The 121,896-nt window shown below is 50.4% G+C and overlaps 6 protein-coding genes across 15 annotated transcripts in view; 4 read left to right on the top strand and 2 right to left on the bottom strand.

Annotated features, from left to right (window-relative positions):
- The first annotated feature begins 567 nt into the window (after positions 1-567).
- On the top strand, positions 568-10,213 carry GPR4 (G protein-coupled receptor 4). Of its 5 annotated transcripts, none has more exons than XM_034986778.1 (3): positions 572-649; positions 1,969-2,217; positions 7,424-10,213. In XM_034986778.1, the coding sequence occupies exon 3, from the start codon at positions 8,209-8,211 to the stop codon at positions 9,295-9,297; it is 1,089 nt and encodes a 362-aa protein (XP_034842669.1). In that variant the 5' UTR covers positions 572-649; positions 1,969-2,217; positions 7,424-8,208; the 3' UTR covers positions 9,298-10,213. The 5 variants fall into 5 exon arrangements, with proteins under 5 accessions (XP_034842668.1, XP_034842669.1, XP_034842670.1 ...); XM_034986779.1 differs by lacking the exon at positions 572-649 and adding an exon at positions 1,251-1,535; XM_034986777.1 differs by lacking the exon at positions 1,969-2,217 and having other exon boundaries at positions 568-649.
- Positions 10,214-13,072: 2,859 nt separating this feature from the next.
- On the top strand, positions 13,073-68,447 carry LOC117998148 (optic atrophy 3 protein-like). Of its 2 annotated transcripts, none has more exons than XM_034986781.1 (2): positions 13,073-14,130; positions 63,677-68,447. In XM_034986781.1, exons 1-2 carry the CDS (start codon positions 13,989-13,991, stop codon positions 64,096-64,098), a joined length of 564 nt encoding a protein of 187 aa, XP_034842672.1. In that variant the 5' UTR covers positions 13,073-13,988; the 3' UTR covers positions 64,099-68,447. The 2 variants fall into 2 exon arrangements, with proteins under 2 accessions (XP_034842672.1, XP_034842673.1); XM_034986782.1 differs by lacking the exon at positions 13,073-14,130 and adding an exon at positions 62,093-62,754.
- A 21,924-nt stretch (positions 68,448-90,371) lies between these two features.
- LOC117997957 (optic atrophy 3 protein-like) lies at positions 90,372-93,765 on the top strand. Its single transcript, XM_034986485.1, has 2 exons — positions 90,372-90,384; positions 93,289-93,765. Exons 1-2 carry the CDS (start codon positions 90,372-90,374, stop codon positions 93,681-93,683), a joined length of 408 nt encoding a protein of 135 aa, XP_034842376.1. The 3' UTR covers positions 93,684-93,765.
- Positions 93,766-95,306: 1,541 nt separating this feature from the next.
- VASP (vasodilator stimulated phosphoprotein) lies at positions 95,307-108,110 on the bottom strand. Of its 4 annotated transcripts, none has more exons than XM_034986773.1 (13): positions 107,927-108,110; positions 100,821-100,992; positions 100,560-100,725; positions 99,390-99,483; positions 98,844-98,893; positions 98,487-98,725; positions 98,235-98,335; positions 97,601-97,652; positions 97,422-97,455; positions 97,161-97,206; positions 96,914-97,004; positions 96,276-96,333; positions 95,307-96,155 (listed from the first exon to the last, which is right to left on the bottom strand). In XM_034986773.1, the coding sequence occupies exons 1-13, from the start codon at positions 108,001-108,003 to the stop codon at positions 96,118-96,120; spliced, it is 1,218 nt and encodes a 405-aa protein (XP_034842664.1). In that variant the 5' UTR covers positions 108,004-108,110; the 3' UTR covers positions 95,307-96,117. The 4 variants fall into 4 exon arrangements, with proteins under 4 accessions (XP_034842664.1, XP_034842663.1, XP_034842665.1 ...); XM_034986772.1 differs by having other exon boundaries at positions 97,422-97,458; positions 107,927-108,109; XM_034986774.1 differs by lacking the exon at positions 107,927-108,110 and adding an exon at positions 107,319-107,689 and having other exon boundaries at positions 97,422-97,458.
- Positions 108,111-111,413: 3,303 nt separating this feature from the next.
- PPM1N (protein phosphatase, Mg2+/Mn2+ dependent 1N (putative)) lies at positions 111,414-115,235 on the bottom strand. The gene is made up of 5 exons (XM_034986771.1): positions 113,908-115,235; positions 113,006-113,123; positions 112,825-112,930; positions 112,678-112,738; positions 111,414-111,536 (listed from the first exon to the last, which is right to left on the bottom strand). The coding sequence occupies exons 1-5, from the start codon at positions 114,823-114,825 to the stop codon at positions 111,468-111,470; spliced, it is 1,272 nt and encodes a 423-aa protein (XP_034842662.1). The 5' UTR covers positions 114,826-115,235; the 3' UTR covers positions 111,414-111,467.
- An 849-nt stretch (positions 115,236-116,084) lies between these two features.
- RTN2 (reticulon 2) overlaps positions 116,085-121,896 on the top strand; it is a 7,992-nt gene continuing 2,180 nt past the window's right edge. The window contains exons 1-6 of one of the 2 annotated variants that reach the window (XM_034986768.1): positions 116,085-116,262; positions 117,946-117,990; positions 118,113-118,583; positions 118,689-118,958; positions 121,310-121,517; positions 121,865-121,896. The exon at positions 121,865-121,896 is cut by the window's right edge and continues 107 nt beyond it. In XM_034986768.1, coding sequence (XP_034842659.1) covers positions 116,229-116,262; positions 117,946-117,990; positions 118,113-118,583; positions 118,689-118,958; positions 121,310-121,517; positions 121,865-121,896 — 1,060 coding nt within the window. In that variant the 5' untranslated portion in view covers positions 116,085-116,228. Of the gene's footprint in view, positions 116,263-117,945; positions 117,991-118,112; positions 118,584-118,688; positions 118,959-119,545; positions 119,651-121,309; positions 121,518-121,864 lie in introns of those variants that run through there. The other variant, XM_034986769.1, reaches the window with a different exon arrangement.

The following is a 121,896-nucleotide window of genomic DNA, read 5'->3' as shown; positions in this document are numbered from 1 at the left end:
GAAAGCACTGGGCGCGAGGGCGAGGGTATGTTTTATTGACTTGATAGTATTGACAAAGAGACTGAGTGACCACTTTGACAGAAGAGGAAACTGAGGCGCAGAGAGGCCATTAGCCTAAGGTCTGGCTAGCCAAGAGACAGGACTCCTTACAGAGGTGGCCCTGACCCCAGGAGGGAGGACTTAGACTCGTTTGTCCTCTCCCTTGGGAAGGGAGGCAGGTAATGACCAGAAAGTTAAGGACTCAGGTCTCAGAGGGGAGGAAATGAATGGCTCAGCTCAAGGAGGGTCAAAGGCTGAGTGAGGGCTGGGTCAAGCAGGAGGTGTGGGGTTGGACGGAGGGGAAGCAAAGGGGTTAAGGAGATGGGGGCCTCCAGGCTGGGGACTCGGAGGGGTTCGGGGGGGTTGCTGCGGCAGCAGGTGAGGTTTCCCCGGGGCTGGAAGCCTGGAGTAGGGTGAAAGCCCGAAGGGGTTAAGGGGCGGTGCCAAGGGAGGGGTTAACGGGGGCGGGGCTGTCGGGGGCGGGGCTTCGGCCGGCGGCTCCTGCCCGGGGCCGGAGCGAGTCGCCCCCGGGTCCCTGCGCCGCGGTCGAGCCCAGACGTCGCCGCAGCCGAGAGAGGCGCCGCCCGCCCCGTCCAGCCGCCGCGCGCAGGTAGGCGCCTCTCCTTCCCCTGCCCGCGCCGGGCGTCCGGCCCCCGCGGGGCCCCTCCTCGGCGCTCCCCTCGGGGGCTCTGCGCCCCTGCGTCGGTGCCTCAGTCTCCCGCGCCGGCCGGTCCCCGCCCCTCTCCGGTGGTGGCGCTCCCGCCGTCTCCCCGCGGACCGTGTCTGTGGGTCTGTCTCCCTCTCTCCGCCCGTCTCGGATGGGTCGCTGTCTGCGGTCCTCCCTCCCTCCGGGTGGGCCTCTCCTTCTGCATCTCTGGATGTCTCTGTGTCTCGTTCTTTCTCTCTGCTTCTCCGTCTGGCTCTGGCTCTGGCTCTCTCTCCGTCTCTGTACCCATTCTCCCCGTCTCCCTTTGCCTCTAACCCTCAGTCTCTCGAGCTCAATCCCTCTGCCTCCAACTCCGTGGTTCTCCCTGTCTCTGTGCATCTCTTTGCGCTTTCTCTTCCTGTCTCTCTCCTGTATTTCTGTCTCTTACTCTGTGTATCTTGAGACCCTCTTCTGGCACCTTGACCCCATCGTCATCTCATTCCAAATTCTGGTGCATCCCCAAGCTTTCCGCTGGGCTGAGGAGCTGCTTGGGAGTGTGGGGGGGGGGGGAGTAGGGTTGCCTTGGGACAGGTGGACTCTGAGGGACACTGTAACCCCAGTGCCCCCTTTAGAGAGTCACCCCACTGCTCCTGAGGTCGCACCCACCCCACCCTCCAATTTCAGGAATTCCTGGCTGGGGGGGTAGACTTCCTCCCCCACTTCCTCCCTTCCAGGATTTGGCTAGGTCACCATTAACTCCTTCCTGCCTCCACCTCACTCCCCCCACCCCCTGCTTGCACTGGACATCCCACCACCCCCAACAAGGCTGAGGGACAGCTCTGGAATTTCTGTGAGCCACTGTTCGGGGCGGGATGTGTGTTGTGTACTCAGGCAGGATGTGCGCTGGGGGATTTACTTGCTGGCACAGATGGAGATGATAGGGGCCACCCCCTAGCGCCCCCACGCCACTCGACCCCCACCACCAGCCCCCCCCCCCCGAACCCACCAAGAGGGTACCTCCCAAGCTCTGTCTCTGCAGATGAACTCAACTTCAGGTTTGGGTTGAGGATGGGGAGGTTTCCCTTTCTGAAGGGTCCCAGTAGGAGGAAATGAGAGGGATGATGGGTGGCTCTTGAACTCTGGGAATCGTAATCAAGAACCGTTAGGTGTGAAGTCTTTGAATGGAAGGATTCAGGATGTGAGAATGATCAGAGGGAGGACTGGGGCTCCACAACCTTCAAATCACAAGTCCTCAGGATATATGAATCCTTCAATCCAAAAAGATTAGTGTCGGAATCTTGGGCAGCTTTCAGTGTTCCAAGCAGAGAGAGCTCAAAGGGCTTACCGAGCCATCAAGGTCAAGCACCCATGTTACAGATGGGAAAACTGAGGCCCAGGAGCCGAAGTCCTCACAATGAGTCCGTGCCATTTCAACTGAAGCCCAAATCCAGAGAGCTGGCTTCCTTTGCTGCCACTAAGTCGGATTAATTTGGGAAAAGAGGTCTTCACAGTGAGGAGGGAAGAATGCCAGGGTGAGTATGAAAAGCTGGAATCCAGAGGGGAGCCTTTGAGAAGCAGAGAAGAGAAAATATTTCCCAAACCATGGTGCTGGGGAGGGGAGAGGGGACAAGAGTTGGTTTGGGTGGGAGGGGTGGATTTTCAGAGAAGGAGGGAAGAGGGGAAGGGAAATGGGGGGGGGGGCAGGGATTAACTCTGGCCCGCTTCTGTCTCCTGACCCTCCCCATGAAGCCCACTGCTCCCTCGGGACAGGGCCTATAATTTGGTTTGTGTCTAGACAAATAATAACTCAGCTGGTGTGAGCGAGCTGGAGGGATGAGGGCAGGCCAGCAGGGCGGCCAGGGGATGGAGGCAGCCTAGGCTTCTGGGCTCCTACTAGTTCCCCAGGGCAGGGAGAATTTAGGAGCTAGGTGGAGGTGACAGCGCACTCCCCCCAACCTCCCGTGAACCCCCCATATTTTAGAATTCTGTGCCACCTTGGGCCTTCAGGCTGCTGGGCGGTTAACAAGCAGAAGAGAAAAGGGGGGAAAAGGAAGAGGGATTCACGGTATGTAGAGTGTGTTCCCATTTCTGTAAAAAAAGAGGGGAAATACGTATTTGTGTTTGCTGGGCCAAGATAATAATCACTGAGAGTTTAATAATAGATGATGAAAGTCGTAGAATGTTTAAAAAAAATCATAGAGCGTTCTAACAATAGAACTTTAGAATCTTGGAATGTGAGACTCCTGGAATATTAGAAACTTGAAGGGGAAGGACATGGAAAGCCGCTAGGATAATAATAATAGAATGGAAGAAAGGTAAAGCTCTAGAATGTTACAATAATAGAACAGTAAACCATGAACAGGACAATAGATCCTGAGGATTTTTTGAGTGCTGGAATGGACGGTGTCGGAGGGGTCGAGTAGGAGGACCCTGGTGTCCCTTTTGGGTGGTGTGGGAGCGGGAGGGGGAGATGGGGACCCCTTTGGTAGAAATGGGGAAACTGAGGCCCAGCGAGGTGGTCACGGAGGCCTGACTGCCCCCTGGTTTCCGCCGGCCGCCAGGGCACCAGGTGGGGAGCGAGGCGCGGTGATCACATTTCGTCCCCTAATGAGCAGACCGGAGCTGGCCTGTCCCCCGGGGCTGCCAAGGGGGTGGCGGTAAGCAGGAGCCGACAGAGGAGGGAAGGGGGGCAGAGAGGCAGTCTGGTGGCTTCTAGGACAAGGCTGGTGAGTGAACCCTGAGGGTGGCCAGGGATGGGGGGAGCTGCATCACCTCTCCCTCTGGTCCTCTCAACCCTCCAGAGTCCTTTAGCCTTGCTGGATTTAAGAGTGGCCCAGAGACTTATCTGGCTTGAGCAGCTGAGGCATAAAGCGGGGGCCGGGGTATGACCGGTCCTTCTGGTCCCCTCACTATCACTCCACACTTGAGCTTATCTCTCTGCCCTTTCCTGGGAGGGGCTAGCAGGGACCAAAGAAGGGGGCCTGGGGGATAGGGAGAGCTTCTTTTTAAAGATTTGGGGGTTGAATCCCAAATAAAGCTCAAGCTGAAGAGGAGCTTGACCCCCCAGAGGCTGGGCAAGGGAATCAGGTGTTGGAGGGGCACAAAGACACTGTGGTCACTTGCTTTTCGGTGGTGAGAAAGTCCTTCCTTCTATATTTTAGCAGATTCTCAAAGGGGGCTGACAACCCCAGAAAGACTTGAGAAACATTACAGGAGCACAGGGAGTGAGGAGAGAAAACATTCGGGGAAAGGGGAAGCTCTTGGGTTAAGAATGACGGGAGATCTGCCCGGTCCTGACACATCACATGACTCAGACAAGGGTCTTGCTGCTCTGGCCCTCAGTTTCCCCACGTGTACCAGGAAGGGGTCAGAAATAGCCTTGCACTCCCAGTTGGGGCATAGAGACCTGTGGCATTGTGGAATTCTTAGAGTCTCCGTTCTGTGATTTTGAGGGTTTGATGGTGGGCAGATCTCAGGTGGGGAGAAGAGAGGGCTGAGTACCCCTTCCCCATGCCCAGAAGCCCCAGGAAGCAGGTGGGTTGAGGAGGGACGGAGGAGGGTGAGGTGAGCGCCCAGCTGGTTCCCCTCAAGGAAATTAGCTATGAGAAGTGTATTTCCTCTGGCTTCCGGAAATAAGTCTTACGCCTGTTGTACCCACTCCAGCCTCAGCTGAACCCAGGGGGTTTGGACAGCGTGGGGCCAAGGGAACTCCCAGCCTTGGTTCCTTTCTGGTCTCAGCTCTTCTGTGCCCATGGAATAATAATAATTGTTCAAATGCTGCACATTTTGTAGATGATAGGATGTCCTATCAAGGATTTTCTTGTCTGTGATGTGAATAGTATAAAAGTTCTGCCCCCCCCCCCATACAGAAGGGGAAACGGAGACTCTCGAAAAAGAATGAATTTTCTCGATGTTACAAGAAGAGGGAGAGACAGAAGGTGAGAGAGGAGGAGACCAGGGGTCAGAGAGAAGGGGAGATTTGAGGGCAGAGAGAGGACTTTTTTTTTTTTTTTTTTTTGAGTGACTTGGTCTGGGTGGGGAATATTCGAAGGGAGGGGCTGGATTGCACTGTTCAAGCCGGGGAGCAAGCTCTGTCTCCACCCTTTGTCCACAGGATCCAGGAACCTCTGTCTGCGAGTCTGGGGTGGGGGCAGCCTGGGGTGGGGGCAGCCGCTGGGTTGCTAAGGACCCCACAGGGGGTAGGGCTTACTAAGCAGGGACTCAGCCCTGACCTTTCAAAGTCAATTATGTAGCGGATAGATCCTGCCCTTTTCATTTTTTTCCCTTCCAACCTCTTTCCGTGGGACTCTGCAGGGACTTCTTTGAACTTGTAGCTGCCTCAGGGGGAGAGAGAGCCTGCATTGCAGGATGGGCTGACCAATGCCTGTTCCTTCAACCCACAGTCATTTATTGAGTGTCTACTATATGCTGGGCCTCTCCTGGGTGCTGGGAGACAGCAGTCAACACAAGGTTACTGCCTTCCTGGAATGTCCATTTCAGACAGACAGACAGATAGATGGGAACAAGATACAAGGTGATGTGAGGAGAGAGCCCTGGGGGTGGGTGGGTGGGACTCTGCGGGGAAGTGAAAGAGGTGAGAGAGCTGAGTCCTAAGAAGATCTGAGAAAGAGCAAAGGTTTTGAGGCTGAAAAGAAGGTCATGGGTCTTGAGCCTGCTGGGGTGGGGGAGGGGAGGTGGGGGGAGGAGGTCAAGCAGTGCCTTGTCACCTGGGGCAAGGAGTTTGGATTTTACCCGAAGTCCACTGGGATTTCCGGATTTCAAGCAGAGAAATAATGAGAGCTGATTTTCATGTTAACAAGACCTTGGTGGCTGCCTTGTGGGAAGTGAGTTGAAGGAAGCCAGAATGGCAGCCAGAAAAAGCAGTGAGGAGCTACTGCAATTGTCCGAGCAATCGAGCAATTGGCGATGGTGCTGCAGAGCAGACACTGGCAGGGGGTTCCAAGAGGCATGCATGGATTCAGGGTTTATTGTGGAGGTAGAGCCAAGAGGACTTTCCCATGGAAAGATGCTTTGGCATCTGGGAGATTCCCAAGAACCTGATGTGTGACGCTGGGCTCATCCCTTCCCCTCTCTGGGCCTCAGTTTCCTGATAAATCCAGTTGACTCAACCAGTGGTTTTCTAAGTGTGTCCTGGGGGATTCTTCAGAGGTGGCCCCCCTCCTCCCACCTGATTTCATTGAGAGCACAGAGCAGCTTCTTTTTTCCATTGTCTTAGATGGCTTTCCAGTTTAAGATCTTATTTTAAATAGATAGTAATAATAACAATAATAAAAGTGTTCACAGCTTAAAAAACTAACCCCACACAAAGCTCTGGATAGAGTGGCTTCCGAAGGTGCCTCTGATTCAGGATGTCACTCCCCTACCCTCTGGGGCTGACAATGGTCGGAGGTTTGGTCCATGACTGTCCTTTGCCCTGTGTTTGCAGGTCTTCCCAAGGGGGTGACATGCCCAAGGTTCTCACTCAGGAAAGTTGGGGTGGAGCAGAGGCAATGAGGGAAGTGTTCTTGAGGGAGGGACTCCAGCCCTGTTTCCAGGGCTCCCCTTGCTGCCTGAATGTGATCACACCCAGCAGCCCCTCCTTTCTCCCCTCTCCCCGCTAGCCCAAAGCAGCTATGGTTCCCAGCCCCCAGTGCCCAGCCCAGGGCCCCTTTCTGTTCAGTTATTCTTGGGTGGAAACATGCACAGGCTGCAGAAAAAGGATGAGAGCCGAGATTGTCCCTCTGTCATCATCAGGACCTTGGACAGGTCTCCAAACCGCTCTGTGACTCAGTTTGTCAAATAGGATAATGGTACTTTCCTCTTAGGGTTCTTGAAAATGTAATGAATTAATACCCATAAAAGTGCTTAGAACAGGGTCTGCGATGTGGAATAAATCAATAAACCTTAGCTGTTATTATCTGTCTTTATCATTGTCAAGAATGGGGTGTCCTGGGTTAGTAGTCCCCGTTATGTCATGGCTTTGCTGTGCATCCTTGATGGGAGTGAGCAGTCTTTCTGAGCTTCATCTCTGTCTGGGAAATGACAGGGTTAGCATTTCCTGAAACATGATAAAATACTTGTGCGTTTTAGATGGTTTCTAGCTAAATTCTGAGTGGGGTCTTTATATGCTTTTTTTTTTTTTTAAGATTGTATGTATGTATGTATGTATTTATTTATTAAAGATTTTATTTATTTGTCAGAGAGAGAGAGAGAGCACAAGTAGGGGGAGTGGCAGGCAGAGGGAGAAGCAGGCTTCCTGCTGAGCAGGGAGCCCGATGAGGGCCTCCATCCCAGGACCCTGGGATCATGACCTGAGCCGAAGGCAGACGCTTAACGACTGAGCCAGCCAGGCGTCCCTGTATTTATTTATTTGACAGAGAGAGACAGCGAGAGCAGGAACACAAGCAGGGGGAGTGGGAGAGGGAGAAGCAGGCTTCCTGCCAAGCAGGGAGCCCGATGTGGGGTTCAATCCCAGGACCCTGGGATCATGACCTGAGCTGAAGGCAGACGCTTAATGACTGAGCCACCCAGGGGCCCCCTGAGTGGGGTCTTTAACATCTATCAGGGAAAATAGATCCGGACCCCCAAATCTGCATTTACACAGATCTGTTGCTTAGAACGAGGCTCAATTAGGTATCGCCAGGGTGTCCACCCTCTGCAGCCCGCGGGTTATGGTGAGGGGTGTGGGGAGAAAGGGGTGTCCGTGACTCCCATTACCGCAGACCTCTCTCCCCACAGGCACTGTAAAGTCAGCTTTGAACTGTGAGGCGGGCCACCTCATCCCAACTGCTCAGTTCTCACCACGACCAAGCCGGAGCCCTACCCCTGCCCCCCTCAAATTCCTCACTCCATCCGTAATCCTTCTCCATAATAGCCCTTACTCACCTCCTTCCTGTTTCTTAAACACCCTTCCCATTTCCCAGACGGAGGGTACCTCTTCTTCCATAATGTTCTCTTCATCAGTCACCTTGTTTCCTTCTTTCTTATGGGGGTCCTAGGAAGCGCCAGCGCCCCCACTGACCGTGCCTGGTGTTTTCTACCCTCCCTAACTGTAGTCTGTCCTGTCTCAACACTATCGCATATATTTCACGCATCTTCCACACCCCCATCACTTCACTGTGGCCAAACAGTACTTTCTGCTGATGCCTTCATCTCCTCCATAAACACCCCCCTCAGCCAATTCTTGTGCTACCCCAAAACTCCCTCATTTACACTCTGATTGGGTCTATAAACACCCCCTTGACAGAGCTCCTTTTTTTTAATCCCACCATCCCCCGCCCTGAGCTTCCCTCCTGTCACAATTCTATCCTTCCTCCGACTTTTCCCTCTCAAGCTCTACCCTTCCCCGCCCAGGCTAGCCCACGATTCAGGGTCACCCTCACCTCTTCCTTGTAGACTGCCCCCCACCATGTTCCCCTGAGCCTCCAAGGAGGGGGCTCAGGGGGCCCGATGGCCTCCCGCCCCCCGTGGCCCCACAGCCCCCGTGGGCCAGGGGAAGTGCCTCAGAAGGCCCAGCGCCGAGGATGGGCAACCGCACGTGGGACGGCTGCCATGTGGACTCGCGCGTGGACCACCTCTTCCCGCCGTCCCTCTACATCTTCGTCATCGGCGTGGGGCTGCCCACCAACTGCCTGGCCTTGTGGGCAGCCTACCGCCAGGTGCGGCAGCGCAACGAGCTGGGGGTGTACCTGATGAACCTCAGCATCGCCGACCTGCTGTACATCTGCACCCTGCCGCTGTGGGTTGACTACTTCCTGCACCACGACAACTGGATCCACGGCCCCGGCTCCTGCAAGCTCTTCGGGTTCATCTTCTACACCAACATCTACATCAGCATCGCCTTCCTGTGCTGCATCTCGGTGGACCGCTACCTGGCCGTGGCCCACCCACTGCGGTTTGCCCGCCTGCGCCGGGTCAAGACGGCCGTGGCCGTGAGCTCCGTGGTCTGGGCCACGGAGCTGGGGGCCAACTCGGCACCCCTGTTCCACGACGAGCTCTTCCGCGACCGCTACAACCACACCTTCTGCTTCGAGAAGTTCCCCATGGAGGGCTGGGTGGCCTGGATGAACCTCTACCGGGTTTTCGTGGGCTTCCTCTTCCCGTGGGCCCTCATGCTGCTGTCTTACTGTGGCATCCTGCGGGCTGTGCGGGGCAGCGTGTCCACCGAGCGCCAGGAGAAGGCCAAGATCAAGCGGCTGGCCCTGAGCCTCATCGCCATCGTGCTGGTCTGCTTCGCGCCCTACCACGTGCTCCTGCTCTCGCGCAGTGCTGTCTACCTGGGCCGCCCATGGGACTGTGGCTTCGAGGAGCGCGTCTTCTCAGCCTACCACAGCTCGCTGGCCTTCACCAGCCTCAACTGTGTGGCTGACCCCATCCTCTACTGCCTCGTCAACGAGGGGGCCCGCAGCGATGTGGCCAAGGCCCTTCACAACCTGCTCCACTTCCTGGCCAGTGACAAACCACAGGCGATGGCCAACGCCTCGCTCACCCTGGAGACCCCGCTCACTTCCAAGAGGAACAGCATGGCCAAGGCCATGGCAGCTGGCTGGGCGGCAGCTCCGCCCTCCCAAGCGGACCACGTGCAGCTGAAGACGCTGCCGCCCGCACAGTGACCCTCCACTCGTGCAGAACCCCCCCACTCCTCGAATGTTATCCCACACTCCCTTCCCTCCTGGTCTGATGTAAGCAAACTGTATGCAAACGAGGCCGTGTTCCTAGTCATAAGAGTAGAAGAAAAAAACAGGAGAACAGTGAGGCTGGTGGGTCAGTCATCATCCTCTACCATGACCCCCTAACAATTCGGTTGAACTGTGCCTAGCATTGTGCTGGCTGGTGCTAGCGACACAGCGGTGACGAATGGCCCTCCTTCACATGCTCCCACTCCGATGGGGGAGACAGACCTGTCCCCAGACAGGGAAGACCCAGAGTGCATGGGGCTCACACAGGGGCGCCCAGAGGGCATCTGACCCACGCTGAGGGTCAGGGAGGGCTCCCTGGAGGAGGGGACAAGGAAATTAAGTCAAATATTCGGTCTCCAGAAGGTAATGACAAAAAGAGAGAGAGGAAAAAAAAAGGATTATTTCCAACAAGGAGGTAAAATTTGGGGACTGAAGGGGAAGATGGGAGAAGAAATTCACCGAGGGGAGAGTGGTCATTTTCACCCTTGGGAAGCCCCTGGTCATCTGAGGGAGTGAGGGCAAGAAGAGCGTGAGTTTCTAGATAAACAGCATTTTCCAAGTCAGGACTGAGGGGGAGGCAGACTCAGAACCCAAGTGAAGGGCAATCGGGGCAGACCAGCTGGAGGAGAGCTGAGCAGGGCAGGCTTGGGAAGGGGCTCAGGACAAGAGAAGGGTATTTATTCATTCATTCATTCATTCATTCATTCATTCAATAGAGATTTATTTATATCCACTCTCGGCCCAGCCCTGTGTTGGCTGGGGCTGGGGACGCAAGGGTGACCAAGACAGCCCAGGCCCCCACCCTCATGGAGCTCATGGTAAATAAGTAAATAAAAATAAATATAATGTTTGGAATTGATAAGTGTCCTGGGGAAAAAGAAAGCCGATTGAGGGGACAGAGAATGACACAGACTCGGATCTAGAGAAGGAGGTCAGGGGAGGGCTCACTGGAAGGTGACATTGGAACAAAGAGCAGGTGTGGGGAGCGGGGGGGGAGTGGTCAGCCCTGTGGCTGTCAAGGGGAAGAGGACTTTGGGCAGGGGGAACAGTAAGTGCTAAGCCTCTGGAGCGAGAGAGTACCTGAGTTTTGAGGGAGAGCAAGTGGAGTGGTGCAGCTGGAGCAGGTGGGAGGCCAGGAGGGTGAGAGGAATGGTGGATGATTGATGGGACTGGCAAGGGACTGTCAAGGGACTGGCCGATCTTTGGATCAGGGTTTTGTAGGTCCTGGGGAGGACTTTTCCTTTTACTCTGAAATAAAGGAGAGCCACAAGAGGGCTCTTGGCAAAGAAGGGATGGGATCTGACTTAAACGTTAACAGGATCCCGGCGGCCCCTGAGTGGGAAACAGAATATGGGAAGGGCAGCAGCCTGGAGGCCAGCGAGGCCAGTGACAGGTGACTGCAATAGTCCAGGCGGGAGATGTGGGCAGCTGAACGGGGTAGGGGTGGGGTGGCGTGAGGGTGGGGGTGGGGTAAGCAAGGAACAGTGGTCAGCTTTGGGATTTATTTTTAAGGAATACCTTAAAATGATGGAGAAAGCACAGGGCTTTTGGGGATTATGTAACACGAGCCCCTTGCCCATCCTGAGAAAAAGGTTGACCAAGGGGCCCGAACCGGAAGGACCTCTGGGAATGATCCCAGGCCCTATTCCACGGCGGTCACTGGAGAGGCCAAATGATTAGGCCAGGGTCACACAGCTGGTGAGTCAGCGCTGGGGTTATCCTGGGCTCCCCCTCCCCTCTCCATCTCTGCCTCTGTTCCCATGCCCTAGGGTGGCCGAGGCTGCCTGCCTTGGCTGATGGGGTCACGCTCCCTCTCTCCTGGCCCTCAGGGATCACCAGGAATGGGCATCCATAATCAGGCTGGAGAGCCGGAGTGGGCATCCAGCTCTGGACAGGCCTCGCCCTTTCTGACAGGTCACCTCCCTCCCTTCCTCCCAATGGATGTGTAACAGGCTCCAAGCTCCTGATGGGATGTGAAGATCCTCCTCCCCCCCCACACACACCCTCTTGTCCCAGAAGTTCCCAGAAGAGGTTCCTGGAAATCCTTCTCAGAGAAAGGAAGAGGAGGGAGGAGGGGAATGAGAAAGAAAATGAACTTAATGAGGAAAATGGTTTTGCGGGGGTGGGGGGGCGGTGACTGCGATGCAGGAAGTTGGGGCTTTGGTATTGGGTGCGGAGAGAAAAGGGGGAAGCCTGGGATCTATGGGGCTTAGCAATTTTCCCACCCCAAAGCCATAAAGCTACTGGGATGGAGATGTAAGGCCAGACAGAACCTTTTGGAACACAGTCCCCTCAGAGAATCAGATGAAAGCCTGCACTCTACTCCTCCACCAAATGCTCATTCCCATTCATTCAATAAATATTTATTGAGCATCTACTGTGTGCCAGGCACTGTTCTAGGAGCTGAGGAAACAGCAGTGAAATAAACAGAAAAAAAGTCACGTACAGTTTGGAAGTTTCCTAAATCCATCACGGGGACCTCAGCCCCCGAGTAGGCCCCTAGGCCCCTGACTAACACCCCAGGAATCAGGAGAAGACTTGGCTGGGACTTGAGAAATTCCAGCCTTGGCTCCATTCTGATTACTCCTGGAACTTTGGATAAATCCTTTTCTTCCTCTGGCCTCAGCTGGCCAGTCTGTAAAATGGGAAGGGGGGTGTCCCAAGGAGATAATGGACCTTGAATAGGCCCCACGCTCTATCACACCTTCAGTCCAGAAGGGATCTTGGGGAAGGGTTGTGGTTTTTTGTTTTTTAAATTTTATTTATTTATTTGACAGAGAGAGACACAGCGAGAGAGGGAACACAAGTAGGGGGAGTGGGAGAGGGAGAAGCAGGCTTCTCGCAGAGCAGGGAGCCCGATGCGGGGCTCGATCCCAGGACCCTGGGATCATGACCTGAGCCCAAGGCAGACGCTTAACGACTGAGCCACCCAGGCGCCCCTGTTTTTTTTTTTTTTTAAGATTTTATTTATTTATTAGAGAGAGAGAGTGGGGGCAGAGGGAGGGACAGAAGGAGACTCCCAAACAGACTCCTGGCTGAGCGCAGAACCTGACCTGCGGGGCTCGATCTCACGACCCTGAGATCATGACCCCAGACGAAATCAAGAGTCGGACTCTTAACTGACAGAGCCATCTAGGCGCCCTGGAAGGGTTCTTTTTATGGAGCCTTGGTATTTTAAGGAATTTAGAATATCTGGGTTCATGCATGTCAGTACCATCATTATTACTGATGGAGAAACGGAGGTCCATCCGTGTCAGGGATTTGACAAAGGACACTGAAGGAGTCAGAGTGGATGCCGAGGAAAGCCCTGGGTCCCCTGGAACCCCCCTCCCCCCCCACTCTGCCTTCTGAACCAGTTTCCTCCTACACATCGCTCCTTCTGCCTCTCCTAGACGTTCTCAATTACCCATCAAGAGTCCGCCATCCAGAAATTTCTCAACCCCTTCCTGACCTTGTTTATATGATCTTGCTCCCTGTTGGCTAAAGGAGGACAGTCTGGGACATGTCCTTAAACTACTTCTTCTTTTTTTTTTTTTAAACAAGATTTTATTTATTTGACAGAGAGAGACACAGTGAGAGCGGGAACACAAGCAGAGTGGGAGAGGGAGAAGCAGGCTTCCCCGTGGAGCACGGAGCCTGATGCGGGGCTCGATCCCAGGACCCTGGGATCATGACCTGAGCCGAAGGCAGATGCTTAACGATTGAGCCACCCAGGCGCCCCCTTAAACTACTTCTTGAACCAGCTCCCTGGGGACTCTCGCCCACCAGTGGAGGAGGTGGGGCTGCTTGAAAACGGGTATGGTTTTATCAGCCAAGACGCCGGGCGGGCTGAGAAACCTTCTGCCGGCCCCCGGCCCCCTCTCTGGGCCTCAGCTGGGATTCACTATTTCTGGGGATGAGATGCACCCTCAGGCTGGAGTTAGCGATAACAGCGTTCAGACCTGCAGAGCAATAAAGGCTATTTCTCGGGGGCTTATTGTGACTGGCACCATTCTAAGCACCTATCACGGTTCACTCACTGTTTCTACATTCAAGATTCTCATGCAAGCCTTACAACTGCCCAACAAGGTGTTAATTATAATTCCCATTTTGTAGACGGGAATACTGATGCCCAGAAAGGTTACGTCACTCGCCTAACATCACAAGCAAGTAAACGGCGGAGTTGGGATCCCAACCCAGGTCTGTATCACTACATGGTCGGTTTCTTCTTACTCCCAGTGAGAGCTCTAACCAGCGGGGAAAGCGTATTTGGGACTCATTAGCCCTAATTAGGACTAATTAAGAGCCTCCTTTAAGAGGGGAAGCCACCTAAGTACAAGACGTCACGAAGGAACACGGTGACAGCAGCCAAGGTGGGCGTGGGAATCCAACCACGCTCCGGCCAACAGCCGTTTAACGGCACCGCCCCCTGACCCGCCTCACTTCCGCCTTTTATTTGCATATTCAGCGATCGGACGTCAGGCGTCAGCGTCGACGCGGTGACATCAGGGAGCGCCCCTGCAGTGCTCCACCCCCGAGCGTACGCACGTACGCACGCACGGAGACGAACGGGCGGGGGAGGAGAGAGAGAGCGCAGGCGCCCCGCCCAGTCAGCAAGGTTGCGCGTGCCCAGTGCGACCGCCAAGATGGTGGTGGGCGCGTTCCCTATGGCGAAGCTGCTATACTTGGGCATCCGGCAGGTCAGCAAGCCGCTTGCCAACCGCATTAAGGAGGCCGCCCGCCGAAGCGAGTTCTTCAAGACCTATATCTGTCTCCCGCCGGCTCAGCGTGAGTTTGACCCCACGTCCCTCCAACCTTTTCATTCTCCAACCCCTCTCTGGTGGTTGCTCAGGGGATGGACTTCTGTTTACAACCAATCACAGCCTGAACCGGCAAAGTCCTGCAGCCAATAGGGAGGGTTTCTGGAAGAAGGGCATGCGGGTAGCCCAATAGTACGAATAGGCGTGGGGCAGGGGGCAGGGCAGGGCACCAGCGCCCGAGTTGGGAATACCAGCCAATAGAGAAGAGAGCGCGTGGAGACTGACGTCCAGACGAACCAATAGTTTGGGGGACGGGAGTAATATGGGTGGGACATCCCAGGACTGCGAGGAGTTAGGGGCGGGACCGAGGAGAGACTGCCCGGGTGGTTTGCCGGGCCATCCTTAGATAGTTTGGTTTCCAAAACCCCACCCCGTGCTCCAGTTGCCACCCGCCCCGCCTCCCCGGTCCTGGGAGGTGAGGTACCTAACCTGGCATGGCCTTCAGGGAGGGCTTCCTGGCAGCGGAGGCCTCTGGGCTGGGGCCTGAAGGGTGAGGAGAATCTCCCCAGACAGCAGGGATGATGTCGAGGGAGAGCGGGGAGCATGCTCAAAGGCCAAATGGCTAAGGGGAGCGTACCTTTTTTCCTTATAAGTTTGGGTGCTTAAAGTTTGCGGAATTCTTGGTCCTTTGGTGTTTTGTGGGGCCTCTGCCAGAGGTGCAGATCTTAGAATGGCGAAACGTCGGATTTCACAGTAACCAGACTGCCCTCCTATCCGCCCTTTGACCCTCACTCTGTTTTTGTCCCCACGTCAGGGAGGGGAAATGACTTCCCCACTTTATAGAAGAGAAAACAGGCCTCGAGACCAGAAGTGAATTGCTCAGGTCACACGTGGAGTTTATGCCAAGAATCAGCGCTTGAGTCCTGCACTCTGGATTCCCAGAGTTAGTTTCTGTTTCCTGCCACTGCCTTTCCTCTAAACCCTGCGATGGGTTTTAGCGCCCTGGTGTAGAAAGTGGCCTCTTGGGTCAGACTGCCATGGATTCTAATCTGGGCCCCACGACTCCCTGGCTGAGTTACTTACCCCCTCGGAGCTTCGGTTTTCTCTCCTGTACAATGGGTTTTATATAATAGCAGCATTTAATGGGCACTCGGCTTTGTGCCAGGCCGTATGCTAAGCACGTCACAGGCCTTCCAGCATTAAATCCTCACAAATTATGAGGTAGGCACTGTTATTATTCCCACTTTGTGTATAGGCTCTATGTGCATTTATGCTGTAAATAATACTTACGTTGTTGTGAGGAGTAAATGGATATAAAATGTTAAGTCAGGGGGTGGCACCGAGATATGGCTGTTGTGTAGATGATGTGGATACAGAAAAGAAGAAAAGGCAAACGATCTTGTCCTTGGGAATTTTACATTCTTGGGGCAGGGACGGGGTGGGGGGTAGCCAGCCAATAAACAAAATAAATAGTTAAAATATGAATTATATTAGCTAGCCGTACTTGCTCTGGAGAAAACATTAGGGTTGCAAAAAGAGGACTGTCTGGGGGAAGGTTGGAAGTTTAGATAGGGTGTCAGGGAGACTTCAGTGAGAATATGAGGAGGATAGGAAGGAGCCAGCAGTGCAGGTATCTAAGAAAAAGCATTTTCACACATGCAAAGGCCCTGAGGTGAGAGTTTGCCTGGTAGGTTTGATGAACGGCGAGGAGGCCAATGTGGCTGAGCAAAGGGACTGAGTGGAGACTGGGGAGAGGAGAAACCGGTGGAGAGAGAGGCAGATTGTGCAGGGCCTTTGGGCCACTGCAGTGCTTTGGCATTACTCTTGAGTAGACGGGACTCACTGGAGGGTATCAGCAGAGGGACAGGGTCTGAGGCATATGTTAATAGGATCCCTTTGGCAATCATAGGGTGAGGTTGAATGCAGGGAGGAGGTGACCCCAGTACTCCAGGTGGCAGGTGAGTGGGGAGGAGGGGTCAGTTTCTGGAGACATTTTTTCCCCCTTTTTAAAAAAATGTCAGACCCTCAGAACAGTTGGAAGAAAAAATGGTATAGGGGTGCCTGGCTGGCTCAGTCAGAGGGCATGTGACGCTGGATCTCAGGATCATGAGTTCAAGCCCCATGTTGGGAGTAGAGATTACTAAAAAATAACAAAAAAAGTTTAAGTTATTAAAAATAAAAGGAAGAATGGTACAGTCATCAGTTATATGCCCTTCACCACCTAGTTCATCAGTTATTAGCTTCCAGCACATTTGCTTTGTCTTCACTCTCGGATATGGATGCGTTTATACAAGTATACACACGCTTTTTTTTTTTCTGAACAATTTGAAACTAAGTTGTGGACGTAACACTTTACTCCTAAACATTTTAGCTGGTGTTTCCTAAGAACAAAGACATTCTCGTATATAACACAGCACCAATATCACACTTGAAAAGTTTAACGTTGATAATAATGATATTGATACCAATATTATTTAATATATAACTAATATTTAATATATAGCTCATATTCTGATTTCTCCAGTTATTCCCAAAATGTCCTTTTTAGCTATTTATTATTATTATTATTTTAAAAGATTGATTTATTTATTTGAGAGAGCGAGAGTACATGAGAGGGGGGAGGGTTGGAGGGAGAAGCAGGCTCCTCGTTGAGCAGGCAGCCCGATGCGGGACTCGATCCAGGGACTCCGGGATCATGACCTGAGCTGAAGGCAGTCACTTAACCAACTGAGCCACCCAGGCGCCCCTTACCTATTTATTATTATTTTTAACCTATGATCTGTTCAAGGATCATGCACTGCATTTGATTATCATGCCTCTTTAATATCCTTTAATCTACAGTTGGCTCAGCAATCCCGCCCACTGCCTGTCTTTGTAAATAAAGTTTTATTGGCACACAGCCACGCCCATTGGTTTGCATATTGTCTGTGGCTGCAGAGATGGGTTTCATGGCCCACAAATCTAAAATATTGACACTGTGGCCTTTTACAGAAGGAGTTTGCTGATCCTGCTCTCTACTGATGTTCTTGTTTTTTCTTGTTGTTTTTTTTTAATGGCGTTGACATTTGGAAGAATCCAAGCCAGTTATCCCATAGTGTCTCACATCTGTAGTTTTCTGATTGCTTCCTCTGATTTGATTCACACTGAGCATCTTTGGCAAGAACACCACACACATGATGATGTGTCCTAAGGTCATCACCTCAGGGGGCTCCTGATGGCTCTTTGTTCCGTCATTTGTGATGGTAACTTGGATCCCTTGGTTAAGGTGGTGACCACTAACAGAACCTTTCCTTTTCCCTTTAGTAATGAATACCCAGTAGATTTGTTTAGAAGGCAGCACTGGCAGGATTTCCCCTAGATGGGGCGTGACATGGCCGACTGCAAGGGGGGGGGCGTTGGACAGAAAGGACCAGGAGCTCCCTTTGGGATAGGTTTAGTTGGCGATGCTATTTTTTTTTTTTTTAAGATTTTTATTTATTTATTCATGAGAGACAGAGAGAGAGAGGCAGAGGGAGAAGCAGGCTCCCAAGGAGCAGGGAGCCCGATGTGGGACTCGATCCCAGGACCCTGGGATCATGACCTGAGCCAAAGGCAGACGCTTAACCATCTGAGCCACCCAGGCGCCCTAGTTGGCGATGCTATTAATATTGGACCACACTGGTTTATTATATTTATACTTTTTTTTTTTTTTAAGATTTTATTTATTTATTTGACAGAGAGAGACAGCGAGAGCAGGAACACAAGCAGGGGGAGTGGGAGAGGGAGAGGCAGGCTTCCTGCTGAGCCGGGAGCCCGATGTGGGACTCGATCCCAGGACCCTGGGATCATGACCCGAGCCGAAGGCAGTCGCTTAACCAACTGAGCCACCCAGGCGTCCATATTATATTTATACTTCTAAAATTACGTTGTTACCATCCTCACGCTGCTATTTGCCCTTTGCTGTGGCTCCCCAACCTGTGTGATTGGAATTTTCCAGAGCCTATAGCAGCTGTGTGTTCTCCTGGGTCAGGCCTCCAGTGCTTATCAGCTTATCCAACATCTGTGCCTCTGGCTGAGGTTCTTTTGACTCAGCAGGGTAGGCCTGGCTGTCTTCCTTCTCACAGTAGAGGGTGGAGTGGTAGGTGTGAACAGTAAATGCAAGAAGCATAAATCATCAGTGCTGCACTATGTTGGGGAGGCAAGGATCTCTTCTCTTCTCTTCTCTTCTCTTTTCTTTCTTTCTTTCTTTCTCTTTCTTTCCTTTCTTTCTTTTTCTTTCTTTCTTTCTTTCTTTCTTTCTTTCAATAGAAGTTTATTGAATACACTGCAAGGGATGTCAAAGATGCTCAGTGTGAATCAAATCAGGACAGCAAAGGAGAGACTGTCTGCCAGGAGGCAGTGGTGGGGGGCTATAGTTAAGGGGGGGTAGTGAGGAGGTAGGGGAACACATGGAATTTTAGTTTTTTTGGTACCTGTGCCTGGTTGTAAGTAGCCCATTGGTCAGCTGGGGCTTATGGATATTTTGAGGTGGGTCCCCTAATGGGCCTGTTTGCTTTCAGCCAGGGGGTCACCATGGGCCCTTTCGCCTTACTTGGGTTTCCAGTGCTCAAGCCTGTTGTCTAAAAGCGGCCTCTACATTCCCCACTGACAGATGGACAGTGACAAATCTTTGGCCTTCGGGCAGAGATCTCATCTTCAGTAGTGGCTTCATGCTGAGGGGGGTGGGGGGGTTGGGGCAGGGGTGTTGCCCCTCCCTAGACTTGTGGGTCCAGCAGGGATTCTGTGCAGTGACAGACCAGAGCATGGTATTAGATTAACATGCTGATAGGCGATTTGAGTGAAATTCCTTGGTGGCCCGGGCCATGGGATTTAGGGGGAGGGGACCCTCTGATGATATGGGCTGGAATTCTTGTTGAACCACTACTGGTGTATGGAATTGGTGGATTCACTCAGACGCATAGGAATGTGTTTTGTCTGTAGATCAAGATGGTGGCTGGACCCATGGGAACAAAGGGAAAAGGTGGAGCGGGGGAAGGGCAAGGTGGCTGAGAGTCAGCTGGCATCAGGGTAGGGTCCCATCCGAGTCCGTAGCATGTGCAGATTCGCCCCAGATGCGCTGCCCCTTCCAGCTATGCCCCACATTGTGAGTGGAGAACGAGGGGAACAGAGTGGGAGAGGAGAGGAAAGAGGTCCTTTGCCCCCAACAGGCTCGGACAGTCCGACCTGTTTGGCCTCAGACCTTCAGACCACACTGGGGAGCCGCCCCTGGCCAGAGACCTTCAGTTGTCTGAGGGGTGTGAGGGTTAGGCTGTTGAAGGGCCAAAAAGAGAAAGGAGAGGGAGGGAAGGATCCCTCCAAAGGGTAGGAGGGGAAATCCCACACCCTTTCGGGCAAGGGCGGTCTGGCTGGATCCCCCTGGGGCTTCGGATCCTCACCGAGGAGTCACCTCCCCAAGGAGCGCTAGAGTCAGTCCACCGAGGGGAACTGAGGGAGAGTCCTTGGTCACAGAGGGTCCCCGTGAGGGCCACCAAAATGGGGCAGCCCCATCAGGTGGGGCCAGCGGCACTGGCAGTGAAAGAATCCCCTGGCAGAACAAAGGAGATAGAAGTGAACTGGATCCACCGCAAGGGAGCCGGGGGCAGGACAGCAAAGAAGGGACTGTCTGCCCGCAAGGATCTTTTTATACAAAGAGCTCTGGGGGAAAAAAATAAAAGGTTGGTGATGCCGGCAGGTTGGGACCCTTTTGCCCAGTGCCTCGCAGATGCTTCCAGAGGAGCCATGGGATGTCTGGGCAGTGGGAAAATTCCAGTTTGTTACTGCTTATTCCTTTAGAGTATACTGGTCCTTTTCTAGTTTACTACTCATGCTAGGAAGATAATTGCCCCTCAAAGATGTCTGGGTCTTAATCCCAGGAACCTGTTCAGTGCGTCAACTTCCACGACAAAGGGGACTTGACGGATGTGATTAAGTCAAGGATTTGGGCCTAGGGAGAGTATCCTGGATTATCCAGGTGGGTGATGATGTAATCATAAGGGTCCTTGTAAGTGAAAGAGGGAGCTGGGAAAGGGAACGATTTGAATATGCTGCCCTGCTGGTCTTGAAGGTGGAGGAGGGGCCACGAGCCAAGAGATGCTGGCAGCCTTTAGAAGCTGAAAAAGGTGAGGAAACGTGGTCTCCCCTGCTGACACCTTGAGTTCAGCCTCCTGAGCTCTGTTTCAGACTCTTTGCCTCAGAGGTCTGACGGGAGGCTCTGTTGCACGCACGAATACCCTTCGTGTAGGCCTGGCACGTTCTCAGTTCAGGAAACAGCAGTGTGGCTGAGCCACCAAGTGCCCCTCCTCTGGAGCTGGGCCGCCTGTGTGTGAATCCCAGTCCTGCCACTTTCTCTGTGACCCTGGCCAGGTGATTTAGCTTCTTTGGGCCTCAGTTTCATTGTCTGTACATTGTATTGTTATGACGATTCCATGGGTTAATATCCCTAGAGCATTAAATGGTGCCCCAGCCCTGAAGTGCTATGTAACTGTTTGTCGAATGTATAGAAATGCCAGGCATCATGATCATTGCGTCTGTCGTCATAGTCATCATCATCATCTCAATGGGAAACCTTCCAGTGTGATCCTTCTCGTTGTGTGCTCCTGGCTTGCTGTCTGGAGCAGGTAGCACTCCCCGCCTGTCGATGGTATCGGTCCCTCTGCCTCAGTCAGCGCTCACAGGCTTAACATGGGCAGAAGGGTCTGGGCTTGCCCAGGAACACTTCTCACTAGCATGGGGCAGTCACTGTGTTTGTCTGATTAGGAGCCAGGATTGGAGTTCTATCTGAGTCAGACAGAGAGAGGGCAGTATGGCTGAGTAGAGGGCCTCCCACTACCTCATGCTTCACAGACTATTTAAAGCATCCTTTGCAATGAATGGTGTACCTGCAAGGAAGGAAGGAAGTTGACTCCTCCCAGAGCAAGAAGAAAGCAGGAAGGAGCAAGGAACTAAGGAGGGGAGTAAATATTGAAGATGCCTTATATACTCCAGGGATATGGGCAGATTCACATGGCCTTGGGGACAGGGGCTATCCTGTGGGAACACTGGGCAGGGGACCATCTTGTGTAAAACCAGATCCCAGGAAAGATACCCCTCAGGGACAGGGTAAACTAGGGAAAAAAACCCACCCTGCAAAGGCACAGACCTAGGGCTGGATAGAGGTTGAAAATGTCTCCTCTGAGAACTTACAGCCACTGCCTGTCCGTCATGTGGGTCTGGGGAACTGAATTATACTCTGAAAGACCCTGGAAACAGCAAGCTGAGAATGAACCCAGGTCTGTGTGCACTTAACAAGGACAAACCCTCTGGAGGAGTGCCCCCTCTAACTGAGCCTTGGAGAGTTCCTTCAGGTGGAGTTGGGCACATCTCATGATAAAAATTTACATACTGTACGGAAAAAGAGGCACCATGAGCGAGAGTCATCAGACACAAAACATGGGAGGTCAAGACCTGCAAACATTGTGGATATCAGAATGATCAGATGGGGGTATAAAATACTTAGTTTATTTGGGAAAAGGATAAAATAGGAGGAATATGAAAACGTGAGTGCAATCAAATTACCAGGAAGTTGGAACAAGAACCAACTAGAACTTTGAGAAATGACACAGTTGATGTTCAGAGCTTAGTATAAGGACTAAACAAATACCAGATGAAACATAGCTGCAGAGAGGATTGGTGCACTGAAAGACATCTAAAGGGGGAAAAAAAGTTTTGTGGGGTGCTCCCCTTAGCTGCCCAGGAGCGCCACTTGCAGGTCCTGATTGGGTCCATCTGGAAGGAAGAGCTGGGTATTATTTTTAACATTGTCCAGAGAGGATCCTCCTGTGCATGAACGTTTGAAAAATCACTTCCCTGGAGTCTATTTATAATCTCCAGAGCACCACATGAGTTATGTTGCCTGACAGCCAGGCTGCTGCTGGTGACCTCCAAACCCTGCTTTTATTATGCTTTCCTGTTAAGGAAACATGTTGCACATTCTCCGTGTGTATGTGTGTGTGTGTGTGTGTGTCTTGTTAGCAGTCATGTATAGAGCTGACATACAATACCGTGACTATATTGTATGTGTTTAAAATGTTAAGAAATTGGAAGGTGTATCTGGCGCCTGGGTGGCTCAGTCGGTTAAGCATCTGCCTTCCGCTCAGGTCATGATCTCAGGGTCCGGGGATCGAGTCCCGCGTTGGGCTCCCTGCTCAGCGGGAAGCCTGCTTCTCCCTCTGCCTCTGCCGCTCCCCCTGCTTTGTGTTCTTTCTCTCTCTCTGACAAAGAAATAAATAAAATCTCTAAAAAATTGGAAGGTGTGGAATTAATATTTTAAAATTACTAGTTTACGTATTCACGGCCGCCCAAATATTTTTGCTCTCGCTAAAAATATTTTCTTACGCAGACATCATCAAATACTTTTGGAAACTCTTGGTGTAGCCCTCCGTGAGAGTCTAGCTTTGACATTCTTTGTGCTGGGCCGTCAGAGCTGGCAAAGACCTAAGGGAAGCCCAGAGAGCCAAACGAGAGAAGTGTGTCATCGGCTCCATTTAACCCCGCTGCTCATTTTCCAGACCCACCCTTCGTAGGCAGAGGCATTTGTTGGCATTTGCTTGAGCTCACATTGTTCAATCTTCAGTCCGTGGTTTCTGAGCAGGAGCCTTTTTTAGGAAGCAGTTTTGTGCGGGCTGGTTGAATCGCAGTCTGGGAATATCCCCGGGAGGCCATCTGCCTGGGCTGCACTACGCCGAGTGGCCAGGAGAGGGCGCCTGTGCCGCCCTTTCAGCATCTGGGGTTGCCGAGAGGCACTAGAAAAGCTTGATTTCTTCTCCTCTTCCTCCTCCCCTTCCCTCATCTTGTTACTCTTCCTTTTCCTCCTTCTCCCTTCCCTCCTCCTTCAAGACAGAAGCATAACCAGAAGCTCTGGCATTTTCTTCCTGTGCCCCAGAGAAACACCTTGTCTACTCCTCTGTGCTCACCCCTCCTTGAGACTCTAGTCATTTCCTGAGAGGCCTACCCTGAAGGCTCAGCCCCCCAGGATGCGCCTCTGCCCCTCACTGGAGTCCCATCCACCTTCCTCTAGCTTCTTGGCTCCTCCTTTCTTCCTGCTTTCCAGCTCCAGTTGGCCCCAGCTCACACCCCTAAGCCCCCATAGCTGGTGATTTCCTCAGGAGCTCGCTCAGTCCCCCCGTGTGCTAAGCTGTCCCTCTGCTGTCAGACCCACCCAGGTCCTGCCTTTGATGAGCATATGGCCGCAGCAGCTGCCCTCTGCTGAGGGCCTAGTATGCGGCCATTTTATCTGTCTTTTTAAACTGAATCAAACTTTATGTTACTTTGGGGTTTTAGGGGTTTTTTTTTCCTTTGAGGTTTTCTGAAGCAACTTACTAAATTTACAAAAGTCATAGGTGCTTATTATGAAAGAAAGAACAAGATACGAATCAGTTTGTGCTCATCTGTGCTTGATTGAAAACCCAGCTGGTAAATCTTAATTAACCTAAGTCAAAAGGATGTTTATTATTTATTTATTTATTTATTTATTTATTAAAGATTTTATTTATTTATTTGAGACAGAGAGAATGAGAGAGACAGAGAGCACATGAGAGGGGGGAGGGGCAGAGGGAGAAGCAGGCTCCCTGCCGAGCAGGGAACCCGATGCGGGGCTCGATCCCGGGACTCTAGGATCATGACCTGAGCCGAAGGCAGTCGCTTAACCAACTGAGCCACCCAGGCGCCCCCAAAAGGATGTTTATTGTTGGGGCTCCTGGGTGGCTCAGTCGGTTAAGCGTCTGCCTTCAGCTCAGGTCATGATCCCAGGGTCCTGGGATCAAGCCCCACGTCAGGCTCCCAGCTCAGCAGGGAGTCTGCTTGGGATTCTCTCTCTCCCTCTCCCTCTGCTCGTGTGCTCTCTCTCTCAAATAAATAAATTTAATTTAATTTAAAAAGGATATTTATTGTTGGTGGAGGAAGGTGGCTCTGTGGTTGGTTTGGTGGCTTGGTGGTGTCATTAGGGACCTGAGACTCTTTCTGTCTCTTCCATCTTTGTGTTTAGGCAGTAACTCTCTCAAGGCTTCAGAGGGCTGCTGGAGCTCCAGACATCATGCCTTTATACCGCAGTGTATAAGGAGGGAGTGTGTGTATGTGTGTATGAGGGATGGGGGAGGGGGCTGGGAAATGAGTGTGCTCTTCAAGTAGAAGAGTCTTTTCCCACAAGCCCCCAGGAGACTTCCTTCACTGTTCATTGGCCAGAATCGAGTTGCATACCACCACTTGCTGTATAGGAGGTCAGGGGGGTGAATATCGCCTCCAGACTCTAATGGCAGGGGAGGATATTGTTAATAAGACAGTAGAGAACAGTATACCGTAGGGGCGCCTGGCTGGCTCAGTAGAGCATGCAACTCTTGATCTCAGGGTTGTAAGTTCAAGCCCTACATGGACTGTAGAGATTACTTAAAAACGAAAAAGAAATCTTAAAAAAAAAAAAAAAGAATAATATAAAGTAGCCTTAATGATCATGAGCACTAAGGCTTAAGCATTAACAGTACTTTAATGGATGAAAAAACTGAGCAGAGCTGTCAGTTCATGCAAAGCCCTGAATGTGCCAACTTCCCTACAAGCCAGGAAGAATGATCTCCATTTTGAGAAAGAGGAACTGGAGATGCCAAGAGGTTGAGAAATTCACCCAAGGTCACAGCAAGTTAGTAGCAGAGCCAGGACTTGAATCCAGGACCCCCGCTCCAGAGCACCCCTCGCCTCTTTATGAGCTGCTTCCCTTGTGCCTCCGAAATTCCCAGATGCCGCCTGTACTAAGTCAAGGTGGTCTCTCCAGTTATTGGTGGGGACCAGAGGTGGGATTATTCTCTGGGACAAGGACATGTTTGTATAATCCACTCACTCAACAAATCCTTGCTTAGTGCCTGCTGTATGCCAGGAACTATTCTAGGAGGTTTGATTAACTCAGCAGTCACCAAAACAGACAAAAATCCCCTGCTCTCATGGAGCTCGCATTTGAGGATATTGATTACCCACCTGGTGACTCCAGGGCCCCGAGAGGTCCTTCTTCCCCACAGTCCTACCCAAATTCCCATGCTGAATCTTGGTGGTCCAGTTTAGGTCACATCCCCATCTTTGAGCCAGTCACTGTAGCCTGAGGAATGGAGCCTGATCGGCCAGTCTGAAGGGCAGGGTTTGCCACTACCGAATCCTTTGGACCCGGTGTGGGGGACCAGGGATTCCCCCAGATGCTTAGTGGACAGAACCGATTGTGTCCCCTCTGGTCCCCTCCAGAGGCAATGATAGAGGATGGGTGCCTGTCCGGGGGAGGAAGCTCCTGCCTGCTTTGAGGCACCACACATCTCCTAACACCCAGAGCAGTGTTGGGGTGGGCTTGCAGCGGGCTGGAATGCCTCCAGGAAAGGGCATCCTGGGGAGGGACTGGCTTGAAGCTATTTACTCTTTTTTTTTTTTTTAAGATTTTATTTATTTGCGAGAGAGAGAATGAGAGACAGAGAGCACGAGAGGGAGGAGGGTCAGAGGGAGAAGCGGACTCCCCGCCGAGCAGGGAGCCCGATGCGGGACTCGATCCCGGGACTCCAGGATCATGACCTGAGTCGAAGGCAGTCGCTCAACCAACTGAGCCACCCAGGCGCCCGAAGCTCTTTACTCTTTATCATAATTTCTTAACTGATGATAACAGTTTTCATTCATTACGCTTTCTATGATCTCAACAAATGATATTAACTACTTTTTTAGGGAGTTTATATGATTGTCGTGGTTTTATGAGTGGGGAAGTATCTCAGAGCGAGGAGCAAGTTCCCTGAGGCAACACAGAATGAGAAATCAGCTTCCAGATTCCTCTTACATTTAATTATTATTTTATTTTTTGCATATTATTTATTGTACAATATCTATACAATGCAATGTACCAATCTAAAAGGTGTAGTTTAAGGGTGCCTGCGTGGCTCAGTCCGTTGAGCATCCAGCTCTTGATTTTGGCTCAGGTCATGATCTTGGGGTCGCGGGATTGAGCCCTGCATTGGGCTCTGTGCTCAGCGTGGAGTCTGCTTAGGGTTCTCTCCCTCTGCCCTCACCCCTCTCCGCCACTTGTGCGTGTGCTTTCTCTCTCTCTGAGGAAAATAAAATGTCTAGTTTAATGAGTACTGATAAATGCCTAGACCCATGTAACCAACTTCCACGATCTAAAACATTTCCATCACGCCTGGGGGTTCCTTCCTTTCCTGTTCTGTCACCTGTGTGACCTCTCTCACTACAGATCAGTTTTACCTGTTGTTAAGCTTCATATAAATGGAATCATGCAATATTAACTTAATGTCTAGCCTTTGTTCACATGATGCTTTAGAGATATTTCTGCTGCATGTATTAACAGTTCGTTTCTTTTACTGCTCTTAGTAGGTATTCTTTTATTCCAACATATGAACATGCTATACTTGGTTTATCTACTCTCAATGAGGGACATTTGGACATTTGGGTGTCCTTTTTGTTGTTGTTGTTATTACCAGTAAGGCTACTGTAAACATTGTTTTTTTTTTTAAAGATTTTATTTATTTAGTTTAGAGACAGAGCACAAGAGGGAGAAGCAGACTCCCTGCTGAGCAGGGAGCCCGATGCGGGACTCGATCCCGGGACTCCAGGATCATGACCTGAGCCGAAGGCAGTTGCTTAACCAACTGAGCCACCCAGGCGCCCCTACTGTAAACATTCTTGTACAGGTCTATGTAGGAGTATGTTTTCATTTATTTTGGGTGAATACCTAGGAGTGAGATGTCGGAGTTATATGATAAAGAGAAAGGTATTCTTTTTTTAAAAATTTTATTTAAAGATTTTTATTTACTTATTTGAGAGAGAGAGGGAGAGAGCAAGGAGAGGAAGAAGAGAGAGAGGGACAGACAGACTCTATGCCGAGTGCCAAGCCAGATGCAGGGTTGATCCGATGACTCACATCATGACCTGAGCCAAAACCAAGAGTCAGATGCTCAACTGACTGAGCACCCAAGCACCCCAAAGATAAAGGTAGTCTTAATTTTATAAGAAACCGCCAAAGATGGGACGCCTGGGTGGCTCAGTCGGTTAAGCGGCTGCCTTCGGCCCAGGTCATGATCCCTGGGTCCTGGAATCGAGTCCCACATCGGGCTCTTTGCTCAGCAGGGAGCCTGCCTCTTCCTCTCTCTCCCTCTGCTTGTGCTCTCTGTCAAATAAATAAAATCTTAAAAAAACAAAAACAAAACCGCCAAAGAGTTTTCCAGTGTGGGTCTAGTTGCTCCACATCCTTGCCAATAATCATTGTTTTCAGTTTAATTTTAGCCATTCCAGTTGGTGTAAAATGGCAACTCAATTGCTTTTTTCTGATGAATTGTAATGTTGAGTACTTTTTCATATGATAATAAACATTTATTATCTCACACAGTTCCTGAGAATCAGGAATTTAGGAGTGGCCTTGTTGAGTGGCTCTGGCGCAGTCTCTCAAACAGAAAGCTCGCCAGGTGCTGAGAGGTCTGCTTCCTGGCTGACTCATTGACCTGGTCATTGGTAGGTCTCAGTTTTTCACTTGCTGTTGGGCCAAGAGCTCAGTTGCTCTGCCCATGGACCTCTCCTTAGGGCTACTCATGATCTGGCAGCTGGCTTCTCCCAAAGAGAGTGATCTAAGAGTGAAAATGACTAAGACTGAAGACTATGCAACTCTAGCATAATGTGGGAAAGGACTACATAAGGCTGTAAATGCCAGGAGACAGGGATTATCGGGGGATATCTTGGAGGCTGGCAACCACAATTCTATTGCTACCACGAATTAAAGTTATTTAGTTTTTTAAAGAATATTAAATCAGTCTTGTATTCCTGGATAAATGCCATTTGGTCATGGTGTGTGATCCTTTTTATATATTGGTGGCTTTGATTTGCCAATATTTTCCTAAAAAAAAATTTTTTTTAATACCTGTAGTCATGAGTGATATATTATGTAATATTATTTTCTTGTAATGTGTTTGACAGGTTTTAATATCATGGGTTTGCTGACCCCATTAAACAATTGGGAAAATGTTCCCTCATTCTCTACTTTCTGCAAGATTTTGTATAAAATTGGAATGATTTCCTCCCTAAATATTTGATGTAAATGTCCATCTGGGCTTTCAGTTTTCTTTAAGGGAAGGTTTTTAATAATATTCAATTTTCTATCTTTGGAAAGGAATTTTATATGCCGTCAGGATGGACTAAGATCGAAATGGATTTTAAAAGTGCACTGTTATAAGATTGAAATTCTGCTTTTCTCTCTTAAAAAAAAAAAGTTTTCTTGGATTGTTGGTCTGTTCTTAATAAGAAAATGTAAACAAAGTTTTTTTTTTTTTCTCTTTTGACTGCCTGGAAAACCGAAACTTATGTTTTGTCTTTATCAGGTCATTGATTACTTAAAGTTAAAACTTCTCAATATTAAAGGAGCTAAGTTTTTTTTTTTTTTTAAGATTTTATTTATTTATTTGAGAGAGAGAATGAGACAGAGAGAGAGCATGAGAGGGGGGTGGGTCAGAGTGAGAAGCAGACTCCCTGCTGAGCAGGGAGCCTGATGCGGGACTCGATCCCAGGCCTCCAGGATCATGACCTGAGCCGAAGGCAGTTGCCCAACCAACTGAGCCACCCAGGCGCCCCTAAAGGAGCTAAGTTTTGCTAACAGCTATATAACCCTACATATTTGCCTTTGGAATCTCTTATTGCCACCTTGGTTGAATAAATAATTAAGTTTTAAGTTTCATCATGATCTATAATATTATTTAGGCATGTGCTTTATAACTTTAGGAGGTTTTTTAACAAACTGCCCCAAGATTTAAATTGTAAACGAAGTCTCTTTGACTGATTAGGCTTGTTTATTTGGTATGCTATGTTCTGGTATAAGGCCATCACTTAAGACTATGATTATTGAAGTGTTAGGTGTCACAGAAATAACTGGATTTTCTTGTCAGCTGTATTATAATAGACTATTATAATAGACTAATAGCTCTATTATAATAGACTCTAATCAGATCTTTAAAAACAAAACAAAACAAAAAAACCATTCAATTTTCTTAGTGCTTATAGGACTATTCAGATTTTCTACTTCTTTGTATCAGTTTTCATAAATTATGTGTTTTAACATATATAGGATTCATATAAGTTGTTGAATTTGTTGTCATAAAGTATTTCATAATATTCTTTTAGTACTCTTCTAGAGATTTTATTTTTTTAAGTAATCTCTACACCCAACATGGGGATCCAGCTCATGACCCTGAGATGAAGAGTTGCACACTCTGCTGACTGAGCTGACTCTGCCCCTCCTGTTGTATTCTTTTAATAATTGTAGGATCTGTAGTAATGTCTCCTCTTTCATTCCGGATAGTGGTAATTTATGTTTTATTTTTTCTTTGTGGATAGTGGTAATTTCATTCCGGATAGTGGTAATTTATGTAAACTGCTAGTGGTTTATCAGTATATGTTTCAAAGAATCACCTTCGACCTTGTTATTTTCCTCTCATTTGTCTGTTTTCAATTTCATTGATTTCTTTTCTTTCTTTTTTTTTTTTTTGAGAGAGAGAGTGTGGGTGTGCATGCGTGCATGCAAGTGGAAGGAAGGACAGAGGGAGAGGGAGAGAGAGAATTAAAGATTAAGTAAATAAAATCTAAATAAAAACTAAAGATTAAACAAATAAAATCTTTTTTTTTTTAAGATTTTATTTATTTGGCAGAGAGAGACACAGCGAGAGAGGGAACACAAGCAGGGGGGGTGGGAGGGGAAGAAGCAGGCCTTCCGCTGAGCAAGGAGCCTGATGTGGGGCTTGATCCCAGGACGCTGGGATCACGACCTGAGCCAACGTGGGGCTCGATCCCAGGACCCTGAGACCATGACCTGAGCCGAAGGCAGACGCTTAACGACTGAGCCACCCAGGCTCCCCAATAAATAAAATCTTTAAAAAAAAAAAGAGTTGGACGCTTAACTGACTGAGCCAGTTAAGTTTTCTTAACTATTTTCTATTTCATCGATTTCTGCTCTTATCCTTACTTTCTTCTATCTATTTATGTTGGGTTTAATTTGCTCCTTTTTAATAAGATAGAACCTTAGATTATTGCTTTTAAACTTTTTTTTTAATTTTTAAAAAGATTTTATTTATTTATTTGACACAGAGTGAGAGCACAAGCAGGGGGAGTGGCAGGCAGAGGGAGAGGGAGAAGCAGCAGGGAGCCCGATGTGGGGATCGATCCCAGGACCCTGAGATCATGACCTTAGCTGAAGGCAGTTGCTTAACTGACTGAGCCACCCAGGTGCCTACTTTCTTCTTTTTTATATATTTAAATATAAATTTTCCTCTCAGTGTTACTTTATTTTATTATTATTATTATTATTTTTTAAAGATTTTATTTATTCATTTATTTGAGAGAGAGAGCACATGAGATGGAGGAGGGTCAGAGGGAGAAGCAGACTCCCTGCCGAGCAGGGAGCCCGATGCGGGACTCAATCCTGGGACTCCAGGATCATGACCTGAGCCGAAGGCAGTTGCTTAACCAACTGAGCCACCCAGGCGCCCTTATTATTATTATTTTTTAAGTAGGCTCTGTGCCCAAGGTGGGGCTGGAACTCATGACCCCAAGATCGAGTGTTGCATGCTGTACTGACTGAGCCAGCCAGGTACCTCTCTAAGCACTACTTTAGATGCATCCAACAGAATTTTATGTGTTGTGTCTACATTGTCATTCAGTTCTGTATATTTTCTAGTTTTTGTGTGATGTCTTCTTTGACCCATGGGTTTTTCAGACGTGTGTTGTCTAATTTCCAAATATTGGGGCCTTTTTAGATTTCTTATTGTTACTGATTTCTAATTTAATTCCATTATGAACAACAATAGTGCACATGGTAGAAAAATTTACGTGGTAAAAAAGGATTGAATATGGTGGAAAGTACATATTTCCCATCCTTGTCTGCCTGCCTTCCCATCTGCCTGTCTTCCTTCTTTTCTTTGTTCATTAAGAAATATTTGCTGAGGGGCGCCTGGGTGGCTCAGTCGTTAAGCGTCTGCCTTCGGCTCAGGTCATGATCCCAGGGTGCTGGGATCGAGTCCCGCATCGGGCTCCCTGCTCTGCGGGAAGCCTGCTTCTCCCTCTCCCACTTCCCCTGCTTGTGTTCCCTCTCTCGCTGTGTCTCTCTGTCAAATAAATAAATACAATCTTAAAAAAAAAAAAAAAGAAAAATATTTGCTGAATGCCTACTTGCCAGGCACTAGGGCTATATCTGTTTAGTAAGAGACCCAAGTCTCTGCTGTCCCTATAGAATTGAGATTCTCCTGATAGAAGAAAGATACTAAACAAGTTAAGAAAGTGAAATATATTCTCTGTCAGGTGGCAATAAGGAAAGAATGAAGCAAGGAAGAAGGATTAGGTGTAATGGGAGAAGGTAAATGCTATATGAGGTTGGGTTTAGGAAGGCCTCTCTGAGGAGGTGAGTGTTTGATTAGAGACTTGAGTAAAGTGAGGAAGTGTGGATATTTGGAGAAGTGTGTTTCAGGCATAAGGCATAGTAAGTGCAAAGGCCCTGAGGCCAGAGCATACCTACTGGGTTTCAGGAACAATGTGGAGGCTTATGTAGCTGGGCCAGAGGGTGAATGGAAGAGTAGGAGGTCAGAGGTCAGAGAGGGAGCCACCAGAGGTCACCCTGAGCCACCTTCTAGAGGTATTCTGTGCATAATCAAGATAGTCTAGGTATGTATGTGTTTAATTCACATAAATGGCAGTATATTAATTCACTCTGTTTTGTGCCCAATTTTTTTCTTCTTTACAGCATACCTTGAAAATCCATCCCACATTCTTTTTCATAGCAGTTAGTACATAGTGTGAATGTACCAGGGCCCTGTTGGTGGACTTTTAAGTTATTTCTGGGTTATGCTTATCCAAAGGATGCTGCCATCAGTATTCCAGTTTATGTGGCACTTGGCAGGCAGCCTTCGCACCAAGGTACGTACTGCCCCTACATCCACCCCACCCCCGCATGGAAGGTTTTAAGGGACTCCTTTCCAGATCTCCAGTTTCACCTGACTTGCCTGAGGAATCTGCTGGGTTTTCCTTCTTTTCTTCCCTTTCCAGTGGCTCTACTCTCTGGAAAAGATATGGGGGAGATCAAGTATGAAAAGAAATCTCTTCTTCTTTTCTAGTCATATGATGATGCATTGCTGCACGTGTAAAAACCTCAAGAATCACAAAAGAACAATTTGAAATGTCGATGACAGAAACACATTTTCCGGCCCACCTTATTAAGGCATGCGACTCTGGTCAAAAAAATTGGGGGGGCAAGGGTGCCCAGCTGGCTCAGTCGGTAGGGCATGTAGCTCTTGATCTCAAGGTTGTGAGTTCAAGCCCCATGTTGGGTGTGGAGCCTACTTGAAAAATAAATAAATAAATAAATAAGTTTTTAATGACTGGAAGTTTGTACCTTTTGACCCCCCTTCACCCCTAAAAATTTACTCTTTATATTTTAATAATTATGCATTAAATTGTGTAATAACGCTGTTTTGATCACTGATTTACTAATAGTAATTATAAGGATAACTCAGTCTGAGAGAAAAATTTTCGCTAAGATCACAGTTTGATTCTAATTTATAAACATATTTTTGTTTCAGAGAAATATAATAGGACATTTGAGCATAAAAATACGTTAGTATAAAATTTTGTCGAGAAAGCAGAACGTGGATTGAACTTTCAAGAATAAGGAGCCATGCAAGCACAGTTAAGGAAGAGCTGATTGGCGCATCCTTAAGATGACCGATGGTGGCGGGGCGCCTGGGTGGCTCAGTCGTTAAGCGTCTGCCTTCGGCTCAGGTCATGATCCCAGGGTCCTGGGATCGAGTCCCACATCGGGCTCCCTGCTCTGCGGGGAGCCTGCTTCTCCCTCTCCCACTCCCCCTGCTTGTGTTCCTGCTCTCACTATGTCTCTCTCTGTCAAATAAATAAATAAAAAATCTTGGGACGCCTGGGTGGCTCAGTCTGTTAAACGGCTGCCTTTGGCCCAGGTCATGATCCCAGGGTCCTGGGATCGAGTCCCACATCGGGCTCCTCGCTCAGCGGGGAGCCTGCTTCTCCCTCTCTGTCCCTCTGCTTGTGCTCTCTCTGTCAAATAAAATCTTTAAAAAAAAAAAATAAATAATAATAATAATAATAATAAGTAAGTAAATAAATAAATAAATCTTTAAAAAAAAAAGGTGACCGATGGTGGCTGTTACGTTTCTGGTGGCTCATTAGTCCTTTGCATATGCTAAAAGTAACAATGCAGCAGATTTGTTTTAAAATGTCAATATCTCTCATATGCCAGTTCATGCTCTTTGCAATTATTTTGACTTAGGGTGGAAAAATGGATGTGACAATTTCAAAGTTTATAAAGAGTATGTTTAGTTTTTTTGAAAATTTGGTAAGAGTATATAGGAGCAACAAGATATGAAAGACATTAATTTGGCTACCATGCAAGGGTATCTCCCTGTAATTATTCCTGGGTGTGGGTCTCTGGGAATGTGAGCTGTGTTATCGCTGCTTTCCACCTGGAGTCACCTCCTCATCTAGCAGCAAGGTCCCCTCCCCTTGCCCACACACAGGACTAGGCTGCTTGTTGATCTCTTCCAGTTCGAGAGGTGGAAATCAATTTCTCGTTTGTAGTTTTAATTTGTACTTCCTTGCAAACAAAGTTGTATGTCTTCTCATCTCTTTAAGAGCCATTTGAATTTTTCAGTAATCACTCTAAAATCTTGGCCCATTTTTCTAGCAAGTTCTTGGGATCTTTGTCTAATTAATTTATAGGAGCTCAGGGTGCCTGGGTGGTTCATTTGGTTAAGCATCTGCCTTCGGCTCAGGTCATGATCCCAGGGTCCTGGGGTCGAGTCCTGTGTCGGGCTCCCTGCTCAGCGGGGAGCCTGCTTCTCCCTCTCCCTCTGCCCTTCCCCCTGCTTGTACTCTCTCTCAAATGAATAAATAAAAATCTTTAAAAAAATAATTTACAGGGGGGTACCTGGGTGGCTCAGTTGGTTAAGCGACTGCCTTCAGCTCAGGTCATGATCCTGGAGTCCCGGTATCGAGTCCCGCATCGGGCTCCCTGCTCAATAGGGAGTCTGCTGCTCCCTCTGACCCTCCCCCCTCTCATGCTCTCTATCTCATTCTCTCTCTCAAATAAATAAATAAAATCTTTAAAAAAAAATAATAATTTACAGGAACTCTTTCTGTGAGAAAATTAGCAAATCTTTTCTTCCAACATTGTCATTTGACTTTGTTTATTGTGTTTTTGTTTTTTAGCATGTAAAACCTTTTTTTTTTTTAACCTTAGTCAAATCCATTCATTTTTTCTCTTATTACCTTTAGGTTTTGTGGCATAGTTAGAAAAAATTCTAGATTATAAATGATTTCTCTTATGTTTTCTTAAGGATTTTATTTGAGAGAGCAAGAGGGAGAGACAGCACGAGCAGGAGGGGCAGAAGGAGATGGAAAGAGAGAATCTTAAGCAGACTCCACACTGAGTGTGGAGCCCAACTCCTAGGCTTGATCCTAGGACCCTGAGATCATGACCTGAGCTGAAACCAAGAGTTGGATGCTTAACCAGCTGCACCACCCGGGTGCCCCTCTTCTAGTAGTTTTATAGTCCTGTTTTTGTACATGTTTAAGTCTTTGATGCATCTGCAGTTTATTTGGAGTACTGGGTGTGAGGTAGGGATCCTTCTTATCTTCTCTTGCAGTTGGCTGTCCACTTGTTCCAACAGCATTGATTGAATAATGTGTCTTTTTCTCACCGAGCTGATACATTTTTATATCTCAGACTTTTCACTTTTGGTCTCATTCTTTCAACATACCTCCCATGAACAATTTTTTATTCCATGCTCAGTGCTTGGTGCCTGGGACGCAGGAGTGAAACAAATCCTGTCCCGACCTGGATTATGCATCTTTATCTCATTCATCCATCTAGTACTTCCTGGAATCTCTTCCTTGTTGGGTCCTGTGCTAGGTAGTGGTCCCTAGACAAGTGGTCAGTGCTAGGCTGGGGGAGCCTTGAGGGGAGGGTCTTTAGTCAGTATGGGGCTTGGGGAGGGCCTCTAGGAGAAGCTGATGGCTCAGAGCTCAAGGAAGAGTGAGCCAGACAAAGTGGAAAGATGGAGGCATAGGTAATAGCATGTGCCAGGGTCGAGGGGTAACAGGGAATTTACGGGAGGCTGGCATAGCTGAAAAGTAGATGGTGGGGAAGAATGAAGCGGGGGAAATCGGAGGGGTGGACGAACCATGAGAGGTGATGGACTCTGAAAAACAAACTGAGGGTTATAGAGGGGAGGGGGGTGGGAGGATGGGTTAGCCTGGTGGTGGGTATTGAGGAGGGCACATTCTGCATGGAGCACCGGGTGTTATGCACAAACAATGAATCATGGAACACTTCATCTAGAACTAATGATGTAATGTATGGGGATTAAAAAAAAAAAAAAAAAGTAGATGGTGGGACCGGAAGTGGCAAGAGAAGAGCCCGGATGGCTGTTCGGGGACAGAGCACTCTGGGCCATGTTAACACATTTAGACTTGATCCAGAGGGCAGCGAGGACCCTGTGTCATGGTCACAAAGGAAACTGAGGACAAAAAGGAATTAAAGGGAAATTGCTTTACTGTTTTTCAGAGACAGTTGCTCTTGCCCTGTGCAGAAGACCTACCCGTGTTTGTCCTTCGAGCCTTTTTGTTGGGTTGTTGGCGCCCTGTTCTACAGACACCCAGTCACACGTGCGTGCTTCTAGGCGTTTCCCCTGCCGGGCTGCCTGCAACTCCTGTCTCTTGCTGTTTGTCAAGAAGGGGTGATGACCCCACCCTGGGCTCCTCCCCCAGCTCTTATTTGCAAGCAACAGAATCCCGCTGTACTGGGCAGATGCCTAAACACTCTGGAAGTATCTGGCTTCAAGCTCAGCTTGATTCAGGAACTCAGACAATGCCTGGAAGTCATAGTCCCATCCCTGGGCCCTGTGTTTCTCTGTGCTGTCTTCTTTCTCAGGCAAGCTCTGTCTTTTTGGGGGACAAGATGGCCTCAGTAGCTCCAGGTTCACATCCTGTTCACTAAGCAACCCCAAAGGAAGGAGAGGACGACCTCTTTTCTGACATTCCAGGAAAAATCCCAGGGCTGAATGCCAGCACCTAAAGTTGGGGGTGGGGGTGGCCTTCCCTGAACAAGGTGGAGGAACAGCGAGGGATGGGCTTCCCCCAAAGAGAGGCAGTTTCCAGAGAAAGGGGAATGGATGCTGGGCCAGCAAACCCAGCAAATATCCACTGCACCGTGGCTTTGGAGGGAGAGAGGGGAAGGGTCCCTGTGTTCCTGAAGAGGGGAGTAGGGTGTGGAAGCCACTGAGATGATCTTGGCCCAGTCTTTCCTAGCTCCTGGGATGACCGAGGCTCACAGTCAGGAAGAGCCCCTTTCTGTACCTCATGGAAAGGTGTGGTTTCACCCCCAGCAAATCCGTGCAGGGTCACTGAGGCTCAAGTCCAAGGTCTAGCAGACTCTTGACCTCTGTGCATTGGCCACCAGCCCCATGCCGGAGGGGCAAGCCTGTTTTCAATATGGTACCCCACCCCCAGCTGTTCCTGGAGTGCCCCTGTTTCACCCTCTGAAGTCTCCACGGTCAGAGCAGGAGGAGTCCTGGGGGTCCTCAGCTTATCCCCACTCTCAGAGTGACCTGGTGCCTGCTCTGCTAGTCTTTCCGCTCGGCTGCCTCTCGTCATCCCCTACCCCCTCCACGGGTGCCCAGGCCGGCCTCCCTTCTGGATCAGTCACCTTGCCGCCATCTGCATCCGCTAGGCCTGTGGATTTCCTCCCCTTCGCTTCCCTCTTTTTCCCCTGTGTTCTTGTGGCTTCTAGCTTCTTTCTACCCAACCGCCATTTTTGAGGGCTTGAGGAGAAGGCAGAGTGTTCAATCTAACAGGCTCGACCAGGAATCCTGGATTCCGGGTGGCTTGTTTGTTGATTTTTTTTTTTTTTTTTTTTTAACGACCCCCTGTTTAAAAGGTAGTAAGTTCACATGTCTTAAGGGTCAAAAGAGAATGTAGGGTAAAGTCTCTCTCCACTTCTGTGCCCCGGGTACCCTGTTCCCCTCCAGGGAGGCAAACCACTCTTATCTTGTGTGTTTTCTGGAAAAAACAAAAACGAAAACTGCGTTTCTAAGCAAGTGCTAATATGCACCCACCCCCACCCTGCCTGTTTTCCCTGAGTGTAGCAGTCTACCCCATGCTAGACCTCACTGCTTTTCACTGACCTCGTTATCCGCGAGAGAACACCGATCAGCACATAAAAAACTTCCTTACTCTTTCGTTCAGCTGCTCACAGAATTATTGTAATTTAGGAGGCCGTCGGTCTTGTAGGGTCTCTGCTAGCTTTTTTTTTTTTTTTTATTGTTACTATAAACAATGCTGCAGGACTAACGTGCCAGGCAAGCCTTTGCCACTTGCGCGGGTAAATCTGGCATCCATTCCCAGCAGCAGAATTACTGACTCAAGGGTGTGCAGCATGCTTACCCTGGCAGCAGCGAGTGGGAGAGGGTCCCCGTCCTCACTGACTCACCACCTGGAGGCTATTTCTTTTTTTATCTCTTTACCTCCAGCGAAGTTGAGATTTACAGAAAAGCTGTAAAACGGGTACAAAGCGTTCCTGCATCCCTTTCAGTCCGCCTCCCCCCATGATACATCTGTGTATAAACACAGAGCCATGAGCAAACCCGGGAAGCAAAAGAGGCTCAGTACTGTTACTGCAACGACAGACCTCATTCACGGTTTATCAGTTTTTCCACCAGGGTCCTTTTTCTGCTCCAGGGATTTTATCTAGCATCCCGTGTCGTATTTAGTTGTCATGTCTCCTTGGTCCCCTTTAATCTGTGACAGTGTCTCAGTCTTTGTCTTTCATGACCTTGACCCTTTCAGTTTTTAATTTTAATTCCAGTAGACTTAACATACAGTGTTGTATGAGTTTCAGGTGTACAATGTAGTGATTCAGCACTTCCATACATCGCCTGGTGCTCATCATAAGTGCACTCTTAACCCCCAGCACTCTTTTCATCCATCCCCCCACCCACCTCCCCTCTGGTCACCATTGGTGTGTTCTCTGTAGTTAAGAGTCTTTCTTGGTTTGTCTCTCTTTCTCTCTTCCTCTCGCTTTTTTTTCCTTTGCTCGTTTGTATCTTAAATTCCACATGAGTGAAATCAGATGGTATTTGTCTTTCTCTGACCGACTCATTTCACTTAACATTATACCGTCTAGATCCATCTATGTTGTTGCAAATGGCAAGATTTCATTCTTTTTTATGGCTGGATAATATTCCACTGTATATATACACCACATCTTTTTTTTTTATTTTTTAAATTAACTTATAATGTATTATTTGTTTCAGGGGTACAGGTCTGTGATTCATCAGTCTTACACAATTCACAGCGCTCACCATAGTACATACCCTCCCCAATGTCCATCACACAGCCACCCCATCCCTCCCACCCCCCTCCACTCCAGCAACCCTCAGTTTGTTTCCTGAGATTAAGAGTCTCTTATGGTTTATCTCCCTCTCTGGTTTTGTCTCGTTTTATTTTTCTCTCTCTTCCCCTATGATCCTCTGTCTTTTTTTTTTTTTTTTTTTTAAGATTTTATTTATTTGACACAGAGAGAGATAGCGAGAGCAGGAACACAAGCAGGGAGAGTGGGAGAGGGAGAAGCAGGCTTCCCGCCAAGCAGGGAGCCCGATGTGGGACTCGATCCCAGGACCCTGGGATCATGACCTGAGCCGAAGGCAGACGCTTAACGACTGAGCCACCCAGGCGCCTGATCCTCTGTCTTGTTTCTCAAATTCCTCATATCAGTGAGATCATATGATACTTGTCTTTCTCTGATTGACTTATATCGCTTAGCATAATGCCCTCTAGTTCCATCCAGTTGCAAATGGCAAAATTTCATTTTTTGATGGCTGCATAATATTCCATTGTATATATGGACCACATCTTCTTTATCCATTCATCTCTTGATGAATACTTGGCTTCTTCCATAATTTGGCTATTGTAAATAATGCTGCCATAAACATCAGGGTGCATGTATCCTTTTGAATTAGTGTTTTTGTATTCTTTGGGTGAATACCTCAATAGTGCGATTACTGGATTGTTGGGTAGTTCTATTTTTAACTTTTTTTTTTTAAAGATTTTATTTATTTATTTGACAGAGACACAGCAAGAGAGGGAACACAAGCAGGGGGAGTAGGAGAGGGAGAAGCAGGCTTCCCTGCCGTGCAGGGAGCCCGATGTGGGGCTCGATCCCAGGACCCTGGGATCACGACCTGAGCCGAAGGCAGACGCTTAACGACTGAGCCACCCAGGCGCCCCTATTTTTAACTTTTTGAGGAGCCTCCAAACTCTTCTCCAGAGTGGCTGCACCAGTTTGCATTCCCACCAACAGTGCAAGAGGGTTCCCCTTTCTCCACATCCTCGTCAACACTTGTTACTTGTGTTTTTTATTTTAGCCACTCTGACAGGTGTGAGGTGATATCTCATTGTGGTTTTGATTTGCATTTCCCTGATGATGAGTGATGTTGAACATCTTTTCATATGTCTGTGGCTATCTGTAGGTCTTCTTTGGAGAAATGTCTGTTCATATATTCTGCCCATTTTTAATGGGATTATTTGGTTTTTGGCTGTTGAGTTATATAAGTTCTTTATGTATTTTGGATACTAACCCTATATCAGATATGTGATTTGCAAATATCTTCTCCCATTCTGTAGGTTGCCCTTTGGTGTTGTTGATTGTTTCCTTTGCTGTGCAGAAGCTTTTTATTTTGATGTGGTCCTGATAGTTTATTTTTGCTTTTATTTCCCTTGCCTCGGGAGACATATCCAGAAAAATGTTGCTATGGGACCTTGACCCTTTTGAAGAGTAGTGATTATTTTGTAGACTGTCCTTCAGTTTGAGTTTGTCTGATGCCTTCTCATGATGGGAAAGAGGTTCTGCACTTTTGGCGGGAATGCCTCGGGGATGATGCTGTGTCCTCCTCAGCGCACCACAGCAGGGCATCATGATGTCAGTTTGTCTTATTTCTGGTCATACTGCCTTTGGTCATGTGGTTAAGGTGGTGTCTGCTAGGTTTGTCCACGGTATTACTTTTTTCCCTTTGTGAGTTAATAAATACCTTGGGGAAGAGACCTTGAGACTATGCAGATATCTTGTTTCTCCTCAAACTTTTGCCCCCTAATTTTAGCATCCATAAGTGGATCTTTCCGTGGCAGTTTTTTTTTTTTTTTAAAGATTTTATTTATTTATTTGACAGAGAGAGAGACAGCGAGAGAGGGAACACAAGCAGGGGCAGTGGGAGAGGGAGAAGCAGGCTTCCCCGCGGAGCAGGGAGCCCGATGCGGGGCTCGATCCCAGGGCCCTGGGATCATGACCTGAGCTGAAGGCAGACGCTTAACGACTGAGCCACTCAGGCGCCCCTCCGTGGCAGTTTTATTGTAGTATTTGCCTGGTGTTGATTTCTGTTTCCCTCTTTCCTTCTCCATGTATTAATTGGAAGCCTGATGTAAGGAGAGCTGTCCATTCTTCTTGGAGGCTGTTTTCCCAGTCATCCTACTGGTGCGGGAAACAGGGCTTTTGGAAGTGGAGACTGGGTCTGAGTCCTGGCCTGGCCCCTCCCAAGGCTGTGGTCTTGGCAGTCCCAGGAGGAGAGAGGTCCCTTTGGATATTGCTCGTCTCCCAAGCCTCCAGGAGCACACCCTGTGTGTTTTCTGCCCTATTCCTCTACACCAGATGAAAGCTTTCAGTTTTGAAATTCAGCAGTCCCACCCTGAGCCTAATTAGAACAACAATGGCTGCTCTTTACTGAAACCCCCAGATGGAGCCAGGCAACAGTCTTGTTGGATCTCACATAACCCTGTGAGTGAGGATTATTATTAAACCCATTGTACAGGGCACCTGGGTAGCTCAGTCGGTTGAGCGTCCGACTTTATTTCGGCTCAGGTCATGATCTCAGGGTCGGGAGATCAACCGCCATGTCTGGCTCTGTGCTGGGTCTGGAGCCTGCTTAAGATTTAAGATTCTCTCTCTCCCTCTCCCTCTGCCCCCCACCTTAAAAAAAAAACAACCCCCCCCCCCAAACTACAATGTTATTAAACCCGTTTTATAAAGGAGGAAACTGAATCTTGGAGAGGGAGTGTTGCCATTACTCCAGCCTAGGAACCCCCGAATTCCACTAACTCGTAACCAGCATGTTCTTCTTTTTTTTAAGATTTTATTTATTTATTCATGAGAGACAGAGAGCGAGAGAGGCAGAGGGAGAAGCAGGCTCCCAAGGAGCAGAGAGCCCGATGCGGGACTCGATCCCAGGACCCTGGGATCATGACCTGAGCCGAAGGCAGACGCTTAACCATCTGAGCCCCCCAGGCGCCCCCCAGCATGTTCTTCTATATAAGGGACCCCAAGGGAGTGCTTCCCACCTTCATCTCAGGCCACGCAGGGAGGGGAGTCAGAAATCCAGGGACTCTTGAGGCCCCTATTCTTGGAGCCTTAGCATTGCACCCAGTTCTGCCTCCGTTCATGGGCAGGAGATTTCTCCCTCTGCTGGGCACCTGGCCGAGGCCAAGACAGCTGCTGAGTTCACCTGTTACATTTCCACATCCGCCTTACAGAGCTCTCATCATTTCTGAGGTCCACTGCATCATCAGGGGTCGCCTGAAAAAGAAAACATTCTGGCTCTTCTAACAAGAAAGGATTTTTCTCATCAACATTTTATTATGAACATTTTTGAACATACAGCAGCATTGAAAGAATTTTGTTTTATTTATTTTTTTAAAGATTTTATTTATTTATTTGACAGATAGCGAGAGCAGGAACACAAGCAGGGGGAGTGGGAGAGGGAGAAGCAGGCTTCCTGCTGAGCAGGGAGCCCGATGTGGGGCTCGATCCCAGGACCCTGGGATCGTGACCTGAGCCTAAGGCAGACGCTTAACGAACTGAGCCACCCAGATGCCCCTCACTGAAAGAATTTTAAATTGAACATCCTCATACCCACCACAGAGATCTCCCACTAACATTTTACTGTGCTTGCTTTTTTTTTTTTTTTAAAGATTTTATTTATTCATTTGAGACACAGAGATACAGAGAGAGAGAGTGAGCGTGAGGAGGGGGAGAGGCAGAGGGAGAGGGAGAAGCAGGCTCCCTGCTGAGCCAGGAGCCCGAAGTGGGTCTCAATCCCAGGACCCTGGGATTATGACCTGAGCCGAAGGCAGATGCTTAATCATCTGGGCCACCCAGGCGCCTCTTCTGTGCTTGCTTTATCACCCTTCAGTGCATTGGTCCATCCCACTATCCATCCATTGATCCATCTTATTTTTTAAATTATTTTAGTTTTTATTTTTTTAAAGATTTTATTGATCCATTTGACAGAGAGAGACACAGAGAGAGAGGAAACACAAGCAGGGGTAGTGGGAGAAGGAGAAGCAGGCTTCCCACCGAGCAGGGAGCCTGATGCGGGGCTCGATCCCAGGATCCTGGGATCATGACCTGAGCTAAAGGCAGACGCTTAATGACTGAGCCACCCAGGTGCCCCAGTCCATCTTATTTTTGCTGCATTTCAAAATAAATTAGGCAGAATGCAATTTAATGCAGAGAGTGAGGCTCGCACAGTCATCAGAAGGGCTGGATGAATCGGCTCGTGGCCGGGCCTCCAGAATGACGACACTGCAGGACTGACCAGCCACGAGAGCCGCTGCCTTTGAGGCTGCCCACTTAAACGTTGCGTTGAAAAGCACATCAACGTAATGCCGTCCAGGGGCCAAAAGCCACGACATCCACGAAGTTGGTGATAGGACACTGGAAGTTCACCTGGGAAACCGCGACTGTCCCCAGGCCAGCCTTGCCTGCAGAACCCAGCCAAAGCGCAGCTGGGGGGCCCGGTCTTTCTCCTTCCGTCTTGCAAATCCTGGAGGATGCGTCTCATTGTTCCCCTCTCACACGTCCTGGGCCTGTGTGGCAGGGCACTTGGAGAAGTACCCTTTAGAGCACTGCAGCCTCACGGGACAGGAAGGACCAGCCGCAGGGGACTCTCGCGTGCAGGAACGGGGAATTGTCTGCTTCCAGCCAGTTGGGTTCTTTCCCCACTTCACACTGCTCTCAGCCTCACTGTGGCAAACATCCCTGAACGCCCAACTTTACTCTCTTGGACCTATTGCCTCTCAGGTGCAATGAGGATGACTGGGGAGAGGCTCCCAGCTCAGGAGAATTGCCAGGAAGGAGGAGGTGCAGAGAGAAGTTCCTACACCACACTGGGGTGAACTCAGAAGCCTGGGGCCTTCAGCTCAGCCTGTGCACTTGCTAACAGAAGGAAGTCTCCTGTGCCACAAAGAACTCTGGGTAAGGGGTTCCGGAACTGCATGCTTCATCTTCCCTGGCCGTTAGGCCATCATCCTTTCCCCACAACCAGAGCTGGAAGCTTCTCCGGTTAGGTCTTTTTTGCAGACAAGGAGCCTGAGTACCGGAGTGACTTACCCAAGGTCACACTGTGGGAACCTGTAACCTATAACCTAGATTCTTGGAAAGAAGGGGCCACTGGGTATGTCCCGAGTCCTCAAAAATGGAAGGTTTAGGGGGAGCCTGGGAGGTGCAGTCAGTTGAGCGTCTGACTCTTGGTTTCAGCTCAGGTCATGATCTCAGGGTCGTAAGATCGAGCCCCATGTTGGGCTCCATCCTGAGCGTGGAGTCTGCTTGAGATTCTCCCTCTCCCTCTGCCCCTCCTGCTCGTGCATGCTCTTTCTCTCTCTCTCTCTGAAATAAATAAATAAATCTTTTAAAAAAATTATCAAAAAAAAAAAAAAGTGGAAGGCTTAAGAGGAGAGAGGAGGAGTGGGGGTGGAGGGGAGGATGCTTCCCAGGTCTCAGTCGTTCTTCCCATTGTATTTCCTGCAGTCGTCGTATTCTGACTCAGCATTGACCTTGGGGATGGCCAGGACTCCATCTCAGCTGCGCGGGCCCACTGGGAGCTGCCCGAAGCAGCCCCGCATGCCGCCCTGGGGCCCAGGCCTTGGTGTGGGTCACCAACACCATGCACGGGCTGCCCTGGGACCCCTCTCCTCTCCTCACTCAAGTTCAGCTCTTTTGTCTCTTTGTTTAATAGTTTTCCTGTTTTGTTGAACGGATCTACGTTTCGCCATTAAATACCGAGCCTAAGTATGCTAGCCTTGTGTCGGCATTTCTGGAACGTGAAGCTCCAGCGGCGTGGAGTAGATTAAACCACCAGAGCATCTAGGGGGTGCTCAGTTCCGTCAAACATTTATACACTTAGTGGCACAAGTGAACTCTAGGGAGAGGAAGGTGTACGTAAACCTTTGGGTTGCAATGGGCGAAAAACCCGTTCGTTGCCGACAAGAACCTCCCCTTGATGGTAGGCAAACTGAAAGAGTCTGTCAGTTGACAGAAGCCACCGAATTGCACAAAACCTCCATCAGGCAGGAGAAGCAGCATCTGGAGGAACGGGCTCACGGCCTGCAGAGAGCTGGCTGGGCTCGCGGTTGGAAAGCCAGCCCTAGCAGCCGCGGGGGCCAGGGTCGGTAGGCTCCGAGCGCAGGCTGGGCAGACGAGAGGCAGAGCGGCTGAGTGCATTCCTCAGAAGTCCAGGCCTTCCGAGCCCCTGGGAGGCTTTCCTCAAACAGGCTCAAGTGCAGCTCTTATCTCCCTTCTGGGAACTGCTCCTCATCCCCCTGCCAACACCAGCCCCTCTTCCTTCCTGGCTGGCGTAGTCCATCCGGTTCGCTTTTATTCCCTTCTGTTTCTTTTATATTTTATGGCTTCATTGAAGTATAACTGACATACAGCAAACGGCACATATTTAAAGTGTATAATTTGCTAAGCTTTTATTAAGATTTTATTTATTTGAGAGAGAGCGCGCGAGCTCGAGCAGGGAGGAGGAGAGAGAGAGAATCTCAAGCAGACTGTGTTGAGCGCAGAGCCCAATGTAGGGCTCGTTCCCATGACCCTGCGATCATGACCTGAGCCAAAATTAAGAGTCGGATGCTTAACCAACTGAGCCAGCCCAGCGCCCCACAATTTGATAAGTTTTGATCAACATGTATACTCACAAAACTATCACCACAGTCTAGAGAGTGCACGTATCCGACACCCCCAAAGTATCCTTGTGCCCCTTGTAATCCCAGCCCCTCTCCCCGCTCCCCAACCTCCTGGCCACCACTGACCTGCTGGAGATTAGTTTGCATTTTCCAGAATTTTATATAATTGGAATTATACAGTGTGTATTTAATTTTTTTTTTCTGTAAAGAGATGCTGGTCATCACACACAAGATCAATTTTGCAGCTTATGATCATAGACCTGCAGTTTAAAAACTCCTGCTCGGACTGTCGTCCCCCACCCCACGTCACATGTTCGCCTCTCCTCAGAAGATCCCAGCCTTCACACCGCCTCACCCCTGTACCCAGCTTCGGGTTCTAGGCTCAGAGAGGGCAGGGCCCGGCACAGGTAATCCATCAGAGAGCAGCCACAGCGGGAGGCAAGGGATTTCAAGGGAGAGGAGAGTGAGGGCTGGGTGCAGGGGTCAATGGGTAAGTGTAGGGGCCCAGCACCCGAGCTGAGGAACCAGTTTCTCTGTCTAGCTGGAGCAGGCCCTGGGCCCCAGTGCACTGGCTGCCAGCAGAGCCCACTGCCCTGCTGATATACACCCACTCTGTGGGGGCAGAGCTTCCTGACAGAAATCCAGAGGCTCCTCACATCCCAACTGAGATACTTCCCGGTTAACATCCCAAAAACCCATCATCCCGATGAGGATTATTCACAGTGACCTTGTCAAGTGGCCCTAAGACCTTTGGGTCACCAGATAGTGCCATGCACCTCTCAGGTGCCTCTCGCCCTACAAGGCCCCCGTACGTTCCCCTCCGCGGAGCCCCAGCAGTCCTGTAGGTCAGCCCCTCGGGTGGCTGGTGCCAGATTGCATCCCTCTCCACTAGTGGCTGAGGGCAGAGCAGGTCCCTGGCCTGGAAGTTGAAGGAAGCTCCTCGCTAAATGGGCCAGGCATGTTGGGGGGAGGGGTATGTTTCTCTGGTATCTTCCTATACTTTATATAAACCCATACCTCCTGGAGGTGCCTGGGTGGCTCAGTCGGTTAGGCATCTGCCTTTGACTCGGGTCATGATCCCGGGGTCCTGGGATCGAGTCCTGCGTCGGGCTCCCTGCTCAGTGAGGAGCCTGTTTCTCCCTCTCCCACTCCCCCAGCTTGTGTTCCCTCTCTCGCTGTGTCTCTCTCTGTCAAATAAATAAATAAAATCTTAAAAAAATGATAATAAATCCATGCTTTCTTTCTTAGAGAAGAAAGTGATAAACTCCTACAATCAGAACTGTGGTTCCAAGGCTATACAATTAGCATTTTCCATGTTTATTGTAGAAATAGAGGAGCAATCCATGTTTATTGTAGAAAAAAATTAAAATATAGATAAGAGGGCGCCTGGGTGGCTCAGTTGGTTGAGCGACTGCCTTCGGCTCAGGTCATGATCCTGGAGTCCCTGGATCGAGTCCCGCATCGGGCTCCCTGCTAGGCGGGGAGTCTGTTTCTCCCTCTGACCCTCCCCCCTCTCTCTCATTCTCTCTCTCTCAAATAAATAAATAAAATCTTTAAAAATATACATAGATAGATAAGAAAAAAAAAGCACCCTCTATATACTAGTGCTGACTAATAACCAAAAGTTAATTTTTGGTGTGTTTCCTTCATTTCTTTTTGTCATTCCCTGAACCCTCTGAGTGCTCACTCTGGGTCCAGTTTTGTGCTGGGCAGCTCTGGGGACACAACAGCAACCCAGACAGCCCTGTCCCACTGTCCTGGTACTCAAGAGCCTGTTGGAGGAGACAGATTCCTTAGACAGTGATGGCCCCAAGTGAGCATACCCGGGCTATGGAGCTCAGGAGGCTGGGAGAATCCAGAGGGGCACCTGACCTAGCCTAGGGGTCAGGGAGGGCTTCCTGGAGGAGAGGTCCCTAAACTGAGCCCTGGGCAGAGGGAGCACACATATAAAAATGTTTTGAACACTGAAAGTAATTCTGCACATATGGAGGACTGGTAGTAGAAGATATGCTGATCATATGGGACCTGTAGGTCATTTTAAGGAGTCTGGACTTTATCTTAGGGTCAGTAGAAGCCACTGAAGGATTTTAAGCTGGAGAGTACCTTGATCCGATGGTCATTTTAATATGGTGACTTCGGGTATGGAACACGCATGAGGTTGGGACCAGAAATCAGGGCAGAGGCCTGGAAACCCAAACGCAGTGTTTACCTTTCTGGCTTGGACAAGTTGTTTTGTTTTGTTTTGTGTTACATTGAGGTGTAATTGACATAACACCATTATATTAGTTTCAAGTATAAAACATGATGATTCGATATTTGTGTGTATTGCAAAATGGTCTCCACAGTAAGTCTAGTTGATACCTGTCACCATGTGTAGTTATAGAATTTTTTTCCTCATGAGAACTTTTAAGATTTACTCTTCAAGCAGCTTGCAAATTCGCAGAACAGTATTATTAACTGTAGTCATCGTGCTGTACATGGACCGCCCCCCCCATGACTTGTTTATTTCATAACTGGAAGTTCCTCTGAACTCTCTTCACCGACTGGCCTCCCCCCTGCCCTCTACTTCTGGCAACCACCAGTCTGTTCTCCGTATCTATGAACTTTTTTTTTTTTTGGCTTTTGTTTTGGATTCCGCCTACAAGAAAGATGATATAGTACTTATCTTTCTCTGATGTGTTTCACTTAGGATAATGTCCTCAGGGTCCATCCATGTTGTTGCAGATGGCAAGATTTCATTCTTTTATGGCTGAATCATATCCCATTGCCCGTATCTGACACACTTAACCACATTTTCTTCATCCATTCATCTGTCGATGGACACTTCGGTTGTTTCCATACCTTGGCTATTTTAAATGATGCTGCAGTGAACACAGGGCACATATATGTTTTAGAATTCGTATTTTTGTTTTCTTTGGATAAATACTCAGATGTGGAATTGCTGGATCATAGGGTAGTTCTATTTTCAATTTTTTAAAGAATCTCCGTACTGTTTTCCATAGTGGCTGCCCCAATTCACATTACCACCAACAGAGCACAAGGATTCCCTTTTCCCCCACATCCTCGCCCAACACTTGTTATTTCTTATCCTTTTGTTTGTTGAGAGGTTTTTGATTACTGATTCAATCTCCTTACTGATAATCGTTCTAGTCAGATTTTCTATTTCTTCATGGTTCCGTGTTGGAAAGTTGTATGTTTCTAGGAATTTATCCATTTCAGGTTGTTCAATTTGTTGACACATAATTATTTGGAGTAGTCTGTATTTCTGTGGTATCAGTTGTAACATCTTGTCTTTTGGGTCTGATTTTGTGTTTGCTCTTTTTTTCATGGTGAGTCTAGCTAAAGGTTTTTTAATTTTGTTTATCTTCTCAAAGAACCGGCTCTTGGTTTTCCTTGTCTCTTATATTGCCTTTTTAGTCTGTATTTCATTTATTTTTGCTCTGATCGTTGTCATTTCCTTCCTTCTGCCAACTTTGGGCTCTCCACTTTTTCTGGTTCCTTAATGTATAAAGTTAGGTTGTTGGTTTGAAATTTTTCTTGTTTCGGGGCCCCTGGCTGCTCAGTCAGAGGAGCATGAGACTCTTGACCTCGGGGTTGTGAGTTCGAGCCCCATGTTGGGTATAGAGATTGCTTAAAAATAAAATCTTTCAAAAAAAATTTTTTTTTCTTGTTTCTTGCTCTAGGTGTTTATTGCTGGGAACTTCCCTCTTAGAACTGCTCTTGCTGCATCCCATAAGTTTTGGTACATTGTATTTCCATTTTCATTTGTCTCAAGGTATTTTTCATTTCTTTTTTGATTGCTTCATTGGCTCGTGGTTGTTCAGTAGCATGTTTCATGTTGATGTATTTATGAATTTCTCAGTTTTCTTCTTGTAACTGATTTCTAGTTTTATACCACTATGGTCAGAAAAGATGCTTGATATGATTTCAGACTTCTTAAATTTGCTTAAACTTTTTTGTGGCCTAACGTATGATCTTGGGGGTCATAGGAGGGTCTGAGTTGCCCCTGGAAGTGGACGTGATGCACAATGTTCCATGTGCACTTCAGAAGAAAGTGTATTCTTTTTTTTTTTTTTAAGATTTTATTTTTAAAGTAATCTCCACACCCAGCGTGGGGCTCAAACTCACAACCCTGAGATCAAGAGTCACGTACTCTACCCACTGAGCCGGCCAGGCGCCCTGAGAAGAATGTGTATTCTGTTGCTTTTGGATGGATTGTTTGGCTTGGGCAGGTTTTTTAAAAATGTGTTTCTGTTTTAAACATTACATTAATTACTAATGTTGTCAAAGGAGTATAAGTACTTAGTTTAAAGAGTCAAATACATCTGTGATTTATGATAAAAAGAACAAAATGCTAGGGGCGCCTAGCTGGCTCAGTCAGAAGAGCATGCGTGCGACTCTTGATCTCAGGATCCTGAATTCAAGCCCTAGGTGGGGTGTAGAGATTACTTAAATAAATAAAATTTTTAAAAAGGAAAAGAAGAAAATGCAGCCATTTCCTTCCCCACCTCAATTCCTGCTCCCCACAGGTAACTTTAACTCTTTCAGCTGTTTTTTGTGTTTACCACCATATTTCTTTTATTTATTTATCTATTTGACACACAGAGAGAGAGAGCACAAGCAGGGGGATTGGGAGAGGGAGAAGCAGGCTTCCTGCCGAGCAGGGAGCCCGATGTGGGGCTCAATCCTTGGACCCTGAGATCATGACCTGAGCCGAAGGCAGACACTTAACCGACTGAGCCACCCAGGCGCCCCTACCACTATATGTCTAAAGAAGGTGCTAACACACCTAGTTTTTAAATTTTTCCTTTTTTTTTTTATTAACTGTTGACTTCCTAATAGGGAAGATAAGGTTTTAGTGCTTTTATTCCCCCCATACTTAAAAAAAAGAGCTTCCCTCTCAAACAGTTAACTCTTCCGTTACCTGTGACATCATGTTTAACAGTTCAGTACCTAGTGTCCCTGTCATGGCCCTTCCATCACCCCGGGCTAGATGAGTAGTAGGTACACTTAGTAGGCAGTGTGGTTACGATGACTCTTTCATTGCTCACAGCGGAGTGATTGCCCATATTAGGAACACTTTCCCTTTATTTTATGAGGAAGCAGTCACTGTGTGCATGCAGACGGGTTTCCAGTAGTGGGGAAGAAGTGCTTGGTCCTGTCCCGTGTCTGTAAGCTCTGGAGGCGCCTAGCCCCCACTGTGGAGGAAGAGGGGTCCTTGTCTTCGCAGCACAGTTTCCTGAGGAAAGAGCTACATTCCAGCCACCTGCAGTTCCATGCTTAGGAAAACACTTTCACAATGGTTAGCTGTGGCCAAGTACTTCATTTTGATGGACTCAGTGGGTTAACATAGGCTTCCTTTCCCCTGGAAAACTCCTGGGGCCTGGTCAGCCATTGTGCTGTGGCTGGGAGAGTCCGAGGTGCCTAGGGCCTAGAGCTCTGGGGCTGAAGAGGGAGATCAAGCCCTGGAGTTGGTGTCAGGAGGGTCTAAGTGGGGATGTGATGGTTGAATAAGAAGAGGACCTTGGGCAGCAGTGTCCTGAGAAATACCAGCCCCTAAGGCCAAGAAAAGGGTTCTTGCAGGAGACAGATGGGCAAATGGGGCAGCCTGAGGGGTGAGGGACTGGAGCCAAGAGAAGCAAACACCTCCCAGAGGAGTGGGTGCTGTGCAGTGCCTCCTTGTGTTGAGGGGACAGATGAGCTAGAAAGCAGGAGGGGCATGGGTAGAGCCAGGTGAGAGGGAGCTATGCCCATGGTCCATGGCTACCTCCTGTGGACTTACACAGATCAGCCCTTTCATTGAACACCTGCTCTGTGCCCCAGCCAGGGTGGGGGACACTGCAGTGATGGAGTCAGCCCCAAGCCCTGCCCTCATGGGGCTCACAGTCCAGTTGGGGAGATAGGTTTGTCACCACACAGTGATTACCCAGAGCGGTCAGAGCTTTGGCAGGGGAGCCCAGGGCTCTGGGAATCAGGGCAGGCTTCATGGAGGAGGGGATGTCTGAGCTGGGATCAAAGGATAGCTCAAAGCGAACAAGACTAGGACACAGAGACCAGTGAGGAGACCGAAAACTATTTTATGTAGCCCAAGATCCGAGCTCAGACCAGTGGGTAGGACATATTTCCAGGAATAAAATTCCAAACAGGAGTCAGAAAGAGGATGCTAGATTCACATTTACTAAATTGAGCGATTTCTCACTTAGTCTCTCATTGCCATTCTCCCAATCTTGACAGTTGGATATTTTGATCCCCAGTTTACTGATGGGGGAACTCAGGCTCAGCTGGCGCATCCAGAAAGTGAGAGAGCCAAGATTTGAGTCCAGGTCTGTATGACTCCAGAAGCCTTGCTGCCTTTTATTAAGCCTGGCCCTGAACTGAGAGGTTTCTGCGTGATCTCATTTCGTTATTTCAGCAGTATTGGCCCACAGGTAGAAGGGTCCTCATTTTGAAGATGAACTAATAAGGCTTAGAGAAGAGCACTCCTTTGCCCACAGCCAAATGGCAGAATGTGGCCTGCGTGCCTCTTTTATCAGGTGCACAGGCAGGAAGTGAAAACAGCACGCAAGGCGGGAGTGGGGAGGTGGGGGGGGAGTGTTGTTAGAAGTCCCTGAAGGGTGACTAAGGGCTGATGAACAGGTTAGATGAGTATTGCCTTTTCCAAGGCTAAAGCAACCTGTCCCATCCTCTCCCCCTCTGGAAAAGCAGCATTCTTTTGATTCTTTGGAGGCAAGCTAAACATCAAAATTTAGTAAAAGTATAAAATCAGTAACAGACAAGAATGTTTTGACAAAATTTGGATGCTAATAATGACGTTATACACAGCAAATTTGAGGAACCTTCAAGGAAAGATGGGCTGTTCATCCATTCATTGAACACTCCCTGGTGCCTTCCTGATGCCGGTTCTGGGCTGGGTATTTCTGGGAACCTGCTGCTCTTAAGGAGCTCACAGTGCAGTTTCCAGGCAGTGACAAATAAGTTACCCCTGCAGCAGGGAGAATTTGCCAGAGGCCTCAAGGAACTTGAAAGCCGTGAAACCAGCCTTTGGGGCTGGTAAGATACATAAGGCTAGTTGAAACATATATATATATATATATATAATTTTTAAAGATTTTATTTATTTATTTGACAGAGAGAGACACAGTGAGAGAGGGAACACAAGCAGGGGGAGTGGGAGAGGGAGAAGCGGGCTTCCCGCAGAGCAGAGAGCCCCATGCAGGGCTCGATCCCAGGACCCTGGGATCATGACCCGAGCCAAAGGCAGAAGCTTAACGACTGAGCCACCCAGGTGCCCCTGGTTGAAACATCTTTATATAACTATTTTAAGAAGGAGAGTCTGCATCATATTTTAAAAATAATTTAACCCAGAATAAACAGTGTTGTGATGAGGCCAGCCCAGGGAGCTTGGAGAACATTAGAGATTGTGTATGACCCAGCCCAGGGATCAGGGAGGGCTTCCTGGAGGAAGGGGCACTCCAGCTGACCTACAAGATCAATTAGGGTGAGGTAAGAAAAGAGGAGTTGGGGAGTGGTATCCCTGGCAGAGGTGAATTTAGGTGTGAGATGGAAGGGTGAGCCCAGCCCTTGCAGCCCTTGCAGCGCTCATGATCCAGTGGGGGAAACAGATGTCACCAGTGACACCCAGGATTGATCAGGGCTGAGATGTAAGAGCCCAGGGGGCATCTGACTCAGTCCCAAAGAAGGAAACACCTGAGCCGCATCCTTGCGGGACAACTAGGAATTAGCAGACAAGTAGTAGAGAAATGCAACAAAACCAAAAGATGGTTCTTTGAAAAGATTAATACTACTCAAAGGGGAAAAACAGCATAAGTTTCCATTAAAACGAATGAAAAAATGAGGCATCATTTTTGGATAATGGGGTTCCTGGCTGGCTTATTCCGTAGAGCATGGGACTCTTGCTCTTGGGGTCATGAGGTCAAGCCCCATGTTGGGGGCAGAGTTTGGATGGATCCTAACTATAGGATGACAAAAGGATACCAATAAACTTTAGCCAACAAATTTTGCAATGCAAAGGAAATGGGACAGTTTCCTTGGGGAAACATAATTTAACAACATTGACACAAGAAGAAACAGAAAATCTGAATAGTTAGGGTGCCTGGCTGGCTCAGTAGAGTGTGTGACTCCTGATCTTGGGGTTGTAAGTTCGAGCCCCACGTTGAGTGTAGCAATTACTTAAAGTCTTTTAAAAAAAGGAAATCTGGTGACGCCTGGGTGGCTCAGTCGTTAAGTGGCTGCCTTCAGCTCAGGTCATGGTCCCAGGGTCCCGGGATCGAGCCCCACATAGGCCTCCTGCTCCGCAGGAAGCCTGCTTCTCCCTCTCCCACTCCCCCTGCTTGTGTTCCCTCTCTCACTGTGTCTCTCTCTCAAATAAATAAATAAATAAATAAATCTTAAAAAAGAAAAAAAAAAGGAAATCTGAATAGTCCTGTATCTGTTAGAGACATTGAATCGATAATTAAAGACCTTCCCATAAAGAAAACTACAGGCCCTGGGTGCCTGAGTGGTTCAGTCGGTTAAGCATCTGACTCTTGATTTTGGCTCAGATCATGATCTCAGGGTCGGAAGATGGAGCCCTGTGTTGGGCTCCATGCTCAGCGGGAAGTCTGCCTAAGATTCTCTCTCTCCTTCTGCCCCTCCCCTCCCCTGCATGCACGTACTCTCAAAAATAAATAATTTTTTAAAAGAAAAGAAAACTACAAGCCCAGATGGCTTTGCTGGTAAATTCTTCTAAACATTGAAGAAAGAAATAATACCATTATCTAAACTCTTCTAAGTAAGAGGGAAAGTGGGAACACTTCCTTGTTTAATGAGTCCAACAGAATACTGATAGCAAAATCCTAACAAAGTCATTTACAAGAAAGGAAAAATTGAGGCCAAGATCTCTTGCGAACATGGATTCCGATATCCTAAACAAAAATATTAGCAAATAGAATGCAGCGATATATAAGAAGAGTAATAAATCATGACCTAGTGGGATTTATTCTAAGACTGCAAGGTTGGTTTACATTTATTTGAAAAGCAGTCAAGGTAATTCACCTTAGGAATGGGAGAAATGAGAGAAACCGTATGATCATATTATACAGGAAAAGCATTTGATAAAATCAACACCTACTCATGATATAAGTGCTCCATAAACTAGGAATAGAGAGGAACTTCCTTAATCTGACAAAGCTTATCTTATCAAAAGAGTTCAGTTAACACCATATTTATCCTTAAAGATTAAAATGAACACTTTTCAGGGCGCCTGGCTGGCTCAGTCACTAGAGCATATGACTCTTGATCTCAGGATGTGAGTGTGAGCCCCATGTTGGGTATAGAGATCACTTAAAAAAAATGAAATCTTAAAAAAAAGAGAGAATACTTCCCCCCCCAACGTTTGCAATAAGACAGGTATCACCTCTTTTGGTCAACATGATGTTGGAGGTTGGAGCTACTATGAAGAGGTACATACACACCCAGAAAATTAAAATTTTAAAAAGCTAATCAAGAAAAGTGAATTAAGGGGTTCCTGGCTGGCTTAGTCCATAGAGCATGTGACTCTCAATCTTGGGGTCATGAGTTCAAGCCCCATGTTGGGGGCAGAGTTTACTTAAAAAAAAAAAAAAAACTAACTAATTAAAAGCATAAACATTGAGGGGAGCCTGGGTGGCTCCATCGTTAAGCGTCTGCCTTTGGCTCAGGTCATGATCCCAGGGTCCTGGGATCGAGCCCCGCATCGGGCTCCCTGCTCAGCAGGAGGCCTGCTTCTCCCTCTCCCACTCCCCCTGCTTGTGTTCCCTCTCTCGCTGTCTCTCTCTCTGTCAAATAAATAAATAAAATCTTAAAAAAAAAAAAAAAGCATAAACATTGAAAAAGAAGTAAAACTGGTTTTTGGTTGATGATATGACTATGTGCATAAAGAAGCCAAAAGAGACTAAAAACAAACCATTAAAATAAATAGATAATTTTTGTCAAGATTGCTGGATACAAGATGAATATATAGAGATCGGTTGTATTTTGGTAAGCTGCTAACTAACAATTGGACAGTGGATTTTAAAATACCATTCACGGGGCGCCTGGGTGGCTCATTCGTTAAGTGTCTGCCTTCGGCTCAGGTCATGATCCCAGGGTCCTGGGATCGAGCCCCACATGGGGCTCCCTGCTCCACGGGAAGCCTGCTTCTCCCTCTTCCACTCCCCCTGCTTGTGTTCCCTCTCCCGCTGTTTCTCTCTCTGTCAAATAAATAAAATCTTTAAAAAATAAAAAATAAATAAAATAAAATACCATTCACAATAGCACCAAAACTCTTCTGATATCTAGAAATAAATTTGACAAAAGATATGCAAGAACTCTACTGTGATAACCTAAAATATTGTTGAGAGGAATTAAAGATACTTATAAAAAATAGATAAAGAGGCAGCTGGCTGGCTCAGTTGGTAGCATGCGACTTGATCTCAGAGTTGTGAGTTCAAGCCCCACATTGGGTGTAGAGATTACTTACAAAGAAAATCTTAAAAAAAAAAAAACAACAAAACAGAGAGAGATTACCCTGTTCATGGATTGGAAGACTCAGTAATGTTATTAAGGCTCTCAGAATTGAACTATAGATTCAGTGTAATCTCAGTGTAAACATCCTCACATGCTTTTAATTGTCAGGAACAAGTTGATTCTAAAATTTATAAGAAATTTAGAGATCCTAGAATAGAAAATCTCAAGGAAGAATAAAGTTGGAAGATTTACACCATCAGATTTAAAGACTTCACTGTAAAGCTAGAGTATTGGTAAAGGATAGACAAATAGACCAATGGGACAGGATAGACTGTCTAAAATTAGATCCACACATAAGTGGATTTCCAACAAAGGTAGGTCTCCAACTCTGTGGGGGAAGGATGATGGTTCAGTAAATGGCGCAGTTGCATACCCATATGGAAAAAGCCTTGCACCCTTCCTTCCCTTGGACATTGGCAATGTCGAGAGATATGTTTGGTTGTCAAAACTTGTGGAGGACTACTGGGCGGGAGCAGGGAGCCAAATCGCCCCCAGCTGAGAACCCTTGGAAGTGTAAAAAGTCATGGAGCTGAACTTAATGGTGCATTTTTTGTATATCATTCCTCAACTGAAAAGTTAAAGCACACACACAGACACACCTCTTGCTAAAAAAGCAGCCCCTTGGTCTTAACTTTAGAGAACAAACTCATGGTTACCAGAGGGGAAGTGAAGGGTAGGGAATGGGTGAAATAGGAAAAAAAAAAAAAAGTCATTTTGCATGTTCTATAATTATACATCAGCTTAAATTAGACTAAACTAAATCAGAATATTTCCTTCAAGAATTTAGATATCTTCTAAAGATATCACCACAGTTCAAGGATACAGAAAGTATATTCATATTTTCTGTAATCAGATGATAAAAATAGTGTTCCACTTTGTGCATACTAAACACACCAAATAAAAGAGAGCTCTGGGGGCACCTGGGTGGTGCAGTCGGTTGAGGGTCTGATTCTTGGTTTCAGCTCTGGTCCTGACCTCAGGGTTGTGAGATCCAGCCCCACCCGCATCAGGCTCCGCACTCAGTGTGGAGTCTGCTTGAGGTTCTCTCTCTCCCTTTGCCTCTCCTGCTCGTGCTGTCTCTAAAGTGAATGAATAAATCTTTTTTTTTTTAAAGATTTTATTTATTTATTTGAGACAGAGAGAATGAGGGACAGAGAGCATGAGAGGGAGGAGGGTCAGAGGGAGAAGCAGACCCCCCGCCGAGCAGAGAGCCCGATGCGGGACTCGATCCAGGGACTCCAGGATCATGACCTGAGCCCAAGGCAGTCGCTCAACGGACTGAGCCACCCAGGCGCCCGAATGAATAAATCTTTAAAAAATAAAAAGAGAGCCATGTACTTTAATTTGTCTGGTATTGAACGAGCTGGTCTGTCTCCACATTATTAAAATTTATTCACTACCAACATTTTACTTCATTTTGTGACAAACCTTTTCTCCGCTTTTTATTTATTGACAACCTCAAGAGCATCAATTGTGATTCTGGCCATGATAAGAGAAAATAGAGAGCTAATAAAACATACCATATGAATCCAAAAGAAAGGGAGGGAGGGAGGGAGGGAGAGAGAACGGGAGAAAGAAAGAAAGAAGAAAAGAAAGAAAAAGCAGCTCCTTGGACCCTCTAGAACTTACCTGGGAGGCAGCAGCAAAGGAACTCACTAAAGACAGTGAGTGGGGCACCTAGGTGGCTCAGTCAGTTAAGAGTCTGCCTTTGGGGCGTGCCTGGGTGGCTCAGTCGTTAAACGTCTGCCTTTGGCTCAGGTCATGATCCTGGGGTCCTGGGATCGAGCCCCGCATCGGGCTCCCTGCTTGGCAGAGAGCCTGCTTCTCCCTCTCCCACTCCCCCTGCTTGTGTTCTCCCTCTTGCTTTGTCTCTCTCTGTCAAATAAATAAAATCTTAAAAAAAAACAAAAACAGTGAGCTGTGGCACTTTTCACATCCCCGGACAACCCCAGGTAAACGGCCCCCTGCCCTGGCTGCTATCCCAGGCTGTGTGAGTCAATGAGCTGATGGATGAAGAGTGCTGCCTCCCCATTTTCCGTCCCCTGGGTGGGGCAGTGTCCTGTGACTCAGCCGTTTCACTGCTGGGAAAGCTGCCACTCTAGGCACCCTGAATGCCTATGGGCAGGGCATGGAAGGCCCAACTGGTCAGTCCACGCAGCAGAAGACTACTCTGTGATAAAAGGGAGCCATGGAAGCCTGTGACAATGCGAGAGATCTCATGACATAATGCTGAGCACAAGAGGATAGAACAGGGAGCACAAACAATTTACTACGAAGAAGTCAGAATAGGACTTAGGATGCGTATATCTATCAGGGGAGGTCAGATTGTAGTTTGGGGGTTACTGACCAGAAGAGGGCTTAAGGGTGGGAGCCCTTTGGAGTACGGGAATATTCTAGATCTTAATCGGGGATGCTCAGTCGGTGGAGCGTAGGACTCTTGATCGTAGGGTTGTGAGACTGAGCCCCACATTGAGTGTAGAGATTATTTAAAAACAAAATCTTAAAGAAGTTTTTAAAAAAAAATCATCCTGCTCTACACTTGCTAGTTGTGTGTTTTATGTAAGTTATATTTCATTAAAAAGGGAAAAAAAAGGAATTTAGTGAGGTCATTGGTTAAAAAAACCCATTTACATAACTCAGTTGTATTTCTGTATGCCAGCTTCCACCAAGTTGGAAGTGGAATTTTTTTTTTAAAGATTTTTATTTATTAGAGAGAGAGAGCATGAGTGGGGGAAGGTGCAGAGGCAGAGGGAGAAGCAGGCTCTCCGTTGATCAGGGAGCCTGACGCGGGACTTGATCCCAGGACCCTGAGATCATGACCTGAGCCGAAGACAGACGCTTCACCGCCTGAGCCACTCGGGCGCCCCTGAAAGTGGAATTTAAAATACCATGAATAGGGGCGCCCGGGTGGCTCAGTCGTTAAGCGTCTGCCTTCAGCTCAGGTCATGATCCCAGGGTCCTGGGATTGAGCCCCGCATCAGGCTCCCTGCTCCATGGGAGGCCTGCTTCTCCCTTTCCCACTCTCCCTGCTGTGTTCCCTCTCTTGCTGTATCTCTCTCTGTCAAACAAATAAAATCTTTAAAAAAATAAAATAAAATACCATGAATAATAACGACAAAAAAATCAATACCTAGGAATAAATATGATCAAAGAGACTTGCAGAGAAAAATTACTTTCTCTGCATTATCTTTTTAATTTAAGGAATCTCTACACCCAACGTGGGGCTTGAGCTCACAACCCTGAGATCAGGAGTCACATGTTCTGATCAAGCCAGTCGGGTGCCCCCAGACTTGCAGAGAAAGTTAGAGACTAAGTGGAAACATACTACATTTGTGGATTGTGGATTGAAAGACTCAACATCGGGGAGATGCCACTATCCTAGAAATGATCTGTAGGTTCACTGGAATTCCAATCAAAGTCTAGGACAGTGGCTTTCAGCCTTTTGACTGTGTTCCAGTTACACACACAGTCACATACAAAACAAGAACAAAAGTTTTGTGTAACCATACTTGTCCTGACTACTTAAGATTGCCTTTGATGTTTTCTGTTATATTCTAGGGGTTTTTTGTTGTTGTTGTTGTTCATTTGTATCCATGAGCTTGGTTTTGGTTGTTGTTTAATTCCACATATAAGTGAGATTATATCGTATTGGCCTTTCTTGGACTTAGTTCTCTTAGCATGATGCCCTCAAGGGCCATCTGATGGTTTCTGTTATATTCTTGATCATATTGTTTTTTTTAAATTTCATTTATTTATTTATTTGACAGAGAGAGACACGGCGAGAGAGGTAACACAAGCAGGGGGAGTGGAAGAGGGAGAAGCGGGCTTCCCGTGGAGCAGGGAGCCCGATGCGGGGCTCGATCCCAGGACCCTGGGATCATGACCTGAGCCAAAGGCAGCTGCTTAATGACTGAGCCACCCAGGCGCTCCTCTTGATCATATATTTTTTTTTAAATTTTTTTTTTTAAGATTTTATTTATTTGCGAGAGAGAGAATGAGAGAGAGCATGAGAGGGAGGAGGGTCAGAGGGAGAAGCAGACTCCCTGCTGAGCAGGGAGCCCAATGCGGGACTCGATCCCGGGACTCCAGGATCATGACCTGAACCGAAGGCAGTTGCTTAACCAACTGAACCACCCAGGCGCCCCGTCTTGATCATATTTTTAATGCTAGTCTGAAATTGATTGCATTACCCACTAGTGGGACAGGACCTGCAGTTTTAGAAATATCACATGAGGGAAGGCCAAGTTGTTTTAGAAAATCATTGTCCAGCTGAGAGCCGACTGACATGTGGTGGATTTCTCAGTGGCTTGATAGAACATCAGAATAGAGACACCATGCGACCTTGCCGCTGAGCCCTCTCCTCCAGGTGGCCCCCTTCATGACACAGCCCACCCAAGGGGCTCCTCTCTAGCTTAATCACATCACACTGGATGGTGTGTCGGTGATCATCACGTCGTATATGCTGTTTATTAAAAAAAAAATTTTTTTTTACGCAGAGTACAAGGGGCCTTACTGTAGCCATCAAACAACCTGTGGGTCAACCTCGATAACATGGAAGAATGATCTGATCTAGGGATGGGGGAGGAGAGGGGGCGCTCGAAAGGAGGAAGACAGTGACAGGTGAATAGTACAACAAATGTATACAAATCACCTGTAAAAATGGGGAGGCAGAGGGGCGGAGGAAGGACAGGCTGTATGGGGACAGAGTGCTCATCTTTTATACCGGGGCTGGGGGTTCAATAGAAAATGTGTAAAAAGGAGCAAATTTCCAGGTGAAAAACTCAGAAATAGAGGCAAGCGATGTACGCTTACTATCAGATGTCAGGGCCATGATGCTACGAGAAAGAAAGGCTGGTTAGGGTGAGATTTGGGGGACCGTTTGGGGTGGGCCCAAGGATCAGGACCAGGTGCGGGGCTTCTGACTCTTAACTTTATAGTTTGAGTACTTTATTTTCATGTGATGTGTTACTTTTGGTAGTGAAAAGGATGGCAGTTTTTTGTGTTTTTGTTGTGTTTTAACCAGCGCCTAGCATAGCGGGGGCAGGGGCATGAGGCTAGGGCGGGGACCCACTGACACATTCAGCAGGATATACTGAGCATCACTGGTGTGCCTGGCCTGCTGCTGGCCGGTGCTGGGGACACGCAGTGACTGGGACAGCCCCGGGCCCTGCCCTCGTGGGGCTCATGGGCCGGCGCAGAGACATAGTGCAGACAAGTGACTGGGTGACCAGATCAGTCCCAGTTGTGATAGGTGCTCTGAAGGGAATACACAGAATGGCAGGAGGGACAAAGGTCCCTGGATAGGGAGGTCAGGTCAGGGGACATTGGTCAGAGCTGGGACAGAGCGTGGACCAGGACAGCGGGTGGGGGTGTGGGAGAGACATTCAGGAGACAGAGACAGGCACGTGGCTGAGAGGCTGTGGGGGAGGGGAACAACCGAGTCCCAAGTCTCTGGCCTGGTGACAGGATGGACCCAGGAGGAGAAACAAGTGTCTGTTGGGGGTGGGGAGCCGGGGTCAGGTTTGGACACAGTGAGTGTGTCTGGGAGACATCTGGGGACCTGTTGGATCACCAGATCAGGTGCTGTCCTCAGTCTTGTCCTGTCCTGGCTTCTCATGGCTACCTCTTCTTGCCAACCCCCCATTCCCACACGGACCTTGTTTCCTGAACCCCAAATCTGAGAGACTGCCATCGGCCCCTGCTCTGAAAGCCTTCTCTCTCTCACACACACACCCTTCAATTTCATTTCCTAGCCTGTATGTGTGCCCCCACCCCTCGTGCCCAGTCCCATTTGCACACCCAGGCTCGACCACTGACCCAGGTCATCCTGCTCTGTCCACAGTGGGGTGCTGGGACATTCACCCAGGGGGGCCAGTGGAGGCTGGTGCTGTCTCCCCTCACCTCTCTCCAGCTGCTATGCTTTGTGGGCCTGACATGAAGGATCACGTGACAGTTACAGGCCCGGCACCCCGGCCCGGCACCCCAGGGCTGGCGTGTGGTCATCACCTCCCCATTTTACAGAGGCGGCTCAAAGTGGGCTGTCCTTGCAGTAGGTGACAGAGCTCCAGGTGGACCCCAGCCTGGCCTGAAGCTAGGACCTCAGTGTGGGAGGGGTCTGCACAGCCCGGACCCCAGGAACCCCACAACACCAGGGCCTCCGTAACAATTAGTGGTAACAGTGAGCACCGCAGCGGGCATTCACGGGTGGGGGGATGGGGGGTGGGGGGGTGGCTGTGCTCCTTAGATCCTACTGCTGGCTCCAGGCAGAGCTCGTCCAACATTTTTGCTGCTCCGCCCCTTTAAAACATTGAAAAGTTATATACCCTCTAGTGCATTTTCAAGGTGACAGCTAAAACTTCTCCATGAATTCAAGTAGATGCAGAGGCTATAATTTCTGGTGTGTCATGAATATTGATATTTTCAGAGTTGGCGCCATCCTTCCTTCAGAGTATCGAATGCAATTCACGTAACTTGTGATTTGGCGCCTGCTACTCTTGGTTTAAAGGGGGGAAAAAACGAACAAGCTGTTCTTTTACAGTCAGAAATTTCACATTGTTCCTTGAACTTTGTCCTTGAGCTTCTGTTTACACTTCCCTTGCAGAATTCTGTCTAATAAAGTATGTGTCAGCAACCAAAATATGTACAGAAATCCAAATTTTAATTTTTGTTTCATTTCCGGGGACCATAAGGTTATAAATGTTCAAATAACTTCCTCTGGATTCTTAAAATTACTAGTGCACAATGCATTTAAAACATTTCATATATTATGCATTTACGTGGATGATTATGAAACATTAGAAGTGAAGTGCTGTGTTGGACATGAGTCTCCAAATGAACTAGACAGCGATTTTGTGTATCCTGGACAAATATGAATTACTGCAGGAGAGAGTCATGGTCCGGCATAATTCTGCCTTGGTTTTTAAGACTCAGAGGCTGAGAATCTCCCTGCACAAAGAAGCAGCTAGGCAAGAAAGCTTTTGTTCCAGCAGCAGCGGTCGGCTCGTGAGCCTCTTCCAAGGTATGTGCCCTGCACCTCGCCACGAAGAGCTCCCAAGACTGTTAGCTACATCCTCAGGGTTGGTGAAAATTGAGGAGGATGGGAGCCACCAGACTTGCCAAGAGGATTGGTTACCTGCTGTTCACAGTCGCTTCACATGCATTCCCACATGCCAGTGGCCCTTTCTTTGGAGCCAGGAGGGCCCCCTACCCTGCAGCCCTAACTCTGAATTTGGGGAAGATTCGGAAAGAAATTGGAGGGCGGGGGTTCTTTCTCCTGAGAAGTGGGTTGGACGACTGTGTCAGGGAAGGAGGAATGCTTGGCTGTCCTGCTGGTGGCTTGAGGGGAGGAACAGAGGGGGCTAAGGTTAACGCCTCTGACAGTTGAATCTGTACACCTTCCAGGGACTTTGTGTTCTGGGAGCTCTTTGTAACCCTACAGGGGTGTTTCCTGCCCCCCACCCCTCAACCAGACTGAGGACTTCCCTTCCTGGGCAGGGTTTCTGATTCCCGGCTGCTTGGCAGAATCCTTTGGGAAATTTAAAAAGATACCCTGGAGGGGCGCCTGGGTGGCTCAGTTGGTTGAGCGACTGCCTTCGGCTCAGGTCATGATCCTGGAGTCCCGGGATCGAGTCCCGCATCGGGCTCCCTGCTCAGCAGGGGGTCTGCTTCTCCCTCTGCCCTCTTCCTTCTCGTGCTCTCTGTCTCTCAAATAAATAAATAAAATCTTAAAAAAAAAAAAAAAGATACCCTGGGGTCACCCCAGGCCAGTGACTCAACACCGCTGGGCGAGGCCAGTGCGGGTCTTGTTTAAGGCGACCCCCCCCCCCCCGTGGTTCTGGTGGTCGTGTCCCCATTGCTCCAGCCTGGACGCCCGAAGTGCGTTGGGGTGGGGCTTGTAGGGGGCTCCTGGCGCACGACCTGACCCCTCTCTTCCCCCGCAGTGTACCACTGGGTGGAGATGCGGACCAAGATGCGCATCATGGGCTTCCGGGGCACAGTCATCAAGCCGCTGAACGAGGACGCGGCCGCCGAGCTGGGCGCCGAGCTGCTGGGCGAGGCCACCATCTTCGTCGTGGGCGGCGGCTGCCTGGTGCTGGAGTACTGGCGCCACCAGACGCACCAGCGTAACAAGGAGGAGGAGCAGCGCGCCGCCTGGGACGCGATGCGGGACGAGGTGGGCCGCCTGGCGCTGGCGCTGGAGGCGCTGGAGGCGCAGATGCAGGCGGCGCCGGCGCCCAGCGCCCTGGAGGAGCTGCAGGCGCAGGTGCGAGAGGTGCGCGCCCAGCTCTGCGCCCGGGACCCGCAGCCCGCGTCCCCGGCGGTATCCGCGGCCAAGGTACAGGAGGAGTCTGCTCAAGTCTGAACTTGTCGGTGGTTGTGTGTGCCCCGGTGTGGCCTTCTCCCCGCACCACCCCCGCCTGCGCTGGCCCCGCGGAAGCCACCGGGATCTTGATGGCACTTGGATTCAGTTAGCCTCTGCCGACCCGCCGTACCTTCCGCGGGGGCCAGCCCCCAGCCGGTGAAGCGGTCCCACGAAGCGCCCTCCAGCCCTAGCTCCTCGGTACAGACCACAGTGCTCAGCGCTCCACCCCAACCCCAAACCGCACGGACCTGAGCCGTCCCAGCCAGGAAGACAACAGGCTCGCTCTTCTGGCAGGAGGAAAAACGGACTGGACTTGAGCTGAATCAAGCTGTGACCCCACTCCGCCCCCCATTTCGGTGATAAATGTTACCCTGCCCTGGGACTCATCCTTTTCCCTGGAACCTCCCCCGCACCCTTTGCTTTGTGAATCGGCACAGACCATTGTAAAGAAATGCAGTGTGGTTCAGTGCTCTTCTGTCCCGGCATCTAAGGGGGGCTCTAGCTGGGTTTCGCCACTCTCTTTGAGGGGAAAACAAGGGGGATCCTGGCTTGCAGTTGATCCACTGAATGCTATATCTTTCCCCTTGACCTGATCTGTGGCACCCTACGAGACCCCAAGTGGAATATTCCAACAGATCCCCACCCCCCAGTCCTTCAGTCTGGCACAACCTACCGGGATGTCTGTGCAGGGTCCTCTCTGGCAGTGCCCTCCCATCACCCCCTCTGTGGTGGAAAAATGGATCCTGCCTAAGGCTAAAGCCAACCTGCCCTTCAGCCTCGTCCCCCTGTTTAGCTGTCCTCCAAGTCCCTGAGCCTTTCCTGACGTGTCCTCTTCCGTGGCCTCTCTTAGCACACTGCCATCACATTCCTCATGTTCCATCCAAATCTGCTGACCTGTGTACCCTTGCCCTTCTCTCCTGGGCCTCTGGACCGGTCCAATCGTCCCCCTTCACGCAGTGGTACCCTCGTGCCTCCAGAGCCCTCGGCCCAACCTCCATCCCACTAGACTAGGCCACCAGTTGGTCTTAACCGTTCTTAGTTTCCTAGGGCTACCATAACATGACCACAAACTTGATGGCTTAAAACCAGAGAAAACTGTTCTCTCGCAGTTCTGGAGGCCACAGATCTAAAATCAAAGACTCAGCAGGGCCATGCTCCATCCGAGGGCCCTGGGGGAAGATCCTTCCTTGCCTCTTCTAACTTCTGGTGACTTCAGGCATTCCTTGCCTTGAGGCCCTGTGGCTGCAGATCTCTAGTCTCTGCCTCCATCTTCATGTGGCCTTCTCCTCGTGTCTCTTATAAAGGCACTTGTCTTTGGATTTAGGGCCCACCCTAAACCTAGGATGATTTCACTTCAGGATCCTTAACTTATTTACAGAGTTGTTTTTTTTTTCCCCCAGATACACTCACAGTCACAGGTTCCATGGGTTACTGTGTGGACATATCTCTTAGGGAGCCACCATTCAACCCACTACACCTCCCCACCCCAAAGAGGACGCTGGGATCCTTGCAAACCCCATGGGACATGTGGCCTTCCCCACAGGGGTGATAGGAACAATCCAGGAACCAGCATTTACTATGGGGTGTCTCTTCCGGGAATCTCACTGATGCGGTGGGGGTGTGGCTCCCACCAGTCTGCATTCTGTCCTGCAGACCATCCATGTTATGTTGCCTGAATAAAAGAGCCCCAGAATGAGGAAGTCATCTTTAGGATGTGTCTGAGGACATAGGGATCTTCAAAATGGGTACAAGCCTCGTTAAAATTAGAGAAGCCGATGTGTGTGAGTGGGCAGTGATCCTATGAACGCTCTCCCTGATGGGGAAGCTGAGGCCCAGGGAAAGCAAAGGGATTTGCCCATGGCCATGAAGCCAATGAGGGACTGACTGTCCAAGGTGGTGAAGTAATCAGAGCAGAGTGGGGGTCAGGGCTCAGGGAAGGAGATGGAAAAGGGGTGCAGGGTGCTGGAGAGCACCGGTAGGGGAGAGGGGAGCAGGGAGGCAGTTACTGGGGAGGAGGGGTGGTTAGGGATCTCCACAGAGGACCAAGACATTTCCCAGAGGCAGCGTTGAGAGTGGGGGGCCCTCAATTTCCGGTCCAAGCAGCCCCAGACCACACCTGAAATCTTTGCATTTAATGAATGGGGTCAGATCCAAGATCCATTCTACCTGGGCCGGGTTCCAAGAAACTGTAGGTGAAGCGGGAGGGGCAGGCTTTCTCTCAACTCTTCCCTCCCTCACCTCACTGCCAGGGCGCCGGGGGGCTGGGGTGGGGGCGGACGGGGTGATCTGGACACAACACCTACCCAGACAGAAAACCAAGAAACTGGGGTCCTGAAAGATCATCTTAATTCCTTCTAGAAGTGGGGGAGAAGTTGACTCTAGAGGGAGCTGAGGAGGTGGGTCCTGGGTGGAGGTGTCTTTAAAATCAGAAGTGAGGGGCGCCTGGGTGGCTCAGCTGGTTAAGTGTCTGCCTTCAGCTCAGGTCATGATCCCAGGGTCCTGGGATTGAGCCCCGCATCGGGCTCCCTGCTCAGTGGGGAGTCTGCTTCTCCCTCTCCCGCTCCCCCTGCTTGTGCTCTAAGTAAAAATAAATAAAATAAAATAAAATCGGAAGTGACCTGAGTAGATAAATGAGAAGAAGATACCGAGAGAGAGAGCACTGGGTGGAGGAGTGATGGATGGAGCCAGGTGAGAGGGCTCAGTGCCCAGTTTCCATGGCTACTCCTGGGGGTGCCCTGTGGCACTGACCCATCTCTGGAGCACAGGTTACTGGAGGCCAAGCGACTGTGACATACCATCATCTCAATAAATACTGGCCATTAACAGTATTTTCTTCATTTCTTTCATGAGAAAATTGAGGTACAAAAAGGGGGAGTCACCTGCCCAAGGACACACAGGCAGGAAAGAAGCGGGAGTGGGACCAGAAGATGGACAGTCTATACCAGAGCCCAAGCTCCAAAACCCTGCACCATCTTGACCCTGATGTGGTATTACTGTCACGTCCCGACACTCAGAACTCAGCCCTGCATGTCCTTCCATGTGGCCAGACCTTGTGGGATGCATTGGCTTCACCCACTGGGTGGGATCAGGGTGTGTGGAAATGCAAAGAATCCCCTCTCAAAAAGCACGAGGCTGAGACTGGAGGATGCTTCATTACCTGGTTTCCTACTAGCTAACTTTGTGTATACATTTGCGACTTGGGGAGAGGGGTAGAATAAATTTATAAATGAAGTTGGTTGTCTGCAAGTTGATGTGTTTTTTTTAAATCTTTAAAAAACCCCTGTTACAACCTTAGGAAAAACGTCCTCCAATTATTCTTTCATTCAGGAAACTTTCAGGTGTCCACTGTGTACCCCGCCCTGCTCTGTGTCGTGCTGGGGTCCCAGCAGGGAGCGACACGGCCACAACCCTGCCGTCATGGCACCCCAGTCCGGTGGGGGGACATCCGTTCACAGGCATTGCTTTTCCAACGTTACCTGCCTGCCCCGCGGTGATTTGGGAAGAAGGGGCCTCACTGAATCCAGACTCCTCCCCTCCTGAGGGACTCAGGACTAGGGCAGAAAAAAACAGAAACCCATTTACACTGGCTCACAAAAGCTTCGCAGCTGTCCTGAGGGCTCTGCCTCTCCCATCTCTGGCTCGGCTCGGCTCCGTTGTCCTCTCTGTTGGTTTCCCACTCCAGCAGCCCCTTGCCTGGAGAAAGCCACCCCTAGAGAAAGTGGACTTCGGTAAGCCCCTGCCTGATTCGTCTGCCCATATAGCCGTCCCTGTGCTAGCCACTGTAACTCTCAAACGGCCAGGCCTGGGCCCCCGACCCCAATGGATGGAGGGAAGCGTGCCCAAAGGAGAATCGAGTGGGTGCCCTGCACCCACTCGTTAGACAACTCGTTAGCACGTACTGCATGCCTGGCCCCATTGTAGTAGCTGGGAGTCGGCCAGGAAGAAGACAAGGGCTCTCACTGTCTCGGAGCTGTTGTCTAGTGCAGGAGTTGGGCAGTAAAGACGTAAAGGGCTGATCCAGTGGGAGGGTTCAGGAGTGAAGAGTTTACTGATCCCTGGAATATAGTAAGCGAGGGGAGTCAGGGGAATGAAGACCAACAATGAAGCGCCCTTGTCTTGGTTGGCCCAGCTCTGGAGGCTCCTACCAGCTCTGGGCACCCCAGAGGACTGGCGACTGCATCTCTCCTCAACTACTCCAGTCCCAGCTCTGCTTCCTTCCCTCCGCACCTGCAGGCGTCGTTCCCCAAAGACTCTGCCATAGCCCTACTACACACGGATCTCAAGAGTCTATGGGGCGCCTGGGTGGCTCAGTTGGTTGAGCCCCCGACTCTTGATTTCAGCTCAGGTCATGATCTCAGAGTCGTTGAGATTGAGCCCCGCGTCGGGCTCCACGCTCAGAGTCTGCTTGTCTCTTTCCCTCTGCTCCTCTCTCAAATAAATCAATAAAATCTTAAAAAAAAGAAAGTCTCCATCTTTCAACCCCCGGCGGCAAGCCACAGTGAGAAGCAGAGTTTATACCATATACATATTTATATAACTTAACAGTTCACACTCTATGTATTATAAATATGGCATAATTCATGCATTGTGTGACATAGTATATAATACTTTTTATGTAATATGTAACATAACATTGTATATGTTGTGTGTGTGTATCATTGGAATGAAAATTTCACTAAATACCCTTAATACGTACCTTGCAGTCTGATACTTCTTACCGTATTCCTTTTCACGAAGAAAAGCTACAGATACGGATGTATCCTATGTACCTAATATGTATTATAAACATATAAAACCCATTATATGTATTTGATAACACAATGTTAACATCATACATTATGTATTACATATACGGTTAGAACAAAAGTTTCGCTAAATGATAATTGCCGTCACCATGTGCAATGCACTCTGTTACTTCCTATTTTTTTCTATCTCATAAAGAAGGGCATATACCTATGTATGTATTATACAGACCTACATAAAGTGGGCTGCCCTGGGCCTTTGGCTTTTATCCTGGGCGAGGCAGGAGCCGTGGGAGGCTCTGAGCAGAGGAGGGATGTGAGCTGACTTAGGGTCCCCCCCCGACGGACTATGGGGGGCAAAGGTGAAAGCTGCCAGTCCGGAAAAGAGAAGACTGTGGTTGTCCAGGTGTGGGGGGCATGGTGGCCGGACCAGGGGGAGAAGTGAAGGTAGGGAGAAGTGGGATTCTGGGCATATTAGTATTGCAGAGGTGGAGCAGACAGGATTTGCTGAGTGATGGGATGTGGGGGTGTCACTGAAAGCTTCTAGGTTTTTTGCTCTGTGCACCTAGAAGGGAAACACTGGCATATCCTAAGATGGTGAGGCTACCACAGAACCAGGCACAAGGAGATATTGGGAGCCCCTGCCCTTCCTTATCCCCAGGTCATCTCAGATTTGGGCGCCCTTTGGCAGGTTTTTGTTACTCTGAACTGTAGCCAGGGAGGATTGGGAAGACAGTTCTCATCTTTACTCATTTCTGACGTCACTGAGCTCACTCTCATGCTGTATCTCTGACATTCTTTATCTCGACTCCCCCCTCAGGGAACGCTCCTGGTGTCCATTTGGCACATCCTAGAGGAAGGAGGAAAGTGGAGGTGGTGGGCTGGGACTTGGGACCCCTGGGCTTAGAGTGCCCCTCGCCCCTAGAATGGCAGTGCCCAGGTCAGGCTCCCCAGAGGCAGCTCTGCCAGGTAAGGGCGGTCATGGACCTGGGGGGGATGGTCACCGATGGCTCCGTCACATCCAATGTGCCCACCCTGCTCAAAGGGCCCATCCCTGTGCCTTGAACTCTTCTTTTTTCTAGATTGCACACTCTCTTCATAAAAGTTCAGCCATTTCAGAGAAACCAAAGTCCCCTCTCTGAAAGGAATCCTGCCTCCCATTTGGGGGAACTCTGGCAGACCCCTTTTAAGGATGATCTGGTCATACTTGAGACCCCCTTATGAGCTGTCCGCTGCTACCCTCTTGCGACACTCAGCGGTCTTTATGTGCTTCTCTGGCCAGAGTGAGTCTTTCCTTAGATGCTAAGAGCTGAAGGAACCGAATGTAATATAAAAACGCCCTCGAAAATTCTGCGGAGTGTCAACACATGGAACGATCCAGCTTGAAAGATTTTCAAGCCGTAGAAGCGCGCATGGACTGTAATTGTTCTTTTAACTTACATTTTCCTACTTACCTGTAGGTCGAGCATCTTTGTAGCCGTTTATTGGACATTTGTACTGTTTTTGGAAAATGCCTGTTTTCACTGTCCCTTTAATGTTTGGTTCTGGTATGTTTTGTCCAACTGAAGTTTTTCGTTTTAAAATAACCAAATCTGGGGCGCCTGGGTGGCTCAGATGGTTAAGCGTCTGCCTTTGGCTCAGGTCATGATCTCAGGGTCCTGGGATCGAGTCCCACATCGGGCTCCCTGCTCCTTGGGAGCCTGCTTCTCGCTCTGCCTCTCTCTCTCTCTCATGAATAAATAAATAAAATCTTTAAAAAAATAAAAAAATAAATAATAAATAAAATAACCAAATCTGGGGTGCCTGCCTGGCTCGGTCGGAAGAGCGTGTGATTCTTGGTCTTGGGGTTGTGAGTTCAAGCCCTGCGTTGGGTGTAGACATGATTTAAATAAATAAACTTAAAAAAAAAAAGAAATAGGGGCTCCTGGGTGGCTCAGTTGTTAAGCGTCTGCCTTCAGCTCAGGTCATGATCCCAGGGTCCTGGGATCAAGCCCCCCATCGGGCTCCCTGCTCAGCGGGAAGCCTGCTTCTCTCTCTCCCACTCCCCCTGCCTGTGTTCCCTCTCTCGCTATCTCTCTCCCTGTCAAATAAATAAATAAAATCTTAAAAAATAATAATAATAACCGGGTGCCTGGGTGGCTCAGTCATTAAGCGTCTGCTCAGGTCATGATCCCAGGGTCCTGGGATCAAGCCCCCCATCGGGCTCCCTGCTCAGCGGGAAGCCTGCTTCTCCCTCTCCCACTCCCCCTGCTTGTGTTCCCTCTCTCGCTGTCTCTCTCCCTGTCAAATAAATAAATAAAATCTTTTTTAAAAAAAATAACCAAATCCATTAGTCTTTTTCCTTTCAGGCATTTGGGTTTTTTCTGTCCTTATTTGAGAAGGACTCCTTTACCTCAAGGATATCTATCTACAGCTCTACTTTCTCGTACTTTTATTCAAGTTTTCTTTGTGGTTAAGTCATCTATCAAGAGTAGCTTTTTGTTCCGTTCTGTTTTGGTTTTTGAAGAGTGGAAGGTCAGGATCTGTGTTCTTCAGTTTCCCAATGAATGGTTGGCTCGTGTCTTGAAGTGTGAGGGATGCTCCATCCTTTCCCGCCTCCCCTGGGAATGGACAGCAGTACCCACTACGTCCCCTTGACAGTGGCACCTCTTTCTCGGTCCTGTCCCACCGTCCGTTTGTCCTGCTCCAACACCATCTTGTTTTGAATGACAAGAGTTTGAGAAAAAAAAAAAATATATATATATATATTTAAAGATTTTATTTATTTATTTGACAGAGAGAGAGACAGCAAGAGAGGGAACACAAGCAGGGGGAGTGGGAGAGGGAGAAGCAGGCTTCCCGCTGAGCAGGGAGCCTGACTTGGGACTCGATCCCAGGACCCCGGGATCATGACCTGAGCAGAAAACAGATGCTTAACCAACTGAGCCACCCAGGCACCCCTGAAAATATATTTTGATCTCTTCTCAGCCACCCGGCAGTCTTGTTCTTATGTTCAGATTTATCTGAGTTATTCTTGTGCCTTGATATGTATTTTTAAAAAGTTAATAGACTTTGTATTTTTTGAGCAGTGTTAGGTCTACAGAAAAATTGAGCAGAAAGTACAGAGAATCCCCATATTTCTTCCCCCCAACCCCCCATTCATTCATAGCTGCCCCTGTGATTAACATCTGGCACTTGTGTGGTATATTTGTTACAATTAACGAGTCAATATTGACACTTTACTGAAGTCCATAGTTTTCACTCGGTGTTGTAACAAATTCTACGGGTTCGGACAAATGTATAACGCCATGTATCCACCGTTAGAGTATCGCAAAGAATGGCTTCACTGCCCTAAAAATCCCCTGTGCTCCACTTGTTCCTCCCTCCCTCCCCGCTCCCTGAGCCCCTAAGCAACCCCAGGTGTTCTTACTTTCTTTTCCAGAATGTCAGATAGTTTTTCATTGTATGGCACGCAGCCTTTTCAGCCTGACTTCTTTCACTTAACAATATGCATTTAAGATTCTTTCATGTCTGGGCGCCTGGGTGGCTCAGTCGTTAAGCGCCTGCCTTTGGCTCAGGTCCTGATCTCAGGGTCCTGGGATCGAGCCCCGCGTCGGGCTCCCTGCTCCACGGGAAGCCTGCTTCTTCCTCTCCCACTCCCCCTGCTTGTGTTCCCTCTCTCGCTGTGTCTCTCTCTGTCAAATAAATAAATAAAACCTAAAAAAAAAAAAAAAGATTCTTCCATGTCTTTTTTGTGCTTGATAGCTCATTTCTTTTTATCACTGAATAATGTTCCACTGAATGGGCGTACCACAGTTTGTATATCTGCTCACCTAATCGTTGAAGCATATTTCCAAAATAGCTTTCTCCACTGCCTTGAAAAAAATTTGTTCTTTAGGTTGCAAGATTGACTTGGGGGAGAAATTGTGTCTTCCTGCAGAATGGCTAGGTTCTGTGGAATAAAATAATAAGAGCGTCAGTCTGTTGAGTGCTTAGTGCCAAGCTGGGTGGCCAATGCTCTTCGTCACAGACCCATTTAATCCCTCCATACCTCTACCACTGAGCAACCTGAAGTGTCGGGAATATTGCTGGTGGGACTGAGAGCCAGTGTCAGTCTTTCCATCTGGCAGTGAATGTCACCTATTATCTTAAAAGTTGTTCTGGGGGGGGGCGCCTGGGTGGCTCAGTTGGTTAAGCGACTGCCTTCAGCTCAGGTCATGATCCCAGGGTCCTGGGATCGAGTCCCGCATCGAGCTCCCTGCTTGGTGGGGAGCCTGCTTCTCCCTCTCCCACTCCCCCTGCTTGTGTTCCCTCTCTCGCTGTCTCTGTCAAATAAATAAATAAAATCTTTAAAAAAAAAGTTGTTCTGGGGGGAGGTGCTGCATGTGGAAAATCTGCCAATTTGGAGTTGGGGGTAGGGGCATCTAAGCAGAGGTGAGAGTTTGTCTTCCGGATTTTAGCATGCCCAGAATTACCATGTCCCGCATGAGCATGAGCATCTCCTAGGGACATGCTGCCCGATGCTGTGTTACCCCCATGTCTACATCTCCCTGGGGGCACCTGCAGTCACATAGAAACGTGGTGCCTGGCTAGTCATGACCGAGCAGGGAGACAGTGAGTGGTAGGTGATGAACGCTCTGCTTTCTGCAGCTTTCCTAAATTAAGTTCCGGGTGTGTAAAACCAGAGAAATGCAGCATCATTGAGAACAATGAGGTTTGGGGTAAGGTTGAAGTCCCTCGGAGGACCCTGTTGCAGCCACATGTATTAGTTACTGCTCAGCTGACTCAAACATGAAGAGTCTGAAACAACAGTCAATGTTTGTCATCTCACATGGTTGCTGAGGGTCAGAGAGTTAGGAGCGGCTTAGCTGGGCATTCTGGGTGGTTCTGGCTCTGGATCTCTCATGAGGTTCGGGCCGGGACTGAAGTCACCCCAAGACTTGACAGGTGCACAGTCCACTTGCAAGGAGGGTTACTCACAAGGCCGGCAAATTGGGGCTGGTTCTTGGCAGGAGCCTCAGTTTCTCCCCATGGGACCTCTCTAGTGTGGACCCTTTACGCCTCCCTCTGTCACTGAGTAACTCTCCTGCATTTCTGGAGTCAGTGAATCCATGAGAATCACAAGATACCTGGCCAAATCCCAGCCAGCCTGTAGCCTCCAGGCCCTTTTCCCCTGACCCTGGCATAGGCAGAATGGAATGGTGCCCTCCCCCACCCCCACCCAAGAGCACAAGTCTTCATCCCCGGAACCTGTGAATGTGACCTCACGTGATAAAAGTTCTGCAGACATGAGGAAGTTAAAGATATTAAGATGCAGAAATTTTTCTGGATTGTCTGACCGGGGTCCTACCTGCCATCACAGTGTGCTCATGAGAGATGGTCAGAGGGAAATCACACACACACAGAGGAGAGGCCACGTGAAGATGGAGGTGAGGATGGGGTGGGGCAGCCAGAAGCCCAGGAAAGCCAGCAGCCACCAGAAGCTGGAAGACGCAGAGAACTGATTCTCCTCTTGAGCTTTTGGAGGGACTGCAGCTCACCTGGCATCTTGATCACGGCCCGGTGATGCTGATTTTGGACTTCTGCCCTCCAGCACTGTGAGAGAACACATTTCTGGGTTGAGTCATCAAGTTCATGGTAGTATGTTACAGCAGTCAGAGGAGACTAATACACTCCCACAGTCTCTCTCTGATGGCTCACCCCGAATAGCTCTGGCCTCTCAAAGAAAGAACAAGGCTACTCCACTTTGCTGGCCGAATGGAGGGCCCGGATTTTCCAGACACTTCTTGTGGCTTTCTGCTGTGTTGCCGGGGAGAAAAAATAATTTCTCGACTATGGACATGGGTATTCTGACAGCACGTTTAAGTAGTATATATTGAAAGAGTAATCCTACGTTTACTGGCTTATTATTTTACTGGGCAATTTATTTATTCCAGATTGTCTTGGGTCATTTTCCTTACTGGATGTTTGTTTCTCTTTTTTTCTAATTATGGTTTTAGTTGAAATAAAATAAGCATAAAGTATATAAACTGCCCTGGTATATGTCTCAGTGGATTCTTACAAATGGATATACATATTAACCAGCACCCCGATGGAGACAGGGGACGTTTCCAGGAATGCTCCCTTCTGCTGCCTCCCAGGCAGCACCCCTCCCAGCCGTAACCACTCTTCTGAAATCTGTCACTGTCGATGAGATTTGCCTGTTCCTGAACTTTGTATCTGGTGGACTGGTATGGAATGTTCTCTTTTGGGATCTGGCTTCTTCTGTTCCACATAGTATCTGAGAGATGCATCTGTGCTGTTCTGTGTTGTAATCCTCTGGTTTTTTTTGTTGTTGTTGCCGTGCGGTATTCCGCTGTCAGCTATAACACACTGTATTTACCAGCTAACCGATTGGTCGGCACCCAGCTTGTCTCTGTTAGGAGCAAAGCTGCTAGGACCGACCTGGCACAAGGCTTTGGTGGGCATTGCGCTTGGGTATATCTAGGAGTGAGATGGCTGAGCCATAGGACAAGAGTGTTTACCTTTTTTTTTTTTTAAGATTTTATTTATTTATTTGAGAGAGAGCACAAGCAGTGGGGAGTGGCAGGCAGAGGGAGAAGCAGGCTCCCCATTGATTAGGGAGCCTGATGCGGGACTCGATCCCAGGACCATGGCCTGAGCCGAAGCAGACGCTTCACCAACTGAGCCCCCCAAGCTCCCCGTCCTCCCTCCCTTAGGGGGAGAACCTGTTCCTTGCCTCTGCCAGCTGCTGGTGACCGCCCCGCACTCCCAGGCTCACGGCCACACCCCTCCCATTTCTGCCTCTGTTCTCACGTGGCTTTCTGCTCTTATCTGTGTCTTCTTTCCTGCCTTTTATGAGGATACTCGTCACTGGGGTTAGGGCCCACCTGGGTAATCCAGGATAATCTCCCCATTTCAAGATCCTCAATTCACCTCATCACATCTGCAAAGTCCCTTTTCCCGTATAAGGTAAGACAGGTTCCGGGCATTGGGGGTGCAGACATGTGGAGGGGGGGGCGCATAATCCAGTGTCCCACAGGCACTTTTTGTAAGCTGCTCCATCTCTCTCCTAGTGATCTGGGGCACTCTTCATAGAATCTGCATACTGTGTTTGAGATGGGGAGGCTTTCTGGCAAACCTCTCATTGGAGGCGTGAGGTAAGATGCTTGGCATGGGGGACGTGCTCTGTGCTTCCCTGATGATCCCTAGCGGGTTTGGCATAGCTGTTTATTGGACACTCGAATTCCTGTGATGAATGCCTGCTTTACTTGTCCTTAATGCTTTTTTGGGGTGTCTTTTGTCCTACAATTTTTTTTTTTATTTTGATAAGCCAGATTTTCCCATCTTTTCTTTTATGGCTCTTACTTTTCCTCCCTTGTTTGGGAAGAGCTTCTTCACCCCAAATTATAAAAATCCCCATCCTAAGAGTACAGGATGATTATGACCCCCTATTTTGCAGAAGAGGACACTGAGGCACAGAGGAAATGATTCTCCTAGACTTCACATTTACTGGGTTGCAGGCACTGTGTGAAGGATTTTACAAGAACCACATCTTTGAATCTTTGAATCTCCTTGGGTTGGGGTCTCCCAAGCCACCCTCAGGCTCAATGATTTGCTAGGACTCCCAGGACTCAGAAAAACTGATATACTCATGTTGATTCCAATGTAAGGACACAGACTGAAATCAACAAAGGGAAAAAGGTGCATGGGGCAAAATCCAGGGGAGCCCAGATGCAGCGAGAACAGCATGTGCAAAGGCCCAAAGATGCCAGTGGGAAGGAAATCCATAAAAACATTTCTTTTAATGTTCCTCTCCCAGAGCTTAGAGTGTGCAGCCTAGTGGGGCAGGAATGAGAGGTCGGCGACCAGGTTACACAGGCTGTGGGCCATGGAGAGGAGAGCATGCAGGGAAAGGAGGCTCTACACGACCTGACACCTGTGAACACTGGTCCGTCCAGAAATGAATTCCATTCGGGTCATTTCTTTGTTTTCCAATCATTATTTTCTACGTATTTCAAGGCACAGCAGGCTCCCTACGAAAAACTCAGCAACACTGAAAAACATAAAATGGAATGATAAAAATCATCTGTAATCCCGCTATCCAGAGATGATCAGTGTTCACTTCTAGCTATGTTTCATGTCCTCTGCGTGAGTGCACGCGCGTGTGAGTGTCGGCAGAGAAAAAGTTATGCATTTGTATATATGTTGGTAGATATGCACATATGTACAAAGTGGGAATCATCCTATCGAGTGTTCTGTATCTTGTCTTTTTTTTTTTTAAAGATTTTATTTATTTATTTGAGAGATAGAGAATGAGAGAGCACATGAGAGGGGGGAGGGTCAGAGGGAGAAGCAGGCTCCCTGCCGAGCAGGGAGCCCGATGCGGGACTTGATCCCGGGACTCCAGGATCATGACCTGAGCCGGAGGCAGTCGCTTAACCAACTGAGCCACCCAGGCGCCCCCTGTATCTGTCTTTTAAGTGATCATTAAAGAGTCTCAGAGGAGAGGGCTTCACACTTGGCCAGGTGCGAGCTGACTTATGAGCTGGTCTCCAGAGGAGCTCTGGCTTAAGCCGAAGTTCCAGAGGGGAGGGTGTCCTCTGAAAAAGTACAGAATGTGCCGAGACTCAGCTGCCACGGGGCGTGGTCCCCCAGAGCCCTAGGGAGCTCTGCAAGCTTTTCCTGTTGGTTTCTTTTGTCAGTTTTAGTTATTGGAGAGATTTCAGTGCAGGATGCAGGTGTTGCTGAAGGGATCTAGGGAAGGATGCTGAGGGACCCAGGGAGTGGACGCAGCAAAGCTGATAGCCATCCCGAGGTCTCGGCAGGGCACCAGGAGCCCATCCCAGATGAGCAGGTGCAAGAACTGCACCCTCAGGTCAAGGGCACAGCCGCTGGCCCTGCAGGGGAACAGGAGAGATGTGCCCCACCTCTACTTCCTCCCATCCCCCTCCTCTCTTGTGGGTGCTGCCCAAAGTGAGTGCCCACCAGCATCCAGAGGACGGTTCACGGTGATGCCTTCCCAAGCACTCAGCCTCCTGGGAGCAGACAAGGCCTGGCAAGAATGGAGAGAGTAGGTCTGGGGACCTTAGAGAAGTGTCATAGCCCCAGCGGTCTTCAACTTTTTTGGGGGGAGCATGAGACCAGGAACCGCAACACCAACCCCTCTGGAGCAGAACCTCGCCTGTCCTGTTTGACCTGAATGTTTAAGCCCAGCCAATTACTGTAACTGAAGCCAACAGGAGTTCGTCCCCTCCACCCCCACGTGCAGCAAGCCAATAAAAGGCTGACACTGAGTGAAGGATAGGCTTTTTATTGATGACGCACCACCCACGAGAAACAGGGCCTAATAACAGTAGAATTTGCTTTTCATCAAAACCGGTTCATAACGTACACTCTTCATTTACATGCTACGCCATCGGGGTATCTTCACGCGAGAATGTGCACAGATCTTCCCACTGATTTTTTTTTTTTTTAAGATTTTATTTATTTATTTGACAGAGACTCAGCGAGAGAGGGAACACAAGCAGGGGGAGTGGGAGAGGGAGAAGCAGGCCTCCCGCCGAGCGGAGAGCCCGACGCGGGGCTCAATCCCAGGACCCTGGGATCATGACCTGAGCCGAAGGCAGACGCTTAACGACTGAGCCACCCAGGTGCCCCCCACTGATTTTCATTTTACTCTGTAACATGTAGAGAAGAGAAACCCGGACACCTTGATCTTGAAATACCCCTGTGAGACCCTTGAAGGGGCAGCAGGTGGCCCAGCTGCTGGATGGTGGCCGTTGGGTGATTTCCACTTGATCATGACTTCCACAACCAGATGAGCCTCTCCGCTTTGCCCACACACCCATTCCTGCATACATGTGGAGTCAGACATTCTTGCGGGACACCCAGGGGACTTCCCATCACACGCATGGGAATCTGGGACCTGGTCGGGGGAGGGGAAGGGCTCGGAAGAGGGCAGAACACAAGAAGGGCTGTCCTGTTGACTTGCAAACAGAAAGGACACTCCTCTCCAGACTTGTCACTCTGGGGGCTGTGGGAAGGGACCACGAAAGCTCCAGCCCGCCTCTGTCTGGATGAGAAGTTCTTCTGCATTCCCTTCACCTGGTGACAGGTAAACTGGGCCCAGAGAGGGCAGGACACTTGTCCAAGGTCACATAGGGGGAAGCTGGGGCACAGATCCCCCGCCCCCATCTGGTAGCACATGCCTGTCTGTGGAGAGCAGAGCTCCTGGAAAGGAAGGAAAGAGGAAGGGGTCTCTGTGTCCCCAAGAGAGCAGAACGATCAGAAGGAGAAACCACCAGCAGGGCCGGGACCTACTTAGGGTTTCCTGGGTGTATGTCCTGCAGTCCTCAGCCTCGGACTTCTGGGGGTCCATGGGGATGACAATGAACTTGTCCCAGGTCTGGCAGCACCTCTGCGTGGGGCGGTGGAAGGGGTAGAAGTCTCTGCAGCAGCTCCACTCGAAGTCCTTGGGGTCCAGGACCACACTGCCACATAGCAGCCAGCACTCCCTTCTTGTCCTCAGCACCTCCCCTGGGGGCCAGAGGCAGAAAGCCTCTGGCCTTCTGCTCCTTCTTGCCCTTGCCTTTTTTTTTTTTTTTTTTTAAAGGGGCCAAGTGAGGTTGACCTACAGGAGTTTTCATAGAGAAGCTTCACCAGGGCGCCTGGGTGGCTCAGTCGTTAAGCGTCTGCCTTCGGCTCAGGTCATGATCCCGGGGTCCTGGGATTGAGCCCCGCATGGGGCTCTCTGCTCCTTGGGAGCCTGCTTCTCCCTCTCCCACTCCCTCTGCTTGTGTTCCCTCTCTTGCTGTGTCTCTCTTTTTCAAACAAATAAAATCTTTAAAAAAAAAAAAAGAAAAGCTTCACCAGCTGGGCCCCTAGTGGGACGGGCCTCTTGACGTTGGCTCTTGACTCAGCCCATTACTCCCTTTCTCCCTCTGAGCCCAGCAGATGGCCTGTTTCTGCTCCCGCCCAAGAAGCACTCCCTGCCCCCAGCACCCACATGCAGCTCGAGGGGGGATCCTCACAGGGGCTGCCCCAGAACCCGAAGTGGGGAGCAGTGGGAGCTAGGTCGGCTTCAGCCCTGAGGCTGGTACTTCAGCAGGGCAGAGGCACCGAGGTAGGTGTGCACCACCCATCTGTAGACGATGCCCTTGCCCTTCCTTTCTGGGCCCCACTCAGTACCAGCTGCCTTCACGGTCCAGGCCCCTGGGGGCCAAGGATGGGGTCCCAAATGGGTCCTAGGGCTGGCCCCTCTGCCTTTATGGTTTGAGTTTGAAGTGGGCACAGTCCCAGTTTGCTAGAGCCCCAACCTTCTGACCCTGTCTCCTGCTGTTTCCCTGACTTACCCACGCAAAGCCAGCTGGCCAGGGTCCCCTCCAGAGACCACAACCTGTGCTTCTCAGGGGGCTGGAGCCCTTCAGCCCCTGCCCGGGGCCCCCAGTTCCTCTAGAGACTGAGGCTCAGCTCATCACTCAGTGTCTCAGTTGAACTGGCTGATATTTCATACTTGCCTCTCAGACGTTCCCCAGAAAGCCCTCCCATCCTCTGCCACCCCAGAGGGGTCAGACCTCCCTGTCCCCCACACCATGCTCACCTCTGGAGGGATGGAGCCTTCCATGCAGGAATGGGAGCAGCAGGAGGAAGAGAGCTGCAAGAGAGAGAGAGATGTGAAGGTTGGGGAGCCTCCAGTGGGAAGAGACAGGTGGTGGGAGGCCCTTACCAAAGAAGATGAGGAGTCAGGACTCCCAGCAGGCACCGCTCCAGGGCACTGGCCTGCACCTGGCTGCCGCTGGTTGGTGCATATCATGGCAGCCACAGCTCATGTGGGGCGGGAGCCCTTCAGGGGAGTGTGTTGAGTACCTCCCTTCGTCTTTGTAGGGTAATAAAGAATATATCTGTTAACCAGTTTTACCGGTTCTTATATAGCTTCAGAAGCCTTTGTTAAATTCATAAGTGATAAGTATACCTTTGTTATGCTACTGAGGTGACTGTGGGTGGGGCTGGTGGGAAGACCTAGCATAAGAAGATGACGAAGCCAACCTGACCTTCTGGTTCAGTCACATAGCCAGTAATCCCATCCCTCTTGCCTACCTGTTGGGCCTGAGACACTTCCTGGTTGGCAGCCATGTTTGAAGGGCCAGCCGAAAGCCTTCTTGTCCCATGGAAGCCCCACGATCCCTCCTACACCTTACCTGCTGCAATAGTAGGTATAACGTTGCCAAGGCATTCTGTGAGTGGTTCCAGCAAAGTTTTGAACCTAAGGGGGTTTGCAGGAGCCCCCGAGTTTGGGCCAGTTGGTCAGAAGTGCAGGTGGCTTGGGAACCCCATTCACGGCTGCTCCCTGGAGTGGGAGCCATCCTGTGGCACTGAGCCTTCACCCCGTGGAGGCTGCACTAACTCTGGGTGGTCACTGGCAGGATTGCATGGCAGTACACCATGCTTGTTGACCAGTCGGGGGTGAAACAGAGCTGTACTGAGACTCATTTCTCGTTACCAAATTATCTTTTCTTTTTAAATTGACAACATGTACATAACATACAAGTGATCATTCTACCATTTTACGTATACAATTCAGTGGCATTAAGTACACTCAGAGTAATGTGCAACTATCATCACCACCCTCTTTGTGTAGAACTTCTTCATCATTCCAAACAGAAACTCAGTACCTCTTAAACAGTCGAGTTACTTTTTTTTTTTCTACAAATAGGGCCCCTTATTCCCCTCTTTGGAAGGTAATTACAAGGAGAATGAATTACTGCTATCCTTTGACTTTTGGAAGAAAGTGAGAGGAGAGAGGAAGGAAGTCTTTACAAGCTGTTAGTGAGCAGGTTACTTCTGTGGGCATCTAGTGCTTAATCTTGCAGGAGACAGGAGGCAGTATACAAGGGACCTGAGAATTTGCCCCCCGCCCCTCTGACTTGCCCATGGGTCTTGAGCTTTATTTATTCATTTTTTTTAAAGATTTTATTTATTTATTTGAGAGAGAGAATGAGAGCAAGAAAGAGAGAGAGCACATGAGAGGTGGGAGGGTCAGAGGGAGAAGCAGGCTCCCTGCTGAGCAGGGAGCCCAATGTGGGACTCGATCCAGGCACTCCAGGATCGTGACCTGAGCCGAAGGCAGTCGCTCAACCAACTGAGCCACCCAGGTGCCCCTCTTGAGCTTTATTTTTATGTTTTTAGTTTTTTTTTTATTTTTTTAAGTAATCTCCACACCCAAATTCATGACCCCAAGATCAAGAGTCACATGCTCCATTGACTGAGCCATCCAGGCACCTTGGGTCTAGAGCTTTAAACTTAGTAGATGGACCCACCACACACCACACAATGGCACAGCCTCTCCTTACCCTGGAGGGCACCACCCTAGTGATTAGCCAGAAAGGACCTCCCCCAGAGAGTCATGCTGGGCCTCAGGGGCCCTGGGCTAAATCTTTGTGCATTCCATTGTTAGTTTCTTTCTTTCTTTCTTTCTTTTTTAAAGATTTTATTTATTTATTTGAGAGAGAGAGAATGAGAGAGAGAGCACATGAGAGGGGGGAGGGTCAGAGGGAGAAGCAGACTCCCCGCTGAGTAGGGAACCCTATGTGGGGCTCAATCCGAGGACCCTGAGATCATGACCTGAGTCGAGGCAGACGCTTAACTGACTGAGCCACCCAGGTGCCCTCAGAGGAGAAAATTTAAAAATCAAGACCATCATAGGGGCGCCTGGGTGGCTCGGTTGGTTAAGTGACTGCCTTCGGCTCAGGTCATGATCCTGGAGTCCCTGGATCGAGTCCCGCATCGGGCTCCCTGCTCAGCGGGGGGTCTGCTTCTCCCTCTGACCCTCTTCCCTCTTGTGCTGTCTCTCATTCTCTCTCTCAAATAAATAAATAAAATCTTAAAAAAGAAAAAATAAATAAATAAATAAAAATAAAAATCAAGACCATCATAAAACCTACCTGCCAGAAATCATCAGCACTTACTTACATTTTGGTATATTTTCTTTACATACTCTTTTTTTTTTTTTGCAGTTTACTTGTCCCCAATATCTTATTCGGAAAATTGTCAAACCTACATAAAAATGGAAAAAACTATACAATGAACACCCAGATGCCCTTACTAAATTCACCACTTCTTCACATTGTGCCTTGTCTGTGGCCTACAGATATCTTGGATCTGCATGCTTATGTCTGTGAGTCTAAGATCGCACTGCAATAACAAAATACCACAGGCTGGGGGGTTTAGACAACAGACATTTATTTTCTCACCATTCTGGAGGCTGGGAGGTCCAAGATCAAGGCGCTAACAGATTCAGTTCCTGGTGAGGTCCCGCTTCCTGGTTTGTAGATAGCTGCCTTCTAACGGTGTGCTCATATGGCAGAGAGAGAGAGAGAGAGAGGGCCCCCTGGTGTCTCTTTCTCTTCTTATAAGGGCACCAATCCCATCCTGGGGGGTCCTACCCACATGACCTCATCTAAACCGAATTACCTCCCAGAGGCCCCACCTCCAAATACCATCACATTGGGGGTTAGGGCTTCAACATACATATTGGCGGGGGCGGGGGGCACACAAACATTAGTCTATAATGCTTTACGTCTCTATCTATGTCTCCATACGTACACAGATTTTTTTTTCACTGAATCATTTGAAAGTAATTTGCAGATGTCATGGCACTTTACCCTTAAAAACTTAAGTGTATGTCTTCTAAGAATAAGGACCTTCTCCCACACAATCCAAAAAAGTCATTATACACTAAGAAAATTCTTTTTTTTTTTTAAGATTTTATTTATGTATTTGACAGAGAGAGAAAGAGCACAAGTAGGCAGAGCATCAGGCAGAGGAAAAGGGAGAAACAGGCTCTCTGCCTAGCAGGGAGCTCGATGTGGGGCTCGATCCTGGGACCCTGGGATCATGACCTGAGCCAAAGGCAGACACTTAACCGATTGAACCACCCAGGCGCCCGGCACTAAGAAAATTCTTAATAATTTCATAATGTCATCTAAGAAACTGCTTGTTTTCGAATTTCTCTAGCAATGTCAAAATGTCTTTTATAGATTTTTTTTTCCACCCAACCCAGGATTCAGTCATGGCCCACACATTACATTTTATAGTCATCTCTTTAATCTTGTGAAATCTAGGACAGCTCTGCCTTTTTTGGATTTGTATGACTTTGGATTTTTGAAAACTTCCAGCTCAGTTGTCCTCCAGAAAATGACCCACACTCTGGACTCATGGTTAGATTTAGAGTGAACATTTTCTTTTTAAAAATTTTTTAATTTATTCATTCGAGACACAAAGATACAGAGAGAGAGAGAGAACATGAGCAGGGGGAGAAGCAGGCCCCCCGCCGAGCAGGGAGCCCGATGCGGGGCTCAATCCCAGGACCCTGGGATCATGACCCGAGCCAAAGGCAGACGCTCAACCATCTGAGCCACTCAGGTGCCCCAGAGTGAACATTTTCAGCAGAAAAACTGTGGGTGATGCTGTGTCTGTCCCATGACACCTTCATCCGGTCACGATGTCAGTTTGTCCCATTATGGATGATGCTGAGTTTGACCACTTGGTTTAAGTGGTGACCACTGGGTCTGTCCACTGTAAGAGTACCTTTTGCTCTTTTGTAGTCGGGAGGTTATTTATTCATTGGTTGACTGATTGATTGACTGATGTTTTTAATAAATATTCCCTGAGTACCTGCTCTGTGCCTGGCCCCTTACTAGGCTGTGCTGGGAATACAGGAGTGACCAAGGCACTCTTGACCCTGCATTCTTGGGACTCCCAGTCCATGGGGGAGACAGACCGCTCCCCAGATGGTGACAACCCAGCGTGGTTGGAGCTGGGATGGCAAAGCCCATACGGAGGGTGACAGACCCAGCCTGGGTGGTCAGGAAGGGCTTCCCACAGGAGGAAGCATCTGAGCCAGGACCTGAAAATTCAGGGTGAATGTGGAAAGGAGTGCATGTTGCAGGCAGAAGGAATGGCATATGCAAAAGCCCAGAGATGAGAGAGAGCAAAGGGGGCTGAGAGCACTGAATGGGAACGGCCAGAAAATCAGCAATGGCATAGATCACATGCGGCCTTGTGATCATTTTAGAGTCAGGACTTTTTCTCTGAGCAACAAACCCTCAATCCTTCTATCTGTTTCTAAGCTGCTTATCCTGCCTTCCCTTGGTTTTTTTCCTAAAGCAGCTTTAGTGAGGTGTACGTGACACATATATATATATATAACACACATATATAAAGTGTGTAACTTGACTTTTGACCTACGTATGTGCTTGTGAGATAGTGAACACATTTCATCATTCCCCAAGTTTGCTCAAGCCCCTCCCCTCCCCCAAGCAAACACTGCTCGGCTTTTGAGATCTCACTACCCACCACAGATGCCAGGTTGCAGAGACTGTGGAGGGCACATGTGTTTTCTCTGTGGCTTCTCGCAGTGAGTGTAGCTCGGGGAGTGGGAGGAGCATCCTTGAAGCCTTGCTCAAGATTTCAGGTCCAGAGAGGGGACACCCCCACCCCACGAGCCTGAGAGCTGGTTGCCAGGGCTGGAGAGCAGCAGTCTTGGCTGGGGGGGGCCTGAAAAGAAAGGTGAGGGCCCACCAGCAGCACTCACTCTGGTACACACTCCGGTTCTTGCCAAGTCGCCCTTCTCCCCCGCCTCTCCATCATGAGAACCCCGGTTTGATTAGGTGTAAGCATGTGGCCAGCCAAGAATGTTGGACCCCCCCACCCCGCAGGGAAGGGTGGCTCCATGACACGGAGGCCAATCTGCTCCATGGGGTTTTCAGGAAACCCAGTGGCTTTCTCATAAAAAGGGAGAGATCAGATGCACATGCTTTCTGACCAGCCCTGCCTTGCCTGTCACCTAGAAGGAGGATGTGGCTCCCAGAGGGAAAGCAGGCATCTTTGGGGCATGTGGCTAAAATCCCCATCATGAGGGAGGTAAGGCTGAGAGAGCGGGAGCCTGGGTCCCTGGTGACATCCCGGGGCCACCATGGCAGCCCTGGCTGCTGGTTGTGGGAGAAGAGTAATCCCCATGAGGGAAAGCCATGGGATTCTCCAGTTTCAATTCCATGCCGTTCCTGGCTGACAACAATGACGCATCCCCAAACCAGGAGAGTGGTTTCGACTTTGGAAAACTGAACACCCCACAGATACAAGCACTCATTCCTGAGGCCACTGCTGTTTGGCGGGATCCCCCTTGGGCTCAGCAGGGAGCCGTCGTCTTCAGTCTGAGAGCCCTCCTCATGACAGAATCAGCCCATTTCAGGGGCAGACACTCCGAGACCCTGGCGTTCTGTTCTGTTTGTTTAAACAGCTTTATTGAGGTGTAATCTACGTGCCACAAAATTCCTGTTTCCAGTGGATGCTTTTGTTTTTTTTTTTTTAAAGATTTTATTTATTTATTTGAGAGAGAGAGAATGAGAGAGAGCACATGAGAGGGGGGAGGGTCGGAGGGAGAAGCAGACTCCCCGCCGAGCAGGGAGCCCGATGCGGGACTCGATCCTGAGACTCCAGGATCATGACCTGAGCCGAAGGCAGTCGCTTAACCAACTGAGCCACCCAGGCGCCCCGCTTTTGTTATTTTTAATAAATTTACCTAGCTGTGCAACCATGACCAAAATTCAATCTTAGAAATATCTCTGTCACTCTAACGAGATCCCGTGTGTCCATTAGCAGTCACTCCCAACCCCCCCACCCCCTCACCCCTACCCCTTAGCCCCACTGACCCTCCCACCCCCACCCCCAGCCACCACTAATCTACTTCCTGTCTCTAGAGATTTCCCTGTTCTGGACATTTCGTATAAAAGGAACCATTAACACTATATGGTCTCTTGTGTCTGGTTTCTTTGACTCAGCATGATGCTTTCAAGATTCATCCATGCTGTAGCATGGATCACTGCTTCCCTCCTTTTTGTGTATTAATAATACTCCACTGTATAAATACACCCACATTTTATTTATCCACTCATCAGTCAATGGCCACTGGGTTGTTTCCACTTTTTGGCACTTGTGAATAATGCTACTGGGAACATTTGTGTACAAGCATGTGGACGTGTGTTATTTCTCTTGCGTAGATACCTAGGAGTGGATTTGTTGGGTCTTATGGTAAATTGATGTTTAACTTTTTAAGCAACTGCCAAACTGTTTTCCAAAGTAGCTGAACCACTGGGCATTCCCACTAGAGGTAGAAGAGTGTTGCTTTCCCTCTGAAACCTTGAAAGCAGTTGGGGTTTTTAGTTGTCTTGATTATAGTTATTCTAGTAGGTGTGAAATGGTACCTCGTTGTGGTTTTGATTTGTGTACCTCTAGTGACTAATGTGTTGAGCATCTTTTAATGTGCTTATTGGCCATTTGTATGTATGTATGTCTTCTTCGGTGAGATGTCTGTTCAAACCTTTTGACCATTTTAATTGGATTATTTATCTTCCTAATGTTGAGTTTTAAGAGTTCTTTTTTTTTTTTAGATTTTATTTATTTATTTGACAGAGAGACAGCGAGACAGGGAACACAAGCAGGGGGAGTGGGAGAGGGAGAAGCAGGCTTCCCGCAGAGCAGGGAGCCCAATGAGGGGCTCCATCCCAGGACCCTGGGATCATGACCTGAGCCAAAGGCAGACACTTAACGACTGAGCCACCCAGGCGCCCCGAGTTTTAAGAGCTCTTTATATGTTCTGGATACAAGTCCTTTATTAGATAATAATCAAACTATTATTAGATTATATTATTAGATAATAAATATATTATTATATATCAATATATAATAGTATTATTGGATATTATTTGTAAATATTTGCTCCCAGTCTTCTTACTTTCTTAATTGTATAAAATTCCTTTTTTTTTTTTTTAATTTTATGTATTTATTTGACAGAGAGAGACACAGTGAGAGAGGGAACACAAGCGGGGTGAGTGGGAGAGGGAGAAGCAGTCTTCCCGCGGAGCAGGGAGTTCTATGTGGGGCTCGATCCCAGAACCCTGGGATCATGACCTGAGCCGAAGGCAGATGCTTAATGACTGAGCCACCCAGGCGCCCCTAAAATTCCTTTTTTTTTTTTTAAGTAAGCTCTGTGCCCAACATGGGGCTTGAACTCCCAACCCCAAGATCAAGAGTCGTGTGCTCTACACACTGAGCCAGCCAGGTGCCCCTAAAGTTCCTTTTTTAAAAAAGATTTTGTTTGTTTGTTTAGAGCAGGAGTGGGGGAAGGGGCAGAGGGAGAGGGAGAGAGAGAATCTCAAGCAGACTCCACACTGAGCACGGAGCCCGACTTCCACAAAGGAACTTGCTTAGATTTTGGTATTATACCAAGTCTATGGATGAATTCAGGAAAAATTGATATTTTCACACTACCATTGATTCCAAGTCACCACAAACCCTCTCTGAAGAGATTATAAAAATTAGCAAGACACCCCAACCTGCATTATGAAGTCAGTATCACCGTAACACCCAAACCTGACAAGAACTTTGCAAAAACAAACATCTAGCTCTCTCATGCACAGAAGATACAAGTATCCTCAAAAAATTTAGGAGAGCAGGGGCACCGGGGTGGCTCAGTTGGTTGAGCGACTGCCTTCGGCTCAGGTCATGATCCTGGAGTCCCGGGATTGAGTCCCGCATCGGGCTCCCTGCTCGGCGGGGAGTCTGCTTCTCCCTCTGACCCTCCTCCCTCTCCTGCTCTCTGTCTCTCATTCTCTCTCTCTCTCAAATAAATAAATAAAATCTTTAAAAAAAAAAATTTAGGAGAGCAAATCCAACAATATATAAAAAAGAAAATTTATCATTTCAGAAATCTTATTAACATTTTGAAAAAATTAGTCCATGTAATTCATTATAAATAAAAAGAAGAAATGACTTATTATCATTTAGGTAGGTACAGGAAAGATATTTAATTAAAGTAGACACCCATTCATGATTAAAAAAAAAAACAACTCTCAGAAAACTAGGAAAAGAGTGGACTTCCTCAAGTTGGTAGAATCCTACAGCAAATATCATACTTCCTTCTTTGATGTCTCAAAGGAGCCAAGGAATAAATGGCAAAAGAATCGGGAAGGAAAAAATAGTTTTTATTTGCAGATGACTAGATATATACAGTTTAAAGAACTTAAAAGCTGTGTGTATGTCTGAATGCATATGTTTGAATTAATAAACTGATTCTGAAATTCACAAGGATGGAGCCTGATTTGTCCCCAGGCCACAGTCTGAGAAAACACCCTGCTGTTTAATGGTGGCATTTGTTGAAGCTTGTTGTGAAACCAGCCCCAAAGTTTTCACTTTGACCATGCCCACCAGAGACTAAAATGAATTCACATAACTCATTGATGCTTTGTACTCGACAGAAACTCATCCTGGCCTGCTCTGGAATGGGAACTTCCCAGTGAACTGACATCTCCTGCAAGCGTCCTAGATTAGCATCCTGCTGCTGAGTAGTTACCTGCCCCAACAGTTCAGGGTGAAAGAACCAACACACACTTCTATCACAAAATATCTGCTGCTCATGTAAAAATTAATTTCAGACAAGGAAACAGTCTGTATGGAAACAGTAGAGGTTGGTAGGGGGTTGGGCACAGGTGAGTTCATTCCAAAGATCACCCTGGAGAGATGTTCAGAGACCTTAAAAATCATGCTAGGGACTTTGGCTTTTTTCCTGAGGACACTGAGCCACAGCACATTCTGAGCAGGGGAAGGTCATGGTCAGATCTGTGCTTTAGAAAGACTCTTCTGGCTACCTTGTGGGGGCAGTGTTGGAGGCGGAAAGGGTGGGAGAGGAAGAGGCCTGGATCAGGGCAGGGGCTGCAGGGAGGGAAAGGAGGACGTAGAAGGCTCCAGGAGAGACACTCCCTTTGGGTCAGCACCCAGTGTCAATCCCACCTTGATTTTGGCATTGGCTGGGCAGGGCCTGCCCCCCTGTTCCCTGCACCATAACCTCAGCTGTAGCTTTCCAGTTAACACAATGGGTCCACATTCTCAGAGTTCTCACTTAGCTCACTTATCAAGATGTAGATGTGATACACCTGAGTGGTGACTCTAAACTTGTCTGCATGTTTGGATCTTCTATAATACAATGTTTTAATAAAGAAAGACTATGAAACTCACAAATATGGTAGCCAACCCCCCCTGAAACCGACAGATGTTCTGAAAGGAAAAGTTAATGAAATCTAACAGGATGTGGAAGGAAGAAGGGCAAAGAAAACAAGAAGAGGGACATCTAGAGGCGTGGAGGGTCAGTGCAGGCGGCGCCTCAGACTGTTCCGGAAGATATAAAGGGGAAATGGAGAGCAGGAAATGCATAAGATGTACAAAATGAGGGGCTCATCAAGACCACCCTTCTGACACCAATTGCAAGTTCGAGGGGGGCCCACAACAACCCCGTTTCGATAACTTGCTAGAAGGACTCACAGAACTCACTGAAAACTGTTATACTCCTAGTTACAGTTTATTACAGCAAAAGGATACAGATTACAATCAGCCAAGGGAAGAGGCACGGAGAACACAGCCCAAGAGAATTCCAAGTGTGAGCTTCCAGCTGTCCTCTTCCTGTGGAGTCATGGACAGAACTAACTTCTCCCAGCAACGATGAATGACAAACGTATGGAGTATTGCCAACCAGGGAAGTTCACCTGAGCCATGGCATCCAGGGGTTTTAGTGGGGATGGGACATAGAGACCAGATTTACCACCTGTGTGGCTGACCTTAGTTTCTAGCCTTTCTAAAGGCTGAACTGATACCACATGGTCCAAAGCCCCCACCATAAATTACATTGCTAGTACAGATTATCTGGCCTGGCCCAAGGCTCCAGGTAAACAAAGGTGCTCTTATCTGGCAGGACATTCCCCAAGAGCAAAGACCAGATCTCTGTTTGGGTAGGGTTAATACTTAGATGCACAGACAAGGAAAATTCCCAGGACTAAAGAGAGAAACAGGGTTCAGATAGAGGGGTATAAAATAAGGGAAACTCACTCATAGGCCCATTCAGTGCCACAGGGATGTCAACAACACCCCTCTGCCCATTACAGGTAATGAAGGTTTGCAAATTGCTGAGGAATGTGATTTTGTTTTTTGGGTTTTTGTGTGTGGGTTTTTTGTTTTTTTAAGATTTTATTTATTTGACACAGAGAGAGAGAGCACAAGCAGGGGGTGCAGCAGAGGGAGAGGGAGAAACAGGCTCTCTGCTGAGCAGGGAGCCTGAGGCAGGGCTCGATCCCAGGACCCCGGGATCATGACCTGAGCCAAAGGCACATGCATAACCCACTGAGCCACCCAGGTGCCCAAGGAGTATGATTTTGAACCAGTAATTCTGGCCCAGAAACTATCATCCTAGTCCCGTGTGAAAGTGGAAAAAGATATTTCAAATATGCAAAGATTCAAAATACTTAGGTACCAAGACCCTTTCTGAAAAAGGTACTTAGGGAGATACTTCAGCCAACCTAGAATGGAATTCACAGAGTCGGTTCCTCAAAGAGGAGGAACAGTGTGAAGGAGAACAATGTGAAGACAGGATGAGAGGACAGCCCCTCAGCGGCCCAGAAAATAGCTTACAGGTCCACAGCTGACTAATAAAGAGAATAGGAAAAAAAAAAGAGAGAGAGAATAGGAGCAAAGAGCTGGATGGTCTTGGTCACATGGTGAGCTAGGGATTGGTGGATCATAACCGGTATTTGTGGTGAGAAACACCACTCTAGGGAAAACTAAAAAGTGCATACAGTAAAATAAAACTCTAAATATGAGAAGGCTGGGCACCTGGCTGCCTCAGTGGGAAGAGCATGCAACTCTTAATCTCAGGGTCATTAGTTCAAGCCCCATATTGGACATGGAATATACATAAATAAGCAAACAAATAAAAAGTATGAAAAGACTAAAATGTGACATGACATGTAGCAATGGTTAGAGCCACCAACTGTTACTGCTTCAGAATGCAGAAACAAAATTACATCTTCGTTATGGGTTCACAGCGATTAGTATTTACATAACCTTAATTATATGTAATACGCTCTATATTTTCATTTTCAGACTCAGTCTATGGACAAAGCACTGAAGACTTATTTTAACCTTAGAAAGACACCATGGCCGGGCGCCTGGGTGGCTCAGTCGGTTAAGCGGTTGCTTTTGGCTCAGGTTGCGATCTTGGGGTCCTGGGATCGAGCCCCGCGTTGGGCTCCTTGCTCCGTGGGCAGTCTGCTTCTCTCTCTCCCTCTGTGCTCTCTCTCTCTCAAATAAATAAAATCTGAAAGAAAGAAAGAAAGAAAAAGAAAACTAAGATACTGTGGCAATGTAACAGTAATAGTATGGGGGACTGACCATAGGAGGTGGGGGAGTGGAGGGCAGGGTAGGGCAATTAATATGCTTATGGGTACACTTGTCAGGAAGTTCAGGCAATAGGCATATTATCTACAAGGACAACGATTACCGATAAACAGTAAAAAATTAAATTCAAATCACCTGTAAAAATTGAGAGTGGGGAAGGACAGGATATAGAATATGTGATAAAGTCACATAAGGGTGGATGGCAGTAGAACATTCAAAACAGAATATTTTTTAAAAAATTCAACTTAGTGAATCAAGAAATGGAGGTACAGGCTTGTTATTTGGCATCATGGGGTTAAACTAGAAGAAATCAATGCAGGGAAGACCAAAAGTGGTTGGAGTGGGAGCAGGACTGAAGCTGGAGGTGGGAAGGCAGACTTCCGTTTTTCAGTCTACCCCCTTCTATGTAGTCTAAATCATTCCCCCCATGTGCATGAGTTACTCTTCTACCAAAAAGGAAGGAAAGGTAATCAGGTCAGCTGTGGCAGGGGTGAAGTATACGATGTTTTCAGAAATTCATTTCTTAATGAGCTCGAGGACCCGTATTTTCCCGGTCAGTATCTCTGTATCTATGGATGGGTATTAATTATTCCCGGAGTGATTCGGGGTGTTTCAACACCCAAGCTCTGATTGTGTTGTGTTTATGGACGATGACACGCTCCTAGTCCTTATTCACCTGAATAAGCGATTAGGTAAAGAAGTTGTTGGCACAGCCTGGCCCAAGCCCGGAGCTCCTTCCGAAGCCCCAAACCCCATAGCGAACACGCCTCGGGAGATGGGAAGTGTCAGCGCCACCTTCAGGGGAGGCGGGGAGGATCCTGGCTGGCGCTCGAGCGCACTGGGGAAGGAGCTTGAAGGAGCAAGCTTTACACCTGCTTTTTTGTGACACCCCCCCCCCCCGCGAGGTGCGGTCCCCCACTCAGGACCTCCCCTCCAGAGCAGCATTTCTCATCCCTGGCTGCTCGCCAGAATCTTCTGGACGCTTTCAAAAGATGCCCTCCGGGCCACGCCAGGCCAGATAACCCGCTCGGCCCCTGCGCCGGTCCTCTTTAAGGCGCCCACTGCCTAACGCCGGCGATTCTGGCTGTCCGTGTCCCCATTGCTCCGGCCGGGACACCGAGGCGTCGAGGGGGGGGGGGGACTGCAGCGGCTCCCGCGCAAAAGATCCCTTCCCCCTCTTCCCCCGCAGTGTATCACTGGGCGGAGATGCGGGCCAAGATGCGCATCATGGGCTTCAATGCGCACGCCGTCAAGCCGCTGAACGAGGACGCGGCCGCCGAGCTGGGCGCCGAGCTGCTGGGCGAGGCCACCATCTTCGTCGTGGGCGGCGGCTGCCTGGTGCTGGAGTACTGGCGCCACCAGGCGCTGCGCGGGCGCAAGGAGAGGGAGCGGCACGCCGCCTGGAGCGCGATGCGGGACGAGGTGGGCCACCTGGCGCTGGCGCTGGAGGCGCTGCAGGATCGCGTGCAGGCGGCGCCGCTGCAGAGCGCGGTGGTGGAGCTGCAGGCGCAGATGCGGGAGGTGCGCGCCCAGCTCGGCGCCCGGGACCCGCCGTCCGCGCCCCAAGCAACGCCCAAGGAATAGGGGGCCGGGGGACCTGGGTCTTCGATGTGGCTGTGGTCTGGGCTGTGACGTCTCCGACATGACCTTCTGTCCCCACTGTCCCTTCCTGAACCGGCCCAGCTAATAACCACCCTGCCCTTTTAGGGGTAGAAGGGAGGCGGGACTGGGGCTGAGGCAACCGGGCTTTTGGTCATGTCCCTACTAACCTGCCCAATGGTACCTTCCGCAGGGGCTCCTCCACCCATTAGTGGAATGTTCCAACAGGAGTCCCATTGCCCACCCCGCCTCCAACTCACCCCCACCCCTAGTCCACTGATTTAGCCCTTTGTAATGGGAAGACATTGTCTTCCATTGGATCCCACCCACCCACTACTAGGTGGGCCAGCAGGACACACGGATCTAGCTAACTCATTCTGTCACTCACACGTCCACTTATCTGAGTGGCTCTCCTGCCCCATCCATTATCCATTACACCAGAACACCCTTTCCCCCTTCTTCATCGGTAAAGACCATTGTAACCAAAATGCAAACTCCCGGGGGACTGTGGGCCCCATCATTTTCCATCTACCTCACTTTGGAGGGGGCAGAGAGGGATGGATCTTGGAATGTCTTAGCTCCAGCGAGATCCCCCATGGCTCCTGCCTTCAGTCCATCATCCATTGGTACCTCAGTTGGTCATCCCTTCCCGTAGATCATCCCAACAGATACCCCTACTTCAGTGTGTGCCTTAACCCATGGAAAGGTTGGGCAGGGTCTCCTCGCCTTCTGTGGTCTGTTCCAGCAGGACTTGGTCCTCTGGGTAGAAAAATCGGTCCTGCCTAGGGATGAACCATTCTGTGTTTTGGTCTCAGCTTTGTTTACCTGTCTGAAGTTCTGGACCTACTGTTGTCCTTGTCCACTGTCCTCTACTAGCCCCTCATAGGAACCCCCACCTGTTCCCCTACTACGTGAGGGCACTTGTCACATCCCTCATCCAAACCCGCTCTTGAGTACTCAGGGATTCCTTCTTCCTTCTTGCCTTTGGACTGGTCACCCAGCTCACCCTCACCCTCCTTCCTACAAAGGCTTCCTCCAGTGGGACCACCTGCCCCTCAGCCATGAAGTTCCCCCACCCCCATCCAAATGGAATATTCCAACCATGCAGGGTTATCTACCCCACCTACCCCCTGCCCACCCACTGAACCACTGAAGGGGGTGTGTATGAGCTCTGTGATTTCTTAATTCTATTTTTTTAAGACTGTAAGTATTTTATAATTAAAGGAGCTCTGGGGTAAAGAAGTCATCTTTAAGAATGTGTCTGAGAACCATGGTGTACATCTGCAAAATGGGTATAAGGCTCATTGGTTTTAGCAGAGAAGCTGGGAGGATTCCCATAGGAACCAGGCAGAGTCCATCCTATAAGGTGTTTCCCAGATGGGGAAACTGAGGCCCCCGGGGTAGCAAAGGGACTTGCCCAATGCCACACAGTGAGGGACTGTCCTTAGGTTTCTCAGGGTGGTAGATTGGTTGCCGGAGCGTGGGAACTGGAACAGGTCAGGGTGGGAAGGAAGAGGAGGAGGGTAAGGTGGATTACTATGGGAGGGGCACACCCCACCCCCATCCTCATCAGAGCAGCCCTTTGAAATCAATCCAGAAATCTTCACATTTATAAAAAACTGGCAGATTTATTCCATCGGGGCCCATTTTCAAGAAGCTAAAGGTGAAGGTGGGAGAGGAGAGGTTTCCTCCCCTTTTCCTTTCTCCCTCATCTTATTTTCCCCAGGGGGTAAAAATGGCCTGGACCCCAAAACCTACCCAAATAAAAAACCAAAAAACTGAGGTTCCAAAAAGTTATAGCATCTTAATTCCTCATAGAAAAGGGGAAGGAGCCAAAGGGAAGGGAGCTCCCTGGGGTGGGGGTGAGGGAGGTGCCCCCAGCCTGGTGGGTCATCCCCCCCCTTAAATAGCTGCCCCAAATGGGACAAGCCTGGGGTACAGCATTTAAAAACTCCCCACACCCCTATTTTATCAAAACCAAAGAGAAACAAAATTTCCCTTTCCCCACAACCTAAATATATATATATATTTTTTTTTTCTTAAAAAAAAAATTCGAAGGCATTAAGCGTTAAAGTGAATCTAGAACAAGGGAATGTGAAATTCCCTCCTTCCTTCCCCCTTACTGTGGGGTTAATTGGTACATCCCCAGCAGAGGAACCAGCCCCAAGGGGATGGCGGAGGGGAAGGACCAAAGGGAGCAAAGGGTGGGGGCCTCCCCAGCCAATCAGCAGCCAGTATGGGTGTGGGCGTGGAGCCAAGGAAGCCACACCCCTTTGGAATTTTCCAAGTAGGACGGGGAGTGGGGAAGATGCATTCCTGTGTAGTCTTCAGCCAATTCCAAGTCAAGTTGAGGCAGGGAAAGCGGGGTGACAGGCGGGGTGTGCAGAAAGGAGATATGAGATCTTCCAGGGCTCTGTGGTCAGGGGGAACCCCGCTTCCTCAGCTCCTGGACAAACGCTGGAAGAAAACCGGCAGAGGTCAGGGGCAGAAGAGCCTCTTCTGCCTTCCCTTCCCATACAGGACCCTTTCCGGGAGACACGATGCCTCCAAAGTAAATGTTTAAAATAAAAACCTCACCTTCAATGATTTCCTCTTTTACTTTCTGTAGTTCCTTCCTCACCTCTTCCAGAAGCTCCTGGAAATAATGGGTGCAACCAATGAGGAAGGGTGCCTGGACTTGCAGAAATGAAGCCGCCCTTTCTTAATGACGGAAGGGCCAGAGGAAGAAGGTTCAAGACTCCCCCCATCCCCCAACACACACACACACACACACACAGTGACATCACTGATAAGGCCACAGAGTGACTGGAGGATTCTAGGGGAAAATTCTGGATCCTTGGAGCCAGATGAAAAGGACTGGAGAGCGTCCAGTACCAGCGCTGACAAATACATTCCACTCTCCTGCCAATTCCAATTGGTGCTGGCTACCTGGGCCTAGCGTGCTGGAAAGGACTCTGGGTATTCATCAGGAATGACTGCAGTGATAGATTAGTAAGGTCTGTCTCCGGCACTGGAAAAAGGAGGCTGTGGTATGTGTGTCATCCCTGATCTGATTCAATCTCTCCCTTTCTCAAGCTGGAAAACTGAGGTTTCTGAGGCCTTTTCACAGAATCACAGGGCAGGTCGGTGTTAAGAGTTTGGACGCAGATCTCCTTTCTTCCTGTGGCCCCTTTCTAGCCCCCAAACTTCCCCCTCCGGGCCCCTCCCCAAGCTACCTGTTTCACTCTCTCCAGGTCGGACTCATCACTGGAGCTGGGCGTAGAGGGGTGGGCCTCGGAAGTGGTCACAGAAGAAGAGGACTTCATCCTAGGAGAGTCGGTGTGGTTTGGAACAGAAACGAGGTTAGAGAGAGGGTCTGCCTCCCCTGCTTCCCATTCCGGGGGTCGCATTGTGTTCCTTCCTACAAATTTGGCAAATCTCATCTTTTTCGGGGAGGGGGGAGGAGCAGCATGGATGGCCCACCTTGGCAAGGTTGTGCTGTTTTTCTCCCAAGGTCTCCGCACAGGTTCTGGGGGAAAGGCGACAAATCAGGAAGAGATCAGGGACAAGGAATGCCCCGCCTCCATCTTTCCCCCCAGCCCCATCAGCCCCTGTTCAAAGAACCTTCTTAGGAGACTACAATCCCCAGCATTGTTTGCACAGACTCCCCCCATGAGGGGGCGTTCCACGTGAGAACAGGGCACCCTGACTTAAGAGTTCCAGCAGCGAGACCGGCTCACTCACCACTCTGGGCTGGGACTCTGGCCTCTGGCTCCTCCTGCTGGTGGGAAATAAAACTGTCATGAGGCCGACGGCTCATTCTCCTCCTCCCGCTTCAAGCCCCGCCCACTCCTATCACGCACCCGGCCCTCCCCAAATGGTACAGCCTAAGGTGCGTATGGCAGGAAGAGCCCCTAACTCACATTGGCAGATTCATCCTTGGGGGGTTTCTCCCCAACTTGTGTGGCTTTCCTTCTGCAGGAGGGACAGGCAAAAACAGATGACTTCAGCCCTCCCTCAGCCACTAGTAATTCTTACCAGAGTTCTAGAAAGGTGGAGTCTAAGGTGTAGTGTTCTGGAATTCTCCAAAGCTAAGGAAACTGGAGTTTTTAGAAGTTAAGGAAAGTGCTGTTCTCCAACTGGAGTGGTTTACGATTCTCACATTTGGGAATCACAAAATCCTAAGAGTGGGAGGAAGTCTCTGTCTTAGACGGCTGGGATTCTAGGAATCTGAGTTTCCAAGATTCTGAGGCAGGATCTCCTCAGGGGAGAGCCCCTGAGGTCCTACAATTCTGGGTTTCAGAACATTCTGGAGGCTACCTAGGTGGTTCCAAACCTCAGCCATCTCAGGAGAATGGAATCTCCAGCATTATATCCCAAACCTGCCTGTCAAAGAGGGAACTTTCACCCAAAGAAACAAACCAGGCGGGAATCTGAGCCCTCCCCCAACCTCGCCCTACTGAACCGAAATCTCCAGGTGGTAACTGCTGGTCTGAGGGGTTTCTTCCCAGAGCTTTCCAAGGCACTGACGGCTCTAGGCTCCAGGCTCAGGCTCACCTCCGGGCCAGCATGGCGTTCATCTCTTCCATCAGCCCCCCACCCGTGCTCCGACTGCTCTCTGCTTTGGGGGCTGAGGGCGCCCCTGAGGCCTCCTCCTGCTGGAGAAATTACAAAGAGGAGGGGGCTTTATGGGCGGGCCTCTTGGCCCCCCAGCCCTCCTGTGACACCCCCATCCCCAGAAACTCGGGCCTCATCCCATTATTCCATCAGGGCCATGACCCCACATCCTGCCCCGCATGGGCCCCTCACCTTGCTGACTTTCCTGAGTTTCGCTCCAGCAATGGCTGACGCAAGCCCGGGGGCCCCTGTTCCTCCACCACTGGGGCCTTGTGCTGTGGGGAGAGGGGGCGCAGGGGGTGGGCCTCCCCCTGCTCCGTGCCCTGCGGCCGAGACCCCTGAGGGGGCACCAGGGGGTGGGGGGGGACCAGGAGGAGGAGGAGGTCCTGGAGGTGGGGGTGGTCCCCCAGCTGGGGGAGCAGGTGGGCCTCCTGGAAGAAACACAGAAAAGGAGGGTGCTAAGAGAGGAGCTCACTCCTTGCTGTCCAGCTGGCCCACCCCCTCCTCGGGGAGCTCCCCCCCAACCCCCCAAGGCCACCAAGCAATCACCTGCATTGGAGACTCGGCGCTCCATGTGCTCTGGTGGGCCTGGCTGTTGCCTGAGAAGGGGTGATGGGAGCTGCCATCACTCTGGGGCCCAAGGATGACCAGCAACCTCCCAGCTCCTCTCCCAGATCTCCAGGGAGGCTGACTGCCAATCCCCACCCTTGCCTTCCTCCCCCAGGGGCCCAGGAAAGAGATGGGGGAAGGGTAGGGACAGGGTGGGACCGAGACCTTAGCATTGGAGTCATCAGACTGTCAAGGACATGTGAATTACAAAATGCCCAAGATCTCTTAAACAACCAACTTTTGGACTCTGGGAATGTGGGGGACCAGGATTTGAGGGGTCAGAATGTTCTGCAACTCTGGGTGTGGGTGTTTCTCGGACTCCAGAAGTGGGGTTTTCTGAAAGCCCTTCATTTCTAGCCCCCTGGGAGTAGTAAGAACATTCTGGAAACCGAACTTTGGAGTGTTCTGGACTCTGGGAGGCAGGGGTTCTGGAATATCCTAGAACTCTGGTGCTAGTAAGGTTCTCCACCCAGGGGATGGCCCCACCTCCTTTGCTGCTCCATCTCCTCTGGGGCGGGACCGTTCTGGACAGACCAGGTGGAAGGTGCTGCAGGTGGTGGGGGTGGCGGAGGCCCCCCTCCTGAAGGCGAGAGTAGAAAAGTGTGGTGAGTCAACCCCTGAACTCTGCCCCACCCGGTGACACTCTCCCTCCACTCTCTCAGGAATCTCTCCCAGAGGCGCTCGCTTCCTTCTTCCTCCAGGACCCTGACCCTTGGGCTGGGATGTGCGTTGCGGGTCGGCACCAGCCTCCCTTGACTGAGCAGGTATGAGGCGGGTGCTGTGAGGATTCCCATAGAAGGCCCACAGCAGGCAGTCACCTGCCCCATTCTTGCATACCAGAATTTGCGTGAACAAGAACGATTCAGGCTGATTTCTAGCATCCGGGCTCTTAACCACGGTCACCGCCACTCAGACCCCAGCCCAAGAACTCGCTGGAAAGATTGGAAGCCTCTTTCTCACCCACCTCCAGGCCTCTGGCTCCCAAAACCTAAATTACCCACCGTGCTTTTCTGGGCCCCCAGCCAAGCAAGCCCTTCCCCACTGGCACCGAGGTTGCCCCAGGAAGGAAACGCCTCTGCCACTGGGGGGATGCGAAGTCCGACAGCAGTCCCCCCAGACCCTGGATGCACCGTGGTCTCCTAAAGTCTCGCCCCTCAGAGTACTGTGTCTGTGGACTGGCAGCCTCATCCCCCGGGTGCTGGTTACAAATGCAGAGGCTCAGGCCGCGCCCCGGCCCATCTGAACCAGAATCTGCACTCACCCACCTGCCCCGGGGATGCGTGTGCGTGCTCACATTTAAGAAATCCCAACTGGAGATCTTTCTCTTAATAATGAGGCCAGAAAACGAACTGATGACCTGTCACTACAACGGCTACCTAGTGAAAGGGCACAGGGAGCCTTCTGGGGGCTGGAAGGATCTGGATCTGGATCTGGATCGGGGAGGCGGTCACCTGGGAGTGTGCATGTGTAAAAGTATCCCCTTAGGAATCGTGCATTTTATACGCGGGAGCGCGTGGGGCACATAGGAGCCTCTGCAAAGTCCTCCCCATAATTCTCCGCAGTGGCTGTGCAGTAGCAATTGATGAGAATGAGGGGTAATTTGGGGGTGGCAACGCGGCGGCCCCAGGCAGGGCTCCGGCAGCCCCCCCCCCTCACCTTCCAATGCCTCTAGGGCGCTGGCCATGGCCGCCGCGAACTGCGCTGCGTCCTCCTTGCTCCCGAAGTTGAGGCCCCAGACCTGGCGGGCGTCGCGCCACTGGTGGAAGCTGGGAGTGGCCTGGTTATACTTGATACCCCGGACGATGGCACAGTTGATGACCACCTGGATGGGAGGGGAAAGGTGGGTGAGGATGGGGGCGTGCAGGGTGCGGGCCGCAGCCTGCAGAGGGAGAGGGAGGAGCAGGCAGAAGGCCTCACCTGCTGTTCTGGCTGCATCTTCCAGCCAACAACCCGGAAGGTATTGGCTGTTGGGTTGTGGTAGATCTGGACGCGGCTGAAAGCCTGGGGGCCCGTGCCTGCTGGCTGCCATCGTTTATTGCTGTCATCATAAAGCATCACAGTGGCCCAGCTGGAGCAGATGACCGTCTCACTGCGGGGAGGGGGGAGGGCGCAGGGCGGGTTAGTGGAGGGGAGCACGGCCCCCCACCCTCCAAGGGGCCGGTCACCTGCATCTGGCTCTCCCAGGGACATTCAGAGCTTCCCGGCATGTGAGGGGGAGGGAGACACCCCGAGAGGGGAGAGACAGAGACAGACAGACCGGGCATGGGGGAGGGAACAAGCGGAAAGGCAGGGGCTGGAGAGGCAGACAGACAGACAGGCAGATGGAGGAAGACAGAGTCGGGAGACAGACAGAGGCAGGGGACCACAGGTGAGAGAGCCGGGACGGTGGGGACCCAGCACTGGGGACTAGCCCCTGCCTGGTGCTGTCAGACTCAGTTTCCCTGTCTCTGCCAGGGTGCTTGACCAGTCCCCCAGCCCCCCCTCCCTGCTCAGCTCAGAAGAGGAAGCCGAGGCTCAGGGAGGGGAAGGGTGAGGTCTGCAGTACGCTGGGCGTGGATGCCGGATCCCAGGCTCCTATGCCCCATCCATCCGGCTCCCCAGGCACCAGCGGCCATCGGCAGACACTCCCTGCTCGACAAGCTGAGGTCTTGGGCAGTGATCCAGACAGCCCCGGCCCCGCCCTCCAGGGCAGGAGATGGCCCCGTCCCCAGACAGTGCCAACCCAAGGCCAGGGCTGGGGTGCCCAGAAGGAGCTCCTGCCCTGGCCTGGGGGTCAGGGAGGCCTTCCTGGAGAAAGCAACATCTGACTCAGCCTTGGCAGGGAGGGGTCAGGAAACTGGTTCAGAGTTCAGGATCTAACATCCAGACCTAGGTTCAAATCCTCGCTGAGACACCTACTCCATGTGACTCAGGGAAGCCACCTTCCCACCCAGGTAACTCTTCCTTGCCTGCAAAGTGGGGACCTTCCAGCCGACTCCCAGGGCAGCGGGAGGAGTAAATGGAGTCTGGGCACAGAAAGCTCTTGGCACGGTGCCTGGCACATACTGAGTGCTTATAACTATTAGCATCCCTTTCACGGCACCCTGAACAGAAGACACCGCTGGGGAGCCAGACAGCCGCATCCCTCCGGAGCCCCCACCAGTCCTTCTGGGTTGGTTCCAAGCCCCCTCCCCCCAGTGAGGAAGCTCAGGCTTCCAGATGGGAAGTGACTTGCCCAAGGTCACACATAGACCAGGGGGAAGCACTAGTCCCCACCCCACCCCCCAGCAGACTTTTTCCTGAAAAGAGGAAGTTGGTGGTCAGGGGTTTCCGGGGAGATAAATTATACCCAGCAATGGCTCCGTCACGGCCAGGACTGGGGGCTGGGGCGGGATGCTAATGTTGTAAAGCGCAGGGCAGGGAAAGCCCCTCGGCAGACCCAGCTCCCCAGTTCCCAGGTCCTAGGCCAGGAAGCTGAGCCCCCCGTTCCTCCCCAAAAGTTTATACAATTGCGGCACCTCCCTCTTACCGGGCCCTTCAGCTAGTTAAGACACCCTAAGCCCTTTCCAGAAGCACTCATTTTATTCTCACTGCAGCCCTCCAAGCAGGGCACTCTTTCATCTTCGTTTTGCAAGTGAGGCCCAGAGAGGTTGAGTGACTTGCCCAGGATCACACAGCTGGTAAGCGGCAGAACGAGGATTTGAACCCAGGCTACCTGGCTCTCAGGTCCTGGTCGGAGACTGCGTGGGCCCTACCCAAATATCAGGTGCTGTTTCCAGACAAGTGCAGCCTCGGGGACTGTTTCTGGCTCCTGCTGCTTCTGGCAGGGCAGGGTGAAGACCTCGCCCACACCTGCCACCCACACCCAGGGCAGACTCTGGCCAGGCGCCCGGGGCTACAGTTGCTACCCCAACCCTGGCTGCACTTTGCTCTCCCAAGCAGCCCTGCCCTGCTGAGTGTCTGGCCTGGCTGGAGAACTGGGCGTCTGCTGAGTGACCCTAGGCTGGTCCTGCCCCTCTCCAGGCCACAGTGTCCCCATTTACAGCACAAGGATCCTGTTAGAACACAAGTCAGATCGTGTCCCTCCTCTTCTCGGAAAGCTCCTGTGGCTCCCCGCAGAAAAAAAGCCAAGTTCTCTCTGTGGTCTGCGTGAGCTGTGTGATCTCTGATCTCATCCCTTCCCTCCCACGAGCTTGCCATTCCAGCCCCACTGCCCTCCATGCTGCTCCTTCAGCATGCCAGACAGATTACCCCCTCGGGCCTGTGCGTTTGTTCTTCCTCAACCTGTATTCTCACCTCCTTCGGGTCTCTGCTTACGTGTCGCCTCTTCTGAGAAGCACTCCCTGACTACCCTATCTAGAAAAACTCCTCCTTCTGGTCCCGAGTTCCATTATTTCACAGCAGGGATCCTACCTGACGGATCCCTGTCTCCCCTACCAAACTGTCCGGGCAGAGATTCTTTTCCTTTTTGTTCCCTGCTGTGTTCACAACCCAGAATGGTGCCTGGCACACACAGTAGGTACTCAACAGTTGCCAAATTAGCCACTTAGTTGTTCATCGTTAAAAGGAAAAACTCTCAACAGAGGCGCTGACGTTTATGGGTTAGTTTGTGCCCCAGACACTGTTTTAGGTACTGGGCCCCCATTTGCACATGACCTCACGGCATGGGCTCTGGGGCTTACCCTCTTAACAGATGAGCAACCGTGGGCACAGAGAGGTGAGGACACTTGTCCCAGGTCATTTAGCAAGAGCGCGGAGGGGCTCATATGCGAACCCTGGTCTACCCAAGTTCTTAACCTCATTTAAAGAGGAGGAAAGAGCTAAGCTGACTATCTTAAGAGGCGAGGTATAAACTGGTGTGTATCAGAGATTTAAAAAAAAAAAAAGTGTGGGGATGCAAATACATCCGCACACAGGGGGGTGAGGAGATATAAGCAGAGGGAGCTTCTCAGGAGGCTAGCCGGGAGGGCCGCCGCGGGGCCCGAGGAAGGAGGGAGGAAATGGATGTTTTGTGCTGTTTACCCTTTTGAATTGCTTATTTCTTTTCTTTTTCAACCATGGGGGGGGGCGCGGCGGCGGTATTATCTAGAAAACACTTATTCAGTACTTAAGTTCAAAAAGCAAAACTCTAAAGCAGACAAAAGCTTGAATGGAAAAATCCCACAGCCCAGGAGGCAGGGAGTGGGTCCGAAACGGGGATGCGCAAGTTCTGCCCTCGATTTGACATTCCCAGCCAGCCCAGGACCCCACACCTCCCCCCAGAAGCCCCTCCGGTTCTGGAAGACTCTCCCAACATGTGGCGGATGACAAAGGGTGCAAGTCACTCCCTTGCTATGTAGCTTCAAATCTCTGAGCTGCAGTTTCTAGCCCTGGAAACCAGAACTCACTGGGTTTGCCCTAAGGATTCAGAGAGATAAGAAAAGCCCTAAGCTCAGGACCTGGAACTTGGCACACTCTGCTCAGGCAGCTGAGTGTCAAAACAGGAGGAAGACGGTTTCTCATCACTGGAGGCAATCAAGCATAGTCACTCTGGTTTACTCAAGCCTTCCAGATTAGGGGCTTGCCCTTCCCTCACCCCTTCATTCCCCACCTCAGGATTTACCCCGTAGCCTCTTTAAACCATAAAACTTGTAATCCACTCCCCAGCACCCCTTGGGCACACAACTAGAGCCCTTCCAAACTGCAAGTGTTTGCAGCAAGCCTGGGTAAGGAACCAGATCTAGGGTCTTTGGGTTTGTGTGGGTTCATTTTCATCCCTCCTCCCCTCAGTTTCCCATAAGCCTCAGTTTCCCATAAATGAACAGAAAGGTAAAGGGTTCTTTTTGCTTATCTGCGTTATCTTAAGTGTTCATAGAGCGAAAACACGTTACCTGTGGTTTTTTTTTTTAAGACCATTACAGGTTTTATTTTCCTTTTTCTGTCGTAGCATAATAGTCTGGAGACCGCCCTAAATTCAAATCCAGAGTTGCCTACTTCCAAACTGACTTTAATAGGTGATTTACTTAATTTCTCTGTGCCTCAGTTGTCCCATGGAGGGGGTCAGTCATAATAATACAGTGCCTGGCACAGAGTAGATGTTTGATCAAATGGTCTCTTACTATTACTTAAAAAAAAAAATGTGTTTAAGGTAACAATAATTACCATTACTGGAAGAGGAAAAGAAATGGACCCAAATACTTCTCGAGTCCCTTCTGCCCTGAGATTCTCAGACCTCTGCCCCCTTTCTCAGCCTTCCCAGAATTCCAGCTAAGTCTCGCACACAGCAGACACTCAACAAATATTTGTCAAACTGGGAGAAAAATAACTATATCTTGTAATTTTCCATTTTAACATCCTTCCAACTGCCCCCAAGGCTGTCCCCGGCCAAACCAGACAGAAATCAGAGGATCCCAGTCCCCTCCCCTCCCCTCCACACTGCCTGTGAACTGCTCAGGGATCTCGGGTCAGACCTTTCTCTTTGAGACTCAGTTTCCCCGGCTGCCCTCATACAGGGGCATGGGTCTTTTTGAATTCTAGCTGTCCTGGAAGAGGGGGCACAGCCCAGCAAGTTAGGTGTGGCCATCAGCAGGGAAGACCCCTCGGGGAGGTGGGAGTAACCCTCTGGTGGGACACACCGCAACTCAACTCCTGCCCACCCCCCACCCCAGGAGGTGGGAGGTTTGGCCGCATCCAGCAGTAGGGGGGCCCTGTGGGAGGGCCAAGGCCTCCGGGACTGGGGGAGGGGAGGCGGGAGGCCGGCCCAGACACTGCTCCTGCCCTTTTACGGTCTCACAGCGAGTGAGGCAGCAGTAACTCGGACATCCGCCATCCGCCTTCCACGGTGCCTGGGACCGGAAACGCGAGGGGGGGGGCGAGGGGCGGGGCTGGGGAGCAGTGGGAGAGGAGAGTCCCCTGGGAAGAGGGTGAGGGAAGTGAGCCCGGCTCCCGAAAAATGCCCCCTCTCCAGGGCAGGCCTTGAAGCGATGTTGCTATAATGGGGGTAGGCAGGAGACCCTGGGGGTGTCTGTGGGTGCCCCCGGCTCCAAATTTTCCAACACTTTCACATCAGAAGGGACACATGCGGAGGGGACTGTCTAATGGTCCTAAAAAGCAATGCCACTCTTCATGTCAGAGGGCAGAGGCATGAGACCGTAGGGGGAAGTGGGAGGATGTGGGCAGCAGGGGGTTAATCCCCAGTCCTCCTCGGGGGCCTCCCCCTCAAGCTGGGGGCTTTGGGGGCAGGAAGTCCCTGAGAGAGTGGAGGAAGGGAGATAGTATTGTCAGGCTTGGGCCCCAAGGGAGAGATTATGGGGGGCCAGGGGGAGGGGAGAGTGGGGGAGGGTCTACTCTGGCCCCCCAGCCCACACTGGCCCCGCGCTCAGGTGAGCCCCGGAGTTTTGAGGGAGGGCTGGGTAAGACAAAATCCCTGGGTCCTTTGGGTCCCCCCACCCCCAAGATTAAATTATTGGGAAGATAGCTGGGACAGTCTTGGAAGCCTGGGTCCCAAGGGGAGAGGGCTATGACCTTGAAGCTTCACAGCACCCCCCCAACCCCACAGCTCCGGATGGCCAGGAAGGGGGGCGGTGGTGAGAGCAGGGGGAGGCGCGTGGTGGGGAAAGCAGCCGGCCCACAGCGCTCCTTGCCCGCCCCCCCACACCAGCTGTCTCGACAGGTGAGTCAGGAAGACAAAGGCCCCTCTTCCCCCAGCTGCCGCGCCCCCTCCCACCCCAGGACCGCGCAGGTGGGGGTGAGGGGCCGCCCTTTTGGCCCGGGGCCGGGGAGCCGCCTTCCACTCTGAGCGCTGGAGCTCCGTCCTAGGCACCGCTGGTTTCAAGCAGAATGTGGGTGGGGAGCGGCGGGGGAGGGGAGTCCCAGCCAGACCCTCGAGGCTGCGTCTGGGTCCGTCCGCACCAACCTCCAGAGGAGGACGAGAGCCCCCCAAATTTAGGGGGTTAAGTACCCCCGAAGTTAAGAAGCGAGGTCCCACTTGGGAAGGCTTTTCCAGCGCCACGTAAAAGGAGACCCCGCAAGCCAAGGTCTACGTCTCAAATCTCTCTTCCCGGTCCCAGGGACCCCCAAACCGGTCCCCCATCCCTCCCAGAGCCCAAGTTGAGATTTGGGGGGAGTCTGAGCCCTGCCTAAATCCTGGCCTCCATGCAGGGAGTATCTGCCAACTTGGAGGTTCTCTGAAAAGTCTTTAATAAATTCGGGAGTCCTCGGAGCGCCCCCAAATCTAAGGGCTCCCAGGAGAACCTCACAGGCACCACCCCAAGACTTAGGAGTCATGGCGAAGTGGTCAGTATTTGGAACTCGTCCAAGGGGGCTCGGCTTCAAATCCGAGGCCCCCAGTGCCCTGTCCCCAAATTCCAGCCCGGAGCAAGCTGGGGGAGGGGGACAAAGGCGGGGCGGGGAGCCCGCGCGGAGCGCGAAAGGGTTTGGAGGCAGTTCGAGGCTCACCTCATGGCTGCTCAGCGGGAGGGCGGCGCACCCACGGGTGGGTGCTCCCGGGGCGCCCCTGGCTCAAGGTTCAGGGGTTCGGGGCTGGCTCCAGATTCTGCTCAGTCTCCCCCAGGGTCCCGCCCCATAGAGTCCGGCTTCCTGGAGGGGAACGCGGACGGGGCCGGGGCGGGTCCTCAGGCGCCTCCTCCCTCCGGAGGTTTGATCGGGGGTCCCTGCGGCAGAAAGGGGGTGCGGCGTCCCGTCCCCGGCGCGCCCCCTCGGCCGGCGGCGGGTACAATGTTACTCTTACTACTGTACTTCTCTTCGCTACATTTCGTTCCAAAATTCCACTCCCCGCACCCACAATGCCCTGCGCCTTAAAGGGGCCGCGGAAACCTCAAGACAGTGGGGTGGGGGGGTGAAGGGCGCTTAAAAGGGCAACGCGGAACCCTAGACTTCCGCTATTTACCTCTTCCCCAACGTTATTGCATAGAGATGCACGCCGAGGGTCACCCCCAAATTAGGGGGCAAGTTTGGTGGAGGTAAGGGATCCTTCCTGATCCCTCGTTCTCTCCCACGATGGAAATTCTTAGGAGGACCTTAATGGGGACCCAATTTCTTCTCACCTTCCCCAACGACTTCTCCATTTCTTCACATTCTGCTCAGTTTGCGGGGGGGCGAAGAGGATCCTCTGCTTAAACATAGATTCTCTCAGATTTTCTCCCTTAAATGCTACCTTCACACCCGCAATGTCTCTCTTTGCCAATTTATGAAGGGCTACTAAGGGGTAAACCCCCTTTCCCAGCACAGGAGGGGGATGGGCGGGGAGGGTCCCATCCCTCTCACCGCCCCCCCCCCCCCCCCCCCAGGAAGGGGGGGGGGAGGTGGGCCGAGGGGGCGCGGCCGGCCGCTGACTCACAGCCGAGGGGTGGGGGTGGGGGTGCGGCGCTGGACCTGGGTGGGGGTGGGACTCCAGGTTCCCGTGTGTATAAAGCCCCCGGACCTCTCCCCACGCACGCCCCGCCGTGACTCAGTTTCACCCGCAGAGGATGGTGGGATCATCCAGCAAGAGGTGGGCGCGGAGGCAGGGGCACCCACCCTAGTGCTGGCTCCTGGCAACCCCCTCCCCCACGCGGCGGCTTGGGGCTCAGCCCCAACACCCTCCCAGGCTTCCGCAGCGAGTCCCGCAAGCCCCGCCCCATGTGACGCCACTAGTGGCCCCTCCCCTCCCGTAGAGCGCCACCTGGCCCGAGTCAGGTGCCCTAGGCGTGCGCAGGGTGCCTGGGAAGTCATCAGGGCAACGTTAACAAATGGGTAAACTGAGGCCTGGAGGTAAGGAGTAAATCTAGGCCGCAGCCCTCTTGCCTGAGCCCTCAGAATCACAGTGGTGCCTGGGTGCGAGGTAGGAGTGTGAAACCAACAATTCGCAGGACCCAGCTGACCAGGTAAAGGAATCACCTTTCCCAGGCTTTATTCAAGCCTGGCGCTCTGCCTGGATGCTGTTCTGACCTTCTTCACTTCATCCTTTGAGGCCATGCTCTGACATTAATTCTTCTCTAAAGAACTGAGTAATCTCCCCTATCTACCCTGCTCTGGGAGTTCTTGAACGCTAAGCCACCTAGGTTGTAATTATTTCCCACTCTGTCCCCTCAGCTGTAAGTTCTTCGGGGACAGGGGTAGACTTGATCAGTTTCTGTGCCTCACTCAATCCAGCCAGGCCCAGAACACCAGCTCAACACACATTTATCCGACAGAATGAGAACCCCAGTTCTTTGTGACCTCAGGCAACTTTTTTCGCCTCTCTATGGCTCAGCTTTCCCATCTGTGAAATGGGAGGGTTAGTACTTCTGTGTGCCGCCTGCACTTCGTTCAGCAAAGTTTCCTTTCTTTTCTCTTTTAAGATTTTATTTATTTATTTATTTATTTATTTATCAGAGAGAGGGAGCGCGCGCGCGTGCACGAGCAGGGGGAGGGGCAGGCAGAGGGAGAAGCAGGCTCCCCGCGGAGCAAGGAGCCCGATGCGGGGCTCGATCCCAGGACCCTGAGATCATGACCTGAGCCGAAGACAGATCCTAAACTGACTGAGCCACCCAGGCGTCCCAGCAAAGTTTTCTATAAAGGTCCAAATAATAAATATTTGGGACATATCAGACATAGGGTATCTTTCACATATTCCCCTTTTTCCTCCCATCCTTTTAAAAATGTAAAAACCATTCTTAGCTCAGGTGCTGTACAAAACAGGTGGTAGGACCCGTTACACTAGAGACTGGCATATGTACACAGGAAACCTGATCGAGGATCTTTGTGGCAGCAGCGATGTGAGAGCAAGAAATTGGGAATAGTTTAAATGACCATCAAGGGGTGCCTGGGTGGCTCAGTCCGTTAAGTGTCAGCCTTTGGCTCAGGTCATGATCTTGGGGTCCTGGGATCGAGTCCCACGTGGGGCTCTCTGCTCGGCAGGGTCTGCTTCTCCCTCTCCTTCTGCCCCTCCCTCCTGCTCATGCTCTCTCTGTCTCTTTCAAATAAAAAAATAAAATCTTTTAAAAAAAAATGTCCATCAAGAGGAGGATGGATAGTGAAACCATTGTAGATCCCCTTGTCTGCAGTGCTGGGCAGCAGCGGGGAAAAAAATGAGGTGTGTAAATGGCAGGAAAGTAGTCTCAAACATATCACTGAGGGGAAAAAAAACAATTGCCAAGTAATACACAGTATGAAAAAAAGCAAGGAAACACCAAAGTTACCACATACATGTGTGTACACGCAGAGTAAAAGGTCTGGAAAGATCCACTCCAAACTCATTACACTGGTTACTGATAGGATAGAGAATGGGCAAATATTTGATGGTCATAGACATCTCAAGACATCCCAAGCCTCATCTTGAAAATGCCACGTTCCATCCAGCCTCTAGGCTTTTGCACTGGCTATTCCTTGTGCCTGGGGACACTCTTCCCTGGCATATTTGCATGGCTGGCCCCTTCTCAGAGTTCTTCCCTGATCCCCCTATTTAAAACCCCAGGTGGAAAACTGAGTGGCTAAGGAGTAGGGGGGAGAAAGACTTCTCTTTTTTCTTTTCTTTTCTTTTTTTTTTTTTTTAGGGGCAGCCCGGAGCCAGCCAGGCAGTTTTATTGAAATATTTTTAAATATATTTTCACGTGTTAGTCTCATGGGTCAGCAATGCTTTGTCTGGTTCAGTGATCAAGACTTTTCATTTTTTTTAAAAGATTTTATTTATTTATTTGACAGAGAGAGCACAAGCAGGGGGAGAGAAGAGGGAGAGGGAGAAGCAGGCTCCCTGCTGAGCAGGGAGCCCCGCTGAACGCTTGGGGGCTTGATCCCAGGACCTTTCATTTTTGTAAACCATTTTGTACCCTTTGAATTTTGAACCAAGTGAACTTCCCCCCATTCAAAAAAAAAAAAAATACAATTTAAAAAAAAGCAAAGTAGCTCCCCTAGACATCTTATCACCCTGTCCTGTTTTATTTTCCTTGAGACACTTATCAGTATCTGAAATGATATTATCAGTTCCCTTGTTCGCTGTCTCCCCCCCACACAGGAGGAGGTGGGCCCCCAGGGAGAGGGAGGGGCGGGATCTCAGTGGTTCCGCCCGGTTGATGGCGGTGAGCAGGGCCTGGCACGCAGCAGGTGCCCAGTACGTATCTGCCAAATGACAAGACAAATAATGTCTGGATTGTTGTTGTTGTTGTTGTTTCTACAAGAGAAATTTATTTTCAGTTATATATCATTAAAATTTAATAATAGATACTCTCCCCTAACTCCCCCCAAAACAGATGAAAAATGGGAATGGAAGAGAAGGTTATTGAACTGGGTGATCACGCAAGGGTCCATTCAGCTCAACACTTGATTTGGTTTGGGGTGGTTCTTTCTTTTTTCTTTCTTTCTTTCTCTCTCTCTTTCTTTCTTTCTTTCTTTCTTTTCTTTTTCTTTCTTTCTCTTTCTTTTCTTTCTTTCTTAGTTCAGAGGGTGGGTAGAATTTCCCCTCATAAGACTTTCTGTGAGAGGGAAGGAGGAGAAGGGGAAATAAGCATTCCGGGGTTCCTCCATCCGTTTGTCTTCCTTCCGCCGGTCTGTGTAGCTGGGGAAGAGGTTCTCTTCCTTAGTTCCTTTCAGGCCACGGCTGGGCAGAGGATCCCCAAAGGGCAACGGCTGTCAGGGCTTCAAGTCCAAGGAAGAGTCTGAATGGGTGCCGGTGGGCTTTCCAGCCCCATTCGGGCCCTTCTGTAACAAAGAAGGTGGGAAATGGCTAATAAGAACCTCTTCTTGGTTCTCAGTATCTGCTCCCCTCTATTCTGGAAGCACCACTCCTATTTGCCTTTGAGGGGCCGCCATTCCCCATCTCCCAATCCTTTTGGTTTGGGTGGAGTGGACCTCAGCCCCAAGCGCTAGGGGTGGGCATGTGACCCCAGCCTAGCCAGTCAGAGACATGGTGACTGGTCAGACATGCGGTACAGTGTGGCCAATGAGAGCCAGCTGTGGAACCAGGGCTCCCGCTACTAGGAACCTGGTGAACTCTCTCCACTGGGGATGTTGGGCTCCTGGGATGGGAGGCTAGAATTGCAACTCTCTGCTACCTTGTGCAGAGACCCTGCCTGCAAATGAAGTCAGTGATGAGAAAGTAAAACTAAGAGGTGCTTCCTGATGACATCATCTGACAACTGGAGTAGTCATGCCTTCCGTCCTTGAAGTCTTCAATGACATAACCCAGTAAGTTCCCTGTTTTGCTTTCCCATGTGGAATTGGGTTTCTGTCAGTTGCAAATCAAACAATCCTGACAAATACCTCCTACTGCTGCTGGGGAATTATCAAAAATCGCCCCCCTCCCCTTCTCCTCCAGGTTATTTACCTGAACTCCCTTCTCTGCCATGCAAAGGACTGGGGGCTTGAGCCCCAGCTCCCTCCCTCCCATTTCCTCCCTGACTCCACCACCTCTTCGGACAGCTCCAGATTCTGTCCATGCCCGAGTCACCACTTCTCTTGTCCAAGACCCAGACCATCCTCAGAGATGTCCCCGGTAGTCTCTGCAGCACATTTAGGGCTTGGGATTGGTCATAAACATTCCTGGAATTTTTGTGCCTTATTTATGGATGGAGGGGGTGGTGCTTGGGATGATGGGGCTTTACAGAGTAATGCAGGGGACACATGTCTCCGGAAGAGGAGCAGTCTCTTCTCTGCTTCTGCTTACCCCCTCCCCTGCCCCCATCATGTCTAGCACAATGCTTCAGAGCCAGGAGTGAGAATTTATTAATATACCAGGCAAGTCCCTTGTCTCCTCTGGCCTCAATTTCCCCAACACTAAAGGAGGTAGGAGGGCTGGGTTACAGGCTTCCAAGAGAAACATTCAAGAACATAGGGTCCTTACCTGCCAGTTGCGTCCTGGGGCCTGGCAGAGCTGAGAATAAGCTTCAGCAAGGACAGCAGCCCTGGAGAGCCGAGAGAGGCCCTCAGGAGGGGACCCTCCTTCTACCACCCCTGCCCCCATCCCACCTCCCCCCCCCAACACACTCACTTGCAGTACAGCCCTCCCCCAGGAGGTAAATCTGGGATGTCCTCCGAGGCCAGAGTCCAGAAAACCGTGTTCAGGCTGGGGGGCTCCTGAGCAGAGGAACACAGCTCTGAGGAGGCAAGGATTACGTGGATGTCCTTGCCCACTGACCACCCCTCCCGCTAAGCTTCTGGAGCCTGCTCACCGGCGACCCTGCGGCCCAGGGCTGCGTCCAGCGCTAGCTCCTTCCTGATGGCCTCCTCACAAGGCCTGGGGGCCCCGGGGAAGCAGACCAGGATGCAGGTCATGTTGTCCAGGCTACCCTGGAGAAAGTGGGGAAAACGGAGCCTGGTGAGACACGGCTGAATGCCCCCGCACGGGGCTCCATGCCCTTGGAAGCGCAGCTTCCCAACAATCTCAGTTCTAGTGCCCTCCTCCCCAGTCTGGTGGGGCCCCTTCCTCTCAAGTCTTGCCCATCTGCCCGTCTAAACCAAGTCCTCCCACCAGGACCAGTCATCTAGATCACTTCCTTTCACTGTCCTAGCCTCACTCTATCAGAGAACCGCTCCCCTTCGCCGAAGCTCCTCCCACTCCGCTGCCCTGTTGCTCTCCCTTTTATTTTATTTTATTTTTATTTTTTTTAAAGATTTTATTTACTTATTCATGAGAGAGAGAGAGAGAGAGGCAGAGGGAGAAGCAGACTTCCCGCAGAGCGGGGAGCCCGATGCGGGACTCGATCCCAGGACTCCGGGATCATGACCTGAGCCGAAGGCAGACGCTTAACCATCTGAGCCACCCAGGCGCCCTGTTGCTCTCCCTTTTGGCACTAATCTTACCCTAAAACCCAGAGCAGTCCGTTCCAAAAGACCACGCCCTTTCTCTTAAGTCCCTCCCACTTGCCTATCCAGTTCTATAGGGTTCTCCCATCTTGCTTCGAGACAGCCCTCAGTCTCCGCCCCCTCCACGTTTTGGCCCTGCCCACTCCGGCAGGCCACGCCCTTTAGTGGAGCCTTACCCCTCGTTTGAGGGAGCCTCTCCCTCAAGATCCCTTCTCCCTAGATCCTTTAAATTCTTCCCCTCAGTGACTCCAAGCCCCGCCCTCAGGACCTTGCACAGACACGTGTCCAGTAGCTGCGCGCAGAGAAGCTCCGGGGCCAGGCCCACGCAGAGGCGCGATGCCACCAGTCCCGCCAGGGCAGCGCCAGACATCGCGTCCCACACACCGTCGGAGGCCAATAGCAAGAACTCGTCCTCGCCCTGGCGAGCCAGGGCGGTCACCTCAGGTTCCGCGGAAACGAGCTGCAGCTCAGGGGGCCTTCCCGGAGCCCCTTTGTAAGCAAAGTCGCCCAGCGCTCGGGATACTGCCAGAGAGCCTTCGAGACGCCGGCGGCGGATGATGCCTCCCGCGTTGTGGATGCGCTCCCGTTCCCGGGGCCGGAGGGGCCGATGGTCCTCGGTGCTGAAGGCCACGGCGCCGGCGCGACTCAGCATCGCTCGGGAGTCACCGCAGTGCGCCAGGTACAGAAATCGCGGGGAGACGAGCAACGCCACGGCTGTGGAGCCCCCCGGCTCGCCCCGAGGCCAGAGCGCACGCAGCTGTGCGTCTGCGCTCAGAAAGGCTCGGCGTAGCGCCCCGCGCACTCCCTCGGGTTCGCCGGGCGCTGGGCCCAGTGCCTCGAGCACGTGGCCCGGCAGGTGGCGCGCGCCGAAGAGGGCAGCTCGCGTCCCGCCGTGGCCGTCGAGGACCGCAAAGAATGCCCAGCCTGGCGGTAGCCCGGGCAGCTCGAGCCAAGCGCAGTGCGCGTCCTCCATGTACGCGCGCCAGCCTTGCACAGCGCTCGCCCCGAAGCGCAGGCCACAAGACGCGGCCGCACCCCCGTGCGGCCGCTGGACGCATCGCGGCGCGTCCAGGAGCAACCGAGGCCCATGCTGAGTCCTGTGCCCCTCCTCCGCTTCCTCTTCTGACTCCTGTTTTTTGCGGGCTGGCCAGAGGAGACGCTCCAGCAGGCGGGCAAAGGCAGCCATCCTTCAGCCCTGGGATCAGGAAGCCTCCACCCTCTGCACCTGCCCCCGCCCCCACACTCCATTAATCCCCTCCACTGTGAGATTTTAAACCACCTAAATCTCCTTCCTGCGCCCTTGACCTGCACTCAAGTGGAGTTACTAGGAGAGATCGGATTCTTGGGTGTCCTCTTTCTTGCACCTACAAAGTGATGTTTGGGATCTGGGTCACGGAAAAATAGTAGTAGTAAACAGCACTTACCATGTGCTACCACTATTTACATCGTCTCCGATTTACCGAAAAGGAAACTGAGTCGTAAAAGAAGTAAACAGTGCTGCAGGGAAACGAACTCTAGAATTCATGTTCTCTACACTCTTAGCTTCGGGTCCCCAGCTTTGCTCTCTCTAAAATCCTCCCACCTCAGTGGTCCCGCCCCCAGTTTCAAAATCTTTAAATCCTTTATTTTTTTCAGTTCGACCCCTCCACTGCTGGGTCTTGCCCCAGGGCTTCAGTTGCTTCTTTTCCAGGTCCCACCCATCCATTCAAACACACAGCCTCAGACGCTCCTAATTTTCGCAGTTTTAGCTCCGCCTCTTAACTACAGTCCCAGTCCTCACATTCTGGCGAGTCTGGCTTGCTCTCCGTAGGTTACGTCTACCTTCTGGGCCGCGCCCTCTCTCCTGCCTGTATTTTCCTTTTTTTTCTAGGCCCCGCCTCTACCTTGGTCTTTGACTCCGCCCAACTACCGGCATAATTATAAATTAACTTAAGCCCCACCCATATCTGAGCCCCTCCCCTTGTCTCAAACTTTCTGAATAGTTTCTCCTGCCCCCTAACCCACTCCCTCTGAAGTTCTCAGCTCGGACCCTACCGCGGATCGGTACCCTCTTGAATGCCTTCCCGAGCTCCGCCTCAACCCACTCTGAGATCCACGCCCTCATTCTAGGCGCCTTCACCATTCTCCCCGGGAGCCCATTCCTCTGCCCTACCCTAGGCTCCCCCTCTCTTCCGCTAGAGGCCGCGCCTCCTCCCATCAGGCTCCGCCCTTCAGACCGCCTTCCTCGCCTTTTCGGCCCAGTAGCATAACCTAGCCCCGCCCCTTTCGTAGAAAGCCACGCCCCCTCCCGCCCCTGGGTGTTTACCAGCGCCCCCGCCCTTCCTTAGGTTCCGCCCCGCTGGCCCACTGGCCCCGCCCCCGGCCCCGCGCTGCAGTGCCTTCCCCGCCGCGGCCCCGCCCGCCCCCGCCGAGCGGAGCAGAGGGCGGCGGCGGCGGCTGCTGCTGCTTCTGCTGGAGCGGCCCGTGAGGAGGAGACGGCGAGGATGGCGGCGGCGTCGTGGGCGCGGCGGAGATGAGCACCCGCGGCCCCAGGCCCAGGGCGGCGTGGCCGGAGTGGGCGGGGGTCCCGATGCAGGCCCGAGGAGGGCCATGGGGCAGGTCCTGCCTGTCTTCGCCCACTGCAGTGAGTAGGGGGAGACTCAGGCCTGGTGTGGGGCCCAGAGGCCCGGGTGGGCTCCTCCCCAGTAACCACTCCGTGCCGGGTCGCGGGAGAATTGGGATGGGGGAGGAGGCGAAGGAGACAAAGGAAGCTCTCCCCTCCCCCCGCATTCCAGCGGCGACGGGGGCGACCTGACCCGGAGGACCTGAGTGAGTCAAGGCAGAGGTGGGGGGCACTGAGATAGCTGGCGGGGGGTCGCGCCGGACTCTGGGATATGGCGCCGGACCGCACCCAGGGATGAGGACGCTCTCCGGGAGCTGTCCCCTCGCCCTGGTGCTGGCCGCAGCCGGCGGGGAGGGGAGTTGAATGGAGGGGTAGAGCCAGGATAGAGAAGAGGGATCTAACCACCCCCCCAATCATCCATCTTTGCATCCCACCTCCGTTTTCTGCCCAGACTCAGAGGCTGCCCCGACCTCGCCCAAATTGTCCAACATCCTGTCCCTTGGAAACAGCCATCCCTGGGTTGGAGCCAGGACTCCTGGGTCCTTACTGAGCTTTACCACTGATTAGTAGTAACCCTGGAAGACACCCATTCTACTCTGGGCCTCCGATTCCCCAGCTGCCAAAACGAGGTGGGGGCGGGGGGGGGGGCATCTGATTTCAGTTCCCAAACGGTATTGAGCATCTCCTGTAGGCAAAGCCCCAAGCTAGCTCTGAGGGGCTAGGTTGCACAATTGAAAATACCTTATCTGATGCTCACGATCTCTGAGACCAGGGCTTGAACAGTCCTCGTCTAACATTTTCTGTCTCACACCCCCGTGGTTCCCGCAGCTGAGAATTTCAACACTCTCAGATCTGGCCACTTGCATGTCCTAGGAGTCCAGATGCCAAAATTCTAACCATTTGTTATTTCAACATTAAAGAGTATCATCCCAACATCCTAAAATCTTGTCCTTACCTGGGCTTACAAAGGAAAGCCCTACACGATCCCTATCACCACCACCTCTCTGCCCTCATCACCCACCCCTCTCCCTCCCAGTCACTCTGTTCCAGTCATGCCTTCACACCTCTCTGTTCCTCAGATTTGCCAAGCATATTGTCTGCCTCAGGGCCTTTGCACTGGGCTTTTTCCTCTGCCTGTAAGACTCTTCCCTAGACATCTTCATGGCTTCCTCACTTCATTCAAGGCTCTGCTTAAACGTAATCTTATCAAAGAAGTCTTCCTGATCACCCTGTCTGAAATAGCATCCTCTCACTTTCTCTTCCCTTACCCTGATTTATTTTTCTCCACACACTTAGCACCCAACATCATATATTTGTGTATTGTCTTTCTCGCCGGTAGAGTGTAAGGCCTGTGAGCGTAGGGATTTTGTCTGTTTTGTTCACATTTGTATTCTCAGTCTAAAACAGTGCCTGGTACATAGTAGGTGTTCAATAAATGGTTTTTGAAAGAATGAACTAATTGAAACCTCCTAAAATTCCTAATTTGAAGACTCTTAAGATTCCTGGATTTGAACTTACACGGCTGAGCTTCTGATAGCACTATAGTAAGGTTTTACGGTCTGTATGTAGAATGTTCTAAAGGTCCTGTGGTTCAAGTATTCTAAGATTCCTTAATTCGGACCGTCCAAGTTTCCAGGACTGGCACGCTTCTGTGATTCCGACAGTCTAAGCTTCTAAGAATCTTCGATTCTTTCCCTCTCGCAGAAGAAGCTCCGTCTACAGCGTCCTCTACCCCTGACTCCACAGAAGGTAAGTGGAGGGGGAGAATGTGAGAGCGGGACGCAAAGGGGCTCACAGCTGGATAGGAGGGTTGAAGAGAGTGGGTCAGGGTCCCGCTTAGAGTAGCTCATACCCTCCTTTGCTTACTGCAGGAGGGAATGACGACTCGGATTTTCGGGAGCTTCACACAGCCCGAGAATTCTCAGAGGACGATGAGGAAGAGACCACGTCGCAAGACTGGGGCACCCCCCGGGAGCTGACCTTCTCCTACATCGCCTTCGACGGTGTGGTGGGTTCTGGAGTGCGCCGGGATTCAGCTGCCCGCCGCCCCCGGCCCCAGGGCCGCTCAGTCTCGGAACCGCGAGACCCACCCCCTCAGCCCGGCTTGGGCGACAGTTTGGAGAGCATCCCCAGCCTGAGCCAATCCCCGGAACCTGGGCGCCGCGGTGACCCCGACACTGCCCCTCCGGCCGAACGCCGCCTGGAGGACCTAGGGCTCCAGCTGGACCAGCTGGGCTGGGCAGCCCGGGGAACGGGGTCCGGAGAAGACTCTGCCACCAGTAGCTGCACCCCGCTGGAGGACGAGGAGCCCGACGGGTCGGAGGTTGGAGAGGCTGGGAAAGGTGAGATGTCAGAGGTGCTGGGACCGAAGCCACAAGGGGTGGGTGGTCTCTCCTCAGGGCACCTCCAAGGTGAAAGCTCATGGCCTTCTCTTTCTAACGCGCCAGAACTGGACCTACAACTCGGACTCCCTCAGTCCTCACCGCCGCCACCGCCGCCGGAAGTCTTGACTCTGCAGCCCAGCCCCGGCTCTGGAACCCCCCAGGCGGGTACCCCATCCCCACCCCGATCCCGGGATTCGAACTCTTGGCCTGATGAGCCCTCGCTGGACCTGAAGGAGGAAGAGCCGTGGGGGCATCTGGAGCGGGAGCCAATCACGGGGCAGTGCCTCGATAGCACGGACCAATCAGAATTCACATTGGAACCACTCCTTCTAGGTAAAGTGCGGTAAAGTGCGTGAGTGAAGGTGCTTCTTTGGACTACAGAGAAGGTGGGAGGGTTGGAATTTAAAGGGACCAACCTCGCGAAGGAAGTGAGGAGAGTGGAGAAGAGGAGGTATTGCTATTGGCTAGATATAAACTCCGCCCTTTAAAAAAATTCCCCGTTACCTACGATTGCCATTCGTTCTTTTTATAGTTCTCCCTCCCACTTGAGGCGCGAACCCTCCTTTGAGTATTAGGATTGGCTGATTACTTAAAAAAAAAAAAATCCCTCTTTTGGAGTGCTCCTCCTAGAGGCTGATTTTGGATGGGACAAATCCCTGAAAAAATAAGGCTGTCTTCTGGTTGTGGCCATGGGACATTTACAAGTAAACTCTACGCCTTTTTAAAACGCTCCTCTTCCCTGACCGCATCCGTTGGCCAGTTGCGAAGAGAGCCCGCCTTCCTCTAAAATAACGCTAAGCCTCCACGAACGGCCATGGTGATTATAGACATCACTGCTTTGGGGTGTTTACAAAGACAGCCACTCCTTTTTGGAACTGTCCCCACCTCTATGGAGAGCCATTGGCTGGGTACAAAGGGGCCCCGCCCCTTACTCCTGCCCTCCGGGTTCCACTGAAGTGGGCGAAATCCCCCGAGAAGTAGCCGTGTCCACAGCCTCTCACTCAGAGCGGAGATGGGGAGTAAAGGTGGGCTTGCCGAGCGGGCTGCTGGGACCGGGGTTGGGGGGTGGCGTAAATGGGTCCAGATTCTCTCTTCTCTCCCCCAAATCTGCGGGTATGTTTCCTACTGGTCCCAGATTCCCCACAGCTGCAGGCTGAAGCTGGGGGGTTGAGGGGGTGTCTAGAGAGGGAGTGGAGGGAGCGTGGGGTCCCCTCTCCCCCCGAGCCGAAGCTTTGGGGCCCAAGAGCAGGGAGGCCCCCTCCCCCAGTCTCAGGCCCAGGCGGCGCTGTCACTCAAGACCTGGACAGGCCAGCACAGCTGCGGGCCAGGCCCCCCCCCTCCCCCCAGCGTGCCTAAACTTAGCCCCCGCCTCAGGCGACCCGGCCCCTCCCCCACCCACTGGCACAGGCCTTGGGGAGGCTGCAAGGGAGGGCCCTGCATGGCGGGTAGGGGGAGGCCTGCCCTTGTTCGAGGTAGATGGGAGTGTTTGTGTAAGGACAAACAGAAGTGAGGGGAGTCAGACTCTGAGGGGGACGGGTCAGAATTTGATCAGAGTGAGGGTGGGAGGGTGGAGGGTATTGGGCTACCGGTCCAGGGCTGAGATGGGGTCACATTATTGGGAAGGCTGTTAACGTTTAGATGGGCAAGATGAAACATTGGAGGGGCACAGTGGGTAGAGTAGGCGACTCTTGATCTTGACTCGATCTTGGGTGGTGAGTTCAAGCTCCACCTTGAGCACGGAACCCATTTAAAAAAAAAAAAAGTGAAAAGGAGTCTGGAGATCAGGGCTCAGGTTGGGCTTGCGAGGTGAATTTAGCATCTCAGAAAGGGCTCAGAAATTTGAATCAGGGCGTAGAAAGGAGGATGATATTATTAATGAATGCGTTTAGGACTTAGAAAAGTGCATGTGGGTGGGAGTATCAAGAAGATACCACTTTCCACTTGTCAGGTTGGCAAAAAAGAAAAAGAACAGTAACACCCCTTGTTGGGCAGGATGCTGGAAAAAGATCATGTCCAAGTTGCTCATGGAAATGAAAATTGTTAAGGTTTGCTAACAAGCAATCTGATCATATTTATGACGTTCAGAAGCACAGAACTAGTCCACCCAGCCATGTCACCTCTGGGATTCTATCTCAGAAATAGAACCTCTCTGCAGGGAGGTAAGAATATCCGTAGAAGCCTAGTGCTTGCCGCACTGTTGAGGAATGGAGGTTAAGAAACCCAGGGAATGACCCAGCAATAGATAAATGTTGAATGAAACGAACGATGGTGCAGCCACATGCTGGAATCTTGTGGAGCCCTTACAAAGAATGAATCAAGAGCTCTTCCAACTGATGAGGAGGGAATTCTAGGAGGGAAAAGAGTGGGATGTGCGTGAGGCAGAAAAGTGTGTAGATGATCCCATTTTTCATAAATAATGACCCAAAATTGTATCCACACATAACCTCTGGGCAGGACTGAGATTAAGGGGACTCACTAGACTGTTGATTTGGGTTTTCCAGAAGAAGAGGGGAAGCAGCTGGGAATTAAAGAAGATGACCAGAAATTGGGAAATTGAGTTCAGGTGCAGGCCGGGTGTGTCAAGAGGTCAAGGTTCAGCGCTGAGACAGGAAGCAGGAGGTGAAGAGATCAGCCAGGCAGGTGCAAAGCCCAGCCTGACTGCCCGGCCCCCTCTCCCTCCACAGTGGCGGACCTGCTGTACTGGAAGGACACAAGGACATCAGGAGTGGTCTTCACAGGCCTCATGGTCTCCCTGCTCTGCCTCCTGCACTTTAGTATCGTGTCCGTGACCGCCCACGTGGCCCTGTCGCTGCTCTGTGGCACCATCTCTCTCAGGGTTTACCGAAAAGTGCTGCAGGCCGTGCACCGGGGGGACGGCGCCAACCCCTTCCAGTGAGAACGCCGGGCCCCTAACCTTGACCTCTGTCTAGACCTCTGTGTTGACCGAAGAGCTGGTCTGACCCTTGACCTCCAGTCAGGCACCACTCACGCTGACCCTGACCCATCCTGTCCTTGTTTCTGACTCCGGCCTGACTCTGACCCTGAATTCCAGCCCTAACCTCTGATCCTAATCTCTTACCCTTAATCCTTGATTCCCATCTCCTGCCCCTGACCTTGACCATAGCCCACTACAACTGGCCGTCTCCTCAAACCCCTATTTCTTGCCCTTGTCCTAGCCACACCCCTCAGCCTGGGCTGGTCCACACACTGAGGTGCCTTACACCCCTTTGTCCTCCCAGGGCCTATCTGGATGTGGACCTGACCCTGACTC

This window comes from Mirounga leonina, unplaced genomic scaffold (genome assembly GCF_011800145.1).
Source record: "Mirounga leonina isolate KUSES-001 unplaced genomic scaffold, KU_Mleo_1.0 Mir_376, whole genome shotgun sequence".
In the NCBI taxonomy this organism is placed as follows: Eukaryota; Metazoa; Chordata; class Mammalia; order Carnivora; family Phocidae; genus Mirounga; species Mirounga leonina.
The sequence above is the reverse complement of the archived record's forward strand: the minus strand, read 5'-3'. Positions and strand labels throughout refer to the sequence as shown.

Bases quoted from the DNA above. Each gene is read 5' to 3' on its own strand.
- GPR4 (XM_034986777.1), top strand. From the start codon at position 8,209: ATGGGCAACCGCACGTGGGACGGCTGCCATGTGGACTCGCGCGTGGAC.
- LOC117998148 (XM_034986781.1), top strand. From the start codon at position 13,989: ATGGTGGTGGGCGCGTTCCCTATGGCGAAGCTGCTATACTTGGGCATC. The intron at 14,131-63,676 runs GTGAGTTTGACC...CTTCCCCCGCAG, and splicing joins CTGTCTCCCGCCGGCTCAGC to TGTACCACTGGGTGGAGATG.
- VASP (XM_034986772.1), bottom strand. From the start codon at position 108,003: ATGTTTAAGCAGAGGATCCTCTTCGCCCCCCCGCAAACTGAGCAGAAT. The intron at 99,484-100,559 runs GTGAGGGGGGGG...TCTCGCCTTCAG, and splicing joins CGCCCTAGAGGCATTGGAAG to GAGGGGGGCCTCCGCCACCC. The intron at 96,156-96,275 runs GTGAGGTTTTTA...GTTTTCTTCCAG, and splicing joins AAAAGAGGAAATCATTGAAG to CGTTTGTCCAGGAGCTGAGG.
- PPM1N (XM_034986771.1), bottom strand. From the start codon at position 114,825: ATGGCTGCCTTTGCCCGCCTGCTGGAGCGTCTCCTCTGGCCAGCCCGC. The intron at 112,931-113,005 runs GTGAGCAGGCTC...TTGCCTCCTCAG, and splicing joins CCTGGGCCGCAGGGTCGCCG to AGCTGTGTTCCTCTGCTCAG. The intron at 111,537-112,677 runs GTAAGGACCCTA...TCTTTGTTACAG, and splicing joins CCCCAGGACGCAACTGGCAG to AAGGGCCCGAATGGGGCTGG.